Source organism: Hippocampus zosterae, chromosome 19, assembly GCF_025434085.1.
Source record: "Hippocampus zosterae strain Florida chromosome 19, ASM2543408v3, whole genome shotgun sequence".
Classification (NCBI taxonomy): Eukaryota; Metazoa; Chordata; class Actinopteri; order Syngnathiformes; family Syngnathidae; genus Hippocampus; species Hippocampus zosterae.
In genome coordinates, this window is record NC_067469.1 from 5,532,427 (window position 1) to 5,635,863 (window position 103,437).

General features: G+C 45.2%; 11 protein-coding genes and 3 long non-coding RNA genes across 27 annotated transcripts; 7 read left to right on the forward strand and 7 right to left on the reverse strand.

The window, feature by feature from the left end:
- Nucleotides 1-405: 405 nt before the first annotated feature.
- On the forward strand, nucleotides 406-5,484 carry LOC127592416 (echinoderm microtubule-associated protein-like 1). Of its 6 annotated transcripts, none has more exons than XM_052053168.1 (7): nucleotides 406-630; nucleotides 3,461-3,658; nucleotides 3,988-4,117; nucleotides 4,195-4,296; nucleotides 4,403-4,437; nucleotides 4,511-4,537; nucleotides 4,731-5,484. In XM_052053168.1, exons 1-7 carry the CDS (start codon nucleotides 477-479, stop codon nucleotides 5,018-5,020), a joined length of 936 nt encoding a protein of 311 aa, XP_051909128.1. In that variant the 5' UTR covers nucleotides 406-476; the 3' UTR covers nucleotides 5,021-5,484. The 6 variants fall into 6 exon arrangements, with proteins under 6 accessions (XP_051909128.1, XP_051909129.1, XP_051909130.1 ...); XM_052053169.1 differs by having other exon boundaries at nucleotides 4,409-4,437; XM_052053170.1 differs by lacking the exon at nucleotides 406-630 and adding an exon at nucleotides 1,648-2,520 and having other exon boundaries at nucleotides 4,409-4,437; nucleotides 4,742-4,927.
- Nucleotides 5,485-6,029: 545 nt separating this feature from the next.
- Nucleotides 6,030-19,764, forward strand: evlb (Enah/Vasp-like b). 3 transcript variants are annotated; one of them, XM_052053164.1, is made up of 13 exons: nucleotides 6,030-6,354; nucleotides 14,676-14,844; nucleotides 15,044-15,221; nucleotides 16,228-16,294; nucleotides 16,618-16,685; nucleotides 16,767-17,005; nucleotides 17,332-17,450; nucleotides 17,868-17,907; nucleotides 18,020-18,071; nucleotides 18,202-18,259; nucleotides 18,341-18,401; nucleotides 18,474-18,531; nucleotides 18,680-19,764. In XM_052053164.1, exons 1-13 carry the CDS (start codon nucleotides 6,350-6,352, stop codon nucleotides 18,715-18,717), a joined length of 1,152 nt encoding a protein of 383 aa, XP_051909124.1. In that variant the 5' UTR covers nucleotides 6,030-6,349; the 3' UTR covers nucleotides 18,718-19,764. The 3 variants fall into 3 exon arrangements, with proteins under 3 accessions (XP_051909124.1, XP_051909123.1, XP_051909122.1); XM_052053163.1 differs by lacking the exon at nucleotides 6,030-6,354 and adding an exon at nucleotides 8,099-8,675 and having other exon boundaries at nucleotides 17,871-17,907; XM_052053162.1 differs by lacking the exon at nucleotides 6,030-6,354 and adding an exon at nucleotides 8,100-8,675.
- Nucleotides 19,765-20,142: 378 nt separating this feature from the next.
- On the forward strand, nucleotides 20,143-24,682 carry yy1b (YY1 transcription factor b). Of its 2 annotated transcripts, none has more exons than XM_052053174.1 (5): nucleotides 20,143-20,908; nucleotides 22,269-22,431; nucleotides 22,550-22,610; nucleotides 22,812-22,970; nucleotides 23,602-24,682. In XM_052053174.1, exons 1-5 carry the CDS (start codon nucleotides 20,329-20,331, stop codon nucleotides 23,782-23,784), a joined length of 1,146 nt encoding a protein of 381 aa, XP_051909134.1. In that variant the 5' UTR covers nucleotides 20,143-20,328; the 3' UTR covers nucleotides 23,785-24,682. The 2 variants fall into 2 exon arrangements, with proteins under 2 accessions (XP_051909134.1, XP_051909135.1); XM_052053175.1 differs by having other exon boundaries at nucleotides 20,145-20,908; nucleotides 22,281-22,431.
- Nucleotides 24,683-32,687: 8,005 nt separating this feature from the next.
- Nucleotides 32,688-47,347, reverse strand: lrfn5b (leucine rich repeat and fibronectin type III domain containing 5b). The gene is made up of 7 exons (XM_052053129.1): nucleotides 47,199-47,347; nucleotides 38,932-39,619; nucleotides 38,492-38,720; nucleotides 37,936-38,110; nucleotides 36,127-36,466; nucleotides 34,700-35,000; nucleotides 32,688-34,374 (listed from the first exon to the last, which is right to left on the reverse strand). The coding sequence occupies exons 2-7, from the start codon at nucleotides 39,603-39,605 to the stop codon at nucleotides 33,679-33,681; spliced, it is 2,415 nt and encodes an 804-aa protein (XP_051909089.1). The 5' UTR covers nucleotides 39,606-39,619; nucleotides 47,199-47,347; the 3' UTR covers nucleotides 32,688-33,678.
- Nucleotides 36,312-44,949, forward strand: LOC127592432 (uncharacterized). Its single transcript, XR_007960126.1, has 3 exons — nucleotides 36,312-36,456; nucleotides 37,757-38,154; nucleotides 44,727-44,949. It is a non-coding gene; the product is annotated as an uncharacterized LOC127592432 (long non-coding RNA).
- A 2,138-nt stretch (nucleotides 47,348-49,485) lies between the features above and the next one.
- LOC127592428 (sterile alpha motif domain-containing protein 15-like) lies at nucleotides 49,486-50,894 on the reverse strand. The gene is made up of 3 exons (XM_052053186.1): nucleotides 50,537-50,894; nucleotides 50,353-50,451; nucleotides 49,486-49,791 (listed from the first exon to the last, which is right to left on the reverse strand). The coding sequence occupies exons 1-3, from the start codon at nucleotides 50,621-50,623 to the stop codon at nucleotides 49,618-49,620; spliced, it is 360 nt and encodes a 119-aa protein (XP_051909146.1). The 5' UTR covers nucleotides 50,624-50,894; the 3' UTR covers nucleotides 49,486-49,617.
- Nucleotides 50,895-51,009: 115 nt separating this feature from the next.
- Nucleotides 51,010-57,389, forward strand: LOC127592411 (methylmalonate-semialdehyde dehydrogenase [acylating], mitochondrial-like). The gene is made up of 12 exons (XM_052053156.1): nucleotides 51,010-51,178; nucleotides 51,448-51,489; nucleotides 52,200-52,274; nucleotides 52,562-52,723; nucleotides 52,826-52,904; nucleotides 54,515-54,817; nucleotides 54,907-55,028; nucleotides 55,148-55,337; nucleotides 55,403-55,584; nucleotides 56,287-56,466; nucleotides 56,615-56,713; nucleotides 56,799-57,389. The coding sequence occupies exons 1-12, from the start codon at nucleotides 51,143-51,145 to the stop codon at nucleotides 56,901-56,903; spliced, it is 1,575 nt and encodes a 524-aa protein (XP_051909116.1). The 5' UTR covers nucleotides 51,010-51,142; the 3' UTR covers nucleotides 56,904-57,389.
- A 4,594-nt stretch (nucleotides 57,390-61,983) lies between these two features.
- Nucleotides 61,984-62,843, reverse strand: LOC127592430 (uncharacterized). Its single transcript, XR_007960124.1, has 2 exons — nucleotides 62,733-62,843; nucleotides 61,984-62,617 (listed from the first exon to the last, which is right to left on the reverse strand). It is a non-coding gene; the product is annotated as an uncharacterized LOC127592430 (long non-coding RNA).
- A 1,195-nt stretch (nucleotides 62,844-64,038) lies between these two features.
- On the reverse strand, nucleotides 64,039-70,260 carry znf410 (zinc finger protein 410). 3 transcript variants are annotated; one of them, XR_007960123.1, is made up of 13 exons: nucleotides 70,095-70,259; nucleotides 69,764-69,845; nucleotides 69,636-69,687; nucleotides 69,056-69,188; nucleotides 68,395-68,586; nucleotides 67,817-68,026; nucleotides 66,931-67,120; nucleotides 66,552-66,733; nucleotides 66,244-66,333; nucleotides 66,041-66,160; nucleotides 65,346-65,465; nucleotides 64,596-64,797; nucleotides 64,039-64,287 (listed from the first exon to the last, which is right to left on the reverse strand). XR_007960123.1 is itself a non-coding variant. In XM_052053159.1 (12 exons), exons 3-12 carry the CDS (start codon nucleotides 69,666-69,668, stop codon nucleotides 64,700-64,702), a joined length of 1,368 nt encoding a protein of 455 aa, XP_051909119.1. In that variant the 5' UTR covers nucleotides 69,669-69,687; nucleotides 69,764-69,845; nucleotides 70,095-70,259; the 3' UTR covers nucleotides 64,039-64,699. The 3 variants fall into 3 exon arrangements, 2 of the variants coding, with proteins under 2 accessions (XP_051909119.1, XP_051909120.1); XM_052053159.1 differs by having other exon boundaries at nucleotides 64,039-64,797; XM_052053160.1 differs by lacking the exons at nucleotides 64,039-64,287; nucleotides 64,596-64,797 and having other exon boundaries at nucleotides 65,382-65,954; nucleotides 70,095-70,260.
- Nucleotides 70,261-70,312: 52 nt separating this feature from the next.
- On the reverse strand, nucleotides 70,313-75,404 carry cipcb (CLOCK-interacting pacemaker b). The gene is made up of 5 exons (XM_052053177.1): nucleotides 75,260-75,404; nucleotides 74,659-74,782; nucleotides 73,748-73,903; nucleotides 73,501-73,673; nucleotides 70,313-73,228 (listed from the first exon to the last, which is right to left on the reverse strand). Exons 3-5 carry the CDS (start codon nucleotides 73,857-73,859, stop codon nucleotides 72,440-72,442), a joined length of 1,074 nt encoding a protein of 357 aa, XP_051909137.1. The 5' UTR covers nucleotides 73,860-73,903; nucleotides 74,659-74,782; nucleotides 75,260-75,404; the 3' UTR covers nucleotides 70,313-72,439.
- Nucleotides 74,661-75,575, forward strand: LOC127592434 (uncharacterized). Its single transcript, XR_007960128.1, has 2 exons — nucleotides 74,661-74,789; nucleotides 75,339-75,575. It is a non-coding gene; the product is annotated as an uncharacterized LOC127592434 (long non-coding RNA).
- A 969-nt stretch (nucleotides 75,576-76,544) lies between these two features.
- actr10 (actin related protein 10) lies at nucleotides 76,545-81,498 on the reverse strand. 2 transcript variants are annotated; one of them, XM_052053157.1, is made up of 13 exons: nucleotides 81,212-81,498; nucleotides 79,560-79,632; nucleotides 79,376-79,458; nucleotides 79,185-79,293; nucleotides 78,970-79,077; nucleotides 78,803-78,870; nucleotides 78,615-78,694; nucleotides 78,205-78,240; nucleotides 78,049-78,128; nucleotides 77,891-77,964; nucleotides 77,534-77,615; nucleotides 77,056-77,257; nucleotides 76,545-76,976 (listed from the first exon to the last, which is right to left on the reverse strand). In XM_052053157.1, exons 1-13 carry the CDS (start codon nucleotides 81,457-81,459, stop codon nucleotides 76,795-76,797), a joined length of 1,425 nt encoding a protein of 474 aa, XP_051909117.1. In that variant the 5' UTR covers nucleotides 81,460-81,498; the 3' UTR covers nucleotides 76,545-76,794. The 2 variants fall into 2 exon arrangements, with proteins under 2 accessions (XP_051909117.1, XP_051909118.1); XM_052053158.1 differs by lacking the exon at nucleotides 81,212-81,498 and adding an exon at nucleotides 80,350-80,529.
- Nucleotides 81,175-85,537, forward strand: LOC127592417 (armadillo-like helical domain-containing protein 4). 3 transcript variants are annotated; one of them, XM_052053171.1, is made up of 7 exons: nucleotides 81,175-81,332; nucleotides 82,039-82,560; nucleotides 82,680-82,928; nucleotides 83,390-83,527; nucleotides 84,016-84,047; nucleotides 84,133-84,282; nucleotides 84,558-85,537. In XM_052053171.1, exons 2-7 carry the CDS (start codon nucleotides 82,056-82,058, stop codon nucleotides 84,630-84,632), a joined length of 1,149 nt encoding a protein of 382 aa, XP_051909131.1. In that variant the 5' UTR covers nucleotides 81,175-81,332; nucleotides 82,039-82,055; the 3' UTR covers nucleotides 84,633-85,537. The 3 variants fall into 3 exon arrangements, with proteins under 3 accessions (XP_051909131.1, XP_051909133.1, XP_051909132.1); XM_052053173.1 differs by lacking the exon at nucleotides 84,558-85,537 and having other exon boundaries at nucleotides 83,390-83,569; nucleotides 84,133-84,205; XM_052053172.1 differs by lacking the exon at nucleotides 84,558-85,537 and having other exon boundaries at nucleotides 83,390-83,569; nucleotides 84,016-84,205.
- Nucleotides 85,538-85,640: 103 nt separating this feature from the next.
- naa30 (N-alpha-acetyltransferase 30, NatC catalytic subunit) lies at nucleotides 85,641-91,700 on the reverse strand. Its single transcript, XM_052053178.1, has 4 exons — nucleotides 90,746-91,700; nucleotides 89,556-89,679; nucleotides 89,025-89,080; nucleotides 85,641-88,905 (listed from the first exon to the last, which is right to left on the reverse strand). Exons 1-4 carry the CDS (start codon nucleotides 91,460-91,462, stop codon nucleotides 88,768-88,770), a joined length of 1,035 nt encoding a protein of 344 aa, XP_051909138.1. The 5' UTR covers nucleotides 91,463-91,700; the 3' UTR covers nucleotides 85,641-88,767.
- Between the last annotated feature and the right edge of the window lie 11,737 nt (nucleotides 91,701-103,437).

A 103,437-nucleotide genomic window follows, 5' to 3' on the forward strand; every position in this document is an offset into this window, starting at 1 on the left:
GTAGGGAGGGGGGGTCCAAATCTTTGCTGCTTGTGCAAGGTCTTTGCGTCAGGAGCGTAGCTGCATTTGTTGCGGCAGGGGCGGGTAAACACCCCAGCCGGCATCAGTCCCACGCACACACACAAGACAGACGCACAAGTGCTAACACACGGTTACAGAGACACACACCATACATACACAAAACGCGCACACACACACACGAACAAAGTACTGTGTGTTATTTTTTTTATTTGTAGGAAGTTGCTTTTTGTGCTGACCTTGTGAAAGTGTTTACCGCCATGCACTGTACACATGCACACGCACGCACAAAGTCTACCCCCGCTGGATTGTGCGTGGAGATGGCTTAGCAGGTTCTTAATCTGTCCCCTGAATGACTCTCAGTGACAGTCTCTCTGTGCCCTCGCAAGCCTGTGAAGGTGGAGGTGGGGGGGAAAGTAGGGTGAGTGACCTGCTGTTCAGGGAAGGTGACCCACATCATGGCTGCGGGCATGGCCAAGGGGGACTTGGAGGAGCTGGTGGACCCTGGTTTGGGCATGGAAGAGGACCCCGGAGCGCTCCTCAAGAGGGGCTCGCTAAAGGAGGGCTACCACAGTGACTCCCTCCTAGCGCCTGACGCTGACTCCATGACAGGTAGATGTCTCTTTTTTTTTTAACTATAAAAATGAAAATAAAATATTCTAGTAGGGTTTCTGATTCCTAGTGTGGGTGGAGCTGTTGCTGTTTTAGTCGTTGTGATGCAGGCGCAATTTGGGTGCTGCGTCATCAGTACAGTACGTAAATGAGGAAACAGTGCAAACCGCTCATTTGCTTTCAGGGATACAAAAACAAGACTAAAGTCTGAAAGAAAAGTTTTGTAAATTTCCATGGGAACCTCACTATTCAAAGAACTATCTTTCTGGAGACTGTAATTTCCCAGTCAGGCTATTTAACGCATGCCAAGAAGATCGACGCAGGGCTCTTTTTTTTGCCAGATGCAGAAGAAAGTCTGGCCTGTGCAAAATGATTCCTGTTCTTATCCTACTTTAGCCGCACCTACATGGCAGGAGCCGGGGTAAGGGGGTACTTTGCCTAGACCATGTAACAATGTGTGACTAGTAAGTGTGCCACAGCCATAGCAAGAGAGAAGGTCACAGCGATAGAACAGCCTAGCTCAAACCACTATTTAATCTAATTAAATGTGCCAAAAGCGACCTAATCTAACAATTCCGTCTGAATTTTTCTAAAGATCTCTTGGTTTTGTGCATATTTGTAAACGTGTGTAGCTATTTACTTTTATATGTGAGATGATATATTTGGATGGAAGGCATGTAGGGAGAGCGTGGCCTTTGCGCGTCTGAGAGGGAGCTTCAGGCTGCTAATTCCCTTTTACAGGAGTGGGATTATGTGGGATTCTAATCCCAATCCCCATATGGAGAGTGTGTATGTGTGTGTGTGTGTGTGATGTCACAGCCGGTTTGAGGGAGAAGACAAACAGGAAATCAGAAGCAGATTATGTCATGCTGTATCGATTACAGAGGTACTTTGAGTCGAATTGGTTCTGTGACCAAACTCATCACGCAGTCCATGTTTTTCAAATCCATTTTTGTTCCCACTGGAATGTCATTAATCCATATCAGCAGCTCAAAAAAAACCCACCATCATTTCCTAAATGCAATAAAGGACAAAAAATAGCACTGCCTTTTTAAAAAAATATTTGTGTGTTTTGGATGTGAGCCTTTATTGGGCGTGGCCTAGTTGAGTGACATTCTTGTGCTGGATTCAGGTTAAACTGCGTGCGAGAGCAACACATTTCATTCGTTGCTGCTCGCTCTCCTCTGCATGATTTGGCCACCAGGTAGCAATATAACCCAGTCACGCAGAGATATGAATTAGAATTTCAGTCAACTATTGTAAGTGACTTGGACATCTGTAGTAATATTCAACCTTTTTTGCGGAGGATAAAGAATCCATTACTGAGTAGAGGTATTGATATATCGCCTGTCTACGTGTGGACTATTAATAATTAAACCGTGCCCATAAGAAGAAAAAAATTAAAACGAGGCCAAATATTCCCCATTGTGTCTCCCTTTCTCTCAGTGACATGAGTTTTATGTGTGAGGCCAGTAGGGCGGGGTCAGATGGGCTCAATCTGGGGGATTATCATTGTACCCCCTCTCACACTCACACACACACACCAATTTAGGCTGATTTGGACCTTGGCTGAGGTTTTAAGCACAGAGCGGAGGGCTTTAAGCATTCAGAGCATCCTAGTCGCGTTGCCAGTCGCCGTGGAAACCAGAGCAAGCACAGCATCAGGAGGCCCGGATGCCACAAGGTGGGTCCTGGAATTGCGTCTGCGGAGGATGGACCGAACGTCACCCCGTGTGAGTGGCCCCAAAGGAGGGGTGAGGAGGACAGAGAGAGTGTGCTCTCGCGAGGAGAAGAAAAGGAGGAAGACCGCCAAGGTGGCGGAGGAAGGCCAGGCGGGCTCGCAGAGGTTTCACCGCGATTATTCGTCATCAGCATCCAGCGGCTCACATGGTACGCTGCCACTTTTTTTGCGTTGACGAAGTGACTTTTGTTTACCGTCCCGTCTGTCCAGCTGTGCTTTGACCTAATTTGCTTTAGTCTGACTCCCGCGCGTGAGATGGGAAGGGGGTTGGAAAGCTTAGTCTTAATGCTGATGAAAAAGGTTTTAGGCATATTCGCGCCACCTTGTTATTATTTGTTTGACATTATTTATTCCGAATGTGTCTATTTTTTATGGTTGCCCGAATTCCTTCCATGTTGCAAAAACAATCAAGAAAAACTTTGAACTGAGCTACTCTTAAAACACCAAGTACCACCTAAAAAAAAAAAGTGTCTTTCCAACCGCCACCACCATGATCAACATTAAAAGTATATTTAAAATTATTCTAAACCAATATGGCACTATGCATTTTAATAGTAGCACTGCACTTAGTATATATTAATACGTATGCACATAAATGTTCAACAAAAATGACACTCAAATGTTTAACAACAACCCATTTTTAGGGATTAGGTGCATTTACATTAAACTAAAACAAAAGTGCATTTGGGCAATACTTTTTTTTTTTGCATGCCACTCAAGAGAGCACTGTTCCGTTGAAATTTTTCCTACCAGACAATAGGGAGAATGTCACAATAACATTGGACATTCATAATTTTGCATTGACATTTTACTTTTATTTAATATTGATTCATATGCCATAATACTTTAAAAATGTTAGACATTATTAATGGATATTATGGAATACAATTCCACAGTCGTAGGAAGAAAGTGTCCCATGATGTGGGAGATGGACCCATCTGTCGATCCATTTGACAAATCCGCAACCTTAATCATGTGACCTGATCCAAACAAGCCAGGGATTTCATGAAAGCGTCGGAGAGATGTGCTACATAACGAACGCCGACAACATGGCGTCATCCATTTGTCTCCATGTCCCTCCTCACCCAGATGGTCGCAGCTCAGCGGCCAGCAACTTGGATGTGGTCGACCGGCTCACCTACCTGGAGCAGAGGATGCAGATGCAGGAGGATGAGATTCAGCTCCTGAAAACGACCCTGGCCGACGTCCTCAAGAGGCTCAACATCTCCGAGGAGCACCGGCCCGCCAATGCCGCCGCATCGGGCAAGAGGACGTCGGGATGTAAAGGTTGGTCAAGATTTGTGGTGACACTTCACTTTTACTTCCATCCGCTGCCACTTTGTCTTTGAACTGTGAACTGGAAAAGACAACGAACTCACTCAGCAGTGCTCCTGGAAAGCTTAACCTCCCAAAATAATTACTGTCACCGCTTTCACCGATAACCACTAAATTTGGCTTGAAGCAACCTTTTTTTATTTGTTCCCCATTTCTTGGGTTCCGTCAAAGATGACCTTATCCTAGAGATTTTGTTTTATCTTGATGACTCGGCATAAAACCCAAAACTCGGTAACTTTGGTAAATGTACAACATTTATGTACATTGGTGCCCCCTCGCAGGGAGGCCTGTCTCATTGGGTCTACCCCCAAGAGCACCTGTGGGTTCCTCGGGAGTTGCCAGCGTGAAGAAGAGCTCCACCCTACCATCTGGAGCTACCTGCAAGAACTACAGTCCGACACCCCCTCGCTGGTGAGAGGATAATATTAGATTGGAAAAAATAAATTGAGTTGGGAACAAATATATACTGACTTGTGTCTTTTGTACAGTGGTGTGAGGAGCCCGGCAGGAAGTGTGAAGGACAGTCCATGTAAGACCCCCAAAATGCGTCCATCCTCATCAGCGTCGTCCTGTACAAGCACACAAGAAGGGTGAGGTTGTCTTTTCCTTACTCTTCCGACTCTTGATCAGCGAATTGGCTGCATGTGCTTGTTAATACAAATGATTACAATGATATGTTTTCCTCCTTGCCAAAAGGAGCAGCAGATCCAAAGAGGAACCCGTGGCTTTCGGTAAAATATTTAAGTTTCACAATTTATCGCTTGTAAAAGAGACACCGACATGAAGTGTGTTGTTACTATGCAGGCATGAGGCGAGTGACACACAGCAAAGGTAGGACTTACACATGACGACATTACTACCCTATCTAGTATTTAACTGGACAAGTATTTGATTCGTGTTTTTCTGTCGACTCTTCATATATTTCTTCATCTCACCGTGACTTATTTCCCATGTCCCTTGCATGCTGTCCCCTTCACCTTCCCCACCATCCTCACCCTCGTCCCCATCTCACCGCTTCACTTAGTGACTATGCAGATATATCTGAGCCCCCACGCAAGAAAGACTGGGTCTTCTGAGACCATTGCAACATCTGCCCCCACGGTGCCTGCAGCGGGTGGCAGTGGTGGGCCGGGGGGGACCCAGCAGGCAAGGGGCGCGACCAAATCCGATGCAAGGAGGAAGAGCCCGTCTTTCATGTTGAACCTACAGAAGACCTCCTCCAGTGCCACCAGTCAAAAGAACACACAGCAGGATGCTAACAAACACAAAAGCCCTATCAAGTCCCCTAGCCAGTACTTTCAGATTTGTTACTGACAAGCTAGAAACAACGCCCCCATTATGTTGTCACATTACCTGACGATCTTGTTTTGGACAACTTTTGGCTTTCTTTTGGCTTAATGGATTTCTGTAAATAGAGACATATATAACATAGCGGTTGGTCTAATAGTGAGTCTTGTGGAACACCACTGTTCAATGCAAAAAGTTCATTTTGAAACATACTTTAAAAACGAAACTCACCACCTTGTTGGAATCCATCATTAAAAATTTCGTGAACTATCATTTATATGATCCACGGCAACTGCTTTTAGTAAGACCCTTTTTTAGAGCCATGGCCACTATTTGACGAAACATTCACCATAGTTTTAAATAGGTTGGTCGTTTCTGTTATTTGTAGTAGTACTTCCACAATGTGTATTGCAAACACATACAGGACAGAATGTACTAGAATGTAAGGTTATGTGTTAAAAAAATTAATAATAAACTACCTTGTGCTGTGATGTATTTCCTTTCGTTCATCAATGCACATCTCGGACTGGTAACTGTAGAGAGAAATTCGTTTCTATTTATGCACATTAATGATTTGAAATCAAGATTTCAAGTCCATCTTTTGTTTGATTGCATACAAAGACACATTTCTCGCCATCGATGACTTAGCCCTAAATTTCAAATCTAAAACTATAGGCCCCTCTAAGTTTTGGCGCCCTCCTGTGGTCACAAAAGACATACACGCCTGCTCAGTATTCCTTGTACTATCGAATACTGTCAGAGTGCAACTTCTGTGTGTTTATCAAAGCAACACATGAATGGCTGAAGTCCTACCTATCTATCCATCCATCAATCAATCAACGAATATCGATCTGAAAGTGTACGTTAGAATAAAAAAAAATTGCTTTTGACAAAAGCACACGAAACCATACAATAAAAACATAGTTACACAATTAAAGTTCAAAACTTACCAAACAAAACGCAAAACATCTGTTTATTCTTTCAAGAAAAGGCTGTCGCGGTTCCTGTAATGGCCACTGGAGGCCGTGGAATCTCATCACTGAGCGCGGTGGGAAAATGGCATCCCTGGACCGCCGAGCAGCTCTTGTCTGCCCGGCTTCGATGCCATGGCACAGCGGCTTGCAGCCGTGAAACAGCAGCACTGCGACTATTTATTTAAACACACACACACGCACATTCGAGAAAAGGTGGCCATTCGTGTTGTATTTCCTCCACCTTGCCGCCTTCCCACACACACTTCCTCTTCGAGGAAGCTAACGTTTGCACATTAAGGCGGCGGCAGGAGGCGCTAGCAACGCCGTTTTCAACACCACCCAAAAGGCGCTGGATGAAGGACAGAAACACGGCAGAGCTAAAATGAGGTAAGAAGACGTTCTTGCAGTTTTTACGGATTTGGAAAAGTCGGTTGATGACACTGAAAGTTAGCTCGGGTGAGGGCCGGTCACCTTCCCCTAAAATAAGGTACACTTGATGTGATTGGCCGGCCAGCAGGTCAGGTGTTCTCTGACAGAATCCGTGCGCGTGTGTGTTGAGCATGCGCACAAATTAATAAATGTATTTACATTTCCGGTTAAGACAGCCAGTCAGTACCACCGCCCTGCTCGATTGTAAATTTGGGTCAGAAAAGATTGCCAATTTAATACAGCATTTAGCATATTTGAAAAATAAAACGGCCTGAAACCCTTTTTAGTGCAGGTGTTTCCTTAGTGCCAGTTAGCAAAATTTGAATGAATGAATGAATGAATGTACTATTTTTTCTTCTTTCCCATAATTTAACAGTACATCGCCATCTTGCATCCATCATGAATTTTGGGATAAGATTGTGCTGAACGGAGATCTAATGCACAGCAACAGATGTATTAAAGTATTTGCCAAGCTGTCATTGATGATATCCTTGTTATCTTGACTGACTTTGCTTTGGTTGCTTGTTTAGCATCCTCATTGTGACCCAAACCCAGCCTGCTCGTGCTCTCCAATAGCAGGATCGATCAGCGGGACCGAATGTCACGCACTGTGCGTGATGTGTATTGATGGCGTCCATTGTGACCCATATGAATAATAATAATTGTAGCCATTTGCCGGTTAAATGTGGGACAAGGGCAGAGAGGTTTTGGAAAAGTATTACTTCAAGCAGCCGATCTCCAAGCCACGAGGAGAAATTCGGTGTCTGTCAATTAGATAAAACTATTTGCAAGCAAAGAATTAAAAACTAACATGAACCTGTTTATTTGAATACTTGCGTGCGTTGCCGGGGATACAGGGACTTAACTGCATGTCCATCGTTGCACACTAGAGCAATGTCAGATGATCAATTAAAGAATCCCACTGGCCAAATGCAGCAGGACAAAGCCAGAGAGCTGTGTACTAGAAAGAGAGTGCGCAGTGTAAATATGGCAGGGATTTATTTCTTCCAAACCATGATTGCCGCAAGAGATTACGATTTATTTATTTATTTATGTGAACATCATTTATAATCTGCATGCATCTGCAGAAGATGAAATCACATCAATATTAAAGGTTCAAAAGTTCAAAGTTTGGATGACTGGAAGTCTGGATTGATGAAGAGTGTGACCCAGCAATGTTGGGTGTTCTTTTTTTTTTATTTTTAAACCTCACTACTACTCAACTGCAGAAGGTACCAGGCACGTGTAAGGTTATTGGCGGTAGGAATGGGTATTGGAGTAAATGTACTCGATTATGGGGTAAAATTGATCTTCTTTTACATGATAACATATTCATTAACCCGTTTTAGTCTGACAACTGGCCCAACGATTTTAGGAACCGATTAATAATAATGGGTTGTGCTGCTGTTCTTCCTATTATGTGCTTCTATTCACAGCAACTCAACGCAGTGCATCACTGTCATTGTCTCTCTCGAGCTGCGTTGTATTACTCTGTTAATGAACAACCTGTGTGCGTGTGTGTGTGTGCGTGCGTGCGTGTGTGTGTTTGTCCTGAGATGTGAGCCATCAGATGAATTAAATTTTCTCTCTCTCTCCCCCTCTTGCTCTGTGTCTGTCTCTCCACGTGGTTTTACGCTTGCCCAATCCAGCAGATGGTAGGGGGAGGTGGATGAGGGTGATGGAGGAGGAGAGGGGGAAAAGAGGAAGGGAGGGGGGGCTGGCAGGACCAGCTCTCGACACAGCTGGGAGGGGAGAAACGGAGGGAGAGATGGATGGAGAGGGAGTAGGTAATCCAATGAGACACAGAGAGGAGAGGCAGAGCGAGGGCAACGCCTCAAAGCACCAGGAATCTCTCTCCATCGCACTCTCTCTTTTTTCTCTTTATACCCAGCATCCTAGCTCGCTCTCGTCCGGCTCTTGGCGCTAACTGGAATCCAGCTTTTCCTTTTATTTCCTGAGGTGGCATTGTCATCTTTGTGTATTGTGGAGTCATCTCGCTCGTTCAAGGAGTTGGGATATCGGTTAGTGGGCCTTTTTTTTTTTTAGCGAGAGAGGAGGGTGATGCCTTCCTAGCATTTCAGGTGCTATGTCGCCTCTTGAACTCTGACGTCTTCTACGGAAGCCTGGACCCATCATAAAAAGGAGACTCTAAAGCGCGCATTTGCCGTTTCTTTTTTCGCCGACATGGACATCAACCTGCAGTCGCACCGCTTCTACTTCCCGCAGATCTACTGCGCCGAGCCGGGGGCTCAACCACAGCTAAACGAGTTCAAAGTCAGGTAGTTATTTTTTATTTATTTATTTTTTAAAGAACGTATGATTCTGTCTCTAGGAGTGCAGCTCTGCCTCAGCGGTGACTGTGGCCTTACAGATGGGAGGAGGGGCAGGAGGAGGTGAGGATGCATGCTAGCGTATTTGGCCCCTGGGAGCAGCATTGATGGCCAGTGAAGGCTCATCAAGCCGGGCGAGAGCGCAGCAGTGGGGGGTGCTGACAGAGCCGCGGTCGGGTCACAAACGTGGTTGTTTTTTTTTTTTCAGCCGCCTCCCTGAACGCATCCTTTGTTCTCCATGCCGGCATTGGTGTTCCTGTGTTGCATTCACAGGCTTCCCTCGTGTTTGCCTGAGGCGCCAAAAACCAACCAGTTCACATATGGTCGCTGTTGCTGACAATTACCGATGTCACTTAATGTGATTTGATTCAAATCTTTCAAAGCTGTAACTTGTAGGCTTGTGGGTAGAAACAAGAGGAACGTGGGGGGGGGGCAGGGGGTGCATAAATGTCTGTATGTGCTTACAAGATGCATGGCCTGGTGTGATGGGATGTGGCATTGGTGTGTGTGAGTGTCTTGGTGTGAGCTGTGGCTCACAGCTGCTGCACAAGCGTACTCATTGTTTTTGTGTTTTACGGGTCCTCTGGCATTCAACAAATGGCGGAAAGTTGCAGTGGCTCTCCTTTCCCATAGCTGGGGACATTGCATTCAGATAGTACAGTGGTTCCTTGAGATCCAAGTGACTTTACTGTCCGATGTAAAAAATCTCACAAGGGTCGCGGACATGCTGGAGCCTATCCCAGCTGCCTTCGGGCAGTAGGCGGGGTACACCCTCAACACCCTAAAGCAACAGTTGTCGTGGCTTCACAGATTGTGATATGTTTGACCGCGACTCCTCTAACAGCTCCGATTAGTGCAGCTTTAAGGGACTCAGCTTGGCTAAGAAGCTTTTTCCTTTGGCAGCGGTGCCCCACTGTTGGAACAGGTTTACACGGGCGTGATGCTTCACTATATCGCGATCACCATACCAAGCATACGCCCGCCATCCCTCCACCCCCATCTCAACTGGCCATGTCGCCCACGTGAAATATTAGCATAAAAAAAGGTTAGCCACATTAGTGTTTGGCAAATTTGCTCCATGCGGATCAGCTCAGGAGGTGAAATACTATGTGGGCGATTTGTTCGGTGAGCCTTTGAAGTGAGAAGGAAGGTGATGTGGAAGAATGAAAGATGGGGGAATGGGGAGAACCGCAAAGCTCAGCAAAAGGGACGCAAATATGAAAGTTGACTGATGATTTCCCCCCCCCCCCATTTTTAAATAACACTAATACTGTACTGAATTAGGTATGTGGGAATGAAGTCGACCCGGCAATTTTCCGTCTTGTACCTTGTGAAAGTCTGGAGTCTTTTTTTGTGTTTCCTGTTGCTCTTTTGTATCAATAACTTTGACATTAAGGGAGGAATGAACTGAACTCAGCATTTTTTTGGTGTGTAACAAACCCCAGTGTGTGTATCTGCAATAATGCCGAGACAAGGGTGTGAAGTTTAACACAGAAACTCATTTCTCTCGCCTTGTTGAGTTGACAGTTATCACAGTCAGAGACTGATGTCATCAAATTGTCACTTGGTGAAGATGCACACATTGTAGATCAGTGTCTTGCTTTTGTTTGGTTCTTTGTAAAAGGAGCTGTCGGATAAATTCAGGACCTTGTGTTACGGCCATTTTTCACGGTATCTCTTCGTGAGAAGGGCTTCAGCGTCTGTTGAGGGGGGGCTTCTTTTCGCTGCATGTGTTCCCATAAAGCATTTAAGAGTTTCCTGGTTGCTGATGCTGAGAGATGTAAAGCAGAAACAGCAATAGCAGCTTCGGGGGGGTAGGAGGTTGATGTGAAAGTTTAATGAGATGCTTTTATGGAGGCATTATCAAGCACGTGTCTAAATGCAGCAGAGTTTCAAATGGTCATGATGAGAAATATTCTCCAGGCTATGGGCTGCATGGACAAAACCCCCGAAAGGTGACTTGAAGGTCATGTCAGCAGAAATAATCAAATGTCCTTAAGCTCCAAATGGAGACACTGGCGAGACAGATTCCACTGCAGTTGTTTTATCACAGTTGGATAGTGACAAAAGCCTGATGTGAATTGCTTACACTAATAATATGGCTGCGAACAGAGAGGAACCGCTTTACAAAAGTCACTGTTACCAAATTGATGATTTGGTTGCTATATTGAACTACTTTTTCTTCTGTTAAAAAAAAAAAAAGCCAAACGCATTTTTGATTCCCTTTGATAACATTAATTGATTCTTTCGGGGGTGTCCCATCACTTTTGTCCATATTTATTCCGTATTTCACACAGAAAGTGCCTGCCGCGTCCTCACGAGATATTTGAGTATGATCATGATGCGAGCATCAGACAGGATGTGGCATATCATTGCTCGCTTTGTTAATGAGTAGACTGCCATGTGGTTTTTCCCTCTTCACTAATCCATTTATTTATTTCTCACCACTGCTCATTCATCTTTTCGTCTCAAACAGGCAGCCATATTTTCTAGGCCAGAGCCAATATTTTATGGCTGTTGTCATGCCAACAGATTAGCCTGCTCGTGCATGCTTGTAACAGTATAATCAGTGTGTGTGTGTGTGTGTGTGTTTAATACGAGGGGGCTCCCTTTAAATGTCAAGCAGCATGTGTAGACAGTGTTTGAAAATATAAGCAGGATGGGGTTTCTTTTTCCATAATTGTCGCCATCAGCGCTGGACACGCAACCAAATTCCATGGCCTTAAAAAAGGATTACGTGAATTAGCATTAAAACTGTTGTCAATGCTCCAAGTGGCCAAATGAGCTTTATGCTGACTGATCCCCTCCCTCTCCAAAATCTCCTGCTTGCAGATTTTTTTTTTTCCACTGTGGGAAACATAAACAGGATCTGGCTTCTGTTTCTGAAATGGGAGACGTAAGCGTATTCATAGCCCTCACACATGCACGATGCTGCTGTGTGTGTTTAGCATGTTCAATCGCCGGTAGCGTTTAACGTTTAATTACGTTTGTGTTATGCTGTTTGCTTTTGTGCAAGCGCTAAAGGTGGAAATAAAACTTGTTCCGTTACTTGGACAGAAAGACGTTGTTTAAAGTACATTAAGCCCGACCCCTCCAGAATTGAACTATAAATATACTATAAATTATGATTCCAAACATCATATATGACTTTCAAAAGGTTTCCTAGCTTATTCCTTTTAAATTCAGTGCAGAAAGATGTGCGCGGCGGAAAAGCTCACTGGAGTCCATGCAGGACGTGGAAACACGCAGTATACTGTATTGACGGAAGACAAAAACACAAAACAGTTTGTTGACTGTTGTGAGGATTTGGACGTTACCGCCGAACAGCTGCCGAGGGCCACAAAGACCACTTTTGTTCGCTCATCCTTTAGCGACACTGTGATGGACTGTGTGAGAATCACTAACTGTAGTGTACGCAGAGAAGAAGAAAAAAACCCAAAGACAAATTAATCAATCTTTATATTGATCAAAGTCTCAATGGACTCTGTGGATAATGTCAAACCAAGACAAAAGTCTGAGGCGCGGCTGAAATATGAGTCAAGTTGAGGAAAACATTCTCAAATCTTGAGGTCAGAGGTGTAATTATTGAAACTATGAGTCATAGTATGATGAGACATAATTTTATATGATGAGCAGCACAATATACAGTATATATATATATATATATATATATATATATATATATATATATATATATATATATATTTTAAATTAAAGGATGCATCTTAAAGGGACCCCCCCCCCCAAAAAAAAAATTACCAGTCCGATCTGTCCTTTCTCCTTATAAAGGCAAGACAAAGGCAGCTTGATTGATATAGCACATTTCATATGCACGGTAACTCAATGTGCTTTACATAATTAAAAGTCCAACTTTTGAAAGCATTAACAAGCAAAAGAACTAAAGACATCCAAAAAAAAGACACCTCACAAGAACATTAAATGTTTGAGTCATGTCATGTCACAAAAATAAAGTCGAAATATCACCAGCTCATCTCAACAGCATCTTTGTTTTGACAAGTTACATTACACATCATTTTGCATTTAAGGGTGTAACACACACTCACACACACACCAGAAAATGCAGCCATGTGTTTAATTTATTTTCTTTAACTTGTCGACTCTGTTAAACTTGAAGCGGGGCTTCTCGGCAACTGGCAGAAAATGGCGTCGGAGAGTCCCAGTGGCATTGAAAGCAGCATGAATAAATGAGACGCCTGTGCTAAAAGAGAGGCAAGGAAGGCGGATCGGAAGGGAGGAAACGGAAACACACACACACACACACACACACACACACACTCATACTCAAGAAGAGCAACCGTGCAGCTTGGATCAAATATGAATAGTTTCTTCACCAGACATGAATAAGTCACAAACACGCATACACTTTAAATGTCACCCAGGCTGCCGCAGTGAATTCTGACAGGAATCTCAACAAAGCACTCATGCGAGAAGAAGCGCAGATTTATTAATAATATGACTTTTATTCACACAGAAGGTCAGCAAAATATTAGAAATGGCTCTCGGTGTGACGCAACCGCCTGCCAACCGCAGTGACGAACATTGTTTTACCCAATACAGAAGTCACTCCATTGCATTCAATCAAACCAGAATGAATAAACTGTGCATTAGCATATCAGTTCATTTACTCCCTGCCCTTTCTTCTTTTTTTTTCTCTAATTGTTTAAACCAAATGCATTCGGTGGCTTTTCCAGCAGCTGCTGATGCTCTTAATGAGACTATGTGTGTGTGTGTGTGTGTGTGTGTGTGTGTGCGTGTGTGTGTGGCCTCCAGTGTTGTGTCTGGCTGCTTTGTCCATCTGACTGTCTCTGCCCACTGTAGCACGCTTTGTCGCTCCTCTTTCCCTTTAGTGTCATCACACACACAGTTAACGCACGCGCACACCTGTACCATGTGTTCCGCTGACAAAAGACACACGTGCAAGAGGAAAAACGAGTTAATTCAATGGAATTACGTCGGAGGCGGGGAGCAAAAACGGACAAGGAGCAGCCAACACAGTTTTGACTTGCAAATGAGATGAACTAGGAGGAAGAAGAGAAGAAGAAGATGTCCCATCTGTGTCTCGGCCTCTGCAAAGCTAAAATTAGACCACCAACCCTAGAGGCAAAGACAAAAAAGCTGCGTCAGAAAATGGGAAGAAGGGAAGGTAGTTTAAGAAGGGAAAGCACAGTGGAAGGAATTTTATTATTATGCACAGCACGCTCAGTAAGTACATCCGGCTCACAGGTCCGATGAGATCTGGGGTTGGAATGGGCCCCTTAAGTATGAATGTGATTGTGATAATTTTATTTATTTATTTTTGCGGTATTTGCCCAGCAAACGGTTGGCGACCAGTTCATATTGTTCCCCGTCTCTTGCCCATTGTCAGCTGGGGTTTTGGCTCCAGTTTACCCTTGACCCTAGTGAGGATAAGTGCCACAGGAAATGAATGGCTGCATGGGCAATGCACTCATGTTGCTACCAGTATCAAGTCAAATTTTCATGAGAAGCTAATTGTAATATTGTGGAAATATGGTTTCAACGCTACAAAAAAAGGTTACATTCTTTACATTGTAATGAATGAAGTCACATTTTTATCCTGAAAGAGGGAAACTTTTTTTGCCTTTTTTTTTTACTCCGCCTCATGTGCTCGATGGCTCATTTTGCCTTGTAACCAGGTGCTAATTAGCGTAGCGTAGCACAAACACAGGAAGCTGGGAGTAGACGCCGACCACCCACCACCTCTAATGGTCGATGTTTTTTTTGCTCATTAAATGAAAACTGCATAGCGGGCAGGCTGGAAAAAAAACAGTTTGCGGTTAACTCCGAGCTTCCTCTTCAGGTGCAAAGCAGCAGCAGTGTGACGCTGGTGTATAAGAGGAAATGCCCAAGGTTGCACATTTCATCCTGTCTCCTAATTGGTTTGTTTTTGTCCCCCCACCGACCCTCAAGCGAGCAGAGCATCTGCCAGGCGAGGGCCTCCGTCATGGTCTACGACGACACCAGCAAAAAGTGGGTTCCCATTAAGCCGGGCCAACAGGGCTTCAGCCGCATCAACATCTACCACAACACCCCCTGCAATACCTTCAGGGTGGTGGGTGTCAAGCTGCAGGATCAGCAGGTGTGTCATGCGTAACCCGTCTGTCAACATTGATGCACACAGAGAACCTAATTACCTGTCTAGGCCTTTACCGACACGCATACTGTCATGTAAATGACATACATGCATAATGTGATCATCTGGGTATCCACACACACACGCACACACACACACACACTCAAATGTATGATGGATGACATGTCTCCTCACGCGTGCGCAGGTGGTCATCAACTATTCCATCGTGAAGGGGCTGAAGTATAACCAGGCCACGCCAACCTTCCACCAATGGAGGGACGCCCGGCAGGTGTACGGCCTCAACTTCGCCAGCAAGGAGGAGGCCACCACCTTCTCCAACGCTATGCTTTTCGCCCTCAGCGTGCTCAGTGCCCAAGACGGAGGTGGGTTACCGTCCAAAGACCATCTTGCCGTATTCTAAAGTTCTAAGATGCCCCCCCCCCTCGACTCCCACAAGGCAGCACATTCAGGAATATTTTGGGGATTATTTACAATAAATGCATCAACAATTATTTCATGAGATGAATGAATTAAAAAAAAATGTAATAATACAGGCTTTCCCCCCCACCCCTCCTCCTCCAAATAAATGTACCTTTTGGCCCATACTTGTGTTTTCTTTGAAACCTGAAAACACCGGATTTAATACCTGTTTTAAAAAAATAAGAGGGGGGAATCAGTCTGGCTGGAGATTACTCTGATTACAATGAACCCACTTGTCAGTTGAACAATTGAAGAAATGTGAGGTATGCCAAAATTTTTTTTTTTATATCATGATCAATGAGTAGCCTCCCTGCCTCTCATGTAAGCGCATCATCTCCTCAATCATAGCGTCGATTGTAATTGAAACAAGACTCTGGGGTGCTCGCTGCACTTCTGCCGACTTGGTGGTTTGCGTTACATGACAGATGATCTGTAGCTAGTTGGTAAGTGGGGGAGGGGCTGAAAGTGAGGCAATGATGGTCGAGGAGGTGGAAGGGCAGGCAAAGTCTAGCTATGGTAGGCAGCAGCGAGTGGCTGTGTCAGTGCTTGTGTGTCTGTTACAGTCGCGTCCTCTTCTTCGGCATGTCATGTAGGTGCACTCTTGTATATCTCGTTCGGTGTCTTATGCATGATATTGTTTGATCGATTGACTTTGGCATTTCTGTTCATTTCAATGGGAAAAGTAGATTACGAGTGTTTTTGGCCCAATCTCACCATCTGATTTAGTTGCATGACGCTCGATTATCTCTGCATTCAAGCATTGCAAGAATGAAAGTGAGTGTTGATTTTTGTGTCAACGTGTATTAGTGTGCCGTTGGTTTTATGCTTAATTGACTTTATATTGCTTATTGGAGATGTTTCTCCCCCATTTCATCTTAGCTGCTTTCTCATACCTCTTTTCCTACGCAGGTCCAGCTGTACAGCGACAAGTCCAAAATGGACCAAGCTCAGAAGAGATGGAAGCTCAGAGAGCGAGGTGATTAGTTTTTGTGATATATATGCTCTGTCTCGACTGATTAATCAGCTCATCGTAGTTCTATTAAAATTGGGCGATTCTCTATTTTTTTTTAACAAGTTAACACATTCCAACATAAGACATAGATAATAACATTTAAATGAATCAGCCGATTAATCGGTCATCCAAATTCTACTCTGACAAACATTTTGGGCGGAGTTCCTCAGGAAAATGTGTCAGATCCTTTCATTTTCTTCACATTTTACTTATTGTATTGTCCTAGTACTATTGTCCATAACTTAGCTGTATGAAGAGTATTGTATCTACCGTGTGAGTTCCTGCAGGCAGATGATTGAGCAGCAGCAGCAGATACAGGCCCACATGGAGCGGGAGCGACGCTCCTCCAACTCAGGTTGTGATGTCACACAGTGATATCATATTAGACCAAAATGGCAGCTCGGGAACTCCCGCTTGCTCTTCTTCCTCCATCCAGGTTCTCCTTTCCAAGGCCACCCCGCCGTGCTCTCTGTGGCGCCCCCGGTTGTACCTCCTCCTGCGTGCTTGGCAGCGGGGCCTCCACCTCCACCACCACCTCCTGGACCTCCGCCACCCTCTGCCGGAGCCCCGCCTCCGCCACTGCCGCCCCCGCTAGCCAGCCACGGGGAAGAGCCGACAGCCCAGACAGGGCTCGCTGCCATGATTGCCGGCGCCAAGCTGCGGCGGGTACAAAGAGTAAGGCCCCTCAATCTTCATGATTATAATTTAATTACTGTTTGTTATTATGTCCTAACATTTTTTATCATTAATTAAACTATACATTGATATAAGAGTCTACATTCCTCTGTTCAAATGCCATTTTTAATTGAAAATGAGACCAAGAGGAATAATTCCAAATCTTTTTCCACCTTTCACGTCCCTATAAGAGACAGTTAAAAAAAACATTTTATATAACTTTTCAAATGTCTTTCAGTTTTTGATTTCTTTCCACTGTATGGCATATGTTCAATTTTTCAGCTCTTTAATTTAATGTTTTAACAATGATGCTTTACTCTCACCAGCCGGAGGAGAGCTTGTCCAGCTCGTCTAGTTCGTCCAACGGCAAAAACAGTGAAGTAAACCGGACGAGTGGCGGTAATGGAGGACTGATGGAGGAGATGAATGCTCTTTTGGCCCGAAGGTCAGACAGAAAAAGGGGTTTTTAATGTTATTGGTACCTTTTTTCCACCTCGGTTGCCTTGTAGTGAGGTTTGAAGTTCGAGTTGCCACTTATGGTTCATGCTTGTGTGATACCACCTCCTTATTTATTAAGTAATTTAATAATAGTAATTTAATAAAACACAGACTAATGAGAATATTAATTATTAATATGTGAATGTTCTTGGCATATCTTTTTTTCCCCATTTCAATGGACGATGTGCTTGCTTCTGGTGTATGAACCGTGACCACCTGAGGGCAGTGTAATACCGACACAAAATAAATTGTACATGGAGATGGTCTCTGCGTATCCACGCCACTTTATTTTTGTTTTATTTACATACTTTTGATTGTTTTTTATTCAAAACTTTCCTAACATGACGCCTTCTCTTGCTCCCAGAAGAAAAGCAGCGTCAGAGAAGCCAGACGACAACCAAAGTGTGAGTGTATGGCTCATCCGCTGATAAAAACTGTCTTACATTATGCAAAAATTGTCACTGTAATGTTTAACAACTTTTTAAAAAATACTGTGACGTGTGTGTCTTCCCTCAGGATGAGCCAAATTCTACTTCCCCCAGCACTAGGGGGGGTCACAATGCCACAGGCAAGCGAGCATTAGCATCACATCAAGATCTTGACGCATGATTGCATTTTAATTCATTATTGCAGAGATGGCAGATGCTTTGGGCTGTTAGTTTCACGCAGATCATTCTATAAGCATCTTCTTTGTACAGATGGCGCAAAAAAACCATGGGACAGGGCCAACTCTGCGGACAGGGCCATGGGTTCAAGGTGAGATATATGTATTTTTTTATTATGATAGTGAAACACGCAGGAAATGTATATAATATTTGCTTAATGACAACCTCGTAGGATACGGCTTGCGGGGAGCGGCACGGACGCAGATGCGTTAGACATGGACAGAATGAAACAGGTACGCTGTCTCTGTACAATTAAAAAGACATTTTCTTTGCTTTACAAAAGACTGACGTGTGTGTTCCTTCAGGAAATCTTGGAAGAAGTGTTCCGCGAGTTACATAAAGTAAAGGAAGAAATTATTGACGGTGAGACCTATTTAGCTTATATTTTACCAATACATGTGAATGTCTTTATCAATTACGTTCAACAACATAGCTCAGTCAAAAATGTTTACTCCACATTGGCAGCATATTGCATGGAGCTGCTATTTATTTATTGATTGATTCCCCACAGCCATTAGACACGAACTCATTCGAGTGAGCACAGCATAGATCTCACCTGTCCAAGGAGAAGGAGTTGGGCCTAAACCGTGCCGTCCATTATGGTGTTGAAGAGCCGCCGCAGCCCCCATGTTTTTGCGGCGCGCATTGACTTGAGGGGAGGTGCTGTAAGCATGTGTTTGTATGTGTGTGTGTATGTGTGTGTGTGTGCGCGCATGTGTGTGTGAAGGATGTCTCCCCCCACCCCATCTTTGGCCTGAAAAACATGAAAAAAAACTCTATATTCAAATAGTTATATGGTGTCCAGGAGTTTATTCAACACTTTTTTTTCAAGTCATCATTACCCTTACTATCTTATTCTTCATTATTGGTATCTTATTAGAGGGTATAAGCCAGTAAAAATGTGGGTCAACTAAAAGAATAAGAATACAATCATAAAGGTAATCCATCCGTTCGTTTTCTATAGCAGTTATCCTCAATAGGGACTGGAGCAATAGCCTATTCCAGTTGATTTAGGAGAGAGGCAGGCGATACACTGGACTGGTTGCCAGGAAACCACTTGTGGTCAGTACAAAACTGACATGCAAATTTTTGGAGAGAAAGAAAAGTCATATTTAATTACTTATATGGTCCACAGGAGTTAATATTTTTACCCTTGCCATATTTCTTATTAGAGTTTAGTTTAGAAAAAGAATATGCCCAAAGACAGCTGGGATAGGCCCCAACACACCCACGACCCTCGTGAGGACAAGCGGTTCTGGTAATGGATGAATGATAGTAAAGGTAATTTTGGACGTTTTTATTAATTTGCTTCTAGATTAATATTTTTAAATGAATTTATTTCCTTTTTTAACAGCAAAATGACACTTTTGACCAACAACAGTCACTGCAATACTCTTTAAAAAAACACAACACCCCAGAATATTTGTGATCATGTTAATAATAATAATTTTAAAAACGTTTATTGGCTGCCAAGTATTGTTTATTCTTTTCTCTTTATGATGACAAAGTGCTTCCTTGTTGACAAACAGAAGAAAAAAGAAGAAATGCACTGTTTTGAAATGAATTCAAATAAAACTGTGAACATCTTGGATAAAAGGCTGACTCTTTTCCTTAATGTGGGTCGTCTTTTATAAAACAGTATTTCTTTCATTGCCTTGATGCATTCTTGCTGCTGGAGGCTGTGAATTTCCCCAGTGTGGGACGAATAAAGGATATCTTATCTTATCTTATGCCAACCCAAATTGTGCATTTTTTATATGGGTTGCACATAGACAAACAGAAGCCTGGATGTATAAAATACAAAACCTGGTCTCCCCCTCCAAAATAGACCCCCCCCCCCCCAAAAAAAAAAAACATTTCGCGCACATGGACGGATAGTGCGTGTTCAGCAACGTCTGTCTGGCTATTCAAGTCTCAGGAGGGACTTCCGCCTCGCTATCCAGGTCTCGCGATATTTCCTTAGTAGTCGCAAAGCGGCGACGAGATCTGGTGCGGGACGGAAGAGTGGCGAGAGTTGGAGCCGAAGAAGCAGTGAGGTCGGCCAGAGCGAGAACCGGAGCTGGGGGGGGCGTGTGAGAGGTAACGCGGCGGGTCCCGAAAGCCCGGAATTTGGTACATAAACGCGGCGTGAATGAGACAGGCAAGCTGGAGGACTTCGACATGGCATCCGGAGAAACTCTGTACATCGGGTCGGACGGCACGGAGATGCCGGCCGAGATTGTAGAGCTCCACGAGATAGAAGTGGAGACCATCCCGGTGGAAACCATCGAGACCACGGTGGTCGGAGGCGAGGACGACGACGAAGACAACGACGATGTACAGCCCATGATCGCGCTCCAGCCGCTGGACGACGAACCCGGGTCCCTCCACCACCACCAGTACCACCACCATCACCACCCAGAGGTTATCCTAGTCCAGACACGCGAGGAGGTAGTCGGCGGGGATGACTCTGACCTGCATACGGATGACGGCGGCGGGGGCTTCGAGGACCAGATTCTCATCCCGGTGCCAGCCCCCGGGGTGGAAGACGAGTACATCGAACAGACGTTAGTGACTGTTGCCGGGAAGAGCTCCATGGGACGGGTGAAACGAGGAGGCGGTAGCGGTGGCTCGGGCGGGAAGAAAGCGGGAAAAAAGAGCTATTTGAGCGGCGTGGAGACAGGAGCAAGGAAATGGGAACAGAAGCAAGTGCAGATAAAAACTCTGGAGGGGGAATTCTCCGTGACGATGTGGGCGTCGGGTAAGTCTTGTTTGTTAGCCCCGCCACGGCTGTAACATCTCGGCTACACGAGGCCTTCTTTGCCAGGGCGTTGTCCTGCTGCTGCACCCGACTAGTTCCCGGAGTGTTCCGTCCCGTCGCAAAGTGGCGAGCGAACTCGCACATGACTTTTGGTTCGACTCGGAAACTTCTACCAAATGTTTTTGTTTTGACGGGAAGCCATGTTTTAAGTGTTACTGGGCGCCGCCATATTCCCCGAGTCCAGAGAAGTATGGCGGCGGCCCCCGAAAAAAATGGCGACCGTGGCGGGCCTAAACATAATCATGCCTATGGTCCCATGGAACTCCACCGAACCGGACTAAATCTCACATTCTGGCCGGATTTGGGTTAACAAAAACTCGTAACTCCTCGCCGTGCAAATGTTAACACAGTAGTCGTGCGTAAGATCACTTAATCGGATTTTTGGGCCATTTTGGGGCAAAATATTTTTCGTTAGCTAATGGCTAACTTCAAAGAGTGGTTAGCAGTTTGCTGCTTCGAAGGAAGTAGCAGGCCTCGAATATCCAAGTCTTATGTAGCGTCAGCAATGCGTTCCACGCATAGTTATTTTCTTCAAGTCTGTTTATTGCTTTGGTAGTCACGTAGAGGCCAAAACATGTCTTTTATGCATAAGGATAGGTTTAAGAGCACTAAACTGTTTATTTTTAGACATCCACTGCAGTGTTTCCAAACTCTTAGTAAGCCAATGCTCACCCCATTAACATGACAAAATGTTACTGAAAGTATGAAAAGCTATTCTGTGTGTGAATGAAGTGAAAATGGATTTGAGAAATTGTTCTTTTGCGTTCAGGGATGGGAATTGTCAAGTCAACAGTATTTATAGAGCACTTTTAAACAGCCATCACTGCATACAAAATTGAGCAATTCCAATTAAATTAGATAAACTGTGTGGACAAGGATAGCACTTTGTGGCGACCCCTAATGGGACCAGCCATAAGGAAAGGAAGAAGATCATGTTTTTCCTTTCAATCACATGATCAGTGGGAAAATGTCATTTGGTTGGATGAAGCATGGGTTGATGGGTCAGAGGCACAAGGATGACAGGTGAAGTAACTGTTAGTGTATTCCAGTGTACATTAGAAGTTTTAATATCGCTGTGCTTTGTTTCCCCACCGTGACAACACGAAAGCTTTGTAGTTATAGCAATCAGCCCCGCTCTCATCTTTCTGTGTGAAAATTTCCCAAACTTTTAATGCCTATCCAAATCTATTTGGGACGCTTTACATTAAATGTGATGTTTTTTAATGCAGCCGTTTCCCACAGACTTGCCTGCAGGCACATGCCATTGTGTGTTCGGTTCAGTTCTGTAATGTATTTCTAGACAACCATAAAGACATTGACCACGAGTCGGTCGTGGAGGAGCAAATTGTGGGTGACAACTCCCCGCCCGACTACTCGGAGTACATGACTGGCAAGAAGCTGCCCCCGGGCGGCATCCCAGGCATTGACCTCTCAGACCCCAAGCAACTGGCCGAGTTTGCCAGGTAGAAACCTCTTGGAAAAGTTGTTATTAATAATGAAAACCCTACTTAATTCCCCCAAAGTACTGTTATTCAGTTCCATCATCTGCTAAATGTAGTGGGGTTTTTTTGGCCCAAACAGGATGAAACCCAGGAAAATCAAAGAGGACGATGCTCCCAGGACGATAGCGTGCCCTCATAAAGTAAGTTCAATTTCATCCCTGCACGGAATGTTCCTGTTTGATTATCCAATACCAGGGTTCTTTGTGCCTCAGAAAAAAAGTTTTTTTATTTATAGTGGGTGGTGGCTTAATTGATTTTGAAAGAAATTTTCTCTCAATCTCTCTCTCTTATGTGTGTGTGTGTGTGTGTGTGCGTGCATGCGTGCTTGTTTCCCTCACCAGGGCTGCACAAAGATGTTCAGGGACAACTCGGCCATGAGGAAGCATCTGCACACCCATGGCCCCCGCGTCCACGTCTGCGCTGAGTGCGGCAAAGCCTTCGTGGAGAGCTCCAAGCTCAAGCGCCACCAGCTCGTCCACACGGGGGAGAAGCCCTTCCAAGTGAGCCTTTAAAGAAAATGATGTATTATTATCAGACTCGAGATACACTTGAAGCCGGCAAATTAGTACTTATCAGGCTGCGTGATAAAACGTGTGAGGTATAGAGATTTAATGGAACCATTAGACGAGGGTTAACAGGTTTTCAGCATTTACATATTGTGTTTCTCGCTATTTGGGCAGAATATGTACTTGTCATATCCAATATTTAAAAAGATTCAGGATACAACCCTCCTGCACTGCAAAATTGTAGTCGATTGACAGCAGTCATTTTAAGTATAAAATGTTTCCCGACAAAGGAATTCATGATTTTTTTTTTCTTGAACCCTTGACCTAGCCACACACTTCATATTAGAGAAAGGGGAAAACTCAACAAAGCTCGGTTGATAAAGCAATTATTTTGTCTTGGATTCAAACCAGTGGATAGCTGTGTTTGAGGCTTTTTCATCATGTGCAAAGAAAAGACTTTAGCTGCGTAAAACGAGCATGAAGACGCATTTTTTGCCAATATGGCTGTGTATTTTTATTTATTTGAGGGGTGGTCGAGGTCTTGCACTGGTCTTAAACGTGTTAAATTTAACTTGGCGTGACCTGCAGGAACCCTGATTATGTGTGTGTGTCTTTTGTGTGCTAGTGCACCTTCGAAGGCTGCGGCAAGCGCTTCTCGCTGGACTTCAACCTTCGCACCCACGTGCGCATCCACACGGGCGACCGTCCGTACGTGTGCCCATTTGACGGCTGCAATAAGAAGTTTGCGCAGTCCACCAACCTCAAGTCGCACATCCTCACACACGCCAAAGCCAAGAACAACCAATGAGACACCTCACTCTCCCATCTGCTCCTCAATGCGCCGTACCCCCCCCCCCCCAAAAACAAAAAACACTGAACACAATTTTTTCTTGCCCCACCCCGCCGCCATTGGCATTTCGAATGGGATAGATGGAGCCTGCTCCCACCACAGAAGACTTTTTTTGCCAGAGTGGTTTTCATATAGTCACATGGCTTTTATTTGCCATTCCGGTGTGCATATTGTACACCAACAACATATGTTACGCCCTTCTAGTCGGCACAAGAAAACAACCACCTATACTGTACTCATCATAGACGTCTGGACAAGGAGGTGTGATTCTTTAAACTGTTTTATCAAAACATTTACTGGTTTTTCCTGTTCACGACCAGTGAGCAGTGGATAAGTGCGAGTGTCACTACTTTTTTGTTTCAAATGTGCTGTACAGACTTGAGAAAAAATACTCTTCTCTTTTTGTCTCCATATTGTTGTATATCAACTGGCCACAATAAAAGAAAAAAAAAACACTCATCCCTGTTGGAATAGTAACACGACTGATGCAAAGGATGTCTCTCCTAATTCACCTTTCACATTTAAATTTAGTTTTTTTCTTTTATATTTCAGGCATCTGGCAGCAAAACAGTTCATCAGATGTGTGTGTGTTTTTTAATCATTGTATGATTTTGATTTCGAAGACGGTTTGCAACAAATGGTAAGATGTATTTGCTTGAACTAATATTTGAGGTTGCCTTCTCTCGTGTGACCTTTTGCTGTTGTGGTTTACAATATTTTGGTGCGCTTCTTTGCATAAGTACGTGGGTCAAACTGATATCACCGCAGTAATAAATACTTTGTTAGAGGAAGGCATTTTCATTATATTCATGTAATTTCCACTTTACAGTAAAGCAGGAAAAGTAATTCACTGGAATGGTATTTACTTATTTCAACATGTGTGCATTAAATATCTTGTGATTTGTTTTTAATTACTAGGAAAATTTAGGGATACTAATATAATATATTAAAAAATATATATAAACGTATAATTTATTAATAGTTATAAAAATTGAAGGGTATTTGTAAGTATTGCTTTTTTATTTTTTGCTGATTTTGGGGGGGATTTTGTAACCTTTTAATAGGGACTCTGCTAGAAAATGGAGGGACATTATTTTTAAATTAAAGAAAAAGAATATGGAAGGAAAATGGTCAGTGATAAGCTTTTATAATTTTCTATTTTATTTCTTAACTAGAACAGAGACTGGGACACTTTCCAAGTTAACTGCGCTGACAGGTAAGTCCCCCCCCCCCCTCCATTTCCTAATTCAAGCCGATTTACACCCAGATGCTGCCCTCTGCTGGTCACAGTTGTCGTCACACTGGGAGCTCTCCAAGGTGCTGTTTTACTGTCGCATGTGTCGTGTGAGTCAAATGCAAATCTTTTTAAGTGCCTTTTCATGCATGAATTGTTAGCACATTACATAGACTCATGCACACACATTGGTAGGCAAATCCAGAAATATGTTATGTCACGCATCGAACAGGGACTTGCTGGCATCTAAAGCAAAAGATTCCGAATGACTGACACACACCACTGATGAGAGTTTGTTGCAGTGAACATACCGTGAAATCCAGTCTTGGTGTGTTTCGTGTGACTAATGGTGCCTATAAACAGGTGGTTAAAAAAATAAATATCTGATCATAACAATTTCTACTGTTCATTAGTTCATTATCACTACTACAGCATCATTTTAAGTAGACTTTTTTTGGCCACAAAAGTCTCGAGAAGGACCATATAAAAATGCTAATGCACTTAATTGATCGTGTTGCTAATCTGTGACATATCCAAGACTAATTGACCACTGTACTAATTTTGGACAATTCACTCTTTGTGGCATTTTTGGAATAGGCATTCAGTACATAAACAAAAAACAATACTGGCAATTAAAGAGTTAATATTCTAAAACTCATTTAATGTTTGGTAGTTTTAAGCAGTTTCGCAGTTTTGTCTGCATTTACTGCCGGAAGAATTGAATCATGGAATGTGACTCAAAAAATGTTTACATTATTTGATCATTAATCTAAGTGTTTAGAAAGTGAAATGTTTTAGAGTACAACAAATAAAAAGGAAATTTGATTTAAAAGCCATTATTGCTCAGCCCGTCATTTCCACTGTACCTGAAGTATTAAGATATTTCAATGAAGCAGAATTGTTGTTTTATTGGCGTGACAAGGGCAAAGTAAATGTTCTACTTGTAATGCAGCTGCAGTCTGTCAAGGCTCCAGCAGCTGCTCTCTTTCACACGCTTATTTCATTACAGCTCGTCCTCCCCCCCACCCCCGTCTTTAATCCCGTTGCTATGTGTTTACCTGCGCTGTATTTAGTTTTCGGGAGCCGTCACAGCCGCCGAGCAAGCGCAGGATTTTCTTTCTTTTCATTAGTCTGTCTCCCAGAAACAAGGAAGCAGAGCACCCTCGCATGTGAAGGCGGGATTTTCTACTACAGCGCTTGTGTTGGATTTCATTAAACATTGCAGAGAGGGTGCGTAAAGTGGCAGCAGTTTGATAAATGATTTCCCCTCGTTATACTAATGTGATTCAAAATGAGAGGGATCAAACTTTAGGAATAGGGGTGACCACACTGGTCATATCCTTTTAAAAATATTTATTTTACCCCGGATCGTAACAAGACGAAATTGAGTTAAATCACTTTTTTTTCATTTTCAGTTTTATAGTATGTTTTGCTAAAAAACAAAACAAAACCACATACAATATGTATATATATATATATATATATAAAATATATACTGTATATATATTTGCAGGATAGCAGCCCTCAAGGACCGGAGTTTGACGCCTGTGATTTAAGCATTGATAGCGGTGTACCTAATGAAGTGTCTTTCTTCATGTGTCTGAAGGGCCTAACTCGGTAAGATGTGCGCTTCACTACTCTCTGTCTCAGGTCAATTCTCACAACCTCTGAACCTTATTCAAAATATTTTTTTAAATTGGAAACAAAAAACTTTTTGCGGTGGGTAGCACAGCCAGGGATGTTATTTCCATGCAGAAACATGTTGCCAAGGTAACAGGCAAGACAGTGCGTGTGGGTGCATGTGTGTGTGTGTGCTCACCATAGACAGGTTCTGCGGGCATACGCTGTCGCTTGTTACACATCTGATTGCTGCCTCTGAGTAGTTGAAATTTAAAGGCCGATGTTTTTTTTCCCTCCCTCTGTCACACAACTTGTAATGCATCCGCCGTCGTCTCTGACACACTTCCCTTCCTTTCTGTCTTGTTTGTGCTCATTTGTAGTCGGCATCTCGTCCCTGCCTCTCGATTTGTTTCGCCGTGCCATAATTAAAGTCTCGGAATGAGCTCTGGTGATTTGTAATCCCACAGTGTGACCACTCGCGCTGTGGAGCTTTGACACTGTCTTGTTTTGACAATAATAACCATCCCCAAATCGCTAATTAGGTCATGCGACGACTGAACTGTCTCTGTCACCAGACACACACACACATGCGCGTCTGATAACGTCCTACAAAGAGTGAAATCGTGAAAAATCAGGCTGCTGTTGCCGTCCGTTCTCAAGCACTCTGCCGTTTCCACTCAGCGCGCTGGAATCACACCCTGCTCAACTGTCACCTGTCAATCACATACAATTCTGTCTAGCTTCTTTCTGATGCCCACACATCCCAACGTGTTAGAGCCGTGAATATATATCTGCGTAAAGATTCACGAATATGTCCCACCAAGTCTGACTTGCTCTCTCACCAGCTAACCGGCTTCCAAAGTGAAAGTTGGTTGAAAAATGTCCTATTTTTAATTACTTTGCAATAGAAGACATCATGTACCGGTAATTCAAAAACGGGAAAGGCTGTTTGGATAGCAACAGAATGCAAATGGGTTGGTTCAGTTTCGTCTTCCTGTGTGAACAATAGTGTCTATTTACTCGGGTGATTACAGTTAGCACTGTGTAAATCCTGGAGGGGTTTTGACAATTAAGCCTTGCACACCAAAAGCCATCCATCACCATTTGCTATCTCGTTCTTGTCTAAGCTGATTGCAGAAACATAATTTGTTGTACATGATACGTCATTAGATTATGTAGGCCTACCAAAAAGTTTTTTTTTTTTCTGAACACAACCCCTATTGTGTAACTATGTGCATTCCAGTGATTAGATGATGATATATGATGAGGATGATGGCTTTATTGAGACGAGTTTATCCCACTGTCCATCAATATATACCGCGCATCGACTTCTGTTTTCCTATCTCTCCCATCCAGGCCAAAGCCATCAATCCTGCGTTGACCTTTACGCGGATGAGAAGGTGAGCTGTTACATTTCAAATTCTCCTCCAGCCGAGTTTTACAATTTAGTCCATATTCGAAGTGCAAATACGGCCGCCATATGATCTAAAGGACGTGACTCGCCATTCACAAAAATCACGAGTCACAACTGATATTTTTTTTACGCACGTTTGACAGAGCTGCAGAGCGTACTACTTAACTTTTTGTATAATTTTTTCGTTATGAGATAGTTTTGAATTGAATTGTTTTCTAGGACTTGTCTGGTTTTTTTTTTTGGTATTGAATTGACAAATAGTTTCCTAATAATTTTGTTTAAATTAGCCTCTTAATTACTTAATTTTGATTAACTTAGAGTACGGTGCACCCCTCCAAACTCATGGTTTGGCACCCGCACATTCACATAATAGCTGTTTGTAGAATGGATTTTTTTTTCTCTCTGTTGTCAACGTTTTGGAAATATGCATAATTTTTTGGGGAGGTGGGCTTTATTCCCACATTTCCACCGTTATTTGTGGAAAACACATTGGATGGAAAATTCCATATGTATTGTCGTGTATGTGCCTTTAAGAGGCGGGGTCTGGTTGGGTGTGGCATTTGAGTCTGCTTGTGATTTTCTAGGCGTGAGCTGTAGCCATCTGCAGCTCCTGTGTGAATGTGCTCATTTTGTTTGTGTCGCCTGGTTCTTGTCAGAACGTCCGCTCCAAAGACAGAATTTGTGCCACGTTTGAAAGTAATTTTCATTCATCTTCCCGTTCACTCCCAAGCCTATACGAGATGAGGGCTGATCAAGCGGTAGCAGTAAGGGCTGCTTCCCATGCGTGTTGGCATGTTAGCCTCTCACGCCCCAATTAGTGTGACAGCCGCGTTAAGCGTGACATTCGACAAGCATACTTAGATGAGATCAACGGCGGCAATAAGTAAGATTATCACGCAAAAAAAAAAACAGACTGGATTGGTAATCCTATATGATCCGGATGACGGTATACCCCCCGGCGGGTCTGTCGATTGCTACTTCCTCGCTATGCTGTGATTTAGCATTTGGAAGTGAATCATGACCCCCTTGGCAACTTTCCGTCATTTATTACAAGGATTCTCCAACTCAAGCAATTTTTCCAAGCGGTCGCTCATAATCCTAGTGCCAAATTAACATAATTACTAAATATGATTTAAAAGATGAAGATAAACTTTAAAAGTTTAACAAGGCAACAAAGTCATATATTAATAAATAAAACAGCATTATTTTTGTCATAATGCAATGTAATTTGGACTATATACTCAAAAACTACTTGATTGAAAAATCGCCAGGACGCTTGGTTCAGTTCCTGTAATGTCGATGAACCAATTGAGTCGTTGCTGAGTAAACAAGACAGTCGTCTTGTGAATTGACCATTTCAATTTCCTCTCCCGTTTCTCTCGCAGCCCAGACGGCTGTTTTCCCAGAAACAGGAGTCACATTCACTATTAATGAGCGAGGATGTTCATCGTGGACCCATTTACTCTTCTCAATAATGGATACTCCATCATAATTGGCCATGCATATTTTTTTTTTGCACCGTCACCTCCACCTTGGTGAGGAGACGGAGTGGGGGGCGTTGTTTTGGTGTCCCCCAGGTGCTCTTGGTTGCATTCTCCCAGGAATGGGGAAACCTTAATAAGAGCGCCTGCTGCAGGAAGATAATGAAAAGGCAGCCAGCCAACAGTGCTAAAAGGCGCTTTCGAATTAAGTATTTCTATTACATGGAGGATTCAAATCACCTCTCCGGTTTGTTCTAATAGCTCCGCCGATGTGTTTAAAAATAAAGACGCTGGCGCCGATTGGAGCCATCAGCTCTGTCTGCGATCGTGGTGGCGGCTCGTGTGGCCCCATCAAGAGACTTGTGCCATTCACTTAAAAGTGGCACAAAGAAAATGACACGTCTATGTCGGCAGGAATTGAATTTAATTGGTGGAACAGCGGGCGGCCCGGTAGTCCAGTGGTTAGGACGTCGGCTTCACAGTGCAGAGGTACCGGGTTCGATTCCAGCTCCGGCCTCCCTGTGTGGAGTTTGCATGTTCTCCCCGGGTCTGCGTGGGTTTTCTCCGGGTGCTCCGGTTTCCTCCCACATTCCAAAAACATGCGTGGCAGGCTGATTGAATGCTCTAAATTGTCCCTGGGTGTGAGTGTGAGCGTGGATGGTTGTTCGTTTCTGTGTGCCCTGCGATTGGCTGGCAACCGATTCAGGGTGTCCCCCGCCTACTGCCCGAAGACAGCTGGGATAGGCTCCAGCACCCCCCGCGACCCTAGTGAGGATCAAGCGGCTCGGAAGATGAATGAATGAATGAATGAATGGTGGAACAGCGGCGGTGGGAACGTACTGTCTGATTCAAATTGGAAAGTCGGGAATGAGGGTGTTGGGTGCGGAAACACTAGAAATACCATAATGCCAACCTTGTTCTAAACCTCCTAACGCTACCATTAAAGTCCCGTAAATCGTATTCAGATTTAGATATTTGTTTCAAAACACATTATAAATGTTTAAATGCTGAGATGCTGAAAATATGTGGAAAGACCAAAAATGATGTGATGGTTATTGTCACTTTTAGGAGACTTTAAACCTTACCCCAAACTCCCTAACCTAGGTCTAAAAACACGATGAATCTTACGATCCTAAAATGGGGTGAGTCCAGCCTTTGAAACACAGCATCAGTGGTCTTCCACTTTAGGCTGTTGTCATGGCAATGGTCACTTTATAGTGCGGTCGCGAAGGCCGGCTACTGCTTAGCCAGCTCTGTTGGGCCTCATTGCATTGTTTTTCCTCGCACACAAACTTAGCTGTAGGAATTGCATTTCAGTGGTCACCACGGCAACAACCTGCGGCGGCCGCACCACTCCTGAGTCCAAAGCACACGTATTAATTTATTAGGTTCTCGCGTTCCGATTATTCATTCATCTCATTCAATAATGTGGTTCTTTTATTATTTAAAGAAGACATAAAATTAGTAAATATTTGTATATTGATTTCACTCATCAATTGATGATCAGGCCGATATGTCATTAAAAAAAATCACGTGGGCACAATTAAGGCCAGCATTTGCCAGAGACCCTTTCATTCAGTCTGTTCTTTGCTAGCCTTCCGTCCAAAATCTGTTACTTAAATAAGGTCACCCCCCCCTCCTTCAGTCCTTCATTTGGGGCGGCTGTCCTGATGCTGAGAAGCCTGAGGCTGCAAAAGAAGGATGCGAAAAGATGCTCCTCCTCCTATTTCACATTCCGTCTCATTCCCCGGTGGCCTCTTTTTCCAAGCTCCCCTCCTCGTCCTCCTCCTTCCCTTCACCCGCGCTGTATTTGTTTCGCAAAACCCTCCATCTTTTCCTCGCTCATCCCCCCTGCATGTATTATTTAACGGCACCTCTGGCTTTCTATCAGCAAAGAATGAACCGAGGCTCCGGCCAGGCTCCTTAGCATTTTAATCAGCCCTAATGAGCTCCTGATGCTGAATAAACATGGTAGCAACCAGCTGGCGCGGATAAAAGTGTGATGCTTTGTCGTACATGCGAGGCAGCCCGAGCCCGCGCACCCGTAACGACTGTATTTATTATATCCCCCCCCCGCCCCCCAAGACTCCCTGCTGTGAGAGGCAGAGCACATGTAAGAATCAATCAGAAAGCATCCGGCGACCAAAATATACAAGAGATGAGCTCACGTTCATGTTGTGTCGCGGCTGCCGTCTCGGATCAATGTTAGATAAGCCCCGCACAGATATGCTTAGCTACAGTTCGTGATACAGTCAACTTTGGAAGAGTAAACCAGTCTAACCCGAAACTAAAACCTAATCCAAACCTGTTTTAACACAAAGGACCTCTCAACAACTACATTTCGGTGACCTGTGTTGCAATGTCACAGATGTAAAAGCCACATCATTGACATTATTCCCCATGAGAAAGACAGTTTCAGTTCGATTTTCTTGAACGGATGAATGAAAACCGAGGTTCCTCTGTATTTATTATTTGGGTTCACACCCAAAAAAAAAAAGTACCGGTAGTATAACCCGATAAACCCGATAACCTCGAAACCCGATACAGGGTGGCAGTTTTTCCATCGCACCACATTGGCGTAGGTGCGGTGCTCAATCGCTTGGTGGGAAGAGTCTCCAACTGTAATTCTTTTCCAATGGTCACGTCTTGCCACGTTTTTTTTTTTCTCACAACGCATGTCATCACAAAGCACTGAGTCACGTCATTAGCATGAAGTGAATTGTTGGCACGCTGACATGATGTCGCGCTACTTACATAACAGATGCAGCCGTCCTGCCAACACCCCCCCGCTGTCCAAACCTGAGCCGGATTGACATTGACAGCGGAAAACTGCTACAGGAAAGCAATTTGTAACTTTTTTTTTTTAATAGCAACACAGACATACTGCAATATTGGACATCTCAAGTGAAATTTCCCTTGTATCACTGCTTTATTTATATTGTTAAACATCAAACAAAAAGAACGGCAAAATCAAGAGCCGACACCCCCTCCCAGTACCAAATTGTGCTCATTCCTCTTACAAGTAAATTTACATCAGCGCGATAATACGTTAAGAGACCGGGGGCAGCATGGAAATGTCTTCATTTGTCTGAATCTCATCCCCGCGTAACGTAACCATACCCGGCGGGTCTTGACGTACTTATGTGATAAAAGTGATCCGATCAATTCTAACCAGAGGGCAGTATCAGGCTGAGTCAACTTATGCCACCCCCCCCCCCCCCTCCCAGAAAAGCTGCATTGTGCTCCGTCTGGCATGTAAAAGCACATTCATTATCTCCACACACAGGGAAAAAAAAAAGGTTATTCAGAGGCGAGTCCTCGTCTGTCTTTATCGTGCAGTGTCTGGGTTACCGCATTCGGAATGATGATAAGTAGTCGCCAAATGGAAAGCCGTATGGGAATTTATTCTGTATCCTTGCTCTCTATCTTCAGGTCCATGTATTAGTACGCTCGAGTAAGACAAATCAGCACATTAGTAGAACAACTGCCTCCTACTAGTAATGTGTGCATGACACATGCCTACAAGTTGGGCCCAGTAGTGCTACTGCTGCGGAGCAGTAGTTTACCCCAAAACATTTAATTGCTTTCGAGAATTCCAAAAGTGGCACTAGTGGTGGAAAAACATCCAATAAGACACAGTTGTTCTGCAAGTGCATCCTAGTGAATTGTCTTTGTAAGAGGACGAAGACCGTACTTTCATGTACCTCAAGATTGGTATGAAGGAGATGGAATAAATTCTCAGACAGCTTTATAGAAGCCATTTGAGCATTTATTTGATGTCCTTTCAAACAGCTTTCCAGCGCTGCCTTGAGATATACGCCTTGGAAAGAAAACCTTTGTACAGGAGCTTGTTTTATACTATACATGTTGTGCTTCTCATGGTCCACTTGTGAAGAAAACATCGATTGGTTACAGCGTATAAACCAAAGGCGGGTCCGTACGCCCGCTCATATTTCCATTTGATTTGCGTGGAGGTCCTTCAAGGCCACGACCCTCCCTCTCCTCCAAACGGCCGGACGCTAACGCCAACGACAGGGCAAGGCTGTTCTCCTTCAAGCAGGTCACAAATCCAATTCAGGAAAAATCCGTCGGTAAACTCCGAATCATAAGGTGCTCTCCAGGAGCCACTCGGAGCGGGACAGCTTGTCGCGGGCCCGTTGAATGTTTGCGGTGTTGAGCATCTGCGGTAGCTCGCCACTCATGGACAGGCTTCGCTTGGAGCGCAGGCTGGTGCCCGTTTTGGTGTAGCCCACGTATAAGCGCTCCCGGCACGAATCCGCGTTGAGGGAGTGTCTGCGGTTGAATCTGACGGCCCCCGCGGGCACGGTCATGTACTGCCGAGGGGCCTGGCGTGCACGCGGCACCCTGCTGGGAGCTGCAGTCCATTTGGGAGCTTGGGCACGGGATACCACAAGTGGCACCTTCGCCGCTGAGGAGTTATTGCGGTTGACGTTGTTGAGTTCGACGTTCTCTTGCATCTCGGCTCGCCGGACGTCGGACGGTTTTGACGGGGCCATCGGGCGCCTCACCGTTGGGGAGGCCGGGTGCCAACTATGGCTGGCGGCCGAGGTCGACACAGTGCAGTCGGGCAGTGAGGGTTTGCCGGTGCCGGAGTTGGCGGCGGTGATTGCGACGGGCACTCGCTGCTTGGCCGGCTCCAGGGGCGGGAGGGCGACTCGAAGGCAGTCCTTGTCGTTCTTCTCAGGATGTAGGACCTGCTTGGACAGAGACTTGGGGAGTCCACAGCCTTGAAGTTGCCCATCGCTGCTCAGGGAACGAATGTCGCCCATCTCCAGAGTCTGTTGGAAAAAGGGTTCAATGTCTTTGTACATGGCTTTATGTTCACTCTGTTGCTTTTAGAGAAATGGCACCGCCACATAGATGTTAATTAGCCTTAGCATGAAGGTAGGAACTGAAAGACTCAGCTACGTGCTTGTTTTATATACACAAACTCTCATTGTCAAGTTTTTTTTAATGCTTAGATTGACATTAAATTTAAACTAACATTTATTTTTAAAGCATTTACTGTTTCTATTGTGGCAGTGGCCCTACTGAAAGATGGATTATGTTCCCACTGAAAGGCCTCGGTACAAAATACATTGCCCGCTACTGCGCTAGACTAACCTTATCTGCGTCTCCCTGATTGCACACTCTGTAGCGGACAATGAGGAAGACGATAAACGCCAGCACCGAGGCCACGATAATCCCTCCAATGATGACCACGATGGTCCCACCCAGGAACTGGGACTGCATGAAATGGCACCTCAGGTACTGCGGATCGGTGGTGAAGTGGATGCAGCCGATGACCCGTGTGGCGGTCAGTGAAGTGACCTGGTCGTCGTAGATGGCCAGCACGCAGAGGTCATATTGCGTCCCCGCCGCCAGGTTGTTGACCAGGATGCTTTCGCTGGTGGGCGGGATCATTCTGGGAAGATGCGGACGGGACACGGTACGGCATGCGGCCAACATACATTTACAGTATCCTTTATCTTATTCGCGTGTGTGAATGTGTTTATATAAATTGAGAAATTATCATACATAAATTCAGCATTCTGTACATCTCAACGGGTTATTTTGCTAATATTTACTCATCTGGTAATGACCTCTCCCATCTGTCCTGTTTCAAAATTAAACGCCAATCAAATTTGCCGACCCCTGGATTAGTGCTTCATCAGATTATGCAGTTGATTGTTGGGATGCTGACATCCAGCCATCCGAGACATGCCCGCCTTTCATCGTTGGTGACGTTTGATTCATTCTAGGCGGCGTCTTTTGTGATGAAACGTTCAGTACGCCATGCTATCTTTTTCCTGCATTGCAGCTCAACACGATTTTGACTGCATCGTTTTTGTCCCAGTCCATCCCATCATGTCCTTGTAATGATGAGCATCTAAGTAGAGAATAAACTAGATGAAAGACGCATGGGATGCTTTTTTTTTTTTGCGCCAAACGCCGGCCGGGCTGACGGTGCTTTCATCTTCAGCTTAGTGCTGACATTTGTTATTTTTGATTTTGTTGATTAAGCATTATCACGGCGGTAAATGGTACACTCCGGCAAAAGGGGATTCGGAGTTGAAGGAGAAGTAGGATGCGGTGCATTAGGACTCCTGATTGGATTGGATTAATGGACACCGCAAATAATCACAAAGACAGTCCAGTCCTGCCGGGGGGGGGGGGGGGGTGCGGGGCGACGAATTCCCTGAGGAATTTCGGTGTCCTGAGTTGGTAAAACAAGCGGTGTGACACGCTTGATCATGTGGTTGAGGTCATCTTATATTTTGCAAGTTTGTAATTTTACAATATTCTTGAAAACTAAAATTCAGTTCAGATTCAGGTTTTCTGATTTTATTGCAATGTTCCTAAAAAGGAATATTTTTTTTTTATTTTCATTTAATATTTCTGTCATTTTCTGGTCTACTTTTTTTCTCATTCAGATTTTCTATCATAGAAATTCTTTCTTTCAAGGAAGTGTACCACTACAGCAGCAGAGATGCTCACTACTAGACCGCCGTGTTGACCCTGGTTTTGAAATGTCTACTCTTAATCCTCACCTGTACACGAGCGAGTCATCGTAGGTCCCGTTGTACTGGATCTGGAACATACGGATGCCCGGAATGTTCCTTTGGAAATTGAAGTGGACCACAGCCGAGGTTGACGTGGCCTCGGCTATGACCACCTTCTTCTCCAGGCCCGTCTTGGTGTTCCCGAGGGGCACGCCGCCGCCCAGACCCTCCGCCCCCGTCTTAGTCACAGTGGCGATGTCCGAAGACCCCGGGTCAGGCTCTTGCTCGACGGCTGTGTTGTTGGTGATGTGAGGCAGCTTAGCGATGACCAGGTCGACCTTCTGCTGGGCTTCACCGGCCGGGTTGGAGGCCACGCAGGTGAAAGAACCTAGACATAGATCATATCATTTGATGAGTGCACTTGTTTGTTTTGTTTTTTGTTGCTTTTTTTTCCCCTCACAATCAAGTTTTTTAAAAATGTTAATTTGCAAAAAATGACATAAATGTATCTATTGTTGATTAATTGTATTTATTGATAACTGGATAATTAGATATTGTAAAATATTTAAAAATTGCATATGCTATACATGATTTAAAATTCACGTAATATAATGGACATTATAATTAAATAATAATTATTCTGGCTGCATTTATTTTGTTGGTAAGAAATCTTTCAAGTAACGTTTCAAGTTAAGATTAATTGTTCTACTATAAAAAAATTGTAGGTTTAACATTTAACATTTTTTTAACAAATACAATTGCTGGTTAATATTTAAAAAAAACACTATTACTCATTATGATTAGAATAATCAATTTTCTTACATCCACATTTAACCCCGCTTCCCATACACAAATGACCCGGCCTGTCTGTCCATTTTGAAAATGAGCACCCACGTTTTCCCGCCACTGAAACAAATCCAAGGATAGGCGTGTATTTAAAACAACACCGTTTAAGTCAATTACGCCTACATTTAAACCTATTTACAGTAAGCTTCATTTAGCACAAACACAAAAAAAGGTTGAGCATTACAAAGGTAATAAAAAGCCGTGCAGCACTTGTTAAACGGACTATTTAATGGTGCTACATCTCAAACGCTAAATGTAAGAACACTGAGGAGCAAGTCCATAAATATTTTTAGTCTGTCTTCTTTAATGCATGGTTACACTTTTTTTCCCGACTGAATAAACAAAAGAAGGCACAGCGTGTGACTTTCACAGGTAGGTTGACGAACTCTTTTGCCAGTTACTTTTTCTCATCCAGCTGGAAATATCCCCAAATATCCACAGGTTGTTCAAATTTGTTTTAAATCGACAAAGATATGATGTGTTGCTGAGTTTCCCGGGTGTATTTACATGTTAACTATTCTTTGCCGCACTAACAAAGAGACAGAACGGTAGCCTACCTGTGGCGGTACTCCAAATGGAAGAAACATTTGTTTTATCGTCCAATTCCAAATATTGAATGCCGCTTAAACACCCTTTAAGCGGTTTTACCACATAAACAACCAAGGTTCCACGTGTACATGAGTATATTATTCTTATCAACAAGCTGGGAAGGAACCAAAACGTAGCAAGCCTATGACGTGATTTGGAAGGGAATTAAAAAAATAAAAAATCCATCAAAATCTTGAAATTTTACAACATGAACAATTAAGATGTCTTTTTTTTCCCCCAACAGGTGTACTATTCTTGTCTGGAATGATATCAAGGGAAGCTATAAGGTAGGTAATCTGTGGCAAGCTGGGCTTTTACATTTAGTCCGGAAAACAAATGTTCTTTTTGTCATCCAACTCAAAATATTTTAACTTAACTTACTTGTAACTTAATGATCTAACCTGGTGGATACTCCAAACCAACCTGAGTCCTTGACGGTGCTGATGTGGATATCTAGCGTGCCATCGCTGTGCACGGAGGCTCTGGAAGAGTTTGACATTAGGCGTCCGTCAGGGGCTATCCAGTGGATGATGGGGTCCGGGTCCCCCCGAGCCTTACAACGTAGTGTCACGCTCTGACCCTCCAGGGCCCGCAGCTCCTGCAACAACAACAACAACAACACCGGACTGATATATTGACCAGGTTCGGGCTTTTACAGCTCTGCTCCCTGTGAATGTAATCGACTATTGATCATAGTTGCCACGTTGAATTATCGCAGCGGCGAGGCTGTCGATACAGCGGCAAACATGCGTGAACGATAAAAACATTCAGTGATTTAAAAGAGGTGAGATACGGCTGTCATTTGCGCCACGCTGTCTCGATTGGATCGTTTTATTTTTTTCTAGACCTCATTGCTCTAATGGCGTATGTATCACAATCTGCAGATAGCTTACTAGTTGTAAAAGTCTGCCAGCCAAATGTGAGGCCAAAGCGAAATAATTGAGAGGGTTTTTTTTTTTGGGAGGCGGGGGGTCCACACCTGAGAGTGTCTAGTGATGAGAGGAGGCTCGCACAGGAACTCCTCTTCCGACACAGTCCAGAAATAGCGTCCGGCGAGGTGTTGAGGCGAGGCGCAGGTCTCCAGGTCGTCCTCGCGCCGCAACCTCCGCAGCCAGAGCAGCTCGCAATTGCACCGCAGCGGATTCCCGCCAAAGCTCAATGCGAACAAAGTGGGCCCCATGATTCCCGAAGTGGCTAGGACCCCAGCTCTTTGAAAAACCGAAGAGATGAGGGACTTCAGTTACATGACTGGACTCAAGTTTAATACTTAAGATGCTTTTAGGACTTGGGACTTTCTTGGATAAAACCTGTGCAAGACTTGACCGGATTTGGCTTTGTATTCATGACTTGTGTTTGATATATAATAATAATAATAATAATACATTGTCATAAGACTTGAGACTTATGGCATTCACTCACCTCTGGAAAATGGGGTCCGGGGGCAGCTTCTGGAGCTTGTTGGAGGTCACGTCCAGCCTCTTAAGCTTCTGTAGACCCGAGAAGGTACCCTCTGGGATGTAGCTGAGCATGTTGTGGTCCAGGTTGAGGGTGTGGAGGCTGGACATTCTCTGAATGGCCACCCAGGGCACGCTCTCCAGGTTGTTGTAGGACAGGTCCAGTTCCTCCAGGGCCGTCAGGTCATTGAAGGCGCCGATCTGAACGTGCGTGAGCTGGTTGTTGTTCAGGATGAGGTGGTGCAGCTTCGACATGCCGCTGAAGGTGTCGTTGGTGATGCGCGTCAAGCGGTTGCTGTCCAAGTGGAGCGCCCGCAGGTTCTCCAGGTCCTTAAAGGCATGCGGCACGATGGTCCCGATGGTATTGCGGGAAAGCGTCAGGTCCACCAGCTTGGTCATGTTGGCAAAGTCCTTGCGCTTGATGCTGGTGACAAAGTTGTCCCCCAGGCGCATTTCCACCGTGTGCCGGTCGATATTGGGGGGCACGAAGAGCAGCCCCTTTTTATCGCACAGTGTGGCCAAATTGGGGTTGAGCACTTGGCAAATGCAACGCTTGGGGCAGACTTGAACCTTGTGGGCCTTTACAGTCACACAGAGGACCATCAGATAAAACAGCAGGGCCTCCATTGGACTTGTCATTCACCTGGTTACACCTGCGAAGATAAGGTAGAGAGAAACGCAGATAGAAGGGAAATGGTTTATCGAGCGGAGACTGCGCAGCGCTGTCATCGCTATTAAACGTTCATTTGTCTTGCTGGGGGAATTCGCTCCCTTCAAGACGGGGAGGGATGCTTTTGAGGCCAAAGCGCTTTACAACTAGGTTGTAAATAGAATCATTGGCTCAGCACTCTGTCCAAATTGTAAGCGGGGGGGTCAACAAACAATGAATGCCGTGAAAATTAGACGTGGGACTAATGAGTCACCTGCAGACTTCAGAGGCCTGCGTGACTGTTTTGTGTTGTGTGTGTTTTTGGAGTCGTTTAAGGCATTTTTTTAAACCTTTATGCTACCCAGTAGTTGGTTGCATGGTCGTCAATATGTACGAGCAACATTCTAATATTTGCTCCATTAAATTATATTCATTGATTCCTAAGAATCTGTTATTTTTATTTTGTAGCGTTTTACTCGGCGGTACTGCTTCCAATCCATGCCTCCAGTGCATTTCATTCAGAAAAAGAGATTGCGTTGACAGGCATTTTGAAAGGGGCTTATGTCTCAAAGTCAACTTGAGAAACGCCAATGCCGCCTTTCTGATTCGCTAATGCCGCCGCTTTTATGTTTGCGTACACGGGGATGAAAGTCTGAAGTGTCCATCCGAGGCCCTGATCAGAATTAGATGCTTATCCCCCAGGATCATGTGGCCAAAAAGGATTGGGATCATTGGGCCCAGTGGCTATGCAATGATGCGCTATGCCTTGCCATTGATTTTTTTTTTCTTCTCTCGACTCTTATTTATAACTCACTTGTGAGATGGAGGATAACGAGAGACCCATTTGATGAATCCCTCGGCCTTGTCACAGGAGATCGAGAGTAAAGTGGAAATCTTATAGCGACTGTCAAGAATTGGAATTTTGAGTCATTTTTCTGTCTTGTATTCCGCCAAAGTGAAAACCAATCCAATCAAATGCTGACAACAAGTGATCCCCAGTCCCATAACCGCAGTAAAAAAAAAAATCTACCGGCTAACCTTTAGATACAGATGAGAAAGGTCAGGTTTATGGTTATGGCTGGGCGGTTTACTCGTAATGCCTCCGTTGTCGGCAATGCGTCCTGACAGCGTGGATAAAAGTCTGGCCTCAGCACGGAGCCCCTCCAAATGAATCCTGCCGTGATTGCGGAAGCCACCGTGTGTCGAATAACCTCGATAGTCGGCGAAGGAAGGAAACCATCAGACAGCGCGGTGACGTTTCGGGAGGGGTCAGCGGCGACGGTTATGCTTTGACAGGCGAGGAAAATGCGGGACAGAAGGAGGTCAGGTTTGAAATGCGCCATGAAGATGATGATCAGGAAGAAATGATATTGTCGCAGTGAGCCTGCTGGGTATGACATATCTTATGAGTACTGCTGATCAAGATGCAGCGAGCAGACACCCTCGCAGAGTCCCACACGGAATTAATCATGACGTGCGAATGTTGAGACATGCTGTCATGGAGCCGAAAAGAGAAAGCTTGAAATGTCTTTGAGTTCGTGTTTCCAGAAATCGCAATACGCTTTACACTCCTTTCATTTATTTGTCTTTGGATCACAACAGCCGCACTCTGTCTTAAGTAGAACCATTGTCGAGACCCTAAGTAGACTCTCATAAAAGTAAAAGTACAACGTCTAGTCCTTTACTTTAGATCCTTGTAAAGTGGAAATACTGCAAACGTCTTCTGAATTTTTCAAGTGTACAAAATGAGGCCTCGAGATCGTGAAAAATCAAGCTGTTCCCTCTGCCCTCAGAACAGAGCATGTTCGCCGAATGCGCTGAAACTACTGACCGCTTAATTGCCAACTGTCAATCAAAAAGCACTTCTACAGCATTGGAAAAATATCTACACATGACTGACTACGTGAAGTATCCACAAAAATGCGTACGCTAAAACTCCGCTGGTTGGAATATATGCCACTTGATATGGATGCAGGGCTTTTCCACACTGTGACAACGAGGCACTCCAAAGCAGCCACCTCAGCCAGACACTCGTGTCCAAGCGGTCGTGTTGGAGATTTTTTATCCTTCTCTTCTATCCACAACATGTGTGCACTCACAGCTGACAAGGCAGTCTAAATTGGCCACGTCAGCAAGCTATCCAAGGGGAAGATCATTCTCAGGGTGGAGGCATCGCTCACCGGTTAACTCGGAGGTATTGAACTAGTAGATGTTGATGACAATCTGGGGTATCGAAGATGACTATTTAAGTTCACCTCAAGGAGGATTTGAGGTCTGTGTATTCATTTGAATAAGGCCCGGATGTGTATAGGTTTATGGTGAGATGGATCTAAGGTGCTTATGAACTTGTTAATCAACCGCTAATGACTACACTGACAATGATGAGATATACGGGGTGCCGTTTTTAACGAGGATGTGAGGCGTATATGTTCTCGTTAATGTGAAGCCAAAGGTGTGCATGTTGTTTTTCATGAAGATCCGAGACGGATACGTTCATGCTGATGAGGCTCTGAGGCGCAGTTCCACCTTGTGAACTGCTCTGAGGCTGACTGGCAGGACTTCTGTTGATGTCCAACGAGGCAGAAACGACCTGCAACTTCCATGCTCAAATTGCGCTCAAGACGTGATATTGATTTACTGTGGAGAGGTTGAGCCTTCCTCCCTCTCTCTCTCTCTCTCGCTCTCTCGTTGCACCTTCCTGTGGAAAACTTAGCTGAACGTGACGTGAATAGTTACCACTAATCCCCGGCGAAACAGGACAAGCGATATCCACCACCGTATCCACTAATTTGCATTTAATTACCGGCGCTCCGCTGGGATTTGCATAACAGGTTGCTCTCATCAGGTATACCAACAAATAAGCAGATAATCAATCAACGTGTTCATCAATCACGCTCTTCCTCTTTGAAATGTCACACCGCCAACGTGAAGTCATTATCCTGCACGTTGGGTGCGCTCATTTCTCTCTGGATAAGCTTGGGGAGTGGTGGGGGCCAAAAGTGAACACTGACCATCATCTCCTGCCCAGTCAATCACATGTTGCTTTACTACCTCCCAGATTGTTTTTGCGCCCCCCCGGCATACACAACAGACTGACAGCGCTCGCCCACACGTGCACTCCGGTGGGTGGATCGCTGCTTAATAGAGGCAGCTCGCCACACATTGCACCCCCCACCCCCCCTGCCCCACCAATCTATGGAAACAGGCGACTGCAGCATCGCTGCGCTGTACAGTAGCGGAGGATATCGATGCTTGACTCGCCTTGCGACTGCTTTGCACAGGGGAAATGTTTTCCGATGATACGAGAAAGCCTCGGCAAGCCCACATCCAATCAGGGAATCATGGGAAGGTCAAACAAGGCAAATGAGATTGCCCACAGGAAGCTAAAACCAGGCCTACACAATCTGTTCAATATTTCCAATCGCAACCGCACATCCCTGGAAGAATGACTCTGACTCAATCTTTTAGATTGTTTTTATCGCTCCGTTTATACCTCACTGAATACATTTGATCATAATCTAATCATCTTTTAAAGACATCCGATAATCTGTTTTTAGATGACTTTGATTGGAATGGAGAGAAATTGCTAAGATTTGGAGCAATTATCAATATGTGTGTACCCCAACACAACAGGGGGGGGATCACTCAGGATAATCCTTTTGAGACATTTGATAATCCGGCCTTTGCTGACTCGGAAATGCTCACATTTGTCTCCGTGCGTATCCCACTTGAGCAAAACGAAACAAGATATGCGATGTGGCTGGAAAATGGCTGCAGCAAAAGCAGTTTATGAAAGTGACCCGCCGTGGATGCCGCAACGTCTGCCTCACTAGCGCTTCTGTATGCGCCGTGCGGCTCCTCTGAACGTGATAACTCTTTGGTGACAGCGACGACGCCATGGCAACACAGAAAAAAAACGTCACGCTGAGGGGAGCGTGAAGGGGGAGGTGAGATGCAATCAGGAGAGTTGAAGGGGTCGGCGGCGGGGAGGGGGGCGGCTCATTTTCAAGATCACCTAACGACATTTACAACAAAGAATCCCCAAAGGAGAGAGAGAGAGAGAGAGCACCCGGACAATTTAGTCACGGATAACAAATGAGGTTCTGCTTTAAAGCCCCCGAAAATTGTCAGGGTGCTATTACTTGCTAATGGTGAGAGACAGCCATTGACACTAATGCTCCTGATGCTCTCACTGCATCAATTTCTGATTGTTAGCTGGCCAAGCCTGCAGGTATTGTTTTGAACGCCTTTGGCAGGATTAGCCTACAAAAAAAAAATACACAAAGAAAGAAACACAAAAGCAACTGAGCAAAAAATAATACATTACCGTGGAAATGTCTAAACTGTTGGCACATTTGCCAAGAAAGAATGCATTCAAATGATGGATATCTGAATAAATAAAGCCATGCCTTGAAATATGCGTTCCATGACCACGTGTATCTCAAGTCGTCTTTCCCCATTAAAATAAATGTAAATGCAACAAATCCATTCCAGCCCCCCTAAAAAAAAAAAAAACCCGCAAAATTCATTTTAAACTTTTTTTTCTTCCGAAATGAGATCAGCTTTATTATTACACCACAGGGTGCAAGGAAATGGAATAGACTGCACGCACTCTGCGGCCTCACACACGCAAACTTTTCAAAGTGACACTTTTTTTTTTTTTGTGTAAAAACAACAGAGAAAGGAATCTGCCTGGTGAGCTTGTCGTGCTGTTACATGAGTGTAGACACAGAAAATTAATTTAACACACTTTCCCCGTGGCAGAATTGGCCATAATTTGGGTTATTTTATTATTTAGATTTATTGTGTTGTTACCTCAGTTAAAGTGATATTGTGGGGCATGAAATTGCACATTACCATTTTATATTTTTGGGCTAGATGACATACATGCTTTGATTACAAATCCTAAATCAGGTACATGATTCAGTTTTCAGTCATTGCTCCTACTTATTTTTACTGGACTACTTTTTACTGGTACTCGAGTCATCTTATTCAAAAGTGACTCGAGTACAATGTGCGGCTACTTTACCCATCCGTCTTTGATTGCAATGATATGCTGCTATGCCACACAATACTCTTGGTATAGATTTTTTTTTCTCTCTGTTTTTCAGGCGGGGGGTGGCATCTCAAATGCAATTTCAGAGGCTAATGCAATTTCTCTGCTTGGACTGGATGTCAAGATCTCAACCCGTGTGGGTTGAGCATCGCACTGAGATGACCCTGTTGAATCAAGAGAAGTACTGTTCATCAGCATCTACAAGTCTCTCCTGCCATTTTGCAAGTGTTTTCCTTCGCGCGGCATCAGAGCGGGAAGCAAAAGTCAGGATAGGATGGTGAGGAGCAAACCGACACGCAACCTTCCTCATATTTTCCGACGTCTAGCTGTCTAGAACAGGCAGGAGATGCAGCTCAAATACTCATCAGCATTCCGCCGCCGCTCTTGTGCGATCGCACCCCTGATGTGCGGGGAGGGGGCTTATGACCTGGGATTTTCTCTCACAGAAACCTTGGAAAGCACTGTGGAATATCAATATGAGATGTGCGTTCTCATCCGTCCTTTTAATTCCTTGCCGGCGCGCTACACGGACTATTTTATGTATAGGAGTGAAAGAAAAATAAGTTCAATCCCTTCCCACGTTGCATGCAGACAAAACCCCGCGACAACCCACTTTGTTGCGTTTTGCGGCGGAATGAGGACGAGCTCAATTGAAAGTGAGCACAAAACATTCTTCTTAAAGTAGAGAGAAGTGTTTTTTAATCAGGCAAACTAGATCGAATATTGTAATATTGTGCTTAATAAAAACTAATGAAACAGAATCCAAAGAATTAAACTGTTTATGCCTCATGAATAAGTGCCAACCTTTGCCATCTGGAGGCAGTATAGAACTGGACAGTCACGGAGACACAAATTACAAAGAATAGCACTTGTACTAAGAGTTATATGCCTGTGAGTATAGTGGTGTGCTTGTTTTTCCAAAGGAAAAAAAAATCAGAATGACAGCTCCAATGTGGAAAAACGCATAAGGCAGGTAGGTCACTTGTACCTCAAGGCGTCAATGTATGTAAGATTGCCACGGAAGCTCTTCACAGCCCTTGACAGATTTTTCAATTTGATTTAGGTTTTGTGGCTGACAGTTGCTGCTGATCCTGCGTCATCAGTGGGTGAATGAGGTATCGGTGTTAAGCGTTTTGCGTTTCGAAGGTAGAAAGGTGCTATACAAGTGAAAGTCAATTTAGCATTTAGCATTTACCTGTCTGCATGTGAAGCGTGAAGCGCTGGGGGGTGGGGGGCATATGGTAGGCCCGCACTGAGGACTCAAATGATGCCCGCAGGCGCTTGGGAATAATAAACCACACGATGACTTACACTTGACATGAGGCAAGGAGACGCCAGGCTTAATTTATGTAAAAATATGATGAGCCATGTTGATTACCGTGTTTCCTCAGACAGTGACCTAACAGATGCAAAGCCCCAATTAGTGGCCGGATGCATCCACACAGCACCTCTACCAGGGAAGGAAATGACTCATAACTAATTACCTCTGTTGCTTACCAAAACAGCGCCACCTACCAAACCACATAAACAGAGTTGCCTGCATAGGAAGGTGATTTGAGATGGGATTTTTAAGAAAGATTAGCATCCCAGTGCTTATAAATTTGTCCTCATTTTAATGATTTTGTCTTCTCCAAAATCTTTTTTTCTGTCCCCATTACATTTTAAAATTTACTCGTGCATCCATTTAAATTTTTTTTCCACCTTGTGTTCCCCGTGGTGGTCATTTTTGCTTTGTTTTAGCTTTCCGGTTTTGACTGTTGAGTCGGTATGGATTAAGTTGCTCACCAAAACACCAGCTCATCACAAAGCATCTCCACAGTGTGGAGCAGGTTGTAAAAGGGTCACCTGCATAGTAAAGATGATATACAGTATGTGGTGTCAGTAATTAGCATCCCAGTAGATTCGGATTCACTTCTTTCATTCATTCATTTCTCAGATTCTTTTACTGCATTTCTCTACGTGAGTCCTTTTTAAAAATTTCGTTGCAAACTCCACCTGCTCTTGACGCGCACAAAAAGGCCTCCTCACACTCTGCAGTTGACTAAACTCTGCCCAGCCCTTTGGATCATTTTGTTTTTAGAACCCCATCAAAGCCCCTTCTCTATATTTTGGATGAACGTTCTCCAGACAGTTTTTAGAAGCCTGGCACATGCCTCGCCAGGTGTGAACATTAACACTCGCTTCACCCGGGTTAGACGCCAGCACGCCTTGTGACTGAGGTGTCATTTGCATATCATCTCGGCTTCAAATCGCTTGACGGTCCCAACAGAAAGGGGAAGCTTCATCAGTAGCGGCTATCGGCGCATCCTCGGGGGGGCCAGAGGCAATAAAGCACTCATCGCGGCAGACATATCTGAAATATGGCCCAGTGTTCGCAACTGATCACCTATGTGGGAAAAACTAAAATACTTTTTTTTTCCTGACCTTGCAGGAGTGCTGCATGCAAGTACACACCTCACGTCAATTACACACCGCCCCTACCCCATCACAAGAGTTGATTGACATCTACGGGGAGATTTCCTTTTACCTTGCGGAGGACACATCCAGCCCCACAGTCAAAGGGAGAAGACCAGCATCTCCGTCTCGGAAGGAGGTAAGAAATGGCAGCGGATTAATGCAGGTGTCCCGCACACGTTCGCCTGGCTTCCGCTAACATGTGGCCAGCCTTGGCAGCCCCGTCGATGCCCTTCAAGGAGGAAGGAAGAACAGGAGATCCGCCACGCCGGGGAGGAGTGAGCATTGCTCGGGGGAAGGCAGCCTCACCTCCTCCTCAAAAAAAAAGAGTGAGATAGAAATAGATGGAGAGTGAGAGAGAAGACGAGGATGGAGGCTGCTTTTTTGAACAGCCGCCGTGAATGACTGCGGCCAGATGTTCGTATAATTCCTCTCTCGTCTCCGCTCTCTCTCTTAATCCAGATTGCCTGCTAGTTTGCCGCCGTCATACATCCGTGCAGACACACGGCGCGCACACACACACACACACACTTCCTCTCGCTGGCCGGTTCCACTGGCGCTTGTGTTCGGAATTGCAATGGCGGCTGCACAGAGAGCGTTTGTTTGCGCGGACAGATGCAACGCACACTCACACATACATGAGCCCTGCCTGCCGGCCCGCTGCTCTCACGGGCCCAGCGTCATCATTTATTCATGCACATGCAGATAGAGAGCTAGAGAGAGAGAATGCATGCGCGACAGAATGCAGCATGCACCACTTTCTCCTTTCCAAAAAGATACGGATTTGGGAGCGAAACTCATTCAGCCCTCCACACCTGTTCGGCTGACCAACAAAAAATTGGGTGGACCCGTCTATCATGACAGGAAAAAGTCTCAAGGTCCCGTCTTTGAAAGTGACAAGAAGTCAGCCATTTTGGTATGGAGCGGTAAATTCCAGGCTTTGACGAACGCCTGCGATAGGGTAATGGCCCCAAATAGGAAGCAGGTGTCTCAGACAGATGGGCAGCGGTCGATTGCGAAGCTGTAATGTTTAATTAGTTTAGGGATAGACCTAAACGAAGAGGATGTGATGAAATATATCTTGGTGCTTCTGGGTGTTCCTGCATCTGTTGCAATCGCAGTACCGCACAGATCAGTCGTTGAATAAATGTCAACTTGGCTGTGAATCAGTTGACACGCTACAACAAACCCCCCCTGCAACCTCCCCATAGTTCGCATTTCATACCTTAAAAGTTAATTTATTTAGCCCTTCATCACAAAAGTGTCTCGAAGGGGCTTCACAGAGCCACAGTTCAAAAAGATTCGACATCTAAGAAAGGAAAAACACATTTTTATGAAACATTGAAATGTGGATCACAGAGAGGCAAAATGGCAGTAAACGAAAGGCCTGAATCCAGATTCGCAGGGGGGGGGGGGGGATATGGCCTTCAAAAGGTAAATACAAGAAGCAGGCTCCACTTTGCATATTAAGTGCATGACGCTTTGTCTCCAAGGTGCTACTACTTTTGTATCCTTGACTTTGACATACCTTTGAACCATCCCTCAACGTTGGACCTCCCCGTAGTTACAAACAGTTACCTCGAGGTCCAATTATTAGCGTTCCGGGTTATGGAAGTGGACACCTAATGTGTACTCGCCAGCGAAAGCCCCGACGGGACACTTAAGTCATGATTATTTCAAACAATATCTCATGTATTTGATTACACAGCATATTGCAATAGCAGCACTTTGCCGCGGCCGTAATTACAACAGGCAGGCTCTCGGGCGGGCGGCAAGTGTGAATGTCAGGACTCGCATGCGAGTGAGTCACCCGGGCAGTAAATTGCATCGACACTCCCCGCGCTTCTCTCGGCACAATACAGTGCATTGGATACATTGTAGTTTTCCTTTTGGAACGTACCTCATTTTCAATCATGGAATTCCTTGCTAGAATTAATATTTTTATTATTTTGCCTCAATATATATGAATAAGGGCGGCCCGGTAGTCCAGTGGTTAGCACGTCGGCTTCACAGTGCAGAGGTACCGGGTTCGATTCCAGCTCCGGCCTCCCTGTGTGGAGTTTGCATGTTCTCCCCGGGCCTGCGTGGGTTTTCTCCGGGTGCTCCGGTTTCCTCCCACATTCCAAAAACATGCATGGCAGGCTGATTGAACACTCTAAATTGTCCCTAGGTGTGAGTGTGAGCGTGGATGGTTGTTCGTCTTTGTGTGCCCTGTGATTGGCTGGCAACCAATTCAGGGTGTCCCCCGCCTACTGCCCGAAGACAGCTGGGATAGGCTCCAGCACCCCCCGCGACCCTAGTGAGGATCAAGCGGCTCGGAAGATGAATGAATGAATGAATGAATGAATATATATGAATATATGTCCGTTAGCGTCGTGATTTTGCCCGTTTACAATCGGGAAGGTGTTTAAAAAGTTGAATAAGGATAAAATCTTTTTAAGGGTGTCAGCGTCTGGAATGCACAGCGGTTCACTGTCCATACTTTGATCTTGTCAGTGGCTGATGTCTTCCAGCAGCTGCTGAGTTGTGAGCTCGTCCGTCTTCACCCCCGTGCGGCTCTTCATCTCCAGGAAGAGGCCCTCGATGTCCCGTGGCGGGTCTGCGATGCTGCGACTCCACAGGACCTCTGAGATTCCCAGCAGCTCGCGCACACGCGCCGCGATAGCCTGCAGAGCGCACCGCAGGTGAGTACGTAAAGTCGGACGGGGGTAAGATAGGGTGTCTAACTTTTTGTTTGGTGCTCTCGTTTTGCCGAGAAATGAGACTTTTTTCGTCTTTTGAGAGGGAGATGAAGGAGGCTGTGTGAGCGTCTTGAATAAAATAGTCCTTCGTTATCTGTTTGCACCTGCTTCCACCTTGATGCTGCCACACTGAAGCAGACACGCTAAGCTAATTTAGTTTTCAGTTCAGTCTGAGAGACACGGGATATTTTGATGATCATATTCAGCTGGATGAGAAGGCTTTTAAATTAATCAATCCAAAGTGAATGTAATCCATTGTGTAGGTGTAACCTAATTAAGTGCCCAATGAATCTGTGAGTCAGTCTTCTATTTGAATGCTACGCACTGTTATTTCAAATCAAGGTGCACATACAGAAAAAGTGTTTGACAAGCAGAAAGCAAATGTCGGATATGGTAATGTGTGCTTCACATTGTCTCTAACCTTCTTTCATATTGTATTATAAGCGTCTATTGTATATTTTAAGACTCGTGAGCAGCTTTCACTACCTGCATGTCATTAAAATCTGTGATTCCAAGTCTTGGCATGTGGACACAATCCACAAAGATCAGCTTCCTGCCCGTGACACAGTTCTCGGTGAAGCACAGCTGTTATGAAAACAATTTAACTGATTATGATCACTATATCGTCGTTATCCTGTGTTGTGTCTGGCGAGCATCAATAACAACCTACTTTATATTGTGGAAATCCAATGGATTCAATCCATGTCGCAACATCTTCACAACTCCATTGCAGGAACTCCATGTTGCTTGTACCCATGTTACCATGGAAACTGGCTCTTCACAACTCGAGTGTTTAATTTGCCTTGTTTGCCTTCACCCTGCTTGTCCCAGAACAAGTGTTGACGCTTAAAACGATTTTTTTAAATATCTTGACTTTTTTTATTGTTTGTGTACGCACTTTTTCACATATTTTTGACGTGCGCATCGCCAAGAGGTTTGAACCAGAGACAAGTTATATTCCGGTGACGCAATGATAGCAGCCAATCATCTTCTAGGTAATTGGGGCGTCTATTGAATACTACATACGGATTGGTCCGCTGTTTAAACCTCCCGCCTAACAAGGAAGCGAAACAACGACTGCGCTCGCTGACGTGTGTTTTCATCGATTCACAAACCACATGGAGTAATGGTGAGCCACAACCATTGAGCACTCCGATTGGTTTGCGGATCCAACCCCGCCCCCCGCCTCCTGTTTTCTTTCCAGGGGACGTTTTGGCCGCTTCTACGAGCTTTGTGGGTCGCTTGAAGGACTAAAACTGTAACCTTAATTTCCACAATGGCAGCAATATTCCGCTCCGTGCTAAAAAAGAAGGTAAATCATAAAACCGGCGTTAAAATGTCAACTTCTCGGCTGCTGGGTTGGAGCTAATAGCCACGAAGCTATCTTGCAGCACGCGCTGCTGCTCGCTGTTTGTTCATGAGACTTGGTTGGTCGGTTAAATCCGATCCTATTCGCTCTACTTAAATTGATTGTAGATTAAATGTGTTTTGATTCCTGACATAAAACGGGGGCTTATTTGCACAAGGTGAACCAGATTGTCTAGTTGAGTGCTAACCAAATGTGTGTTGAATACTTTCCAGACATCCTCCGTGCAGCTGGGCCGTATGTGCTACTCCTCTGTGGTAAGATGAGAATTCGCACAATGCAGCTTATCCAACTCCCCTATACCTAACGTCACGTTGACGCAGCGTCAACGTTACAGGGCTCCTTCGCGTCACTTTTAGTCTAATTGAAGCACTTTTCACTGCAAAAACCAAACGTCGAATTATAGTCGAACAAAAGCCCCTTTCCACCCCTTAGTTGTTTTTATTATGAGCAGCATATGTTGTGAATCACTAGTTGTCCAAAAACGTTTGAACCCCTGCTTGCGTTGGCCTTTTACTAGAACTTGGGCTTCCTCCAACGTTACACAAAACATACGTGTCAGTATCGCAAAATCTTTCTCACTCTGTAAATCTGAATCGAGCTTTTGTCGAGTTTCACAACAGCCCTCCAAGGTAGCCGGTGCCTAACTTTGCATAAACGGCTTCTCTCGGAGATCAATCTTTTCATCTGAGGTGGTCGCAGCAGTCCTTTTGCTTTGTTCACCAAGAACAAACCCTGTTGAAGTTCTTGAAGTCCAAAACAGCTGAGATAGACTCCCGCAATCATATTCTCAATGAAGACATGCTGCCGAAAAACGGAAAGATAGATTAACTCGCACAAGATTCATCAACCCGCCAATAAAAGCCCTGCAGCCATTAAAAATGCCTTTAAAAAGATAATGGTTCCACATAAAGTTTCCATTTGAGAGTGTACATCACGTGACGATGTATTTGTGTGACCTCTGCAGCCCACCACCAAGCTCTTCATCGATGGCAAATTTGTAGAGTCCAACACATCGGAATGGCTCGACATTCACAACCCCGTGAGTATTTATAGATGCATTTGCTTGCTCTGTTGCACTATCAGAGGTAGTTTGAGGAGATGAAACGAGTACCGCAAAACATATCGGGAGTCCTCGGCAACATTCTGGCAAGCTCATGAAGCCTCGTAAATACGCAAGTCGAATTTACGACGTTGTCAAGGACCGGCAAAAACATTTTGCTGTAAATGTTAATGCATGAGCTGATGTAACGACTTCCCCGCATTGGTCGCAGCCGGCGTGTCTGAACGCCGTCTCTGCTCCCCGCCACCCCCCCACCCCCCTCGCAGGCCACTAATGATGTCGTGGGCCGTGTCCCTAAAGCCACCCAGTCAGAAATGCTGGCCGCCGCGGAGTCGTGTTCCCGCGCGTTCCACTCCTGGTCGGAGACGTCCATCCTGAGCCGCCAGCAGATCTTCCTGCGCTACCAGCAGCTCATCAAAGACAACATTGTAAGAGTCGTTTGACACGTGTCATCGCAACTACCTTGTGAGAAAATGTCGCCGAAGCTTGTCTGTCGTCCTTTTTAAAAATTTATTTTTTTTACATTTTAGAAAGAGTTGGCTAAGATGATCACGTTGGAGCAAGGCAAGACGCTGGCAGATGCTGAAGGCGATGTATTCCGAGGACTGCGTGAGTAGAAGTCCCGTGTGTGGTTTTTTTTTTTTTTTTTTTTTTGGTAATAATCCTCCAATTTAAGGTAAAAACAAAAACACCAGAAAACATGTCTGTCCTCATGCAAACGCTTTGTGAAGTTGTTGCAATGAGAAGTCGATCCCTTTTCAGTGCAGCGTTTGATTGATTTAAATCGCAGTTTTTGCCTATGGACAAAGTACAGCAAAAAATGAGAAAGGGAAAAAAAAAAGCAAATGAGGTGTTATTGATCAATTTAAAGTCCCCTCGGGGTAAGTGTTTTTCTTGACTTTCCGGTGTTATTTATCTGCATGGATTGATGCGTTTCCAGTAAAGACAGCTGCACAGTGGATCGCGGTGTGAGGCTTCCTAAAGCGCCCCACTGAGCTTTTTATGTGCGTCGTCCGGATTGATCGCTGCCGGCCGCTTAACGGGCCGCGATAAAAACACAATTTGGCTCGATCTGTCTCGCTCTCTTTTACTTTCTTTCTTTCTGATGACGGAAACAGAAAATCCTGCCGCTGACTGCGAAATGCGGACGCTAGCTCGGACGCTAAATGGGAACGCTCTGGAGCAGGATGCAAACTTTTTTTTTTTTTCGATGCCAAAGTAACAAACGCTATTCCGTACCAGCGCGCATTCACACCCTTGTTGACACAAGCTGCGTTTACCCGAAGGCAATCGGCCGCTTCGGAAACTACCGATCGAGCAAGTGTTTCGTGAAGTATTAACTCATTCACTCCCAAAGACGTTTTTAAACGTCTTTTCAGACTTGTTCTCGAATTGGCTGGTGCTGAAATTAAGCAGATGGTTTTAACCCTTGGGTCCTTCAAATGAAAAAAACCCTAAGTTACGCATTTTATAATTTTTGTAATGATGTATTTTGTGTTATACAAACATTCTCTTTTTTTTTTCAAACACTCAAAATGTTCAGAGGCATCTGTGCTATCCATACATATATAGTTTCTATTAGTTCTTTGGGATTTTTTATTCTTTATTTTTTGCAAAAGGAAAAAAAAAATGTGTCTGGAGGTCCCAACCAAGCCCCTACTAACAATCCTGACTGGACGTGTTCATGTAAAATGCATTTGGTTTGAAGCCTCCTGCAAAAAGGCAAACTCATTTGCGATCCTCTGGCGCCACCTAAAAGTTGCACAATTGGAACGACCTCAACCCAACGATGTGGCATGCATACGTCTGTCCAAGCGAAAACAAAGCGATTGACGTAAAAATCGCGCGAAATGCATGTTTACACATTAGGTTTACGATGGATTCAAAAATCTGAATTATAATGGGTCTCTATGGTGCAAAATATGTAAATTGTGAAGATTACGGAATCAAAACCTTTTTTATTATTGCTGCAATGCCTGAGAATTATCAGCCGGTGACGTCATGAAATTTAGGCCATTTTAGAACCCCCCCATACGTTTCAGCTCTCTCGTGTTTTTCCGAATGCCTTTGCCTTTGATTCAAAGACATAATTTTAACATTTATCGCAAGCGGTGGACTACGAGGGTTAAGCAGGTCGTTTTAACAAGTTTGATGAATTGTGACTTTTTTTTTTCTCAGCCGACTTGACATGCTCTAGCTTTGTCGCCATCCCCCGACAGAGGTGGTGGAGCACGCCTGCAGCATCACGTCGCTGATGCTGGGCGAGACGCTGCCGTCCATCACCAAGGACATGGACACGTACACCTACCGCCTGCCCATCGGCGTGTGCGCCGGCATCGCTCCCTTCAACTTCCCCGCCATGATCCCGCTGTGGATGTTCCCCATCGGCATGGTGTGCGGCAACACCTACCTGATGAAGCCGTCGGAGCGCGTCCCCGGATGCACCATGCTGCTGGCCAAGATGCTGCAGGACGCCGGAGCGCCCGACGGCACTCTCAACATCATCCACGGCCAGCACGCGGGTCGGTGCCGTAAACCACGCGGGGGCGCGGTTTTTAATTCCGAGGAGGGTTTGAAAGCCAAAGTGTGTGTGTGTGTGTTTTCAACGCAGCCGTCAATTTCATCTGCGACCATCCCGCCATCAAAGCCATCAGCTTTGTGGGATCCAACCAGGCGGGAGAGTACATCTACGAAAGAGGCTCCAAGAACGGCAAGAGGGTGCAGTCCAACATGGTATGTCTTGGCCTAAAATATTAATACTCGCGCTTGATGCGGTACGAGTTACTTTATGCGCGGGGTTCTGCAAAAAAAAAAAATCGCAGCTCGCTGAATGTATTAGTTGTTTTATCCAGGGTGCCAAAAACCACGGCGTGGTGATGCCGGACGCCAACAAGGAGAACACCATCAACCAGCTGGTGGGCGCCGCTTTCGGAGCGGCCGGCCAGCGCTGCATGGCTCTGTCCACCGCCATCTTTGTGGGCGAGTCTCGCGAGTGGCTCCCGGAGCTGGTGGAGCGCTCCAAATCGCTGCGCGTCAACGCAGGTAAGCGCCTTGCCCTCCCTCAAGTGTCAGTTGCACGTTGTCGATTAACGACGGACGTTGTCAAGGCGATCAGCCCGGCGCGGACGTGGGCCCGCTCATCTCCCCCGAGGCCAAGGCCCGCGTGGAGTCCCTGATCCAGAGCGGCGTCGACGAGGGCGCCAAGCTCCTGCTGGACGGCAGAAACGTCAACGTCAAAGGATATGAGAACGGCAATTTTGTGGGACCCACCATCTTGAGCAGCGTAACGGTAATCCTCCATCAAATCTTTTTTTTCTCTCTCGCCATTGTTTCGGGAAATCTACGGGTTCCTCAAATTGTCCGGCTTCTTATGTTGGCATTTTTCTCCCTCTTAATTGATGTGAGAAGCCGAGCTTCGGACCCTACTTTTTATCCGCTATTCAAAAGCTGTGCTGATTTCAAGACCCCTTTTCACGTGTAGAGGTTGGAAAACATACTCAAACAAATGTCGTTATTCAAGCAGCCATCTTTTTAATTAGATAAATGAATACAAATGAAGGTGTATTTTTAATGAACCAATACTCAGGTTGGGGCGGTGTCCAAATTAATGCAGCACTCTTGATGTTGTTGTAAGTGTTCCGGGGCCACACTTTGCCTGCCCATTGCTAAGATGTAATGGAGGGTGACCATAGACAGAAAAGAATCACATTACTCCGAACAAAAGCATCCTAACACTTTTCAACGGTTGCCTCCTTTTCGCCGCGGGTAGGGTATTTATCCAGACGGAACATCGAATCCTTAATAAAAGAAAGTTCCACCGCATTGTAGTGTCTTCCCGCAGCTGCTCAGTCTCGCGTCCCCCACTGAGCGTCTATCCCGAGGAAGATGATAAAATACTTGTTTTACGCTTTCACCGAAGCATAAAAAGTTTGAACTTTCAAGCAGCTGCAGGCGAAGACTTGATATTTATTGCATTTAATGATGTCTCCAGCCGGACATGACGTGCTACAAGGAAGAGATTTTTGGACCGGTGTTGGTCGTGCTGGAGGCTGACAACCTGGATGACGCCATCTCCATGATCAACAACAACCCCTTCGGCAACGGCACGGCCATATTCACCTCCAACGGGGCCACGGCGCGCAAATATACGCACGAAGTGGACGTGGGCCAGGTGAAATCAGTCGGCGATAATATATAGGACATTGACGTGTCCTCATCGAGAAGGGACTGGGGCATTTACAATATTACCCAAATACAGACAGCAACCCGTCTGGATGTATGATGTAGTGACGGGAGTTTGTGATTTTTTTTTTCCATAGATTGGCGTGAATGTTCCCATTCCTGTGCCTCTGCCCATGTTCTCTTTCACCGGCTCCAGGGGCTCCTTCAGGGGAGACACTAACTTCTACGGCAAACAGGTCAGAAATCTTTAAAATCGTACATTCGCCACGGAAAAGCAGATTCAGTGACTCAAACGGACCCGTTGCGCATTTATTCGTGTAGGGTATCCAGTTTTACACACAGATCAAGACCGTGACGTCGCAGTGGAAAGCCGAGGACGCCACCGTGACCAGCCCGGCGGTCACCATGCCGACCATGGGACGCTAAACCTCCAGCGCTACCTTCAGTGACTTTGACATGTGCCTTAAAAAAACATGATGGAGGAAGGGTGCTTTTTTTCTTTTCTTTTCTTTTTTTTTTAAACATTTTTTTTCATTGGTTGGTTTTTAAAAAGCTGGGAAACAAACACGTCATCATCCGCGCGCCTCCTGCGGGCAGACAGTGTTGTACGGTCCTCATCGATATCAAGTTGACAAGTTAGATCCTTTTCGTGATGTCTGCTGTGGTTCCTTTTAAGCCTGTAGGTGCAATAAAATCAAGATTAACCTCCAAGCAGTCACATCAGACGTCTTCCGCCAACTAGAGCTTCCCAGCACACGCATCAAATGATACAGGTGTAGGCTGATTTATGCTCCCATATAAAATGTGATGACATACTTTCATCTGTGATGCTTTCTATATTCCCTGTGTCAATGTTGTCTGCTCTGTGTCAGATTGAAGTTTAATGCCAATAAACTGCTGAGGTTTATTTGATATTAGTGATGCATGAGAGGTGCTTGGAAAGCCTTTTACTGTAAAACGCTATGTCACACTAAACTGTAGATTTATTTGCATGGTTTGCACAAATTTATCAGCCAAATGCTGCAAACCCTCGTGCGTTAAAAAGCGTACCCACCTTTAGCACACTATATTACAACACAACGGAAAATAATGTAACCATTTGAAACACATTTTACCCTTTTTTGGTAAACATACTCACGGGGAAATGCATTCAGAATATGGATTTTGTTGTTTTTTTAAAATCGTTTTAATAATTTATTTTGGTTTCAAATAATGCTTAAATCAAAATTGTCCATAATTCACAGCTGTGCTAACCGAACCATTACGCATCTTTCGACGAGGAGCGTGATGGTGAGACATCCGTTTCTCCTCTTGACAGTTCGATTTTCACAACCTTGCAAACAGCTAATAAGTCAGATACATGTTGCATGGCAGCTGTGTTTATTCGACGTTTTTTTTCCCCAAGTTTTTTAAAACTTGGTTTGGTTTGACGTGTTTTCGTAAGCAAGCATGCTGTGGTTTTAGCTCGCGAAAAGTTGCACCAAAAAAAGCTAACCGACGAAAGTTTGATTTCACGGCGATCCTTTGGGTTTTGCAGGTTCTTCAGCCCCCGGCCCCGTTGGGACCATCAGAGAGCACCCCGCAAGCATCCAGACGAGATTTGCGTCTCAACTATTGCAGCGGAGTTGCCCCGATCAACAAAGTATTTTGAAATAAGGAATAAAGTTGGCTTACACGTTTGGAAGTGTGCGTAATAGGTGTTTTATTTGCACTTTATTCACGATCGCCAAGAAAGCAAAATGACAGAACGAAACGATCTCATTGTGCAACTCGTCTTCAATCGAAAACGAAGTTGGTTTGCAAACTCTCTCCTGATGTCAGGATGACATTCTGAAGAGTGGCAGCGGTAGGAAATACTGGCGGGCTCGAGGGGTTATGTGTGATGTTGGCGTGCCGTCACGTAGCACACGAGAGACGCCAACCGTCACAACAATTGTTTACCTTCAAAACCGGACTCGTGTAGTCGGCCGCCTTTGACTACATATAAAAATGGCGACATATCATAACGGGATGGCCTGATGGTAAACGACATCGCTGGGGCGGCAGGCCGGACGAGTGCGATTCTCCATCTGCTCTCCATTTATAAATTTAGCAAGAGTCTGACCCGGGTTTCACACTATAAGGCTAACCTATGAATACATGTAAAAATTTCGAAATTTTCGCAGCAGAATGGCCAAATGGTAAAAGACAATGAGTGGTAGTCAGGCGACCCGAGTTCGAGACCAGCCATGTGCTCCATTTATAAATTGAGCAAGAATCGAACCCGGGTTCCGCGGGTGCCAAGTAATGTCGTTATCCATTCGACCACGCAAGGTCACAGAATAACTTTTCGGGTGATAAAATTTATAGACCTTCCTACCTTCCCAAAATTCAACGGGACTATAATGATAATATAAATTTATGTAGTAGCTGTCTACGTCACTGTGGAAAGACAGTCCAATGGTTTATGACATGAAATCTCCACTGGTGATCTCGAGTTCGAACCCCGGTGTCGTCCTTTGGTAAAACCATCGTCAATCAGCTTAGATTTTTTTCCACACATCACATTGACTTCATGTTTCAAATTAAAACTTTTTTTTTTCTTTCCGGAAGTGACGTAATGTGCAAAAACCTATTTAAGTCGGCCTAACGAAGCAGTCATTCTTTCTGACCTGCGACAGCCTCCGCTTGTCGTCTTGCTGCTCCAGCTCTGCACAGCCGTCCAAGACGGAAAACTTCTAACAAGGTAAGTTTTTTTACTCTTTAATCGCCCCTTAAAACACACCACTTTCGCTCCTTTTGAATAGAAAGCAGCACATCCGAGCAACAGGTGCGAGCAAAAATGTTTGCTCGAGAATTGGCAATCAACGTCTCCTGCGACCTTACTTTGCAACAAAACTTTCCCCCCCAACCTTCTAGGACTAAAGCGACGTTCGCCGAGATGGTAAGTAGACAAAACTTATTTCTAAATTAACAATTAAACCGAACTAATGTGCATGCGTGTGTGTTAATTCTGTTTTTTCTGTTCACAGGCACAAATCTTCAAATTGACTAAACACGGGCCACTCGCTGTGCGTTTTAATGTGGAATTTAAGTCCTGAACAGTTTGGAGCAAGCCCATCTAATTTGTCTCTTTCTATCCACAGGCTTTGCATCTGCTACAGAATGGCCAAATTGACTGCCACACGGTAGAACTGCTACATTTTAAAATGCCGCCGACAGACCACATTCCCAATGTGTCAATTGTGATTTCTGTCTCCACAGGCTCACGTCGACCGACCGACCCATAAAATGGCTGCCATCCTGTGGAGTTTTGGGCGTCAGCAGGTCTTTGACATGTCGACCAAATATCGGGGTGTTGAGCCAGGCGGTTGAAAGGTTGAATATTTAAAAGTCCATAACTTACATTTCTGTGTCTTTCAGGCCACCGTGCTGTTGAAGAGGCGTCCAGCTCTGCTCTCCTCACAAGTGAAGCAAACTTTCATACACGTGTGTACTTGTAATTCAATCAGCACGTGATTGACTAAAGATTGGCCACAGGTGTCAAAATCAGATGTGTAAAAAAAGTTTGGCTTCTCCTCAACCAATTCTCGGGAAGCTCGTTGACCTGCTGGTTGAGTCGGCACACCTGGGGCTCTTAATTCAGGCCCGCTCACTTATCCAATCAGGTGCGTTGCACCAGGTAGAGGAGGAAGAAACTTCTCAGCGGAGTGGCACCTGCTCAACATGCGCGTGTTTGTCCTGCTTTTGTCCACCAGATGGTGCTTAAAGACCTGATGGACGTTGTGAAGCCAAATCGTCCCTCAACGTTTGGACCAGTTGCTTGTCGGCAGGCCCTCCAGAAACCTGGCGTCATGATCCACCTGATGTCACACGGACTGGTGACTGGATCGTCATCCAAAAAGCACTGCATCTTTTGTTTTCAAGCACACTCGCCTGCTTTTTCTTTGATTCTGCATGCAGTGCAGCTCGAGACCCTGCACCTGCTGGGCAAAGAGGCAAATGCGACAAGCTTGTAGCAGGTCCTCACTGCTGCCTCCATTTTCTACGTACAAAGAGTGACTGGTCTCTCGTTTGTGGCGTTGGCAGGTTTGACCACATTGGATGAGTCACTGGACCAGAAGCGGCTTGGCTTGTTGGTGTTGCTCACGCTGGACCAACTGTCACAGCAAAAGGTTCCAGTTAATCAACACTTAAACAAGTTGTAAAATGAGGAGCAGAGTAAAACGGAACTGAGTTTGTTTGTAGTTGGTGTCTACCGACCTGTACATTGTATTTCAGATGGAGTGTGATGAGGTGAAACGTAACTCTGCCCCATCCGCTGGTAAGGAGTCTCGGTTCAACAGCCCGTTTTCATTAGAGTTGCATGAAGATTATTCTTGGGTCCTCCGTGCCACAAGAGGGAGTAACCTGCTCACCAACGGGCACAGACCTGCAGGCAACAACTTTTGCTCTTCCCTTTCTTCGCAAGGTGCTGAAGTCAAACCTTGGTCCGGCCTGAAAAGTAGGAGACATTTACACTCTTTCAATGCACCATCATGACTTTTTGTTTTTTCCCCTCCCCCAGGCAGCAGTAAACATTATTGGCTTCCTGCTCTCGAAAGCCTCAACAGTATCTCCCCAGTAAGTTTCATGCCCAACACATCTTTGTCTGCACATAACTCACTGATGCCTTTCCTCTCAGGTCAACACACCTGTATCACATTCTTCAAGAGCCTACTACTTCGCCGCCCAGCAACAAGCAGACTGCCATCCAACTTGCAACTTTTTCCTATGTGATTGTTGACTCTGCAAAAGAAATAAAGCTTGATTACAAAGAATACTTCAACTCCATTTCATTTTTAAAAACAAAACCACAATCTTAAAAAAAAAAATCCCACCTAAACTTTATTTCCAAAAATATTTTTTCAAAAATTTTTTTCCAGAATTTTTTTCCGGCAGAAAATTCCAGGGGAAGTGGGTGTGGCCTGGGTGAAATGATGGCTGATGATTCGCTGAGAGCAGTAAAAGTGGGTGTAGCATGACTATAACATGCAGTGATTGGTGGAAAGGTGGAGTGAGAATGCAAATGAGATCTTCTCTGATTGGCGAATTCAAGAAGGAGGCGTGGTCATGCAAATTTCAGAGCAATTTGATTGGCCAGAATCCATGAAGTGGGCGTGGATATGCAAATCGCTCGCGGGTGATTGGCTATGTAAATATATGCAAATTAGGACATCGTCGTGATTGGTGCGTTTCAAAATGGGTGTGGTTTGGGCGAGCTTTGCAGAAAATTTTCTAAGTCCCACTGGAGTTTTGAGGTGAGAGCTGCACTTCGGTCACATCAGACAGTCTTTTCACTGTTCCCATGGGTTTCACATGACCCAAAGCTCGATTCCTGTAGTTTCGAGTCATGTGGTGACCAAAGGGAACAGTGAAAAGACTGTCTGATGTGACTGAAGCGCAAGTCTGAGCTCCAGACTTCAGTCTTTGAAAAGGCTTTGATTGAGTTGAGCATGGATTTGGTCATGAAAGGCAAAGACTCTAATTCAAGTTGAACAATTTATTGTACAGAAAAGTGAACAAGACAATGTAAAAGCATTTGACCAGTAAATCTTTGTGTGGGCCAGTTCAAGTTGCACGCACACAAACACTGACGACGACGATGGGAGCATGTGTTTGACCGGCTCATGCCTGCTGTCACTGACATCTCATGACACACCACGGGGTACATGAGCACGTCTGACTTCTCTCACCGAGACAAAAACTAACTGCCGTGTACTCCACAACAACATGATCACACTCTTCTGGTCAAGTTTTTAAATGACATTGAAGTGGGCCAAGTTAGTCACATGGATGTATATATTTATACAAGCGTACAGACACATTTTTAAACTAACTTGGGCCATTTCAAGGTTTAAAAACATAAAAACAAACAACCAGAAGTGCTTGATGATGCTCGGGTTGTCTATGTGGAGTTGACACTGTTGTGCAGTACACGTAGCAGAAGTTGAAGTTGAGTGAGAGACAGGCGGGCACACTCACCTCCACCTTGTGGTGCAACGTGACATCAGACATCAGCTCTTCAGGTACACCACACATCTCAGGTATCCAAGTTGGCGTCCCTTCCGCATGTCCTCCGAGGCTGGCGGCTGCGCCTTTGGCCCAGTCATCTGACTAATCTGGTCAGGCAGAAAAACAAAAGTGGAAAGTCACACATTGTAGTCCATAAAAAAAAAGGTGTTTCTTTTTTTCTTTTTAATTTGAGTCATTATTCGTAAAGTGGCATAGTTTTACTTTCAACCCGTCCATTTCCAAACGTGCCCGCACTCGCAATGCAGCGGTTGGAGCAATCCACTCGCGGCTCTCTCTCCACACCTCAAGTACAATGAGCAACCTCGAAAAACAAGTGAACAAAGCCACAGGTGCATTTGTGTGAATAGTTTTGAAGCAAATCTGCAACCCCCCCGATGTGAAGCCATCACACATTTCACAAACATACAGAATAGTATTCCAGTCAAACGCTGTTCTCGATTGATTTTTGATTTGACAGCTGAGGTCTACTTGTCGACGGCGTGCTCGCTCACTGCCCCCTTTGCTGACGTTGTTTTTTTACGATAACTTCCAGTGACTTAGTGAGTCACAACAACTAAATTAGAGGAGCAACGTATGGTCATAACGCTCCCAACCGTCTACCTCTATACACTCACAGATAAACTGCGAAGTCAGTTTAGAATGTTAAAATTACTCACCGAGAACAGGACTTGTGAAAAGCGGAAATACTTGCTCATTGAACCGGATGTGGTACCGTTCTTGTGCTTGTACTTATTCTTCTTCTTGGTGAATTATGTCTTTAGTTCATATCGCCCCCTACTGTCCGGGAAACCACAAAGTAGACTGGATAAGTAGACTGAGAAATGTATGCACATTAAAAAAAAGAACATTGAGACCTGAAAAGTTTTAGAAATCAAATTTTACAAAACGCGGGGGATGAGGACTCAAAGGTAATATACAAGGAAATAGAAAGAAATGGGGCTTCAATTTTTTTCAATAATTAAAAAAACTATGCTGATGAACAAAATAACTATGCTTAAACATTCAAATAATTCATATTTGCAAAACCATACCAGAAAACACTTTTTTTCACTTTGTTGTTTTTTTAAGTAACTACAAAAACTCATATGGATTATTTGGTTGTCTGTTTTCTCATTCGTTAAGCAAGAAAGTGAAGAATGTGGAAGCAAGTTTTGCCCTGGGCGCCACCCTGGATCACTTTGAAAATCTCCAAATACATCAAGGAGGTGGCGCTTGTTGAAAAGGTCCCCATTCTTTGTCTGTAATGTTGACAGGTTTGCAGAGGTAACGATTACCTTTCAGAAATCTTCGGGACGCTTTTATTCTTGATAAAAATGTTGACCGTTGACACTTTGCAGTGTGGGAGTGCAGGGTTCGATTCCAGCAAAGTGCGGCCAGTTGACATCAAAGACACGCCTCGTCACGGGCACCTCGTCAACTGGCCGCGCTTTGTGTCCGTGACTAGGTGTGTCTTATAGTGTGCCTATGCCGCGTTGCAAAGGACACTAAATGACAACAAAAAACGAAATCAATATGCAGAAGTTTAATTTAACATCACCTTCCCCATGTTGTTTGTACAGTACATTTTGATGGTACATCTAATGGAAGGCAAAATTCAGATGTACCTCACACTGAAAGCAGGCAGGACAAGCATTGCACATTGCAGTCGACCCTGCATGTTGGAAGTCTTAAGTCAGTGTTGTCCATGTTTTGTTCAGACGGTGTTTGTCAGGCAGCCGTGTCCAGTCGCACGTCCCTCAGAGGTTGCATGAAGAACCTGAAGATCACCAAAGCTTCAGAGGTCATGGAGGTGCACTTCAACAAGGCTCTGGAAGTCCAAGGAGTTCAACCACTGTCGTATCCCGCCGTTGCTGCCCCACACTTGAAGCGACTTCCCATTTTCCCTCCGCAGCTCCATTTCGGTCCGACTTAATGTTCAATAAATATGGTCAACGTCTCCTTAATTTTGTGCATTTGCCCAATTTCATCACAACACTCACTCAACCGTTCAAAACAATCAGGATCACCCATTATTATTTTTGAACAGCTGGTATGTTTCCTCGCTTCCAATTTAAACTAGCTTACCTTCATCTACCACCACCACTTGGCTAGTTTCAAATATTGTGCCTTGACATAATCTTCAGACGTATTAATTTGACATTTGGCACAAGTCGCCTTTCCATTCATTTCTATAGCAGTGCCACCACATCTCCATGAGTGGGCCCTTCTGTCGTCATGGTGACAAGCTGGTGTGGAGAAGAGAGGACATTCACAGATTCTGCGGGACCTGAGGGAATGATAAGCGGAAATAAGTACTCATGTCAAGGACTCACGCTTACGATACATGGTCTTTTTTTTCCGGCTAAAAACGCCTAACTATACGTGGTTGTTTTTTGGGGCAAAAAACGCGTTACTATACATGGTCGTTTTTTTTCGGGCTAAAAACGCCTTACTATACTATGTTGTTTTTTTCGGGCTAAAAATGCCTTCCGCTACATGGCCATTTTTACTGGCAAAAAATGCCTTTCTATACATGGTCGTTTTGTGGTGCTAAAAACACCTCACTAGAAATGGTCGTTTTTTTCGGCAAACACACTAAGCAGTCAACCACGGTGGCACTGCTAGCACAAGCTCGTAACTGACAACCCAAAAAGGCCTTTACCTCCATAAAAAAAGTTACCTTACATGGTTGTTTTTTTGGGGCTAAAAACGTCTTCAAAAATGACAATTTCCTAAAAACATTGTCTGTCTCACCCTCCCCAAAAAAGCCACCATGGAGGTAATTGTACTTAAAATAAGTGGCTTCATCCCTAATAAAAACACCAGTCCACCAACCTGGTGACCTGAGCATGGCGTGATGGGGGTTGACGGCATCCACACCGGTGGCCATGGGGACCAGGCTGGCCCTGCTCTCGCAGTCGGCCTCCAGGAGGCTGCTGTGCGTCAGGGCCTCAGCTGTCACACAAATGAACGAAAAGTGACATTGTCTGCCGTGCTTCATTCCATCTTGTATCTGTCTGCTATTCTTTTTTCAAACCCCACACCCACACTGTAAAAAAACCCCAGATCGAAGCACATGTTCAATTAGACCGCGCATGCCAGGATACAAGTGCCTATTTTTCGAGCCCGTCTGTCTGCCTCACAACACCCACGATCCCCACCATGACGCGTTTGTGTCGATAAATAACTTGGCTTGCCAGAAGAAGAGCTCATTGGGAGCGCTCCGCGATTCACCCTTTGAATTGTTCAGTGCACCTCATGAGAGAGACAAAAGCAGCAAGACAGTTTTTCTTTATTTTAAAAAGTACCGGTACACTGTTGGAAAAACTCAAGGGAGGAGCTAAATGCACTTGAGCCTGATGATTGGTCAGCCATAAAGAAAAGTGGCACTTTTTAAACCACACTGTGGACCCAGGGGAAGCGCGGTGTCCTCATGGTTCACGCCTGCCTCACAGTTGAGAAGTATTGGGTTCAGATCTCAGACCGTCCTGTGAACATTAGAGGAAGTGTGTGTGTGTATGTCTCAAGACCTGTTTCCCTGTTTTCAGGTGCGAGGCTCTCCTCCCCGTGACGTCTCCTTATATGGACGTTCCTGCTTCCGGACTGAGAGAATGTCTTCCCACAGATCCCACATTGGTGAGGCTTCTCCCCTGGGTCACATGTAATATCTAAGAGTCACTCACACCACACACACACATATTCATATTGCCGGGGGTGGGGGGATTGTACTGACCAGAATGTACGAGCATGTGTTTTCTCAGACTGGAATACTCGGCAAAGGAGCGCCCACAACCGTCTGCTTCACACACAAATGGCTTCTCTCCTAAACACACACACGTTTATTTTCACAAATATGATCAAATCAACACAATATTTTTAATCAGAACAGCCCCCCCCCAAAAAAAACTCATGTGTGAAATTTAATGCTCCCCTTTTAAAAGGCCTTTTTACCAGCTGTGACTGCAATTCCGCTGCACCCCACCGTGGTGCTAAAATGTGTGTGTCATAAACAATGGATAATGGCTGCTTTTTTTTGCTCACCAGTGTGCACGCGTTTGTGGTTCTTTAGGTTTCCAGCTGTGGTGAACTTCTTTCCACAGTTGTTCTCCTTGCATACAAAAGGCTTGTCGCCGCTGTGCGTCCTCATGTGAACCTGAAGACGCTGCAGCACGTAGAAGCTCTTACCGCAGCCCTCCGCCACGCAGCGGAACATGCGGTCATTCCTGACAACAAACAATGACAAGGCCGAGAAGCCTGTGATCATGAGGGATGTTAAAATGCGAGTTAAAATATGGCATAGAATAAATTTTTTAGACAAGGCCTTTTTTTTTTTAAAAGAATGGTCAAGACTCATGAAAGTGACGTTTTGTAAACCTTTTCAAAGACTTTCCAATGAAAGCCATGTTATCTCGGCCGTCACCTGTGTGTTTTGAGGTGATACTTGAGATGAGCAGGCCAGGTGAATGTCCTGCAGCAGCCCTCAAAAGAGCAGCGGAGGATCTGCCTGGCGGCGAGGGGGCGCCCGGTCCGAGGCGGCGGGAGCGGCGCTTGCAACGGCACCGTCTCCTCTCGCTTCTCGCCACCCGAGGGCAAGTCGTGCGTGAGGTGGCCTAGGCAACGGACAAGCCCGTCAGTAAGCCGACGTCAGTCAGTGCAAACACGACGAAGCTGGGAGCGCTTTTCTAACGTCAAAAGGAGTTCAAAGATGAACGACAAGACCTTAGGGTGTCACTTAAATATTCATCTTCTGGGTCCTGATCTCAGCAACACACCCGAGGACACACAAGCATTTCTTACTCGAGATGAAGACGTGCTAAGCATGCGGACAGGCCGACAAATTGGTTGTGATCTTTATGCTTGCGATGAGAGGTGCTGAAAAGTGTTGCGTCGTCGCCAATTACGCTTCCCCCTTCATCTCAGCACTGACCTCATTTCGCTCAGCTCCCTCCTTTCAAGTAGTGTGTGTCCAAGTCAGCTTTTGTCTTCTAATTCTAGCTTTCACGGCTACCGTAACATAGAAACCGGCTCAATTGGATTGTTTTTGTGGCTTGTATCGACTGTCTAATTGGAGGTAACGGAATGAATGATGAAGGGGATGAGATCAAGGGGCCTTTCCCGAGTTTTGTTTTTGTTCGCGAGTGAGGAAGTTACACCGGGATGTGATCTTGAAGAAGGGAATGGATTCTATGAGTGACTGGAAGAATATTTTTACCAGCGTTAAAATTCGGAAACTTCCTGCTACGTTGAAAATGATGTCCCAGTGAGTTGCGTTTATTGTTGCCAAAAGAAAAAAGCGGCAGCGTTACCATTGGTAACGTTGGCTGATCTGGCATCTTGACTGGCCTTGGCGTCCCGTGCCAGCTCCGCCCGCGTGGCTGCAATGAGGCTGTCGTGGGCCAGCTCCTGCACCCGCAGGTACCAGGGGGCGATGCCATCCAGACCATAGTCTCCCGTCGAGACGTCGTCGCCCGTTCCGTCCCCGGCAAAGATCAGGGACTCCGAGGAGGCCGTGATGCCTGGAACAATTTTTGACATTGAAACCAAATATCAATTGCCGCTGATAGCATTATTACTTCAACACGACACATTTATGGATTACGAGTTTTGAAAACTGTCCACGATAATAGTTTGATCTATTATCGTTCAAGTGAGTGTGAACACGGTAACAAACCTACCTCAACATTACTTATTACACATGAAAATTTGATTATTTCGATGCAGATTTTAGCATGGGTCATGCATATTGATACACATTACTTGCGCCTGCGGGGCCACATAAAATGATGCAGCGGGCCGGATTTGCCCCCCCACCCCACCCCCGAGCCTTGAATATGACACCCGTGCTTGAGACAAAGTAGTTCATGAAAACTTGAGTGTTGCGTACCTTTTGCCAGGTTCAGTAGAACATAGGACGTGCCGTCCGACTGCTGCAAGTCATGGAGGATGGGCGGCGGACTGGGTGAGTCCCGCGGGTGTGCCACATGCATCTGCTGCAACGCCAGCAGGCTCTGTTGTGGCACGCCCCCCAGCTCTGACAGTGACGCGGAACTCTCCGGTTGGGGGCTCAGCGTTCCGTCTGAACAGAAAAGGAAAATTACATTTGCATCTAAATTATTCCACAAACATTGAATGCCTGTGACCTTTGATCCCTCAAGTGGCACTGCACCAAAAAACAGCATCAATGTGTTCAATATACCCCCAAGTGGGCGCAAGAAGACTTCAGAAAACCAAGTTAGCGAAAAGGTTTGTCCGTAAGGGCAACTGGCTTCTCAGGGCCTGAGCTTATCTCAGATGGTAATGCAAAGTGGAAAAAGTGTTCTGTGGTCTGATGAGTCAACTTTTCAAATTATTTTGGGAAATTGTGGACATCGTGTCCCGGAGCACAAAGAGGTAAAGGGACCGTTATACATGCAAGGTTCAAAAGCCAGTATCTGTGATGGGGCTTAGTGCCAAACATAAAACATTCATATTATTGCATTCTGCATTGACGTAATTTTAAAGCATGATTTAAAACCTTTTGTACAAATTAAGTTGTGTATTGTGACCTGTGAGCTGCAGGTGGCTACACAGAGAGCTGCCAACAGGGGTTAGCAACGGCAGGCAAGGATGTTTGGACTCTGTGTCCTCCAGATCCTGGATCAGTGGGATGGACGCGTTCTGGACAAACTGCACCAGCAGCTGAGAAGAGGACACAGTTATTTTCCAATAAAAGGTGACATTACACAAATGTGATTTTTGTTTTTTCGTAAACACGGTGCGATTTTTCAATGTCAAGAATCACAGTCTCCATTACAGCAAATAAGCGACACTTCTTTTCCCACAAAAGGATTGCGAGGAGCTACTTGTTCAGCTAACATAATGTCAGACACATAGAAATTGTAAGAGTCCAGGCTCTTGACAAAATCAGTCATCCCAAGTGTATGCACTCTTGCTTACAATCAAGAAATTCAAGATGTTGTGACAGTTTGTGAACTTCATTGGTATCTATACTTCCAACTAACTTTCCTATTTCGTGTTTGGGGAAAGACGATTTCTATTTCGGGAAATGATGCATTGTGGGTAAAGTGTACTGTTTAATGCATTTCATATACTGTACACTACAACGTCACGGTTGCACAAGGTTACCTCTGGTTTGGAATCGAGCTCATCGGAAAGCATGAGTCTCTCTCGGTGTCACCTGTAAAGCAAACAGCAGAGACGATTAGAAGCGAAACTTTCTTCACGAATAAAGGGCACGAAATTGATCTCCGAACCTTAAGAAGCTTAGAAGTGAGTTTCTGCGGTGGTCATAACAAGTTTGTGGTCATCTTGAAGTCGGAAACATGGCGCCCCCAGCTGTAGCGGCAAAACATTAACAGTCAGATAAAATGTCATCTATCTTAAGTGTTGCTTATTTCGTTTGCAATTAAATCACGACGGACAGGCAAAAAATAACAATAGGTGAAAAACATATCAAATGTTGGGTAACTAGTGTCATGAGCCACAAGCTAACTAGCCACATAGCAGCAACTACCGACTCGCCAGCGGTCAAAAAACACCACCGGTTGAAGTAGTACAGTAAAATAACACAAGTCTGTTTCTCACCTCATAAAAGCATCGTTATGTTGAAACCGTGCCAGGACAGGCTGGTTTATTCCAACCGAATAAGAGTGTTAGGATAGTACTGCTAGTTGGTAGGCTAGCGGCGCCATTCAAAATCGTCACAGATGGACTAATCAAAACGCCTCTTCCGCCTTCTCCGTCCTCATCATTCACGATCACTGTCGCCATCTTGTGACCAAAAATGGACACGACAGGGTTGGTTTGCCTTTGGACTGAAAGCATTTATTACACAAGAAATGAGATGGAAATACAAAAATGAGACAATCTTTTCGACAAAAAATAAAAAAAGACCATAAAATTGTAATTCTATTCTACTCATGCTGATTTAATCATCAAATATTGACCAATTTTAAGCAGAAATAACTGTATGATGACAGGTCCTACTCAGATTTAAATACAGAGAAAAAGCGAGCACAGAGAGAACATGGAAACTCCATACAGGAAGGCCAGAGCCAGAGCCTGGATCGAACCCTGCACCTCTGCACTGCAAGGCCGACGTGCCGAACAGTCAAACCACAAGCTAGACTTGCATGGGCTATGAAGCTGCGGGATTGATCACCGCACACAAAAACCATTTACGCGCACATACCCTTTCTCACATTGACTATCGTTCATTCTCTCACATACTTAATCAGCTACTCTCAGAACCACATACACTCACACTCATCCCCTCACTTGATAAGGAGCCGCTAATGCACACCTGGCATCTTAAAACCACTCTCTTTTAGTTTTCTGTCAAACAAATGCCTCAATTATCAGCCACAGGATCGCAAAGCAAAGGGTTACAAAAGCAGAAACTAAAACTGGACTGACAGTTAACATGTCTAACACCATTAAGACTTGAGTACAACAGGTCAAGATCCACCAATGAGATTAACCGTGATTATATGCTGGTGGAACCCAAACATCTCACATTAGACATCCTCAGTCACACTGGAAAATATACAGTACACAATCACTCATTGACATGAAACATTTCAAGTATTTTTTGGGGTGCTTAATCCAGAGGGAACAAGATATTCATAGTGGTTCAGGGGCATATAATTAGAATTAGCTGCCATGTTTTAGTCTGCACAGGATGATGCAAAGTGCTCAAATGCACCACAATCATAAATGTCGTTTTCAGCTTTGAACATTTTCAAACATTGCCAGATCAATAGTGATGCCGACACGCAGCCTCCAAAAAAAGGTCTACCTCAAAGATGGCACAACATGAAGCACCCGGTTTCACTAACAGGAAGGCGGGATTGACAGGTGGTCGTTGCCATCGTCCCTTGCATGAAGTGTGAAATTAAAAGACACTTGAGGTACGCCTGCCAACTTCTTGGTCAATCAAAAGTTAACACTAAGTAAGGTGTGGCGGCCATCACACACCCCACCAATTCTTGCTACAGTGAATTAGTGGTTAGTATATGCGCCTCACGGCGAGAAGATTCAGGACTTGAAATCATTGTAAACCGCCACCTTTTTTATTTGTTGACTCTTTCAAAGTACAGCGAACCAACACATCATGGCGGTATTCTTGTGTTTAGGCCATAGGACAGTATTGCTTTGGCACCGATGGATGGCATCTTGGTATTTAAGAAGGTTGAGGAACTTCATTCAGACCAAAGTAGTCCTTTGCCAACATCTCAAGGCATCAAGAGCCAATTACGGTAAAAGAATAAACATTTTTCAGGGCATGTCGATTACTTGAGGATTTTTGCTACTGCAGGGCTTGGATTCTGTTATGCTGAAGAGTAATATCCAATCAAGAGTCATTTATTTAATGGATTAGTTTAAGTACAGTGGTGCCTTGAGCTATGAATGATGATGAAAGATGATTTGCTATACGACGGTGGTCACAGATGACACTCGAATCTTAAGGCACCACTGTATCATAAAAATGCATTCGTATCAATAAAGGCCTCAAGCGTAATAAAATGTCACCTGTTCTATTGAAATGTGACATGTTGGGTTCATGTGGACTCCAAATTGTTTCAGTGACTGTGAATGGTTACAAAAGGAACGGCTGGATTTTCTATTAATATGCGACATGTCTTACAGTAAATGTCAGTTTGGTATTTGTGGGAGTAATGTACCGGTAAGTGTGACTTTAACAAGAGTGCGGTGGATGTTGGGCCAACAAAATATCTCATTGTGTCTGGGCCTGGGGGCAGCTGGCAGCCAAAAATGTAGGCCAAACTGTGCAAGCGAGGGTTGGGGTGGATGTCTAATGTGGGCAAAATTACTCTCGCTCCATCCATCTGTCAGTCTGTCAAACCACCCCCCCCCCCCCCACACACACACAAATAAGCCCTGGCCATGCACTTCCCAGTCGGGGGGGGCTAATCGTCCTTTAAGCCAGTGGTGAGTGGTGCCCGCTTCTTGTCCTCCTTTTCCTCCTCATGAAGGCGGGCGTGCAGTTTGACGCAGATGCCGGTGTCGCCGCTGCGCAGCGCCTGCAGGAAGAGATCAGTGTGCTCCCTGAGGCGCTCCAAGTCCGACTGTGTGCGGCGGTTCTGGCGCAGGAGCTCTTTGGTGCGCAGCGTGATGTCCAGGAGGCCCGATTTGCTCAGGATGTTGTACGTGTTGCAGAACCGCTTCCGCCTCATGTCGTCATTGTCCCACTTGTGTTCGGCCGGCGAGGCACAGTCCAGAGGTGTCGGACTGCTCGCGCAGCTGGGAGGGATGGAGGAGAAAGATGGGGATGATTCCGATTGGCTGACAGCCGGCGAAGGCGCCTCGCTGGCGATTTGAGGGAGCTGTGTCTGCGGCGGTTGCGTGTTGTCGGGGGTTCCGGAGAGAAACGAGGTCTCGCTCTGGCTCTTCTGCGGTTTCTCTTTTGGACCGTGATCTCGCTGAGACCCCGATGCCGAGGAAGACAAAGAGGTGGAGGAAGTGGGGGTTCCCCTCCCCAAGGACGAATTGTCGCCAGGATGCGGCGCAATCTTAGGGTAGGACTTGAGAATGGGAAGATACTTCTTGGGGCGCCTGTGTCGAGAGGCCTCCTTGGAAGCTTGGCGGGAGACAACGGGCTGCAGGAAGACCACCTGAGTCGGCTGGACCACAGGCTGAACCACCTCCATGGTGGGACTGAAGCTCCAGGGCTTCATGGCAGGGGGGTTGTCTCCAGGCTGCCGCGATAACATCGTTAATATCATTGTTATGGCTCCATGAAGAACAATACCATGCATTTTACCATACATATACCACAAATATGTTTTTTGGGGAGAGAGTTGGTAGAAATGAATTGCATTTCCATTCATTTTAATGGTTGAAGTTGATTTGAGTTGCAAGCAGGTTCAGCAGACCAAATAAACACTGAAGTCAAGGCACCACTGTAATTGACTGTTGTGGCTTGAGCACACAGACCGATGTGCTGTGTGTTTGTGCAGGGCGCTTATACCTGTTTTAGGAGCATATTGTTCATGATGATCATGGGGGACATACTGGAGTAGGATCCCCCTACCACAGCCAGCTGCCCAGAAGTAGAACTCTGGGCGCCCTGCTGCACGGAAGGCCGCGGCGAGTCCTCAGAGTCGGTGTTGTCCACGGTGCTCGTGTGCTCCGAGCTCGCATCTGAAGAGGATGTGCCATTGGTTGGATGCTCATTTAAAACACACGTGACGGCTGGTAAAAGTTGAGAGCAGAACCTGAGAATCCAGAGTCCCTTTCCGAGTCGGCTCGGGAATTGTTGCGAGACTTCATGATGTGCAGCCTGTTGGCGGCACGTGAGTCGCTTTCCGCCTTCCGCTTGGTACTCATCTCCTGGCTTTACGGCTGCTATGGACAAGATGGCCTACCAGCAACTACATCAGCATAACAGAGGGTAAATATGGAAATCAACAGACAAGATCAGGAAACACCTTTCACTCTGAAGACCTTGTAAGCCGAATATGAATGGCCGTAAATTTTGTCTTGCAACAGGGAGAGATGCAAAACATACAGGATAACGGCCATCCAGGACTGGAATTGCCCACCCTGCTCTCGAACATCCATGCTTGCCAAACAAACCGCCGCCATTCCTCATGTGAGGGCGACCCCTCAGCGAAGTTCATCATCCATTTTTCAGAGCATAACGTGCAGTCCGCTAACTAAGTACTGTCATCTATGTTTACCTTAACGTATCCCCACATGGCTGACATTGGCTCCTGCTCCACCTGCTTGAAAGGTATAGTATCAGGCTAGTGAACTATCCGTGTTGTTGGATTGGAGCATTTTTGTTTCATGAACGGTATAGACGCACAGGATCGTCGTCACTGCTATCTGTGCATCCATACTGTACAATAAACCCTGATCACGTTACAGATTTTTCTACAGAACAAACTACTCGTTGAAGACGGCACTTGTGCGTGCCTATCCATATATTTTCGTCTGGTTGTTCTGTAATACTGTAAGACACATTCCAACACACGTCATTACTTAATAGCCTATACCCTGCTGACTTTGCAAGAGCCAAACGCAAGGCAGATATGGACAAGCAACCATTCACACCAAAGGACAATTTAGAATCTTCAGTGAACATAACAATACAATCTTGGCATAGAAGAGGAAGTCTGAGTACCTGCAGAAAACCCACACAGGTACGGGGAGAACATGCAAACTGCACACAGGTAGGCTGGAATCCAGATTCGAAAATCCAACGTCAGAAGGTGAAGTCAGTAACCACTTGGCCACCACCGTGTTGCCTGGAAGGTAAGCATGCTATGTTGCTTCGGTGTTTTTTTTTTTTTTGGGGGGGGGGGGATATCTTTAGAGTTTAAACAATATATGAAATCATATTATTCGTTTTGGGGGGCGGCTCGACCTTCCGCGTACACAGAAAATATATGCAAACTCCACAAGTTGTCCTCTGAAAGCCGCACATCGCAGTGTAAACGATAAACTGCACAGACTACTTGTTCAAGGCAAGCGTTCAAGTTTTCAGAGTAGGACACAAATGCGTTATTCGGAAAGTATATCACATATTTTAAGGCCCGTGTAAGCTAGTATGCGTTTACAAAATGCTTTGAGGCGACATCACAAAGAACTTGAACATTAGCACTTTCGTTAGCTGCGCGCTAATTTGACGACGCGTCCACAGCTAACCTTTAGCATTGACTGTGAAACGAAACATACAAACAAACCAAATAAAACATAGAATGTTAAAATACAAAAAAACTTACTTCCCTGCTTTGGTCTAACGACGATGAGAGTAAGGACATGAGCAAGAGGAGGGTGGAAAGTGTAGTATATCCCGTAGAGGCAGCTTGCTCTTCGGTTGGATGCTCTTCCGTCTGTGCACTGTGGCTGGTGGGCACCACTCGCGGCTTTCCACGGTACAGGACACGAGACAGGGTGGCTCCTCCTTCCGCCTGTCAGTCACATGCGAAGCAAGGTGGCACCAACCTCAGACAGACGCCGTAAAATATTATTTAATGTACCTCCAATGGACTAAAACGTCTACATGTGTTTGCGTGGTCGTATTCTATCGCTACAAGACTGTAAGAATGACGCCAAACAGGAAATAAGTGCCGGAGACGTTGCCATATTTAGAAAAAGAGGACGCAGCTTGTCTGGAGTCTTACTGACGTCAGTAACAATCCCGCCCACATCGTCGCGGCCCGACGTCCTGATTGGCCAGCTTGGCCAGCTTGGCCAGCAGCTGAAAAACGTGACTGCTACCCAATGTGAGGCAGACGAAGTACACGTTGTTCAGGAGGCGTACGGTACTGCACAGATGCAAAACACAAGTATATCTCATCTACCATCGGGGAATCCACTGACGTGAGCCCGTAATATTGTGGCGTATTACATAATAGCCTTGCTTGTCTCGCAACTAACTTGATATCCTATTCTCTGGATAGGGTGGCGTCATAAAACGCAAATCTGCTCTCTGGCGGGAGACAAAAAGTCCTCACATGCTGAAATTGCGTCAGTTACACGAGAAGGGAGAGACAATGATTAACATACCAAGTATGAATCATAATAGAATCTAATTAATTCACGTGACACTTTTTTTAGGCGGTAATAATACGGCCTTTTATCATACCTGTTAGAAACCTGCATTCTATTATCATTTCTCCATGTTTGTGTTTTATTGTACATAAGTATGATGCAAGGAAGTCCAACCAGCAATTTAATTTCCTGGTTTTCTGTATCAAGACGTCCCTCGACATTTGCGGTCTCATGGGAGTGCAGAATGTTGCTGTAGTCTGTGATCCTATTTCTACACGTACTGATATTAGTCGTCATTCACGGAACATTTAACACAAAAGAAAAATGCACGAAAGACAAAAAGTGTCATGTTTCTGCCTAACTGGGATGCTGTGTGCGTGTAGATTGTTGTTCGTCTACATACACCCTGCAATTGGATGACAACCAGTTCAGGGTGGTGGCACAAACACATTTTTCTAGGCCATATTTTCTTGCTCGTTAGGTTAGCTGAATGAATGAAAACACAAACATGTGTATGTGCAGGAGACCTTTATTTGAAGACTTTGACAGACAGCACTTGTGCCAATATTAAATAAATATGACATTTTTTCACTCCTTTTAAAACAGTAAAAAGCCTCATGCTTGTTTTAACACGGTGTCATTTTGTTTGGACCAGAAATACGAAGCAGATGTGTACCTTAAGACATGATCAGGGTGAAACTGTTACAAGATACTTGGCTTGTGGTTCTAAAAGGGAGGACAATGTTGCAACAGCGTATGTGTTCTACTTCTCCGTGGAGAAGGCTCGTTTCATGAGCGGAGGCGGCGTCTTGCCGGCTTCGTACAACGACTCGGGAAGCGGCGTGCTCAGGCAGCACCAGTCTGGTATGCGGCCCGTCTGGTTGTAGTAATCACGGGACACTGACCTGCTGCCCAAGATGTCCTGTAGTGCACCAAAAATGGCACCTAGTGGAAATTTACAAAGTTTAAAATAAGATTGTCTTTTTTTCTTCTTCAAAGAGTGAGTCAAGAGAGAGTTTCACACCTCCGACCCAGGCGGTACAGTTGGGTTTGGCGGGCGGCAAGTGCATGCGGAAGTTCTTGCTGGCCAGTACGTCGCGGTACTTGGGTTTCTCCACCAGCAGGCGAATCTCGGCCAGCAGCCGGTGTAGGAAGCCTGGCAGCATGGCCGTGCCACCGATCACCACCAGGTTTTCCGACAGCACTTTGCGTGTATCAATGGGGCACTAAAATAACACAAGAGGAAATTATACTGCAACCACCCATAGGAAAATGTGTGTGTGTGTGTGTTTTTTTAACTTATTTTTACTTATGTAAAAATACATAAGTATAACATAGTTGTACATTACATTACTTGTGCAAAAAAAGTATGGAACTGAACAACAACAGAAGAACAAAATATAGTGATAGAAATAACCAACATAACATAGATTATACATTGCTTGCTTACAAATAAATCATTTATATTTAAAAATTATCTATTCCTCTCTCTCTCTGTGTACCTTAACCAGGGCGTCAAGTATCAGTGAGGCCACGCTCTTCTCCTCGTTATCCTGCTCAAACATAATCTCCATCAGAGAGTCCCTGCAAAGAAAGTGGACAGAGTGAGGTTCCCCACAGCTTCAGTGCTGCATCTCAGTTAAAATCCTGCCATTGTACATATAGATACGACGACAACTAAAACAAAGTGGTTGGAGTGAAGTTCCAGAGACCGGAAAAGTTAGCATGTTGACACGGCAAAATCTGCACAATTCATTGGAAATATTCTGTGTATATAGTTCCAAGAAAGATCGGTAGAAAGTGAATGGGTGTGGGGTTCCGGATGCTGACAAAGTTAGCAGGTCTGATACTGTTTTCACCTGATTGAGCCTTTGATATGCAGGATTTTCTCGCCATCCAGAGGATAGTCAACATCTGGTGGTGGAGCCGGACGCTACAAACGCAAAGAGACGACAACAATGTCCTCAAGGCACAGTGAATTAGGCGTGTCCTTGACGTGTTCTCACATCTTCCTCACCTCGGCGGAACCATCCATGTTGAACTTGGCCGCCTGGAGCTTGAGGCCTCTCTGTAAGTCACTGACAAAACATGTCCTCACTGTGTGAAAACAAGACCGTTGCATAAGAAAACTGCATTGATAAGAGTGGAATTGGAGATTGTTGTTCAGACCCACCTTTTATGTCTTCCACTGTCTCTTCTGGAATAGTGCCTTAGCGGGAAAAGGGACGGGAATGACAGTATTGGATAAATATATGCTCCTAAGATTCAACATGCCTTGACGACTTCAGGGATAGTGACGGCCCCCTTTCACGCTACAGTGTTGCCTTGGGATGCAAGTTTAATTTATTTCGTGACACAAAACATTTGTATCTCAATTCATCTTTCCCCTTTGAAATGAATGGACATTGCATTCAACTGTTCCAAACCCTCCCCATTTTTTAAATATTTTATAAAATGGAAAATAATACTATAAAATTGCACTTTACATGTCATCGTTCTTTATAAAAGCAAAGCAGCTTTCCCCCACCCTCGGTTAATTTTATCTCAAAGGCACAGGGTGAAAAATAAAACAGTTTTTAATACCAATGATGGAGGGTACACTTTCCCCAGTGCTGGTGTCTGTGTCCACAGTGCATTGTTCCACAAGAAGAACGTCTAATTCCCTAAAATAAACATTAGGTCAATTATCTTATAAATGCTTATGTGTGTGTGTGTGTGTGTGTGTGTGTGTGTCTGTGTGTGTATGATACAGTCCAAATAAAGCTACTCACTTGTGAATGGCTTTTCCACCCAAAGGCAATGCCTCCCAAGCCGGCAGGATCGGAGTGCACTCATACACCTGATAGTGGAGTTAAGACATTTGCGCATACTTAAGTCCCAAACATCAGAAATCTGTGTTAAAAAAAAAGATCTTTCCCTGGTTTGCATGAAAGGATACAGGCAGGACCAGCGTCTCAGTGTGGCCACAGTCCATCACGAGGGCCGAGTTGATGCCTAATGTCATGATGGCCATGAGGTGACTCGGTGCAAACAGCACAGACGGCACCTAGCCGATAAATAAATATGTAATGTAAATAGCCCACATGAAAATTTGAGAAAAGCTGACTGTTGTTGCAAGGTGTGTTGCCGCGGGAATTTTCTATCAAGTTGTACCTCAAACTGTTTGAAGAAAACTTTGGTGAGCGTCTCTCTGAAGTGAGACGGGCAGAGGATGGACTCGATAATGACCACCCTTCTGTCGCGAGGGTTCACCAGCAGATGTCTGATGATTGGAAATATTTACAAAACGTTTCAGATGGTCAACTTTTTTTTTTAACTCTATCAAAAAGCATACCGTACAATACCTGAAGTACAGAGTGTGGATGAACTCTTTTAGGATGACATAGAGCTCTTCTGTGTTTATGTTGTACTGAACCACTTTGGTTGCCTGAAAGAGAAATAATGCAACAAACCATGAGACTTCAGCTGAGTGGGCATCTATTAAACACTATACAAGATGGATAAAAAGAAAAAAGATTTTCTTCTGACCTGCTGCTGTCCCCGCTTGCGGATCTCGCTCGGAATGATGAACCTGGGCCCCGTTTCCCCTGCAAAGCCACATCTGGAATTGGGAAAAACACACAAAAAATAATGTCATTGGCAACATTCTATTCAGCAAAAATAAGCAGCCGTCGAATTAAGTTGTCGGATAAAGATGTCTTTGTCATCTGCTTCATGTGATTTGCCTGAAGCGAGACTGTTATGCTTGATTTAAGTCAGCGTTGCCCAAATAATAAAAGCAACCAACGTATTCTCAATAAGACAATAGTATTAGGTTAGAGGTCAACTTTTTGGGTTAGTCAGTTTCCAAATATCCGAGTGCTTAAATAAATCCCTGTAGGGACATTGAAATAAGGAAATTATCTTTGTGAAGACAGCGAGCAGTTAAAGTTAGATTAATCCGATTTGAGACGTCTGTCTCTGATGGCTTTTTTCCAAAATGTCTTCATTTACTTTGCAACAACGTACAAAGAACTTTCCTGGGCACACCAACTGGGCACAACGACAGACTACAAATGACAATTCTGCATAGCACATACATTAAGAATGACCACATTAAAATAATTGAGAATGATGATATTCCTACTTAATTTACAGCATCTTAATCGGTTAAGCTCCACTGACAGGTTATCAATGACTTGTTGGCATCATTTCGTGTCATGACTGCTTTCCATAGTAGTGAAAAGAAATATTATTGTTCAATGTAGCGGACAAAGCCCCCAACATTTAGCACTTGGGCGTTGTGTCAGCTAGCCGAATGCTAACGATAAACACTCACTTTGTGTACGCCGCTCCCAGATCAATAACGATGGCGGTTTTTTCTGCTCCACTGCCCAGACCATCAAACAATGGCATTTTAACTTTTTCAATTTCAATACAGTCGCTTCAATTGGCGTCGATTTTTCTTCGCATTATTTCTGGGATGGGCCTGACAAGCGCGATGACGTCACTAAATATGCCTGATAAAAATGCGACAAAACAGGAAAAAAATATTTCTTCACCGGCTTTCAAAATATCAACGCGCATTTATATTTGTAGGAAGATTTTTTTTTTGCAATTGTAAAATAAAAATGTGGCCATCACAATTTAAGATTGATTTACGCAAACGAAAGGTATTTCGCGTCATTGTGATTTAATTTGATTACAAATTAGTAATATTACAGTGTAAACATATTATCTTACTTTAAATGTGCAAATATATTTGGACATTCAGGAGATCCACTTGGTCCAAGACTTCAAGCAAAGGTGCCAGTTCAAAAATGCAAAATAGCCATCGAAGACTATTGAATTATTTTCAAGATTTATTGTACTCGCACGATGATTAATGTTTAATGCACATTACTGAATAGTTCCGCGTAAATTTGACGGAGGTGAGGTCACATTTTTATTATTTTCCTGTTTATTGATTGGCGATTGGGAAACAACCACACTAAGTACCGCCACCTATTGGACTGCACGACACACCGAGGATAAACGCTTAGGGGTGAAATGCATACCAATAAATAAACTACACCACACTCTTAACATTATATAATGGCTTGATTTCGGATCGTAAGGTTGCATTTAAGATAATTTACAGCCAGAAATGCGGGGTAACTGGCAGTTTCCATCATTTGGGGCTAACTGACGGCGTCACTCACTGGTAGGCGCATTTGAGGAGAACACCGAACCTCCTCTCTCTCTCCCCATCCATCAGTACACGAACCCCACATTCCCGTCTCACTCTTGACAATCTCTTCGATCCATCATGCACTCTGGAAGGTAAATGCAATCGCTTTTTGTCATTGTTGTTCTCCAGATACCCGAAAATGTGCATGGATTTATACTTAACGTGTGAAATGCGATTGGAGTGGATCCGTAACGCAGTGTGGAGTGGTTTACGCTGCATTTTTGGAGTCGTCAGTCGAGGAAGGGGGGGCTGTTTTGTTGTTGTTGACATGTTTGAGCATTTCTGGCAACGCCTAGACTGATTTAGTTCGGATTTGGTAACCATGACACTGCGTATCTAAGAGGGTTTTTTTCTCCCAATATTAAAACAATACAATAAAATCGCCACTTGCACGCGTTAGGTTGCTTTAAACATTTTACATTCATATATCCTTGCAAAAGGGGAGAACGGGTGCTTTTTTGGGTAGCTTAAATTTCTTCTGTTGGTCCTAAGAGATTGAAAGGAAATTATATCATTTCAAAACGCGCCTGTTTAAATTTTGTGATGTCACATAACACACACAGTTATTTCACACCAAATGTTCTATAAAGTGCTCTGTTACAGCTGCAAGTCTTATAAAGATGTATTGTATTGTAATCAATTGATTTAAACGTAATTTGTTTTGGGTTTTAATTCAGTGATTGTTTGATGTGCCACTAGAGGGAGCCAATGAACCAACAGTGGTAGTCGTACAACAGATTTGAAATCATTCGTTGTATTATCATCTGGATAAATGATCCTGTGCTTCTTAATGTGCAGCCACTGAGAGCAGACAGATGTTGCCGTGTGAAATGCTCTTTCACCTCCTCTTGGTCGGAGTTTGCCTGTGCATATTTGGAAATACGCTCCAGGATATCCAGAAGGAAAATGAAAACTCACTCGGAGGGAGATCCTTGAGGATTGTGGGGCCAACCAAGGACAGTCTTGATGCAGAATCCAAGCCCGGAGCGCGAAAGAAGTTCCGGAGGATGTTTGACAGAGAGAACATCGACAAAGCTGTCCTGAAAAGAACACTGAGAGACACTTTGGGTGACATCAATGCCATGCTGCATGAAGAAGCAAGGGGGACTTCCTCCATCAGAGCTCCAAATCCAAGCAGTCCCATCCCCATACCTGTCTCTCTCACCACCCAGACCGTCACACCGTTTTCCACATGGGATCGTCAAGGTCCAGTCATGCCCACTTCACCGGAACTCTTCTTTCCCGACATGGGTGAGGACTCCATGCTCAAAGAGGACAGCGTGGAGGGCCTGTGGACAGAGGCTCCCAGACCCAGCGGAGGCAAGTGTAGCTTTGTTGTACAGTGGATGACTAATTTTAATTTTGCGATGAAAGTCATAGATATTATTAGAGTAAATATGTTTTGGCATTGCATTGCATTGCATTGCTCCCGAGAGCAGACACGGCACCGCCGCCATCCCAAGATGACACCACAGAGGGCACCATGTCTTCCGAGTCCCTGCCTCTCATCTTTGAGCCACTGGAAGAATCCGTAACTCAGCTTCTGGCTGCCGTCATGGCAACAGCAGTGACGCCGCTGTCAGGGACAGACTCGGAGCGAGTGGTCGCCACGGAGACAGACAAGCCACCACGCACAGGGTCCCTGATGACGGCCGATGGCCAGCTCCTGGACACCAGCAACCAATCAGGTCAGAGCCTCCAAAATGGCTGCTTCAATCAAAAATTTTTGATATCCTCCTCTTTGGAGATGGCAGAGTCACAATCAGTGCAAAAAATTCAACTCAAAACGTTCACTTGCATCTCTGAATTAAAAGAAAATGTTGACCAGTGTAATCTAATTGTGATTTTCCCCTCCCTCAATTTAAAAAATGAACCGCGCCCAGGTGTATCAAACATCCACAATTTTCATCTGCACTCCCCCGCCTACTATATTTTATGACATATAGGATCAGTGCAGATGTCAGAACTCACAGATACTGTGCAACCGTCCACTCTAGATACCATGACAACTTATCTACCTGTGCCCAAATCCCAGTCAGATTTAGAGGAAACGAACTCTCAGGGTAAATCGCAAAGATGGTAAACTTTTAAGCGCATGGCTTTACATTTTTTACTCATTGAAAAGTGACTTAACTTGCTTGTGTTTCAGATGATCCGGGTGAGGATGAGAGTTCAGAGGAATTGATGGAAGACGAGGGCAGCGAAGAGGACCCGACTGAGACAGCCCAAACTCCGTACAGCCTCATCCCAGCACCTCCTGTCTGGGTGCAACACAACCAGGGCCTGAGTATGAAACAACATCGGCGCTTTGGGAGGGGATAACATTTTTGTTAGTGTCAAGACTTTTTGAAAGTTGAATGTTTCAAGTAATCACACTATTTTTGCATTCAAAAACATTTAAAGTCAAACTGCATTTCGATTAATTAAAAATTGTGGAAAATGTTTATTTTGAAAAAGTTGAAAATAACAAGACAGCTTATACTGTAGATAATTTTTGAATGCTATAGCATTTTTTTCATAAAAATGTTACAAGATATACTTAAAAATATAGCACACAATTTCCTTTTTAGAACGTTTGGATGTGGCAAGACATCATACTATTTTTTTCGATTTAGATTACTATAATTGAATTGAATGTCACTAAAGACCACAGTGTGAGAAACACAAAATGTACAGTATGTGAAATTGTGAACTTGCCTTCCAAAACTGCCGGAACGATACTTGAATACTAAGTTCAACTAGAAGCACATCATTTACGTTGACCCTTTCTTGCAGTGCACAGCTGGGTGGCGCTGATCCGAGAAAAGGTGAGACCAACCCCCTAACCGGCCTCATTTGTTACTGCCTTTTTTTTTTTTTGCGCAAGGTATTGTGTTTTTCCCCACGGGGCAGGTAGGTTACGTTTCGGGCATGTTAGCTCCGGTGGGCATTGGCATGGCGGGAGCCCTTCTGCTCGTGGGCGCCCTCTACAGCATGAGGCGGATCCAGCAACGGAGGCGGAACAGCTTTAAACGCATGCGCAGGAAGGTCCGGCCCGCGGAGGTCAGTATGCAAATATAATTTACCTCTGCTAAGAATATCATGGTAGCGGTTGTTTGTGAACAGGATTATGCAAAAACCTTCAATATTGTCAATATGATTTTTTTTTTCAGCACCATCGTGTGTACACATTATACATGTGTATAATTGCCTCCTACTTAGCCCACATGCAAAAAATGTATTTCTTTGTATCATCCTGTCACCAATCAACCATTGAATTACAACGGTGTCTTTTGGAAGAGGTAATGACGAACCCCTACGAATTCTGTTGCCCGTAGCAACCAGGCGAGACATGCGCCGGCCGACAGGATCAGGCCATGCTGCTGGCAGACAGCTCTGAGGATGAATTCTGATCCGAAAGACTGAGCCAATCAAGGTCGCCATGACAACAGCATCCATATACCATCGCCTCAGACAGCTTTATATTCCCAGACAACCTCACGCGGGAACTCTTATTACATGTTTAAAAAAATGCTGTGTGGCCACATGACACACATTTCACATAAAAGAAAAGAGAATCAATGAAAAGGTACACAAAGTAAATACAGTGTAGTGCCTGTAAATGTATTAGGGTAAATACGACTGTATTCACCCAGACTTAAGAGTAGGGCAACAAGAAAGCAAAAGAGCAAAAATATGGCACTGATTAGATGCTAATGATGCCAATTATGTTGTTAGCCCAGCACTGTTCAAATACAGCAGTGGGTTGCAGTTTGGAAAAAAGTCTTGGATTTTGATCCTTGACACATGGCTACTTTAAGCTGCATTAAAAAATGTTAACGACATTTCAAAACACATTTTCCTTTGTATTAGGTTTGCTTTGTTGTTAACAGGGCTAGCTTATCAAACCGAGGTGGTATCTTAAATTTAAGATGTTTCTTATTTTCAGCTTTTCAACAGTAAATGTTTCAAATGTAGCGTAAATCACTGGACTACCCCAGTTGTCTCTCTCGTGTTATTGTTGGTGACCAGGTGTGACAGATTATCATTTTGCAATTTTGAAGTCCAATCTCATAATAATTTAGGAGACATTTTGTTTTCACCTGCAAGATCTTTCAGTCCATACTCATGGAATACATCGTTAGGTACCCCCACACATCAACCATGAATCTAACGAGATGCATTATTTGAGCTGACTTTTTTGGATCTGATTTGATTGTTGTATTTTTCATATCTTCATTGTTGAACCGTATGTGTTCATGCAAAAATACTATGCTAAGATATAAAACATGTTTTGCCTTGTGTTTTTTTTCCATTTCTCCATTTGATATCATTTCCGAATATCAAATGGAGTGAGACTCGTGCAAAAACAACTTAGACTACTCCGGTGTACAGCAATTTAAAAAAAAAAAGAAAAAAGAAAAAAATCAAATAATTTATTCCTGTGTTCGTTTTGTTTTGTTTTCTCTTTCTCCCCCTCTCTCTCTGATACACATTAAATAAAAGCTATCAGACATTTTCCATAACCAAATCAAAGGAGGCAGGGAGGATGCCAAGGAAGGGGGGGGGGGGGGTTAAAAACAAATCTGACATGCAGAGAAACAACAGCAAATTGCCTCTTTTCCAATACAGAGACAATGGCGGAAGATATTGTGAATGGTCCATTATATGGCACCAGTGAGGACATAGGACTTCCAATAAGGTGGGTGGTTCATCATTTTTTTCCTCAAACGACAAAGACGACAAAGCCCTTCAGTCAGATGCGCTCTAATGCCCTTTTTAAAAAAAAGACGACGGCACTGCCTGGTTCACAGCATTATGACAAAAATGTCAGGGAATAGTCGCGCACACAAACGGATTCCAGCTTTTCATCCATTGACGTACAGGAGACGGTTCAAATAGCCCCGTCGCCGTGGCAACACATCCAGAAGGGCAGAAGTAAACATCCAGTCTGAGAAAAAAAAAGTCAACACTGTCCCGCATAGTCACACACACAAAACATCCGCACAAAAGATCAAAAACGGCATTATGACCCCCCCGGCCCCTCTAATGTTCTGACGTCAAATGTGACTTTTGGCAGCATATCGGCGTGACAAAAGCACGCAGGCAGGAGACTATGCATAAGATGAATTACAAGTTTCCAACATCGACAGAAGGAAAAGAGACAAACAGTTAAGAACAAATGTGTAATTCAGAAGGTTCGGCGTTGTGTCAAGAGAAAAAAAATGTTGCACTGTAGCCAGAGTGATGTCTGTGAATGGCCTAAAAAAACAATTGAGAAAGTCGCATAGTTATATTAACAGAATTTCTCATTTTACTTACGCTCTAGAACTTTTTAACTCTTGGCATTATACATTTTAGATGAAAACTGGAAAATAACAGTTTAAAGCAGTTGTAAAATGATGAAGTTGTCGCGCTTGTCGTGCAGTAACAACACCAACAACAAAAACGCGTCATTTTAACGTGCTTGTTTTCTGTAACGTCCCACCTTCACTTTCATGAAATTTCAATTTGTTTCCTCCGAACAATGTGACATTTGACATAAAATTAGGACTGACGGAACAAAGAAATTTGAAAATGTTGAATCGTTGGAACAGACTCATTACGAGAAATAATTTAGGAACGTTTTAAAAGCCCAATTGAAAAGGAGTTCGGGGGTGAGGGAGTGACGATAAAGTCGTAATGTTTCAAGAATGCTGCTTTTTTTTCCTTGGGAAAGATTGCAATAATAATGTAACGTAGAAAATTTATTCTAGCTGCAGTTGTTGTGGAAGCGCTAAATAAAGCTGTATTGTATTGTGAATTATTTTGATGTTTTTCATTCGAATTTCAAAATTGCGCCAAATTGTGCAAAAGTCATTCATTTCCAAAGTCGCACCATTATGAGTAGACAATTCTAAAATCTACAAAATGTTATGGGTACGTTTTGTAATTTGAGGAATCCAGACCGCTTCCTCCCGACAGATATTGCAGCTTTTCTCAAAAATGATAATTTTTAAATTGCACCAAATGTTTGAAAAAGTGCATGGTTCCTTAAAAAAAAGCTATAGAATACATTTGTAATATAATTTGTAAATGTCATGCTCTTTCTTTTAATTATTTATTTTTGTCATTATGACTTCACTTTTTTTTGCAGTGCAGCCCTAAATTGCGATTTTAAACAAATTAATGAAAACGAAATAACAATGTGTCCACCCAGTGAGCGGAAACATTAACGAAAATAATTGTGTGTGTGTGTAGGGGGGGGGGGGGTGAGATCAACAACGAAATGAATCCAGTGAGAAGTCAAAATTGGACACATACACAATCTTTTTGATGAAGTGCATCTGACATTTGTTCTTCTTCAAAGAAAACCACAAAACAAACCAAACCAACGAGACGCCTGCTATAAGTGTGTGGTTTCCAATTTTTCGGGGGGATAAAACTTACGGGAAACACCGCGAACAAGCTTGTCGACAGCAAGAGCGAAACCGTCACGTTAACCCCGCCAAGAACGTTATGTGATATGCAATTGTGAGATGGAATTCTTAATACTGACTAAAATGACTCTCTGAACCTTTTAAGCAGCGCTCGGGACATGCATTGCATATTTGGATACAAATGGAGGAATTTTCTAAAGACATTTTCCTTTCATTTTCTGTAATTTCTCAGCTAATAATGCATATTTTGATGACAAATCAGCGTATGTCAATGGCTGTACCTTTTCATTCAATGTTTACTCTACATTTCCTTGGCAGAAATTAACAAACTATTGCATGCCTTTCTTGTTGGCCTTATCTCTTGGGGGCTATGAAGGAGCTGGCAGTGCATTTGAACGTTGGTGAGGCAGCGGTATTTTGTCAGAAAATCCGCAAAAAAAATGTTTTCCTTATTTGGGCTTCACTAGATTTTTACGAACAAGGACAATTAAAAAAATAAGGAAAAACAAAAAGTTGATGTGATATTTGAGGTGCTTATGGAGTGATTTGGAACACGCGCTCACAAAGTAAGTCTTGACACACGCTTCAGTACTTGAAGTATGTGCGGTAGATACAGCACCACCAAGTGGACAAAAGGGGAACTGATAAACATGGGGCGCTCTCACACACAAACACACGCACACGCAAGTCAATCTTGCGCGCACGCACGCACACGCACAGGTATGCATCATGACTCCTCCAAGGATTTAAAAAAGAAACAAAAATAAACTCCAACATTAAGTTTAGGGGTCTTTTAGGCCCCTTGCTTACTTGTTTTTCATCTGTCCATGTGTCCTTGCCCAAAGTCTGAAGGTCAACAATTGTCATCAAGGTCAGAGACCCGCCACCCCCTCCCACACTACTCCATCTTTTTTCATGACAGGAGAAAGAGAGGCCTTCATGGAAACATCTGGAGGGCAAGAAAACGCGCATGTGTTTGTGTGTGTGTGGATGCACATATACGTGCATATTGTTGGTTGTATGCGTGCGTGTGTCTGTATGTCAAATGTGAAATGAGGCAGGCATGCTCGATGGCTTGCTCCCCCTCCTCTCCCTCCCTCCCCAGTTCCGTTCTCCAGCTCAGACCCCCTCAGCGTAGCCACAGTTTGAGCCTCAGCGCGTCCACGCCGTTCAGGTAGTACCTGAAGAGCCGCTTGTCCCGCACAAAGCCTAAATTCTCATACAGCTTTAACGCCGACTTGTTGGTGATCTCTGTCTCCAAGACCACCTGGACAGGGAGAAACCGGGGGGGGGGGGGGGGGGGGGGGGGTGGGTTAAAAAAAAAGAACATTTTGCAAGTAGAAGAACAAATGAATGGGGTTGATTTTTTTGGGAGAGCGTGCTTACCTCATCGCAGTCACCCTCCACCATGGCGTAGATGGCCTTCTTCACCAGATTAGTACCTGACAACACAAGATGGATTTACTGGTTTATGTTTATGCCACGCTTATTTGGTATACTTTTGTGAAATTGTCGCAGTGAATGCTTCAAAGACTGCAGGCCAAACTCTCCATGAAGTAGATAAATTAGCCGTTTTTCATATTAAAAGGTCACCGGAGTGCACTCCTATAGCACTGTTATCGACACCACATGGAATCCACCAACATTTTGACTTGTACTGGCTTTCACGTCACCATAGGCCAGGGGTACCAAATTCATTCTTGTCGCGGGTTACTTTGGAGTTCTGTCTTCCCTCAGAGGACCATTACGACAGTGAAACTGAATACATGTTTAATTGTCACATTGTATTATGACTTGCAGCACAGGTAGCGTGTTAACACCAAAGTACATATTTAAATTAGTAACACGACCTGATCGTGAGCCAAGGATTCCCTGTATGTTTTAGTCAGCGAAACTAAGAACGACTCTTTTCCTCACCGATGCTTTTCCTTCTGTGTTTCGAGTCGACGGCCAGCATAGCGATATAGCCACGATGGAACATCTTCTTGTGCATGTCCAGCTTACACACGATGGCGCCGACGCACTCCTGCTCCACCATGGCCTTCCAAAACACAATCACAGAGTCAACCCACTAGAGAAGAAGAAAGCAGGTCTGGCACGAAGCCAGGATCAAATCAGGTTAAATGTTGTCTTTTCGATCAAATAGAACAAGAACAAGCACAATAAGAACCATTGACAGTTCGTTTGAAGTACCTGTGGCATTACTTAATTTGTGTCCTCCAAAATGTCGACTATAGATTACTGCAGCATTAGTCAGTGAGCTTGTGTTTGTTAACTAAAACACAGTTTTTGTATACCCATGGTTGAAATGGAAGCAGGAAAAGCTAACTCGCGGTCTCTCGCATACACAGTGACGCATTCATGAACTGGGAAATCGGAACACTTTGAGTAACAGAACATGACATATTTTCCACAAGCCCTCAATGGCAACATAGAACAATAAAACACATACGCCAGTTTTTTACAATATACTAATTCATAGTGCCAAGAAATATGTTCCTCTTAATCGTTCAGGATTTTTTTTGTGTGTGTCTCAGGTGCATACCATACTACATTTTGATTACCCGGATCAATTTACGACCTTTAAATTATAGATACACGTGAAGGAAAAAAATGTTTTGGATGACAGTTAAATAAAAATGCATTTTGAATTGTATTCAAGCTGTAAGGGAATAATGATTAGCATGAGAGGAGCTGCCTCCTGGTATGATCTGACGCAATTTAAATCTGATCCGACGAGTCGACTAATCGCAACTACTTTTGGTGCTTAGTCGACAAGCAAAATAATCGTTTGTGGCACCTCTCACCGAACTGAGGTTCGCTCCCATTGTATTGACTATTTAAATAAGTACATTACAACACAAAACACCACATAGATGAAGTCAGATGATTCAAAGGTTTGTTAAACTAGGTTCAATACACTTTTAGTACAATGTACTTTAAAAGCATCTCATGCAACTGACGCTCCAATTTAGAAAATCTTGTTGAAATAGGTCCCCTGTGAACCACCGAGGATATTTTCTATAAAGTGCAGCTGTTTTAATAGGCATTTCACGGAACTCACGCATAATATGAGATGTGGTGGGGGCTGGGGGTTTGACACTTACCAGGAAGCAAAGCTGCGGCCAGTTGTGGATGAAGTACCTGTACGTGTAAATGGAGTAAGGCTCAGACAAGTCCTTGGTGATGAGTCTCATGATGGATGGCATCTGCAGCTCGGACTCATAGCGTACATAACAAATGTGGCCGTCCTCCTGCGGCGAGGCGCCCAATTCCAGCCGGGCCAGCTCGTCCGAAGGCGGTTGGGGCTGCGGCTGCTGTTGCAGCTCCATGCTCCCGGAGCTCTCGGAAGCGAGCGGCGCTGCCTGAGTTCTTGTTCGGGCCGGCATCCCGTTCATGCTATTGTTAACCAGAGGAGAGTGTCGGCCGTTTTTGGAGCGGGGGCCTTCGCGTTGGCAGTGTTCCATGTCGTTCGGTGCGGCCGTGGTCTCTTCGTCCTCGCCGCTGTCACAGTCGTCCGCTGGCGGTCTCGGATTGTCAAGGTGTCCCCCTGGTTCCTCCACGGGACTACCAGCCAAGCCGTTGAGCTGCTGCTGCTCCACGTCTGGCATTTTGAGGTGCAACGCCGGCGGGCTAGCTCTTGCTAGCATGTTTTTCTGCTTCTTCCTGACCGGCTGCTTGACTTCGGCGAGCGGCTTCCCCAACCCGGGGTACTCACCGGGTCGACGCGGCCCTCTGTCCTCGACCCCAGCCCCGGGGAAAGGCGGACTTTCAGTCGGGGATTCGGCCGGTGCGCTACTAGGCCCAGGCGGCACTGTGGCCATCCCACCGCATCAAGGTGGCGATTCGCGGTTGGGAAACGTCGGACACAAGCTCATTCACGACGCCCAGCGGGAATACGACAGCGCCGCGGGTGTGACTCCGCCGAATGCAGCGTAAATCCGCTGATTATTGAGGCGAAAAGGGCTCGCGAAGCGGCGACGTTCTTCGCTTGCTTTCTCCTCGAGCTCTCCCTGCTGCCGCAAAGTGCTGTCGCAGCAAAGGCCATTGCAACACTGCCGCACGGTGATGTTTTACGACAGTGTCGTAAAACCCATTAGACAGTCACTTTGCCCCACAACATATATTTTAAAACCGTGTTTTATTTATTATTTATTTATTATTATTATTTGTAAACGACAAATATGGAGCTACTGAATATACCCGAGTAAACACACAAACACACACGTTCCACCACACTGTAAATAAACATGATTTGTACATTTTGCGGCTAAAACAATAACTCATTTTGGGGGAAATGAATATAAATGGGGAACATTTATGGTCTCAATTAATTTACCAATAATTGTGCGATTCAAATTATATAAAACTATCGAGCACTTTGTGGAGCTGGACAACTAACGTGTTGTAATGTTCTTAACTTCCATCAGATGGTGCCAGATCATGTTTTATCGCCCCATTCTTTGTTGCGCGACTTCTGTACCACAATTCCAAAAAAGGATTGTTTTGTACTTTTTTTAAGCCGAAACTTCAAAGAAGTGGCACGAGAACTTTTTCTCCTGTTACCAATAATATGTTTGGGAAACAATAATAATAATGTATATGACCCAAAGTGACAATGAGCAGTACAGAATCTGAATAATCATATCAATTTAAATGTATGGAAAAGGGAAAATAATTCGTATTTAAATATGTAACTTTTCCCCATTGTGGGACTAATGAAAGCCCATTGTGTTCTATTGATAAGTCCTTCAATATAAAATTGATTGCATATTTCTTTTTCAAATATGGTATTCAAGTTCATTGACAGAAAAGATAAAGAGATGTAGATAAATATTTTTCTTAAACACACTCGAAAGAGGCATATAGAGCTTGATTTGTGCAGTGCTGAGCATGCCTTTGAAAGCGCTCTCTAAGCCTCGAGGTGCTGAGAACTGGTGAAGCGCCGCAATGAGACATGTGCAATCAGTTCCCCCTCTTCAAATCTCCTTTCGGGGCCTATCTACTTGAACAGGCTTCTCTTAATGACTTCTCCATCACTTCTCGCCAGCTTTTTCCTGGGACTCTCACAAACACTTGGCTGCGTATAAATACGTTCACTATTCTATTCTGTCCCCGTTGTAGCTTTTTTTTTTTTCCCAACTGCAACCCTGCTTTCCAAATATCTCCGGGGTGTCAGTTGCGTCATGTGACTGGTGTGCTGGTGATTACAGTGCTCGCTTGGCACTCAAGTGATGCCATGAGCCAAAAATACCTTAAAAAAACAAATTGTGTAGGTCAAAACATACCCAAATATCTGTCCCCCGTGCCCCTTCTCTCCAAACTCTGTCCCAGTGTCCTTCTCCTTGTCTCTTTCTGTCCAGCCTTGGCGTCTGGTTCACGAGAGTTGCATTTAATTAGTTTCTGTTGGCTTAATTAGGGACTGAGTGAGGGGGCGGGACCAGAACAAAAAGCGGGTTAGGCTGCATGGATGGAAGGATGCAGTTGCACTGTGGTGGTTGCCAGACGGCGCCCAAAACTGAGTGAATTGGACGAGGCGACACTGTCTTGATTTTGCATGCCGGGGCAAACCGGCCATTGCCCCTCCAGATCCAACCTATGGCACTGTGGTAAAGAACTAAAATCTGTGTTCTGTCTTGTATGAAAATTAAAACTGTGGAGGAAAAACTACCCCCGTGCATTTTTGCCGAACCTCACTGTCCTCTCTCAGCTGTGTGAGATGACAGAACCCATCCAAAGTTGCCAAGGATACATCATTGTGAGCCTGTTGTATCGTTTGTTGTTTTCTTGTGATCGACTTAAGTGCTGATCTGTATGATTTTTTTTCTTCTCTCTTCATTTGCCTTTGATCCCACGTGGGACAATAGAAGACATTAAAAAAAAGCCATCCAAGCAGGTGAAGTGTATTGCCTTGGCTAGAGCGTGGGGATGACATCACAGGGATCAGTGGTTGGGCGAGAGGGATGACGAGTCTGGATTTGACCTTTTCTGTGAAGAGAACGGTGCCATCTCTGGCATGGCTGCAAGGCCCACTGAGTGAGTGACGGAGTCCTGGGGCTCTTTAGACATGGCACCACCGCAGCGGGTGGGGGGAGCCCAGACAATCACCCAGCTTCAGATCCAAAATGGAGGGGCGAAGGACAGAAGGGCTTAAGGTGAAGGACGGAGAAGACTGAGAGCTCAGGGGTCCAGGTGGGAACGGGAAGCTGTGAGGAGGGGAAGAAAGGAAGCGGAGGAGAAGAGGAAGAAAGGGGGAACACCACGGAGAGATGGCATGCATTCTCCTTCGTATCCCTCCTCCTCTGTTATGGCGTTTTATCGCCATTGCGGATCATGCCGTATGAACAGCGATCCAAGTCAGCCATCTGCTGAGGCTTGATAAGCCTGGGAGAGGCAACCATTGAGCTGTCACTCACTGAAAAGAGAGACAGAGGAAAGGAGGGAGAAAACGGCAGAGGAAGGGAAGGCAAAAAGATGGGCGAGGCATCTGTCTAGTGCGGGAAAAGACTTAACGTCAACGAGACGTCCGGCCTCCCAGTAATCCCACTTCTCTAATGAGAAGTTGTTTAGTGGCCGATTGAGGGTCTTTGTCGCATTTTTTTTTTTGCTTATTGTGCCATGCAGATGTTTTCCTTAAATGTCATCAGGAGCATTCAGTGGGATTAAGCCATTTACAAAATACTGGATATGAAGGAATAATTTTTAAACGAGGTGGTAGTTCATCTTCCGTACCGCTTGATCCTCACTAGGGTGGCGGGGGGTGCTGGAGCCTATCCCAGCTGTCTCCGGGCAGTAGGCGGGGGACACCCTGAATCGGTTGCCAGCCAATCGCAGGGCACACAGAGACGAACAACCATCCGCGCTCACACTCACACCTAGGGACAATTTAGAGTGTTCAATCAGCCTGCCATGCATATTTTTGGAACGTGGGAGGAAACCGGAGTACCCGGAGAAAACCCACGCAGGCCCGGGGAGAACATGCAAACTCCACACAGGGAGGCCGGAGCTGGATTCGAACCCGGTACCTCTGCACCCTCCGTGAGTCGTCACCTTACCGTGGTGGAGGGGTTTGTGTGTCCCAATGATCCTAGAAGCTAAGTTGTCTGGGGCTTTATGCCCCTGGCAGGGTCACCCATGGCAAACAGGTTCTAGGTGAGGGGCCAGACAAAGCACGGCTCAAAAGACCCCAATGACGACAAAAATAAATGGATCTAGGTTTCCCTTGCCCGGACGCGGGTCACCGGGGCCCCCCTCTGGAGCCAGGCCTGGAGGTGGGGCTCGTTGGCAGGCGCCTGGTGGCCGGGCTTACACCCATGGGGCCCGGCCGGGCACAGCCCGAAGAGGCAACGTGGGTCCCCCTTCCCATGGGCTCACCACCCATGAGAGGGGCCAAAGGGGTCGGGTGCAATGCGAGCTGGGCGGCAGCCAAAGGCGGGGACCCTGGCGGTCCGATCCTCGGCTGCAGAAGCTAGCTCTTGGGACATGGAATGTCACCTCTCTGGCAGGGAAGGAGCCCGAGCTGGTGTGTGAGGCAGAGAATTTCCGACTGGATATAGTCGGACTTGCCTCCACACACAGCCTGGGTTCTGGTACCAGTTCTCTCGAGAGGGGTTGGACTCTCTTCCACTCTGGAGTTGCTCACGGTGAGAGGCGCAGAGCAGGTGTGGGCATACTCATTGCCCCCCGGCTCAGTGCCTGTACATTGGGGTTCACACCGGTAGACGAGAGGGTTGCCTCCCTCCGCCTTCGGGTGGGTGGACGGGTCCTGACTGTTGTTTGTGCATATGCACCAAACAGCAGCTCAGCATACCCACCCTTTTTGGAGTCCTTGGAGGGTGTGCTGGAGAGTACTCCTGCTGGGGACTCCATTGTTCTGCTGGGGGACTTCAATGCTCACGTGGGCAATGACAGTGATACCTGGAGGGGCGTGATTGGGAGGAACGGCCCCCCCGATCAAAACCCGAGTGGTGTTTTGTTATTGGACTTCTGTGCTCGCCACGGATTGTCCATAACGAACACCTTGTTCAAACATAAGGGTGTCCATATGTGCACTTGGCACCAGGACACCCTAGGCCGCAGTTCGATGATCGACTTTGTAGTTGTATCATCGGATTTGCGGCCGCATGTTCTGGACACTCGGGTGAAGAGAGGGGCGGAGCTGTCAACTGATCACCACCTGGTGGTGAGTAGGCTCCGATGGTGGGGGAAGATGCCGGTCCGTCCTGGCAGACCCAAACGTATAGTGAGGGTTTGTTGGGAGCGTCTGGCGGAATCCCCTGTCAGAAGGAGTTTCAACTCCCACCTCCGACAGAGCTTTTCCCATGTTCCGGGGGAGACGGGGGACATTGAGTCCGAGTGGACCATGTTCCGTGCCTCTATTGTTGAGGCGGCCAATCTGAGTTGTGGCCGTAAGGTGGTTGGTGCCTGTCGTGGCGGCAATCCTCGTACTCGCTGGTGGACACCAGCAGTAAGGGATGCCGTCAAGCTGAAGAAGGAGTCCTATCGAGCCTTTATGGCCTGTGGGACCCCAGAGGCAGCTGACGGGTATCGACTGGCCAAGCGGACCGCGGCTTCGGTGGTCGCCGAGGCAAAAACCCGAGCGTGGGAAGAGTTCGGTGAGGCCATGGAAGCCGACTTCCGGACGGCTTCGAGGAAATTCTGGTCCACCATCCGACGTCTCAGGAGGGGGAAGCAGTGCACCACTAACACTGTGTACAGTGGGGATGGGGCGCTGCTGACTTCGACTCGGGACGTTGTGAACCGGTGGGCAGAGTACTTCGAAGACCTCCTCAACTCCACCAACACGCCTTCCTTTGAGGAAGCAGAGCCTGGGGACTCTGAGGTGGGCTCTCCTATCTCTGTGGTTGAAGTCACCGATGTGGTTAAAAAGCTCCTCGGTGGCAAGGCCCCAGGGGTGGATGAGATCCGCCCGGAGTTCCTCAAGGCTCTGGATGTTGTGGGGCTGTCCTGGTTGACACGCCTCTACAACATCGCGTGGTCAACAGGGAGAGTGCCTCTGGATTGGCAGACCGGGGTGGTAGTCCCTCTTTTTAAAAAGGGGGACCGGAGGGTGTGTTCCAACTACAGAGGGATCACACTCCTCAGCCTCCCTGGTAAGGTCTATTCAGGGGTGCTGGAGAGGAGGGTCCGTCAGGAAGTCGAGCCTCAGATTGAGGAGGAGCAGTGTGGTTTTCGTCCCGGCCGTGGAACAGTGGACCAGCTCTACACCCTTAGCAGGGTCCTTGAGGGTATGTGGGAATTCGCCCAACCAGTCTACATGTGTTTTGTGGACTTGGAGAAGGCGTTTGACCGTGTCCCTCGGGGAGTTCTGTGGGGGGTGCTTCGTGGGTATGGCGTACCGAACCCCCTGATACGGGCTGTTCGGTCACTATACCACCGATGTCAGAGTTTGGTTCGCATTGCCGGCAGTAAGTCGGAACCGTTTCCAGTGGGGGTAGGACTCCGCCAAGGCTGCCCTTTGTCGCCGATTCTGTTCATAACCTTTATGGACAGAATTTCTAGGCGCAGCCGAAGCATTGAGGGAGTCTGTTTTGGGGGCCTCAGTATTACATCCCTGCTTTTTGCAGATGATGTGGTGCTGTTGGCTCCTTCAAACGGGGCTCTACAACTCTCACTGGAGCGTTTCGCAGCCGAGTGTGAAGCGGTTGGGATGAAAATCAGCACCTCCAAATCTGAAACCATGGTCCTCAGTCGGAAAAGGGTGGATTGCCCCCTCCGGGTCGGGGAGGAGATATTACCCCAAGTGGAGGAGTTTAAGTATCTTGGGGTCTTGTTCACGAGTGAGGGCAGGAGGGAGCGAGAGATCGACAGGCGGATCGGTGCAGCGTCTGCTGTGATGCGGACGTTGTATCGGTCTGTCGTGGTAAAGAAGGAGCTGAGCCAAAGGGCGAAGCTCTCAATTTACCGGTCGATCTACGTCCCAACCCTCATCTATGGCCACGAGCTATGGGTCGTGACCGAAAGAACGAGATCCCGGATACAAGCGGCCGAAATGAGTTTTCTCCGCAGGGTGTCCGGGCTCTCCCTTAGAGATAAGGTGAGGAGCTCGGTCATCCGGGAGGGGCTCAGAGTCGAGCCGCTTCTCCTCCACATCGAGAGGAGCCAGATGAGGTGGCTTGGGCATCTGATTCGGATGCCTCCTGAGCGCCTCCCTGGTGAGGTGTTCCGGGCATGTCCCACCGGGAGGAGACCCCGAGGAAGACCCAGGACACGCTGGAGAGACTACGTCACCCAGCTGGCTTGGGAACGCCTCGGAATCCCCCGGGGAGAGCTGGAAGAAGTAGCTAGGGAGAGGGAAGTCTGGGCTTCCCTGCTAAAGCTGTTGCCCCCGCGACCCGGCCCCGGATAAGCGGTAGATGATGGATGGATGGATGGATGGACGAGGTGGTAGTCCCTGGGTGGGGTGTTGCATTATCATTGTGGATGAGACACCCCGGGATCCCTAAATTGAGAATTTCTTCTCAATTAAGATGGCATGCAGTTGGTCAAGTCACATCCCACTAAAACATATATGGTGCTAAAACCACTTAGCGCATAACTATGTGGTTAGCGTCTGCAGCAGAGTTCAATTCAAGTGTAAAAGGAAGTGAAGCACTGTGTTGCAGAGCTGCCAATTGCAGGGACCCACAGACCCACAATATTTTAAAACCCATGCGTGGCATACAGTTTTATGCCATACTAAGCAATATGGAACTGAAGAAATGGCATTCATACAAAAAAATATAGGTGATAGCTCAGATTGATGATCATTTGGAGGATTCACCACTTATGGTTTTGTTTTTTTTGTCACTTTCTCATCCTCATGCATTTCCAATCATAATGTCCTTATTTTTAGTCTTAAAAGCAACATTTGCACACCCTTCAGGAGGTAATACTGTGCCAGTAGTGCGGGGGCATGAATTGAGGCCGGGAGGGGGGTCAGGCCTGGGAGTGAGGGGGGGTTAGCAGGGGATTAGCTGAGGCCAGTTGGATCATTTTACAGCCGCAGGACCCCCTCTCACCCTCGGCAGTCTCCCGGACAATGAGGATTAAACTCCTCTTGTTCCTCAACTTGGAAAAAACGGCAGGGCAACAAAGGCGCTATTCCTCCTGGGTGCCTGGCTGGGAGCTGGGTAGCTGAGTCGAAGAGGGAGGCGAAGGGAGGGAGGCGAGGAGAAGGTAGGGGGTCCATCATAAAATTAATCCCTTCACAGTTTGCTCTAGTGCAAAGTGAGATATGAGGCAGACATGCCTAATGAAACTGTGCAGTCATCGAAGGGCAGAGCGATAAAAGCACGTATCAAACTCGTCATTAGCGCCGCTGCTAAAAGCTCGTCGAGAGGTTGGCGCTCTCCCTGGGTGACTGGCACCACATTAATCACTCTGTGCAAAAAGATACTCCACCTACCACGCATTTTCTCTTGTTTAAAAAACATCCTGCACCAACTGACTATTTGTTAATCAACTTCGATTAAAAGGCATTTCGAATCGCACCAAAATGCCCCTTGTGGGCTGGATGACAAATAGCACTTGACAGCACACAGGAAAGTGAATGGAGAGGTGGGGTCCTTCATATTAAAAAAAGTTTTTTTTTGGTTGTTGTTGTTATTTTTACCAAAAAACAAAAACAAAACAAAACAAAAAGAAAAGCTTCTTCGCGAAAGCCAATCAAGGTCTGTGCTGGCAGCGCCGCCTGTCCCCCAGGCACCCTGCCACAAAGGAAGCCCGACACACCTCTCACTTCCAATCTATGCAATCCACCGCGGGCCTCCGATTCAAACTCCCACTATATTGTCACCATTCGGATCGTCTAGTAAAAAGCCGCGATCAGTTTTATTGACAAAAGCATCCGATGGTTATTCATTCATTGGGCCGGGAGATTTTTCGTCTCCAAGCCAAATATAAACATGGCGATTACAACAGCAACAATCGTCTTGTGCGCTAATAAACGTGAGCGACAAGACTTGATCCTTGCAAACCTCAAATACAAAAAAAAAAAATCTTGAATAGACACCCCCCCCCCCCATTCCAAATCGCATTGTCGCGCAAATCCCGTGATAAAAGGCCTAAGAGTAACTCTGCGTTTAGACTCTTGAAGACTTTGGTTAAGCCAGTGCCTCTGCTACTTTTCAGCCCCGGCATAAATCTGTCTCTCAATGGCGATTGGCTCAAGGCGAGGGGGCCATCTTTTTCTCAAGAACCCCCCCATCCCGCCGCCGACGCCACTTGCATAGAGTGTAGCCGTCACCAGACAATGCCTGGTAACTGGCAATTAAACAGCATTTTCCGAGGAATCCGTGGCACTGGTCTAATGGCATTACCATTGGATGATTCAATCCCTGAATAGTCAACAGGATTTTGCTTCTCCGCAGGAAAATACTGCTTCATCGAATTACCCGTATTACATCGATTTAGCCCAAGATTATGATTCAGGGTTCAGCGATGACGGCGTCCCTAAAATGTTGATCTGCCACAAGAGAGGAAATTTAAAAGTGAGATTAATTAAGCGTTGGTTGCTGCTCCATCATAAAACGCTTACTCCCCGTCGCACAACAGACTCGGTAATAATATCCATGTAAGTGAAGAAGGTAAACTTGTGAAAAGACAGTCACAACTCTCAAATAAACTTGAAACCGTCTACTTACTGTAACGATTCACTGGGCTAGTGGCAGCAGCAATAAGGATGAGCTGCGCACACCCCTGCTTGCAAGATAAAAACAATCATGTCGGGAGTTTTTATTCACGAGGAATTATTATAAGACGTGAGAAAAAGTCAAGCGCTAAGAAGACTTCCCGGATGCACTGTGCTGTACGTCAATATTGGTAACGATCGCGAGACATGGCAAGAATGGTATTTGACCCACCGCTGTTTAGCATCGATTTGTTTGAAAACCGACAGGTCTCCCGTCAGATGTCAAGCAGCACATTTGTGGCCTTCAACCTCCTCATGGGCCCAGTCGGGAGAGGCAGGAAGAGGGGCCAAGTCCATTATCTCACAATGACGAGGCTAATTACTGGGCCAGGCAAGCCTCAAATCACACGGCGGCAGACCGCCTCGTCTTGTGTCCCCCCCTCGCTCACCCGACGTCTTAATTGCTCTTTTATTCTCGCCGTGTGTTTTGCTACTGTGCTGACGCTCCGCAGCCATTTTGCCACATGAAAGCGAAATGCTAATTGCCTGCAATGGAAATATTGGTGGCTGTGATTAGCAAGCGTTTTGGTGTGAGGGGAGCACTGAGCCTGCACTCCCAATGTTAAAAAAAAAACAACACACACACACAAAGCCGTTTGTTATTGGTTTGTCTTCGTCCACGTTTTGGGCGGTAAGGTTGAAAGTGTCGGTGCGGCTATTGTGCGCGGCGATTGTCAGACAGAAATGCTGGCAAATTGTTGACAGATAATCAGCAAAATTACAGGGAAATTAGCTCAGCCAGTGAATTGTTATCATTAGCATTCATGACCACAAAACCTCATTTTGTCAGAATATCGCACAAACATGACGGCTTTTATACGGTGCTCAATTTGGACAACTGTCAAGTTGGTGAAGTAAGAATCCAAGGTGGTGAAACAACTAAACTTAATTGGAAGGGGATTTACCCTGGTTTGGATTAGCTGGTTCCGGACCTGGGTGGAAAAGCTAACAAGTGTACTCAAGTATGAGTTTTGTTACTTTATAACATGACTGAAGTAAAAGTAGTCCTCCAAATAATTACTTGAGTAATTATTTGCAAGTACTAATTACTTGAGGCGGCCCGGTAGTCCAGTGGTTAGCACGTCGGCTTCACAGTGCAGAGGTACCGGGTTCGATTCCAGCTCCGGCCTCCCTGTGTGGAGTTTGCATGTTCTCCCCGGGCCTGCGTGGGTTTTCTCCGGGTGCTCCGGTTTCCTCCCACATTCCAAAAACATGCGTGGTAGGCTGATTGAACACTCTAAATTGTCCCTAGGTGTGAGTGTGAGTGCGAATGGTTGTTCGTTTCTGTGTGCCCTGCGATTGGCTGGCAACCGGTTCAGGGTGTCCCCCGCCTACTGCCCGAAGACAGCTGGGATAGGCTCCAGCACCCCCCGCGACCCTATTGAGGATCAAGCGGCTCGGAAGATGAATGAATGAATGAATGAATAATTACTTGAGTAATTAGTACTTGCGGTTGCAATTTGCATTGATGTGTTTTGCTTGACCTGCTGGTTTTTTATTCCACAGATCATTACACTTTGAACAAGCAAACAAAATCTTGGAGATTTATGAAGTTCTGAGTCCTCATTAACAGCGCAAGAAAAAATATATTACATCAAGACTCAAAGACTGGGCCACTCGTGTTGCTTATGCTTCCAGAATTTTGTAGTAGGACACTCCAAAATATTTGGTCACAATATCTCAGGTGACCTCAGACTCGGAACCTGGAGCTTTACTAAAACCCTGGCGCGACCTTGAAATGCTCTGTCACGCATTTAAATGTTTTATGTGATCATTCAAAGGAAACGACGAAGGAAGAGAAGCTACTTTTCCCGACGGTTGGAGACGTGTCGGCGTGCTCCAGCAGTGCAGAAATTGGTAAAGGAGGAGGAGACTGTGGGGGGGGGAGGGGGGGGCGGTTAGCAGGTCGGCTCTTCAAAGGCTGGCTTTTTGCATTGTTGGTCAGTTGGGGATTAAAGTCCTTGGTTCGGTGGCCCAATAGGCCCCTCTAATTAAAAGCAGAGAAAAAAGGCAGACACACACAAAAAAACAGAAGCAAAGAGAGAGAGAGAGAAAGAGAGAGCAAATTTACCCAGGAAAGAAAGAAAACCATTTTCAGTGTAACAACAGTGGCCATCAATTGAAAATGGATTAACTTGACACTCTAGTCCAGTGGTTCTCAAGTTGGGCGAGGGTGGGGGGGGGGGCAGCAGTCTGCGAGCTGTTGCTTGCGTGGCAGGGGTGGACGGGACGGGGGCAAAATAATTTGCAGTAAACGATGTTGTATCATTTAAAAAGCTGTAAATAAACCTCCCTACCTTAGCTTTGAACAAAGTAAAAACTCTGGCAAGATTATGACACCTCATCACATTAATCCGACATCCACTCACACCCACATCCACTGAGCGGGAACTGATTCCATGCTACCCGCACACAAGCCATGCTAACTGCACCACTATGCCATCAGTGACTTCTGAATATAGGAAATAATTATGACAAAATTGAAGGGGTGGCCATCACAAAGCTTTTGTGGAGTGGATTCACTGTACTTGTCCTTAATATAGACTTGAAGATATCCAATCTTTTCTTTTTTTTTTTTTTACATTAAACTATACAAACTCAGAGTTTGTGGCGCACTGTTTGCCATCATCAGAATGTGAATGGACAACCATGTGTATGCTGCAGCACAGATGCTAGCTACCAGTAGGTGGGCTGTTTACTGTGCGGATGGCTGGTTGTGTTTTTTTGTTTGGTCCGCCTCGCCTTCTCCCCGCGAGCCCAGTGGGTGCTCTGGGGCTCCCGGTGGGGGCTGCTCCCTGCTGATCAGCTCCCAGGTAATGAAACTTCCTCACTTGGCCTGGTTTAAAGAGTCTGTGTTGGGGTGAGGGGGTGGGAGGGGTTAACAAGCTACCAGCAGGGACAAGGAATGCAACCTCCCCGCCCCCCACAATGAGTAGACTGCAGATTGGAGAATGGATATGCAGAAATTAGCAAAAATACAACAGGTGCAAAGTGCATACACAAGTGAGATGTAATGAGCAATTACCAGAGGCCGATATACTCTGATGAACAGACAACTGGCTGTCAGATTATGAGTCTTGCTCACGAGTTTGGCTCCAAGTTTTTTTT

Bases quoted from the DNA above. Each gene is read 5' to 3' on its own strand.
- LOC127592416 (XM_052053165.1), top strand. From the start codon at position 2,118: ATGGGCTCAATCTGGGGGATTATCATTGTACCCCCTCTCACACTCACA. The intron at 2,521-3,460 runs GTACGCTGCCAC...CTCCTCACCCAG, and splicing joins AGCATCCAGCGGCTCACATG to ATGGTCGCAGCTCAGCGGCC. The intron at 4,538-4,730 runs GTAGGACTTACA...CGCTTCACTTAG, and splicing joins GCGAGTGACACACAGCAAAG to TGACTATGCAGATATATCTG.
- LOC127592428 (XM_052053186.1), bottom strand. From the start codon at position 50,623: ATGGGTACAAGCAACATGGAGTTCCTGCAATGGAGTTGTGAAGATGTT. The intron at 50,452-50,536 runs GTAGGTTGTTAT...TTTTCATAACAG, and splicing joins TTGGATTTCCACAATATAAA to CTGTGCTTCACCGAGAACTG. The intron at 49,792-50,352 runs GTAGTGAAAGCT...TGCGCTCTGCAG, and splicing joins CAGATTTTAATGACATGCAG to GCTATCGCGGCGCGTGTGCG.
- yy1b (XM_052053174.1), top strand. From the start codon at position 20,329: ATGGCATCCGGAGAAACTCTGTACATCGGGTCGGACGGCACGGAGATG. The intron at 20,909-22,268 runs GTAAGTCTTGTT...ATGTATTTCTAG, and splicing joins CGTGACGATGTGGGCGTCGG to ACAACCATAAAGACATTGAC. The intron at 22,611-22,811 runs GTAAGTTCAATT...TTCCCTCACCAG, and splicing joins CGATAGCGTGCCCTCATAAA to GGCTGCACAAAGATGTTCAG.
- evlb (XM_052053162.1), top strand. From the start codon at position 8,581: ATGGACATCAACCTGCAGTCGCACCGCTTCTACTTCCCGCAGATCTAC. The intron at 15,222-16,227 runs GTGGGTTACCGT...TTTCCTACGCAG, and splicing joins GCTCAGTGCCCAAGACGGAG to GTCCAGCTGTACAGCGACAA. The intron at 17,451-17,867 runs GTCAGACAGAAA...TCTTGCTCCCAG, and splicing joins AATGCTCTTTTGGCCCGAAG to AAGAAAAGCAGCGTCAGAGA.
- lrfn5b (XM_052053129.1), bottom strand. From the start codon at position 39,605: ATGACAAGTCCAATGGAGGCCCTGCTGTTTTATCTGATGGTCCTCTGT. The intron at 38,111-38,491 runs GTGTGGACCCCC...TTGTTGTTGCAG, and splicing joins TCATCACTAGACACTCTCAG to GAGCTGCGGGCCCTGGAGGG. The intron at 35,001-36,126 runs GTGAGGATTAAG...GCATCTTCCCAG, and splicing joins GATGACTCGCTCGTGTACAG to AATGATCCCGCCCACCAGCG.
- LOC127592417 (XM_052053171.1), top strand. From the start codon at position 82,056: ATGTTGCCGTGTGAAATGCTCTTTCACCTCCTCTTGGTCGGAGTTTGC. The intron at 82,929-83,389 runs GTCAGAGCCTCC...CTTGTGTTTCAG, and splicing joins GGACACCAGCAACCAATCAG to ATGATCCGGGTGAGGATGAG. The intron at 84,048-84,132 runs GTGAGACCAACC...CCCACGGGGCAG, and splicing joins TGGCGCTGATCCGAGAAAAG to GTAGGTTACGTTTCGGGCAT.
- naa30 (XM_052053178.1), bottom strand. From the start codon at position 91,462: ATGGCCACAGTGCCGCCTGGGCCTAGTAGCGCACCGGCCGAATCCCCG. The intron at 89,680-90,745 runs GTAAGTGTCAAA...GTGTTTTGGAAG, and splicing joins GGCCGCAGCTTTGCTTCCTG to GCCATGGTGGAGCAGGAGTG. The intron at 89,081-89,555 runs GTGAGGAAAAGA...TTGTGTTGTCAG, and splicing joins ACACAGAAGGAAAAGCATCG to GTACTAATCTGGTGAAGAAG.
- LOC127592411 (XM_052053156.1), top strand. From the start codon at position 51,143: ATGGCAGCAATATTCCGCTCCGTGCTAAAAAAGAAG. The intron at 52,905-54,514 runs GTGAGTAGAAGT...ATCCCCCGACAG, and splicing joins CGATGTATTCCGAGGACTGC to AGGTGGTGGAGCACGCCTGC. The intron at 56,714-56,798 runs GTCAGAAATCTT...TTATTCGTGTAG, and splicing joins CTAACTTCTACGGCAAACAG to GGTATCCAGTTTTACACACA.
- znf410 (XM_052053159.1), bottom strand. From the start codon at position 69,668: ATGCTTTCCGATGAGCTCGATTCCAAACCAGAG. The intron at 68,027-68,394 runs GTACGCAACACT...AAATTGTTCCAG, and splicing joins TCTACTGAACCTGGCAAAAG to GCATCACGGCCTCCTCGGAG. The intron at 66,334-66,551 runs GTGAGCAAAAAA...GTGTGTGTTTAG, and splicing joins CCACAAACGCGTGCACACTG to GAGAGAAGCCATTTGTGTGT.
- actr10 (XM_052053157.1), bottom strand. From the start codon at position 81,459: ATGCAGCGTAAACCACTCCACACTGCGTTACGGATCCACTCCAATCGC. The intron at 78,695-78,802 runs GTGAGTAGCTTT...TGTTTATTTTAG, and splicing joins GGTGGAAAAGCCATTCACAA to GGAATTAGACGTTCTTCTTG. The intron at 76,977-77,055 runs GTGTGAAACTCT...AATTTCCACTAG, and splicing joins CTGTACCGCCTGGGTCGGAG to GTGCCATTTTTGGTGCACTA.
- cipcb (XM_052053177.1), bottom strand. From the start codon at position 73,859: ATGAGTACCAAGCGGAAGGCGGAAAGCGACTCACGTGCCGCCAACAGG. The intron at 73,674-73,747 runs GTTCTGCTCTCA...CATCCTCTTCAG, and splicing joins AAGGGACTCTGGATTCTCAG to ATGCGAGCTCGGAGCACACG. The intron at 73,229-73,500 runs GTATAAGCGCCC...TTATCGCGGCAG, and splicing joins ACAATATGCTCCTAAAACAG to CCTGGAGACAACCCCCCTGC.